Below are 119531 nucleotides of genomic sequence, written 5' to 3'. Positions count from 1 at the left end.
AACACTTTTTTTTTGCAACAAAAACTGAAGGCACTACCTCACCTGCTCCTATGGAACAATAAATGCTAAAATAGTTAGATTTTGTGAATATACAGTTGTGATCAAAATTATTCAACCCCCATTGAAAATCAGGTTTATTGCCAAAATTTACAATCTTTTCGATTGTTTGCAATAATCAAATCAAACAAAAAGTAATCAAAATAGCTCAACCCAACAAATGTGTGAAGTGGTTTCTTAAAATACATCTTAAAATTCAACTTATAATGACTTCTCCATTCACAAAATCATGTAATGGGGTTGAATAATTTTGATTACAGCTTTGTGAATATGATTTTAAGGAAACAAATCCAGGAGGAAGTGGAAAAAAAAGAAAACTAGGGGAGACAAATTGAATTTCATCATAATTAGGAATGCTCTTGATTGTGCTGTAAAGAGTTTTCTTTTTATAAATACAACTGTATCAAATGTTAAAGTGTACCCATCATGATAGCTTCACGTTAATATAATTTAATCCCTTCACGACCGTTGACGGTTCAGGACCATCATCGGACAAATCCTCTTGAGGACCGGTGACGGTCCTGAACAGTATTATGTACTTACCTGATTGCCCTCGTTCCCCCGGCGGCAATCGACGTTGTTCCCGATGTGGGGAGACTGCCTGACAGCCCAGGCAGTCTCCCCGCGGCAGATTAGGATCCCGCGGCCACGTGATCACTTAACAGAGCGGTCACATGGCCACAATAGCTGTCCATGTATCTGCCTGCAGGGGGACTGCCTGTGCTGACAGGCAGTCTCCCTGCTGCTGTAAAATAAAAATAAAAAATGTTAATGTTAATAAAAATATAATTATACATGTGTGTGTGTGTATATATATATATATATATATATATATGTGTATGTATGTATAGTGGCACTCACCCTTTCATGTTGATAAAGACAAAATGCCTTGGTGCAATCCCACGCTGAGTATGGATAACAAATGAAAAAGAGATGCACTCCAAGGTCTTTAGAAGAAATCACTGGTCTTTAATATCCAACAAAGTTACATAAATACGATCGACGTTTCGACCTATTCAGGTCTTCCTCAAGATGAATATATAGGGAATGAAAAAAGGTTACTCACCAATCATGCAGTGTTCACTCACTCCAGTGGTCCGAACCCGGAAGTGTGCATAATGCGTCACGTGACATTTGACGTGTGCCGTAAGGGCGTTCCCATCTCCCAGACGTGGTTGCTAGGAGACCAATTAACTAAGGCAAAGCAGTGAATAATTACACTCCGGTAATTCAGAACTATTGAGAAATAGTGTGTGTGGTCTCAAATAGGCAAATGGTGCCAAGTGAAACTACCAAGTTGTTTTAATTAAAAAGTGCAACAGTGTGTAAAGAAAACATGTGGATTCTAGGTCTAAGTGTGCATAGTGTGGTGTCACACAAGGTGACCTAAGTATTAAGTGCTGCATACACCATTTAAAGATGACAGTGGATGTGCATGAATAGTACAGATCATGCACATAAAAAAGCAATAACAACGAAACCAATCATATAAAGTTTCAACAAGCATACCATGGAGCAGTGTCATTGAATTAACAATTAGAAAGATCACTTTCCACTACCTAGGTCCTAGGGCATTTGATAGGCAAATGCTTTGTAATAACATCTTAACTGAGTAATGGGCTAAAAGCGGATAGTCTGCTAGAGATCACAAGATAAATATAATATTGAAACATCAAAATAAAACAAAAAGAGATAACAGAAGCCAGCAAACAGCATCCATATGGCAAGGCACTGCTCCATGGTATGCTTGTTGAAACTTTATATGATTGGTTTCGTTGTTATTGCTTTTTTTATGTGCATGATCTGTACTATTCAAACACATCCACTGTCATCTTTAAATGGTGTATGCAGCACTTAATACTTAGGTCACCTTGTGTGACACCACACTATGCACACTCAGACCTAGAGTCCACATGTAAAGCGAAGACCTGGAGTGTATATTCTTCAGTCCTTGCTTTGAATCCTCACTGGTAAATATGAAATACAAAAGCAAAAATAGAGACCAATAGTGCAAAACCGTTTTAGGAAAGCTGGATCACGAACAACATAGAAGTAGAGAAGTGTTTTACTTGTTCTATTGTTTTAATGTGTATAAATAAAAAATACATTTAAAAAATCATGTGACCACAGTCATGCGGAACTGACGTCATTTTGGCGCCAATCTTCACATTTTAAGCCATTTTATTTGCCTATGAAAGGTGAATAGCCAGGATCAGTTGTCTACACTTGATAAAGCCTGTTTTTGGTGAAACGCGTTGTGTTTTTATAAGAATCCAATAAAAGTATTTTGCACACTTACTTTTATTTGTTGCTGTTTTATCCTGGCTGATTTTTTTTTTATCATTTTAAAGATCCAGCACTACAAAATAAATACCTGGTGGGGATTATTCCACCTACGCCTGGTTCATAGAGCAGTGTGGCTGCTCTGAACACTGTAAGTACGTTTCATTTTACCTTTTATTGCTGTTTTTTTATACAGTAAACACTATGGGCCCTCTCTTGTGATTCTAATTTTATAAGACCGGCACTGCAAGCATCGCTGGAAGGATATCCTACATGTGGGGGGAGTTTAAATACCACTGTATGCTGTTTTACTCAGAGCTGGTTATAGCTCTCCCAATTGTAAGTTGGCACTCTTAGGACCTCAGTGTTGTCTGTAGTTGCAGTTAACCTACGTTATTGCACCATTGGGTTTTCCCCCCTTTTATGTATTTTATATGCTGACGCTTATCTGGAATGCTGTAAGAAGTTTTGAGGATACACCACCAAGTGTCCAGATATATCCTACATGTGGTGAGTATTAAATACCACTGTATGCTGTTTTACCTAGAGCTGGGCATAGCTCTTTAAATTGTGAGTTGGCACTTCTCTACTTCTATGTTGTTCGTGATCCAGCTTTCCTAAAACGGTTTTGCACTATTGGTCTCTATTTTTGCTTTTGTATTTCATATTAACCACTGAGGATTCAAAGCAAGGACTGAAGAATATACACTCCAGGTCTTCGCTGTACTTTAAGAGACTCTTTATATTATTGCTAATTTTTGTTTATTATCTCTCATTGTCAGGGCTGGATTAACATAGGGGCTGATGGAGCTGCAGCTCCAGGCCCAGGCCCAGGCCCATGGAATAGGCCCATTGATTTAAAAAAAAAATATATATATATATTTTTTTTAAAAAAAAAATTTTCACACACACACTACTTTTAGGGATTCCACCTTTTTTTATTTTATTGGCACAGCCAGTATTTGAGGCTGCCTGACTGGTGCCAATATTGCCGTGATACTGGCAATACAAATGCTGGTATTTTTCTCAGTATAAATAAGAGATTACTCTGCAATACCAGCACTGGCCAGTAGGGGTCGCTGTATGTGGAGACAGGCAGCGATAGGAAGTTCCAGCATATCCCTCCCTGCCTCTCTCTAATCACTGATCTGCAGGGGTGCAGCTACAGAGAGTCCAGACAGCAACTCCCACCCTTTAGAGACAGCCTACAGCTCAGGGAAGTAAGGGATGAGGGAAAGGCTGCAAGGAAACATACACTGAGGCACTAAGGGACACTGGGAGACATTATGGCAGACACTGAGACACTAGGGGACATTGGGAGACATTATGACACAGACACATGGGGACACAGTGTCCCTAGTCTCCCAGTGACCCCTAGTCTCCCAGTGACCCCAGTCTCCCAGTGACCCCAGTCTGCCAGTGTCTCACTGTCCCCATGTCTCCTTGTGCCTCCATGTCTCCCAGTGCCTCAAGTGTCTCAATGTCTCCAAGCTAGTGTCCCTGGTGTCTCAGTGCCCCTAGTCTGCCAGTGTCTCACTGTCCCCATGTCTCCTAGTGCCTCCATGTCTCTCAGTGCCTCAAGTGTCACAATGTCCCCATGTCTCCAAGCTAGTGTCCCTAGTGTCTGTGGCCCTGGTGTCTCAGTGTCCCCATGTCTCCCAGTGCCCAATGTCCCCATGTCCCCCAGCCAGTGTCACTAGTGTCTGTGTCCCCATGTCTTCAAGTGTCCCCTATTTTCCCAGTGTCCCCATGTGTCCCAGCCAGAGTCCCCTAGTCTCCCAGTGTCACTGGTGTCTCCCTATCCCTAGGTCTCCCCGTCTTCCTAGTGTCCTAGTGACATGGGGACCCTGGGATACATTGGGACACAGGGAGACATGAGGCATTGAGACACTGTGATACATAGGATCACTGGGAGACCTGGGGACAAGAAACTAGGGGACACTGGGAGACATGGGGCACTGAGACACTGATACATAGGAACACTGAGACCTGGAGTAATCGACGCATGGGGGCACTGAGTCATGAGGGCAATAGGAGACATGGGGGGGGGGGCACTGGGAGGAATCCATCTATACAGCAGAATCAAACTAAGTAGTTTTTTGGTGATTTTACAGCATTTTCTCTTATGTCACTCCTTGTGATTTACATCATGTGATGTCACCCATACATATTTTATTAAGCAAATTAGTAAGGCCAGTATGTTTTTCCAAGAAAGGTGGCAACCCTAACTACTTTTCACATACTCTTACTTAAGTATGGAAACTTAAGAGGGATGTATGGGAACAAAACTTGTGTAGACTGGCTGACAATGAATATAGTTAAAGGGACACTATAGTCACCAGAACAACTGCAGCTTATTGAATTTGTTCTGGTGAGTAGAATCATTACCTTCAGGCTTTTTGCTGTAAACACTGTCTTTTCAGAGAAAATGCAGTGTTTACATTACAGCCTAGTGATAACTTCACTGGCCACTCCTCGGATGGCTGTTAGAGATCCTTCCTGGGTCATGGCTGCCTAAAATGCATCCACATATTTAGTGTCTCCTCCCTCTGCATGCAGACACTGAACTTTCCTCATAGAGATTCATTAATTCAATTCAACTCTCTAAGGAGATGCTGATTGGCCAGGGCTGTGTTTGAATCATGCTGGCTCTGACCTGCCTCTTTGTCAGTCTCAGCCAATCCTATGGGGAAGCACTGTGATTGGATCAGGCCACCACTTCTAATGATGTCAGCAGACTGCTTTTTTCTGAGTCTAACAGCATCCAGAGTTACAGCTTCAGGCTTGAATATAGTAAGATTTTGCTATATTTATGGAGGCATGAGGGGCCCAGTGGGGCTAGATGGTGGTGTTCACACTATAGGGTCATGAATTCATGTTTGTGTTCCTGACCCTATAGTGATCCTTTAAGGTAATGCTGGCTTTGGTCTCTCTAACACTATGGAATGTTCCCTTTCTTCTACACTCACTACATACAGCTTTTCTCTGTCCCAGACTAAATACCAGGAACTTCTGCCTGCTAGTAAGAAGGTAAGGAGACAAGTGGACCAGGGAGTGCTAGGGGACAGTCCTTAGAAAGCGTTGAGCGAGCACATCATTAGATGCATTTATGCCAAGCTCAGGGTGCTGTCTGCATAGTATGCCCTTAGTTGGCCAGCTGCAGGATTGGCAGGCAGTCTGACATGCATTCATGCCAGGCTGGCCTTCTAATTCTTTGGGCATACATGTCCTCTTTTTAGGCATGTTCGCCCCTTTTGGCAGGTTACGTGATTTGTGTCAGTGGCACACCCTTTTACCCCGCCCATTGACTTCCTGCTTGACTGGACACTGCTGTTAGGGGTTTTGGATTTACTTGAAAGATGAAAACATAAATTAGTGAGAGATTTGCATAGGGTATGTGTTCTCTTATAGCTGCTTTTTTCTTTCTCTCCACCACCATCTCCATCAGATACATGATGCTTGGGAGGTATGACTGTTTTACTGTTTTTGGTCGATATGATTCTGTAATTAGGTCCATCATAATTGTCAGCACCAGGCCCACTGGGCTCTTAATCTGGCCCTGCTCATTGTCCTACTTAGCGCACCATGTATTTGTTGAATCTTGTTCTCTCCATTCTTTGAAGGGTTTGAGGGTTACCCTTCCCCTCAGGTGTGCAGCTCTATTCTCCCCTGTGATTAGTACTGTAGCGCTGTTCCTCTCCTATTTTTTTTTTTAACTTAGTCACAAACACTGGCGTTATCGTTCATAATTGTTTTTTGCATTTTTAACACACAAACAAATATAAATATATTTATAAATATATTTATAAATTTATAAATATAAATACTAACTTTGGCCACTGTTTGTAGCTACTTAAAAAGACTGGACATACCCCATATTGAATACCCTGGGCTGTCTACTTTTAAAAATATGTACATGTGGGGTGTGATTCAGAGATTTTATAACAAGACACGGAGGCTCATATTGCATATCCCTTTCTTTACTGTTGACAAATAGCAGCAAAGGAAACATACAGAATGAAAAAAGAATGAACATGTGATAACCTAGGCCCCTCCCCCTCAGGTCCCAGTATAACAGGCAGCACTTCCCTTCCATTTCCCTCTTTCTTTGCTGCTCTGACACAAAGATAAGTACATGCCATATTTTCTCTTATATAATATTCATTGATAATTTAATGGATTTTTATTTAATTTGTATTTATTTAGTCTTTTATTTCTGAGGTTAGTAATTGTGTCGTTATACACTAGCCTCAGGGCCCAGACCTCCACTGCTTATGTAACCTTGTCTGTTTCTTCTGCTCGAGCGCCTCTCTGCGCACTTCTTCTTGTTTCATTATTCCTCCGCGTAGCTTGCGGGTGCCGCGAATCCCACGAGATTCCCGGCGGCCATTTTCTGTCATTCTGTCCCTACCTCTTAGTGTGTCGCTGGTCTGGGCCCTGGTGAGAGCGTTTTTTCCTTTGCTTAGTTTGTTTGGGTGACTAACCCATACGTCCTTGATCATGCCTAAACCCAGACTATCTACTGGGTCCGCTCACTCTGGGGAGTCGGATTCCCCAGTAATCAGAACTGAGGTCCCTGTCACCTCAGATATTTCGCCTTCTATGGCGGATGGGACTACCCAACCCGGTGGACCACAGTTTCTGGCGCTACAGCGCTCAGTGACAGACGCCATTATGGCTGCTATGGGGTCTATGTCCTCCACCCTCTCCCACACCATTTCACAAGCCCTCTTGCCCCGTCCTTCAGACGAGCAACTCTCGGGCACCTCGACACCCCAGGGAGAGGTATCTAAAGGGGACTTCAAAAAGGCTGCCCGTAAATCTAAACACTCCTCTGCCTCCAGAAACACCATGACTGGCGTACCTTCGGTCGCCCCAGAAAGCGTGTCCCATCCACGCAAAAGAGCCTTTCCGCGCCAGGCAGAACGGGCGCGGCTTTGGAAATGTGCTAGAGCACAGATTGAGAGCGGCACCGACTCAGAAATCGGGTCAAATGAGGAGGCTATGATCGAGTCAGATTCCGACTCTGATGCGGATTCCGCCGATGGCGCTCTCGACCTCCTTTCCTCTGCTCAGGCAGAGATGCCCGGAGGCGAGACGGGGACCAGGAACCCTGCGGCTGCGGGGCCATCCCTCGTGGATCCTTCGGGGGTCCCACTCTTCGACCCGGATGACCTTCATCATCCGAGGTCGGCGGAGTGGCTCCCAGCCGACCACGTTGCCACATATCTGGAAAATTGGGTCAGAAAACCCTTAAGCAAGGCGGCCCGCAACAAATTGAGGGCGGAGTGTCCTAGGCCTCTGGTGCCCAACAAGGTGTGTGACACCCCAGAGGTTGATCCAAAAATGACCCAGTTCCTCACTAAACTGGGCTGGAACCCCCGTAAAGGACTAGAGTCCGCTTTGAAGTCCTGCCAGGACAAGCACCTGGACATATTCGGGCCTTTGGCCAAATTATTTGACTTGGCGGAAGACGCCAGAGCGGAGAACCGCATGGTCGACCCTGAAGACCTTAGAGGTTGGGTCCAGAGAGCAATTTGTATTGCTGGGAGCGTAAATACCTCCCTGTCTATTGAAAGGCGTAAAGCCATATTGTTCAAAATTGAGCCAAAACTAGCCAACCTCGCCCTTACGGAGGCGGGCAAAGACGCCCAAGGACTCCTCTTCGGAGACTCCTTCATCAAAGACTTGGGGCGTTTTGTGGGGGCATTCACGGCTCTAGACAAGGCCCAGGCCTCCATGAGGCGAGTATTCCAGGGGCGGGTCTCTACCAGGGCCGGCAGAAGCAGGAGCCGTCTGTCCGGCCGCAACTATCCCCAATCCCGTGGCACGGGAAGAGGCTCCTTTCAACAGTATCACCAATACCAGGAGACCTCCCGCCCCATGTTTTTTCCATCCCGTGGACGTCAATGGCGATCCAGAGGCCTTCGGAGTAACCCAAACTCCAGACGACCATACGGTGAGTTGCCTTCTATCACACATTTCTTCTCCGGGTTACATAGGGGGCAGACTCCAACATTTTTTCCCAGCCTGGTCACAAATCACTTCAGATCCCTGGGTACTGGCCACTATTCAGGGCTTCCATATAGAACTCACCTGCCGCCCTACACACATTCCCCCTCCTCGACCGATCCGCTTTTCCATCCAGGATCGCGGTCGGATCGACGAAGAACTTTCATCCCTCCAGTTCAAAGGGGCTATCGAACTAGCACCCCCCAGCCCTGCGGGCGTAATAAGCAATATCTTCCTAGTGGAAAAGAAAGGCGGCCAATCGAGGCCAGTCATAAATTTGCGCCCCCTCAATGCCGTAGTCAGGTACCGCCATTTCAAGATGGAGGGTATTCACCTGCTAAGGGATCTCCTCCTCCACGGAGACTGGCTAGCGAAACTAGACCTAAAAGACGCGTACCTGACAGTGCCAATAGCGGAGGCCTCTCGGGACCTCCTACGCTTTTACTGGCGACACGAAATATGGCGATTCACCTGTCTGCCCTTTGGCCTATCCTCAGCCCCGTGGTGTTTCACAAAACTTCTACGGCCCGTTATGGCCTGGCTACGCAGTCGAGGAGTTCGGCTAATCGTCTACCTAGACGATATTCTACTCATGGCTCAGGAGCGCTCCACCCTCCTCTCACACCTACGACTAGCCATAAACCTCCTGTCACGCTTAGGTTTCATAATCAACTGGGAGAAGTCATGCCTGACCCCCGCCACCCGCTTGGAATTCCTAGGTTTCCAAGTGGATTCGGGGGCAGCGACGCTGAGTCTCCCGATATCCAAGATTCGTTCCATCCGCAAAGAATTGCGCAGGGCCCTTATCCGACCCCAGCTCACCTTACGCCAATTGGCACGCCTCATAGGCCTACTGGCCTCTTCAATCCAGGCCGTGTTCCCAGGCCCACTCCACTACCGAGCGCTACAGCGCCTAAAAATCGCTCACCTAAGAGCCGGGGCATCCTACGCAGACCTAGTCTCCCTGGACAACGAGACGAAAGACGAGTTGCGATGGTGGATTCTCAACCTGTCTGCGTGGAATGGCAAAGCCATCTTCGGCTTAACGCCGGAATTCACGATCGACTCGGATGCGAGTCTACACGGTTGGGGAGCCCACTGCGAGGGCATCTCAACTGGGGGCCGGTGGTCGGAGTCCGAAGCCCGACTACATATCAATGCCCTGGAGCTCCTGGCAGGCTCCTTCGCCATCCGCAGCTTCGCCAAGGACCGTGCCCTATCATGTATTCGGCTCCGCATGGACAATGTTTCGGCGGTGAGATATGTCAACCACCTGGGTGGTACACAGTCGGCGGTCCTGGCCAGGTTGGCGAAAGATTTTTGGGAATTCTGCCTGGAACGGAACCTGATGGTCTACGCAGAGTACTTACCTGGCCTGCACAACGTCCAAGCGGACTGGGGTTCATGTTATCTTTCAGACACCAGCGACTGGAGATTAGCCAGGAAGGTGTTCTCCAACATATCATCTCTTTGGGGACCATTTACCATAGACCTTTTCGCCTCCCGGCTCAATACTCAACTCCCACGCTTCTTCAGCTGGAGGCCGGACCCAATGGCGGAGGCAGTGGATGCCTTCCTACAAGAGTGGAAGGGAGGCCTCCTCTATGCCTTTCCCCCATTTTCCATGATCCCTCGCTCACTCCTGCAGACCCGCAAACACCGGGCGGAGCTAGTCATGGTCACCCCATTCTGGGAGACGCAGTCTTGGTTTCCCCAAATGCTCGAGATGACGTTGGACTATCCTCGACTCCTGCCGGGTCGCCACGACCTGCTACAAGACCCGACGGGTCGCTATCATCCCCTCCGGCTGGAGGGCTCTCTCCCACTTCTGGCGTGGCGAATCTCCGGGGACCCTGGGAAATCCAAGGAGTTTCGGACGCAACTAGACTCTTATTGGCTGCAGCATGGGCTCCCGGCACTAGACGGGCATATGGGTCAGCTTGGCGAGCTTGGGCTAGCTGGTGCATGGCTCGGAACGAGGATCCCGTTTCGGCCCCTGTAACAACGATCCTGCAGTTCCTGACGTCTCTCTTCGAAGCCGGTAAGGCTTACAGGACCATTAACCTTTACCGCTCCGCTATCTCGGCGATTCACCAGGGCTTCGAGGGCCGCCCCGCGGGACAACACCCTCTAGTGTGCCGACTCGTCAAGGGCTCTAGATTTTCAAGGCCACCCAGGCCCCGCTACTCCACGACCTGGGATGTTTCAGTTGTATTGGCTTTCCTCTCATCCTGGCCCGCTAACGCAGGACTCTCCCTCAAACAGCTGTCGGCCAAATTGGTGTGCCTGCTCTGTCTCATCTCATGCAAGAGAGTCTCGGATGTCAGTGCACTGGATGTCGATGCCAAGTCATACACCCCGGACGGGGTAACTTTTAACATCAGCAGACGCACTAAGACTTCCATCAAGGCGGTATCCTACCCTAGTTTCCCTGCCTCTCCTTCGCTATGCCCAGTGACCTGCCTTCGTGAATACGAATCTCGCACCGAACCACACCGATCTACTGCCTCCCGTCAGTTGTTCTTATCTTTCCGCCCCCCTTTTCACCCAGTTTCCAGCACTACCTTATCACGCTGGGTGAAATGGCTGCTGGCCCAAGCGGGCATTGACACTACAGTGTTCGGCGCCCACTCAGTACGAGGGGCTTCGGCCTCTTCTATGATGTCTGCGGGCGCCCGCCTAGAAGACATTATGAGAACAGCTGATTGGTCTAGGGAATCTACCTTCCGAGAATTCTACTTTCGGCCGGCCCCACACACATTCGCTGTATTAATGGATCAGCTTTAAACTTGCAATATGAGCCTCCGTGTCTTGTTATAAAATTGCATGATTTTGCTATTACATGACGAAAAGTCATGATTTTATTAAAGACACGGAGGCGAGTATTGCCCCACCCTTTTTTGTTACTCTCACGCTGGTAAGTATATATCTCCCCACCCATATTACTCATACCACGATACACCACATGTTATAGTTTGGGACGGTAAGTGGGGCCGTCCTTATACTTGTTGTTTTCAATATTACTGGATATGTTAACATTGATTGTTTTGTGGGATTGTATATACAAGGGTCTTTGTTCCCACTGGTGTAACCTTGTACTAGTTACAAGTATCGACTTTAACCTGTTGGCTCCTGTCCTTTATGTCTCCACAGCTTAATCTGGCAAGACGTCTAGCAAGGGTCCGGTTTATTGGTCTCCTCCCGCTGTCCTCCATCGGTCCTATGGATTCTACGGCCACACTTCCCAGTTTGTGATGTTATACCTCCTCGGTTTTTTCTGTTACTACCTTGGGACTTTATTCTCGCATTACTCTAGTTATGGACATTGTTCTTTGGTCGCATCTGCAGAAAGAGGGAAATGGAAGGGAAGTGCTGCCTGTTATACTGGGACCTGAGGGGGAGGGGCCTAGGTTATCACATGTTCATTCTTTTTTCATTCTGTATGTTTCCTTTGCTGCTATTTGTCAACAGTAAAGAAAGGGATATGCAATACTCGCCTCCGTGTCTTTAATAAAATCATGACTTTTCGTCATGTAATAGCAAAATCATGCAATTTATGACAGATAACAGTGTTACAATGTCATTATTGATACATGTTAAAAATAAATATTTTGAAACAGCAATTTCCTATTTGTACTTATAGCCCTATAACTTGCAAAAAAAAAGCAAGAAAGCATGTAAACACTGGGTGTTTTTAAACTCAGGACAAAATTTTAAATCTATTTAGCAGTTTTTTTTCATTGGCTTTCATATGTAAGTAAAATATTTTTCAAGTCAAAGTAAAAAACATGTTTGTTTTTTTCCACCATATTTGTTTTTGTTTTTTTTTAAGTAAATTATATGACATAATACAAATAATGGTATGTAAAGAAAGCCCTTTTTGTCCCGAAAAAAACAATATATAACTTGTATGGGAACAGTAAATGAGAGAGAGCAAAATTACAGCTAAACACAAACACCACAAAAATGTTGAAACAGCCCTGGTCCTTAACATACAACATGGCCAAAACAGTCCGGTACTGAAGGGGTTAATATAAAAGTTTAGTTAAATATATATATTTATTTTTACTATAGAATTTAGAAAAAAAGAACACTGATTAACTTAATTTAACATTTGAATTGCATACATTATTTATCTCTACTATGTCATTTATCATAGAGATAAACACATGCAATCAATGTTATTTTAAGAAAAAAACAAGCACTCATTATTTTTACACCATCACTATGTTATGTCCATGGCTGTTACTTCTGCCTCTGGTCCCACCTGCTTCTTGTCCACACTAATAGGATTGGACTTTCTATGGTACACTTTCTCTAGCAGGGCAGGACAGGTGGGCGAGTACCCATTTTTCTTCTAAGCTTTTCATTTACTTGCAATTCTGATAATCTATAAAATGATTTTAAAATGTCTATAAAGTTATTTTTATATCTTTTTTATCCAATCAGATCTGCAAAGAACTATTTAGACACCCTCTGTACTATGCTGAACAAATTCGGAACATGAAGAAATTGACTTGTGTACAGGAGCCAATTAATCATCTACCAGCAGTGAAAGGAGGTCAGGCAATTTGTAGTTCATTGATTGGTTCAGATATGGGTAAAATGTTCTTTTCCTCCCACCATTAATGTTTGACACTAATACCCAATCTTGCTCATCTGGCACATGAAAGATCCAAAGTCCTTTTGGAAAACTTGCTAATATTTTCTGGCTTACTATGCGGAGTTTCAGTCAAATTAAAGTTCTGTACAAGCCCTTTGTTGCCGAATTTAATACCTGCTGCAAGCTGCAAGCAATGAAGGCCGCGGGGAAACATTTACCAAAAGTTTATATAACCAGAAGAATTCCGCCAGATGGTCTAACAATTCTGAAGCAGTCTGGAAGGTTGGTATTCATGTATTTATTTATTTTTATTGTGGCACTGCTTTTAGCATACTGTTAGAGTTAATTAATAAAATTATAACTTTTCAGATTCAAAACAAATTTAAAAATGATTTTGGCCAAAATAGTCTGGAAAATCTCCAAATCGGCTATGTTTTCAGTATGGCTACTGTGACCAAAAATGTTAAAGGGATACTTCAGGTACCCAGACCACTTCTGCTCATTGGAGTGGTCTGGGTGCCAACTCCCACTACCCTTAACCCTGCAAGTGTAATTATTGGAGTTTTCATAAACTGCAATATTTACCTTGCAGGGTTAACTCCACCTCTAGTGGCTGTCTATCAGACAGCCACTAGAGGGACTTTCGTGCTCTTAGTACACAAAAAGTATTTTAAGTGACGCTGAACGTTCTCTCCCCAAAATCCCCATAGGAAAGCATTGAATAATGCTTTCCTATGGGGAGGTCTAATGCACGTGCGCAGCCATTGCCGCACAAGCGCATTCGGTCTCCCCCGTCGGCTGATGTCGGCGGGGGAGGATAGTAGGCGGAGAGAAGGTGGAGCCTGACAAGCACCAAGGGACATCGGCGCTGGACTCCGGTAAGTCCCTGAAGGGGTTTTTACCCCTTAAGCAACTTGGGGTGGGGGTGGGAGGGAGACGGGCACTACATGGTCCTGCAGTGCCAGGAAAACAAATTCCCTTTAAATTTGCTTTGAATACTCAACAGTTGGCACTATAATAAATACTGTGTATATTGAGTTTTATTTCATAAGTAGTACATTTTGGTGAAACTCATTTGTAGTTACATTAAGAAATACACGCAGTTGAATATATCATTTAAAAGTTACTGGATATGCTAATGCTTCAAAGCAACAGCATGAAATAAAGCAGTCTGGAAGGTTGGTATTTATGTACAGCTGGAATACTTCCCAACTGGCACACGTCTAAATGTTTACTTTAAAAGAACACTTCAAACCCATAAATACTACAGGAGTGCCTGGGATAGTGGCAGGGCACTCTTGCCATCATGATTACTATGGTGGATTGCAGTGGTTATGGTGCTTACAAAGTTTCCCTGCAAGAACAAAAGAAACAAATTCTATTTATGTATTATCTATGTATTATATCTGTTATATCCTGTTTCTCCTGATATATAGAAAATATATTTTTTCTTCTATGTTTATTGTAGAAATTTTGTACCCGTAGCTTTTAAAGTTTATCTGGCATGATGCACAAAACTTTACTAGAAAAAATGGAGAGGGAACTGTAATCTAAACATTGTTCTAGCATTGTTACGTTAATCAGGATGCCAGTGGGCGGGTAAAAGGGGTGCTTCAGGCTTCCCAAAAAGCGGTACACCAGAGAACAAACCCAGGACAGCTGGAAATTGGGACTGTCCTGCCGAAATTGTGATGTTTGGGAGGCCTGTAGCAGAATTGCTTTCAAATGTATAAGATTATCTATATATCAATCAACTGTCATCTACTCTCCATCACAGCAACTACAGAGATTATTCATATGATTAGCTCATGTTGCATTTTGCCAGAGCAATATATGTGCATTGAGAAGCCAGTACACTGGAAATGCAGCCAGCATGCTGGTATCATGGGGTGAAATGCCTTGTTTTGGTTGAAGCAGGGGGCCGGATGTAGAAGGGATTTGAATGTTATCTCATGGCAATATCCATGAACCTGGAATACCGACAGCTGCAGTGCTGGAAGGGAGCTATGTACTGAATTAACATCTCTTAAAGGCAATGAAATATATAATCTATTTGCATGATAAATTATGTTATTAGTAAAGGCAAACCTGTCACGATTGGCATTAGCTATTACTGGAAAAGCCGAGTTAAAAACAAATATGCAAAATGTAAGTTTAAAGGCTAATGCTAGTAGAAAAAATATGTAGTAGTGGCACAGTAAGAACCGTCTGTAGTACTGTTTAAAACCTCAAGGTTTTACGGTCACAACTGTGAGCCTTCTAATGGCAATAGGTATTGAATTTCAATGTTGAATGTTCAGCTTTTAATGCTTCTAAGGCTGATGAGAACTGAGTTGGTGTCATTGTACCCTTTGTCCCGTTCATTCTAAAAACCAGCAATACTTTTATCAATATAGTCTACTTTTCTATTTTAGCTTCTGGTACGTAGGTATCCTAACAGCTCTAAAATTACACATATACCCTGCAACAGGACTAAACATTTTCATTTGCCCGCTAGCCATTGGCTAGAAATTCACCCCAGGTGGGTGTGCCATGGAGTTTCCATGCTTACAGGTAACTTTCTGTCCTATAGCTTAGGATTCAAATTTTGACCCCTGTAGTAGGATATTGTTTGATATCGTTTGAAATGAGTGAAAAGGGCAAAGTATAAATATGTTGATAACAGATGACCCATTAAAAAATAATAGCGAAAGTATATATTCGTTATTGCTTGGCTTTTTCACTACCATGTCGTTTTCATTTAAAAAATAAATTAAAAAAATGCATTACATTCAATTATTATAATTACAATTGAAAATGTGTAATGCGCAGCTTGCACAAACATAAAATCCCAATTTCATATGTAAATGGCTGTTTAGGAATACTTAAATAAATTAAATGAAAACTTAAATTACTTAACAATTATTAAACTTTGTTATAAATCCAGCCGGTCTATTTTAACTTTAATTTTGGCAATCCGGTATAATTACTCTACAATTCAGTGTTTTGAGAATAATCCTGCCAGGCACCTGATGCCATTCTTGTAATAACAATTAACTAACACAGATTTCTGATATTGGCTGTTGCAACATTCTATTGCAGTTGTTTCCCTCTCCCTGACTGCTTGAATGCAGCCATGACATTTTGATACCGGAGAAACTGACGGAAGCAAAGCACAGAGAGATGGACACAGGTTTCTTCAGGAAGGAAGAGATTCTTTATTGGATCACCGATCGGGACTCAGAGGGACTAATGTCACCAAAATACAGCAAGTTCTGAGCCCCGGACAATAGTGCAGGCTCCTTATATAGGCACATAACTCCTCCCATATTAAGCTCCACCCGCACATTCTCTTGACCAATCAATACAAATAAGAATTAACTTCCTGCTTGACCGCATGGCTTGTCCAGCACAATGGAGGAGGGGAATACTATATCCTGTATTCTTGCACATGCTCCGTACACTACTGATCGTATCTTGCCTCGTGCAACCAACTGATCGATACGTCAGCATATGCACGTACACATGCCACGTGGTAATCTCGGCCTACTAAATTTATTTTTACCGGGATTCCACCACATTCCCCCCTTTGATGCCTCTTGATATTTCACAATTACTTGAGGCATCACTTAACCTTGGTTTGCATCCACCGCAAGTTACCTTGAACCAGACCAGACTTATCTATGATGTGAATCTTCAACACTCATCTTCCTGCATTGGTTCTCCCTGATCTAGAGCCTTATATTTATAAATTGCCATTATCTGTGCAGCAGCCTTCCTCTCTGCTATATTTTCTATCAGGCTTTGCACAGACCTAACTACTAAGGGTATAAGACACGGCAGGAGTAGACACAACATTAAAATCAGTAGGACTCCACCTACCACTGCCTTAAGCCCTCCAAACCACTCATACCAGCTACCAAACCAACTGCTTGGATTGTACCCTTTCCATACCTGAGTAGGCACATGCGCTAGTTTAACCATATGGCTAGTAAGCTCAGCTATTGCTTGCCCTTCGTCATCTATTTGAAGACAGCAATTGCTCAGGTTAAACTTCCCACATACACCTCCCTCTACTGCCAAAAGGTAATCCAAGGCTAATCTATTTTGGTATACTGCTGTCCTCATCCTGGTATTATGCTTCGCTAGAAGATTGAGCGCTTGTGATGTCTCGTTAGTAATAATCTCAACCACTGCCTGTAATCTTATAATAAGGTTGAGCATATAAATTGGGGTTCTATAACCAAAGGTACCATCTTCTGCCCACGTGGCTGGCCCATAGTAATCTATAATACGCTGGGGAGGCCATTCATTATCTTCCCAGGCGCCTATCTCTATGGGTCCCCTTTTCTTCCTATGATTCACATCATACACTTTAACACCTAAAGTCTCACCTGTTTCAATAGGTAACAAGAAGAAGGATGGTTTGAGCATACCCAACACACATGCCCCTTCCCAGTCCTGTGGCAACTCCGAATAGGCTTTCTTACCACAGATCCAGTACAAATTTGCTGGGGCTCTCCAGGTAGATGTGATGGATAGGTCAAACCACACATCCTTTAAATTGGCGTATCTAGCAAATGGGTTAGATGGTTCTGAGACATTTGAAGCCGACCACCAAGTTGTATTATTTGTATCATCATCATAAGCTTTTTGCCCTAGACAAGTTAATTCTCCTACAGAAGTATTATACATCATTCCTTTCCTCGCTATGCAAACATAACCTATGATGGAGGTCTTTAATCTCCACTCAGATTTACCTCTAACACTCATATGATAATCGGCTTGTGTAGATATTAATTGGTCAACTGCCTCAGAACCGGACATTACCTCCTTTGCTTCCCAAGGCGATTGGTCTCCCATGTTAGTACCTCCACACACATAGCAGTTGGTAACATTAAGACTACCGGCAATACTTTCGGCTAAATCAATAAACAGGTTTTTAGCATTATGGGGGATCTTATTATCTATGCTCATCTCTTCATAAAAGGAATGGTATACTTGATGAGTTTGGGAGGATACCGTATCAGTCTCTATCCCTATAAACAATACTGTCCCAGGATCTAAACCCGTCCCATATATTTGAAACCCAAATAAATTACCATATTTATCTAAGAACTTGTCGGGGTTATTTATAAGTATATATAAGGGCTGGTAGGCAACTTAGTCACAATCATGTCCTTGTCTACTGTCTGTCCCCAAGTTGCCCACCCCACACAAGACCAATATGGGCAAAAGTTATAATCTCTATTTGGGCATCTAGGACTCACATATTTATTTTTACTACTGGGACAAATATATTTATCGTTAGACCCATACGTCCTCTCCCATCTAAGATCCCCACATACATTCCACGGCTTTCTACCACTTGATATCGCCTTACACGCATCAAATAGCAGAACACCCGAAGAATGTACGGATTCTAATACCGTCTTATTAATTAGGGTCCCCTGAGGATCTCCATTCCTGAGAGTCAACCAAATTGTACGGGGTTGATACTCTGGACTGAAGCACTTAGGTTCTCCTACTCCTAAATGGCACACACTATATTCTATATTTAGGTATCTACATCTTGATACATCTCCTTTACACTCGTATTGTGAATGCCAAATTAGGGTTTGGGAAATATGGTTACCTGTTCTTGTAGTCTTAATGCATACCTCACAGCTAGGAGTGTCGGTACCTCTACCTTCCTGAATATAAAAATACACATATAAAAACATTATCATAAACACATCTTTCGTCGTCATCCTCAGTCTTCGTCCGTGCGAAGGCACCTCAGCTTCCAGGATGTAAGGGCTGCAGGGAATGGAGTTCTGCTCGTCTTCACAGGGGTCCCTTCGAGACTTTTCCTGGCTTATATACTATACGTCGGTGAGCGGACAGGCTTTATTATGGCCTTCTCACTCACTTACCAAATCTCTGAAACAATAAAATTTGTAATCCACAAAGTTCCTCGTCACTCCGACTGAGTCGTGCGCTTTAACCGGATCTTGCAGGGATTCTCTGGATCTGCTGTAACTTGCCAAGAATCGACTGCTGCTGGTTTAACCCTGGAGTGATGTATCCACGGAGTCACTTCGGCTACTTTTATCGCTGTAGGGGTAGACAAAAGAACAACATAAGGACCTCTCCACTTGGGCCCTAACGGTACATTATTCCACTCTTTAATCCACACTTGGTCTCCTGGGTGGTAACTATGAACTGGGGGATAAATATTCACAGGTAATCTATCTTGTACCCATTTCTGTACCTCCTCCATAGTCTTACCCAACTCTACAACCTGCTGCCGGGTAATTCCTTCTCCCAACTGACTCAAGTCCCCCCTTAAGTTACCAAGTACGGGAGGTGGTCGCCCATACATGATTTCAAAAGGAGAGAGGCCCATCCTTCTGGTAGGTGTACTGCGGATTCGCAATAGAGCTATGGGCAAGAGAACGTTCCACTTAAGTTGGGTTTCCTGACACATTTTAGCCAACTGATTCTTAATAGTTCTATTCATTCTCTCTACCTTACCAGAACTCTGGGGTCTATATGCCGTATGAAGCCTCCACTTTATACCAAGCATATGAGTCAGTTGTTGTAGGCACTGATGAACAAAAGCTGGACCATTGTCCGATCCTATAGAGCAGGGTAGTCCATATCGGGGTATTATTTCTCGTAGCAGGAATCTCACAACTTCTCCTGCTTTCTCTGTACGAGTAGGACATGCTTCTACCCAGCCTGAATAGGTGCACACAATTACCAGCAGGTAGCGATGTCCACACGATTAAGCCATCACTGTATAGTCAATTTGTAAATCGGACATGGGGAGTCCCCCCATAAACTGGACTCCTGGTGGCTTTACTGGTCCTTGCCTTGCATTATTCTTAGCACACGTTACACATCTTCGTACAATGGCCTGAGTCAAGTTGGACAATCTTGGTATGTAGAAATGTTTTCTGAGAGATTCTTCTGTGCTGTCTCTCCCAGAATGTGTCCCGTTGTGATAGTTTTGGACAATTTCTACCGCTAGTGATGCTGGAATGACTATTCTTCCATCTTCTAACTGATACCATTTGTTCTCCAAATACTTTCCTGGTTCAGTCTTTAACCACTCCTCTTCTTGAGCTGTATAAACTGGAGTCCATTGAGACAGTGGAGTTGGTATAAGAGCAGCTATATGCCCCACATACTCCTGTCTTCCCGATTCAGCGGCACGCTTAGCTGTACTGTCTGCCATCCGATTTCCTTTTGTTACATCACCATCTCCTCTCAGATGCGCTCGACAATGTATAATACCGACTTCTTTCGGCTCCCACACTGCTTTCAATAGTTGTAGGATTTCAGCTGCATACTTGATTTCTTTGCCTTCTGAATTCAATAGTCCTCTTTCTTTATACAAAGCTCCGTGGGCATGAGTGGTTAAAAACGCATACTTGGAGTCCGTGTAGATGTTCACTCTTAAACCTTCAGCCAATTGTAACGCACGTGTCAGTGCTATCAATTCTGCCTTTTGTGCTGATGTTCCTTTTGCCAGTGGCCGAGCTTCTATCACCTTGTCTATTGTTGTTACTGCATATCCTGCATAGCGGATCCCTTCTTTCACATAACTACTGCCGTCATATTGAACATCGGGGTTCTGGATGGGAAAATCACGAAGATCTGGTCTACTTGAAAATACTTCATCCATTACTTCCAAACAATCATGTTGACTTTCAGTAGGTTGTGGCAAAAGGGTAGCTGGATTTAAGGTGTTTACAGTCTCTAAATGCACTCTTGGGTTTTCACACAACATTGCTTGATACTTGGTCATACGGCTGTTACTAAACCAATGATTTCCTTTGTAATCCAACAACGTCTGTACTGCATGTGGGACTCGTACATAAAGTTCCTGACCCAGAGTGAGTTTATCGGCTTCAGCTACTAGCAGGGCGGCTGCAGCTACGGCTCTTAGACAAGGTGGAAGTCCGCTGGCCACTGCATCCAGTTGCTTAGACATGTAGGCAACAGGTCTTTGCCATGATCCCAAGTACTGTGTCAATACTCCCACAGCCATTCTTCTTTGCTCATGTACGTACAGGTAGAATGGTCGTGTGTGATCAGGTAGACCTAATGCTGGGGCACTCATCAAAGCCTTCTTCACATCTTCAAATGCCGTTTGCTGTTCTTGAGAAGAAGCTTGACCGGAAGTTTGAAGTGGCGCCAAATCAGGATATTTAGATCTAACGGGGGTTGGTTCTGGTTCCGGAAGGGGAGGTTTAATACGAGGGGGGGTGGATTCTGTACTAGAGGAGGAAGCGGAAGTGGATGAGGGCAATGAGGGGAGGGGTATAGAACTTCCTGCATTCGCGTTACCTCTTCCTGTAGGGAAGTAAGGGGGCGGCAAAGGGATCTCGGACTCAGGGGGCGTGTCCAAAATGGGCCTAACCACAGTCCTAGTGGACAAACAAGTCCTGGCCACCATGAGGCGACATTGCTCCTCGTGGCATATCTGAATCCATTTTGGCGAGTCATTTACGGCCTGTCTCCAACAATCAATATATGGAAACGGCCCGTAAAGTTCAGGCCTACCCGATACAGCCACGTGTACACGCTGTATCAGGTTTGGATCCAAACTACCACGTGGCGGCCATGCCGCAACCAAAGTAGGCCACTCCCTAGTGCACAAAGTGACCAAACGTACAGGAGACATTTTAACCCCAAAATCACATGTTTTGAATCCCTTTTTAAAATTCTTCACCATACAACCTAAGGGATCCGGAATCGTTGACTCCGACGCGCCCATACTTATCAATGGAACGTCGTTGACAACGAATACTATGCACGCGTACTATTCAACAGTCACACCCGTTTCCTCTGGCAACAGCACCACGTGGTACGGTTACCAAGTGAAACGTACACAATAACACAATAAACACTCAGGGAATTCCCGTACACACACAGCTGTTACACCAGTCACTAGATAATCAATATTATGCCCTTTGGCGAAACTATACAGTCACCCACGCTATAATTCTCTATGAATTACCCGTCTATAACACACCCCAGTAACATCGTCTTTTACAAATAGCGGTTACAGTACGGTTAGCATAGGTCAAAGCACAATTTAAGGTCACAATACAATTATTAGTGGTTATGGTGTTAAACATGCAATGGACGACAGTGATTAGTACTTATATACAGTGTCAGTAAATATACAGGGTTATGGTACCGTACACTATGATACAGCAACACACTATTAACACTCTCGCTAGACGGCTGAGCTAACAAGATACAAGATATACACTTTACTAACAATCTTTAACACATTTACAATCCCAACTAAACTATTGGCCAGTACCTTGAATGGACTACCTAAAACTATGTACACCCGTTTTGGTTAGCCACACTGCCCAAGCACCACATATAGCGAGCTAGAGGACCGAATTTACACAGACGCCTCTTAGTCGATTACTATCAAAAATCTAGTGGGTTCCAAATTTACACGCCTTCCCACTTAGCCAAGATAGGTTGAGAGCTAGCGAACCGAATTTACACAGGCGCCGCTTAGTCTCCCGGTCCCTCCAACCTAGCGAACGTAATATACACCCTAGAACGCTAGTCTAGACAAGACACCGGTGTCCGGCTAGGGCTATTTACACAGGACCCCGCCTGACTAACCAAATCAAACGGTCTTACTAAAGAGCGTTCGATTGAGCGGTGCGCCTTCGCTCCTTCCCTCCGACAGAGGGGGCAGATTCCATACACAATTCAAACCCCTTATGGGCCTACCGCACAATCGGTATACCCCTAGTGGGTCTGCCGTCTAAAACAGCAGTTGTCTTACCTCCTCGTTCCTGAACCTGAGTTCACACTCATCGACGGGGACACCCCAGCACTTCTTACGTAGAGGCCGATGATCTCCTGGACAACAGACCAGTGGCGCCGAGACGAAGGGAGGTCCACGCAGAAGTTCAGGGGTGCAGCCGTAGAGAACGTGGGCAAAGATAGACCGTCTCACGCCTCTGCCTCTCAGCTACCGTTGAACGATGAGCTTCCCGGCCAATGCACCAAATGATACCGGAGAAACTGACGGAAGCCAAGCACAGAGAGATGGACACAGGTTTCTTCAGGAAGGAAGAGATTCTTTATTGGATCACCGATCGGGACTCAGAGGGACTAATGTCACCAAAATACAGCAAGTTCTGAGCCCCGGACAATAGTGCAGGCTCCTTATATAGGCACATAACTCCTCCCATATTAAGCTCCACCCGCACATTCTCTTGACCAATCAATACAAATAAGAATTAACTTCCTGCTTGACCGCATGGCTTGTCCAGCACAATGGAGGAGGGGAATACTATATCCTGTATTCTTGCACATGCTCCGTACACTACTGATCGTATCTTGCCTCGTGCAACCAACTGATCGATACGTCAGCATATGCACGTACACATGCCACGTGGTAATCTCGGCCTACTAAATTTATTTTTACCGGGATTCCACCACAATTTGACCTATAAACATTGCTGTAGAGTGCGGTATGGCACCATTTATATGTAGGGGATAGAATGGATCTCTGCAGAAAACAATCTCTTAGCAGGGTGAAAACCAGCAAAAGAGCAAAGAGAAAGGTAAGCGGGAGTTTATTTCTAAAAAATATATATATTGGCTAAAAATTCTAAATCCTTTGCTAATAGACAGACTTAAAAGATACACAGCATTGCAAGCTGGGGGTCCATGACACACTCACTAGGGGTGAATTGCTACTTGTCAGGGCTCAAAATATTATGCACCAGTGGCTAATGGGTGAGTGGACATTTTAAGCCCTGTTAATGTGTTTGCATGTCACATAATAAGCTAATTTTATAGTGATATTTTTCTGAAGATACAAGAATAACAGATCTACTAGTTCTTGAGATTAAATATTGCATTTGCTTAATTTGCTTACTAGCTGTGAGATTGAGCAATGGGACTCGGATGATCCTGTTCCACGTTCTGAACTACTCAAGAAGGTGTCTGGAATCCAGGGATTGTACTGTCTTTTGACTGAGAAGATTGACAAAGAGCTCCTAGATGCTGCAGGTAAATAGTAATACTCTATATTTTCATAAACCTAATAACTGTATACTAACATCCAGTGACTAGAACACAGAAAACATAAAAAAAAAAGTCAGACCTGCATGGTCTTGCAAGCTAATAATGGAGCAGGAGATAGGAAATCATGAATTTAACAGAATTTGCAATAAAGAAAGTGTAAACATTAGATGACTCTTTATAGGAAGTTTTTTAGGAAGGCTGTGAAAGTCATGCATGGAGGTGTGCCTAGGGCTGCATAAACAAAGTGATTTATCTCCTAAATGGCAGAGAATTGAGCAGTGAGACTGCAGGGGCATGATCTATTCAACAAAACGGGTTTATTAAGCTAAAGTCTTCCGGACAGCCACTAGAGGCGCATCTGCGACGCTGGAGGCGAATTTCACCTCCATCACGCAGAGCGTCCATAGGAAAGCATTGAGAAATGCTTTCCTATGGACTCTTTGAATGCGCGTGCGGCACTTGCCGTGCATGCGCATTTGGCTCCAGTGACGTCAGACGGGGGAGCTGACGTTGGACGGGGAGGAGAGGTCACCAGCACTGAGGGAGCCCGGCGCTGGAATAAGGTAAGCTGCTGAAGGCGTTTTAACCCCTTCAGCGCCACGGGAGGGGGCTTTGTTTTCCTGACACTATAGTGATCCTTTAAGCCTTCGGACCCTTGACATATTCACACTGTTACTATTTGACCAAGTTCATAAGATTGTATCTATGTAGGATACAAGGTCTGTTACATATTGCCGCACTTTTTGACTCAGGCTTATATTAGTTGCTAATGAAGTGGAGATTCTTGTATTTATCGTCTATATACTCTGCTTATACCCTCCTTAATGCGCGTAATGACACTCTTGCAGATTATTCTTTTCTTTTAATTATCTTTAGGCTGACAACCTCTAGATATATAAACTTCCACATTTTTCTTTCTTTTCATCATGGCTATGCCATTATTATAAATTATATTTATTACAGGTTACGTTTATCTTCAGGTGAACAGGGCAGTTTTTTTCACTGCACTTGTTTCATTTTTTTCTGGTATATAATATCCTGTGACCTACCAGACACGTCCGAACATATATTATATTGTAAAATCAATAATGAGACCTCCATTTAAATCCACTTACGGTAATATGTGTCCACTATTTAATGCATATCAATGCTAAATATAAAATCTATTCACAATGTGTACAGAATCTTCAAATGCAGTATGATCATTTAAAGTCATTTTAGGTATGTCCTTTGTTTGTCCTCTTTAAGAAGGTTAAAGGACATTCATTATTGTAAAATAATTGCATATACCTGAACATCAGCTAAATGCCAAATAGTCAAATATTTGCCCAGCTATAGTTTGCAATCTAGAGGGGAATGGACATGGAACTATTATCTGCAATAGAAAAATGCAGCCTCATTTACTAGAGCCTGACATGTTAAAATCTGGTATTATAGCAAAGGTACACCAAAAATGCTATATACTAACTGATGCCATTATTATAAATTATGTGAAAAGTAAATGATATGGCTTCATACCAAACCAAAAAAACAGTGATGCCATTTGCTATTTACTTAATGCCTTTGCAATTTTGTTGAGGGGGAAAAAAAACTTTTTTTTGGCGTAAAAGCTATGCTAAGTGAGACCATGCTATCTGCTACACTTAAAGGGTTAAGGTCTTGAAGTGGTTCAAGTTATATCCTGTGGTCTCACACATCCCAGCATCATGTTATTTTGTGTGTATGTGTGTGTGTTTTTTTTTTTTATTATTGTTTTGGCTTATTAATAGCAGTGAACAGGAACAAAGTGTTGCTGTTTGTAGTTATTACAGAACTTCTGCATTGGAAAAAACAACATTAGCAAACATTTATTTGAAGCAAGCAGAGCATATAAACACGCAACAGCAGTTTTGTGTTTATATTGCTTTGCAGACTAGGGCAAAACCTTAAAATCATACACATTTACACCATTTTATTTTTATCTTATTTGTTTAGCCTTAAAGGACCACTCTAGGCACCCAGACCACTTCAGCTTAATGAAGTGGTCTGGGTGCCAGGTCCAGCTAGGGTTAACCCATTTTTTATTTTTTTATAAACATAGCAGTTTCAGAGAAACTGCTATGTTTATTAATGGGTTAAGCCTTCCCCCAAATCCTCTAGTGGCTGTCTCATTGACAGCCGCTAGAGGCGCTTGCGTGATTCTCACTGTGAAAATTACAGTGAGAGCACGCAAGCGTCCATAGGAAAGCATTGTAAATGCATTCCTATGCGACCGGCTGAATGCGCGCAGCTCTTGCCGCGCGTGCGCATTCAGCCGACAGGGCGGAACGGAGGAGGATCGGAGGCAGAGAGCTCCCCGCCCAGCGCTGGAAAAAGGTAAGTTTTACCCCTTTTCCCCTTTCCAGAGCTGGGCGGGAGGGGGTCCCTGAGGGTGGGGGCACCCTCAGGGCACTCTAGTGCCAGGAAAACTAGTATGTTTTCCTGGCACTAGAGTGGTCCTTTAATACAGTTATACGGGAAGTGAAATGTTTTAGACAGTATATAATGTACTTTACCTTTCAATATTTCATATTCAGGGTCTGTAATGATAGTATATGCAGTAGATGTGACAAAAATGGATAATTAAAATGGGTCAAATATCTTGTAGTACAGCTTACTAAAAATTGCACTATTTTAGTATAATGCCCACATACAGTAAATACAGCTAAATTGTATATACAATGCTAATAATATATAATAATATAATGATATTTTAAACTGGAATACTAATACAGGCCTCAATTGAATAAACTTTTCAAATGATTCAATGCACTGCATTTGCAGGAATGGTGCCTTGAACCTTGTAAAATATTTGAAAAGTAGGTAAATGTGACCTACCTATACCCAATGTAGAGATAAGTGAAACTGTATTTGCTCAAATTATTGTTTAAGACCAGACCATTATTTGATTTATTTACTGTTGGAATCCAATTTCATTGTCCATTGTCATTGTGGCACATGCATTTTAAGGTGAGGAAAGAGGTTCCAGTCCATACTCCTTACATGTTATTAGATCCTTCCCGAAAGTCTGGACTATGATGAACATATGATAATACGTGCATGCTGACAGTATAAGGTGGGTAGGAGCAGTAAGAGAACCATTGCTATTGGGATTCTAAGGCATCACTTTATTAAAGAGTTCCAAGGATAAAACAAAAAAGGAAAGTTGAAAAAGGACAGTCCTGCCTAGTGCCATTCATCTAGTGGGACGGTCCCCTTTCCTGTTTATGTAGAAAACAAGTACAGATAGATTACAGTAATTCACAATTATGATTCCTGTTATCACGTCATATTATTTATATTTTTGTGTCTCCATAGGTCCAAGCCTGAAAGTAGTCAGCACCATGTCGGTAGGATATGATCATATATGCCTTGAAGAATTAAAAAAACGGTAAATATTCAAAATGTTTTTTCTATATGAAATTGTTACACAACTCAAGAACATTCAAGTGTGATCTACAATTTATAGACGGTGCATACAGCCATCTTTTTTGCCATGGCCCACTCTCTGCTCTGCAGAGGTGTATCACAGCAACTGCAGTGCATGTTCTGTAGCTGCTGTGATTGAGTAGGCGGCAGTACCGCATATTGGAGTGTTTTCTGCTTTCTTTTTTTTTTCTGTTAGTTTTTGGCATTATTGAAAAAAAAACTGGTCTTTTTTCTTAATATCAATCCTGTAGAAAATAGCTGAAATAAATGATTGGCCTTACTGAAATCATTGAGTGGCCGTGCGTGTAAGTTGGCTATAAGGTGTATCTGTGTTCAGGGCCGCCATCAGGGGGTGACAACCATAACGGTTGTCACGGGCCCGGCGGCCCTGGGGGGCCCGGCCGCCCGGGCCCCACGTGTAGCGCATGCTGATGGGGCCCATCGGGTGGCCCACTCACTTAGGGCCACCCCATGGGCCCTGTATCTTCAGGGGCCCGGTCAGCGCTGCGGCCGTGCAATAACGCGACCGGGCCCCTTTAAAAAAAAATCCCAACCGCAAAGTACTGCTGGGAGGAAGTGGCCGTCACTTCCTCCCAGCTCCCTCACCTCCCCTCAGCACCGCGCGGGAGGCAAGAAAGACAGGCCGCAGCCCGCAGGAGCCACGCCGACTCCCATCAGCCACAGCCTAACACCTGCAAATAAAGGTAAGAAAAATTAGCTGTATTTGTGTATGTATGTCTGTGTGTATGTTAGAATGTCTGTATGTATGTTAGAATGTCTGTGTGTATGTTAGAATGTCTGTGTGTATGTCAGAATGTCTGTGTGTATGTCAGTATGTCTGTGTGTGTTAGAATGTCTGTATGTATGTTAGAATGTCTGTATGTATGTTAGAATGTCTGTGTGTATGTTAGAATGTCTGTGTGTATGTCAGTATGTCTGTGTGTATGTCAGTATGTCTGTGTGTATGTCAGAATGTCTGTGTGTATGTCAGAATGTCTGTGTGTATGTCAGTATGTCTGTGTGTGTTAGAATGTCTGTATGTATGTTAGAATGTCTGTATGTATGTTAGAATGTCTGTGTGTATGTCAGAATGTCTGTGACTGTCTGTGTGTGTATGTCAGTATGTCAGTATGTCTATATGAATGTATGCCAGTATGAATTAATGTATGTCTGTGTGTATGTATGTGATGTCGGTGTATGTGTGTGTAAGTCCTCATGCATGTGTGTCTGTATGTATGTATGTTAGTATGTGTCTATCTGTCACCAGTGGCGTACACATGACCCATGGGGCCCGGTGCGAAAATTGATCCATGGGCCCCCCCCCAACCCCCCGCGCTTACTCTGGCGGACCGGGGCCGCAACACATTGCGGCGGGCACCTGGTCGCAGGGTGTGCAGGGCTGCGAACCCTGCGACCGCGGTATGTACGCCAGTGCATACAGATGCACACACTTAAAGGACCACTACAGACACCCAGATCACATCAGCTCAATGAAGTGGTCTGGGTGTCAGGTCCCTCTGGTTTTAACCCTGCAGCTGAAAACATAGCAGTTTCAGAGAAACTGCTATGTTTCACTGAGGGTTAATCCAGCCTCTAGTGGCTGTCTCACTGACAGCCGCTAGAGGCGCTTCCGCGATTCTAAGACACTGAACGTCCATAGAAAAGCATTGAGTAATGCTTTCCTATGGGCGGTTTGAATGCGTGCGCGGCTCTTGCCGCGCATGCGCATTCGGAGCTGAGAAGCGGAGGGTTCCCCTGCGCCAAGGGAGTCCGGCGCTGGAGAAAGGTAAGTGCTGAAGACACACACACACTCTCACGAACAGACGCATACACACTAGCTAACAGACACACACACATTTACTGACAGAGACACACTCAGCGACAGACATACATACACACTCACTTACAAAACATACACTCTCACTGACAAACACACACTCACTAACAGACATCAAACAGACTCACTAACACACACACAAACACACTCAGTAACAGACACACAGAGTAACACAATCACTGACACTCACTAGCAGACACACACTCACTCACTGACACTAGCAGACACACACACTCTAACACACACACAAACACACACAGTAACAGACACACACAGTAACACACTCACTGACACTCCCTAGCAGACACAAACACTAACACACACACTCACACTAACACACACTAACACACACTAACACTCTCACACACACACACACACACACACTCACACTAACACTCACACACACACACACACTCACTCACACTCACACTTACACACACACACTCACACTTACACACACACACTCACACTAACACTAACACACACTAACACTCACACACTAACACTCACACACTAACACTCACACACTAACACTCACACTAACACACACTAACACTTACACACACTCACACTAACACTAACACACACTAACACACACTAACACACACTAACACACACACACACACACACACACACACTAACGTTTTTTTGTATTTAATCCCCCCAGCCTCCTTACCTTTTGGAGTGCTGAGGGGATTCCCTGGGGTCCAGTGGTGCTGCTGGGCTCCTGGGGGTCCGGTCACCCGGCGGGCAGTCAGGCTGGCGGGCGCGCGAGGGAGCACTCTCCCCTGAGTGCTTCCTCTTCAGCTCCCTCGCGCGCCGCGTACTGATACCGGCGCCGGAAGATGACGTCATCTTCCGGCGCCGGCATCCCTACGCGGTGCGCGAGGGAGCTGAAGAGGAAGCACTCAGGGGAGAGTGCTCCCTCGCGCGCCTGCAGGACCGGCCAGCCGGGTGGCAGCAGGGCCAGCCTCGGGGGGGCCCGGAGGTGGCCGGCTCTAGGGCCCCCCAGGAGAAGAGGCTGGCCCAGTGGCTACATACCGGGTCGCAGGGGCGGCCGGGCCCCCTGGTGGGCCGGGCCCGGTCGCAGCCGCGACCCCTGCGACCCTGGTATGTATGCCACTGTCTGTCACTATGTATGCCTGTGTGTCTGTATATGTGTGTATGTCTCAGTATGTGTGTGTCAGTACGTATGCCTATATGCGTGTATTTCTGTTTCAGTATGTGTGTCTGTTAGTATGTATTTTTGTGTGTGTGTGTGTCTGTGTCCTTTTGTATCAGTGTGTGTTTTTGTGTCTGTGTGTATTCCTGTGGGCGGGATTTGGAGGCGGACCCTGTGGGCGGGATTGGAGGCGGGCCCCAGGGGGCCCAGACCCTGAGCTGAGTTAGGGGCCCCAAAATTTCTGGTGGCGGCCCTGTCTGTGTTTTGCATTTTTATCACATTTGAATTTTTTGAAACCATAATCAATAATGTTTGAGGCAAGTAACAAGCTTAACCAGCTGATGTTGTGAGGACAATAGAGGGCAAAGCATCTTTCCGTGGGCAGCATTAAAAGGGGTTACTTACTCCATCTACATGGTGCAAACTAAATCAGAGCTTCACAACCATTTATGGACCAAGGCTCACTTCCATAAGAGACGAATTTACAAGACAGCTTATAAATGTCACATTTACTGAAATAGGCTTGTTAGTTGTAATGAATTGCCTGGTGGAATCCCTATTTTCATGCTGACCCTTATATAAAAATAAATGAATTAATGATTGCATTCAGCCTATTGTGAGTGTAAAGTTGGTGCGTTTGTAGCAATTGTGGTTGCATCAGGGACACCGTGACATACTTTTGAAAATCACATCCCTAAAGCCTTGCTTAAACAGTAAGAAATATATATGGCATTAAGAAGTGTATATTTGACTCAATATTTGATAAAAAAAAAATTACCAAAAAATATTGCACGTATATTATTGATGATTATATAACATAAAATGTACATGTTTTCATTTACCAGACGGATCAGAGTTGGATTTACACCAGATGTGCTTACAGAGGCTGTAGCAGAACTGACGGTTGCACTGTTGCTGGCAACTTCTCGAAGACTTATCGAGGCTGTGGATGAGGCAAAAAAGTATTGAGAATTCCTTAATTACAAATATTGTTTCTTGCAGACCTTTAAAATGTACTTTTAAAACAGCACTTACCATAGCTTTAAACATAAAACTTGCAAAGGCTCCCAAAGGCTGATGAGTTTGGACTAGTGCATGTGAAATCATCATCTTCATCATCATCTTCTGTAATGGCGATTTCTATGTGTTTTTCCCTTTAAATTATTTTTTTTATTTAATATTTTTGCAGTGCATAAGGTAAGTACATACGTGCCTGAGGTACCCCGACAGCAATACTCTGGCTTCTTAGCTCGCTTAACATACAGGGTAATGGATTTAACATGCACTATTTTATATTATGAGTGACACGTTTGAAATTGTATAGTCATAGCATGGGTTGATCAAGTAATACAGATATAACAGATGTAACAGATAAAACATGGATGAACTGCTTGAATTACTGAGTTACATACTAGATAGGTCACATTTATTTTGACATAGTGTGGTTGCACCTTTGCATGTACCTTGTGGGACATAATCTTTGCAGGCTGTATTTGCGATAGTGTAAAGGTACTTGTTTGTCGATTGGGTTGTTTGGTTGGGCTTCAGGCTTGGGTTGCCACGGGCACTGAGCGGGGGCTCAAGCTTATTGCTCCCCTTGGCGGGTCTGTTAGCCGGTGTAGCAGGTGTGGGGGCCTAGTTATATTAGTGCCAGGTGAGTGTTGTGGCTTGCTTTATGTCTGGTGTTTATAGCGTAATGGGGGGTGGTCGTGTAGGTTTTTGCATGTGTAGCCATATGTGCTAGCTGGTATCCCTGTGGGTGCGGGTGTCAACCAGCACCACAGGCGTAGGTGTAGAGGCTCAAGCTAGCCGATTCCCTGGTTAGGTGATAGGCTTGGGGGTAACAAAAGATCTAGAGGCAGTCCCAGGAAGTCCTCCCCATAGCCCCGAGCCGTCATGGAGACATGCATCCGTTTTCCACGAACTCAAATTTTCCTGTAGGAGGCCATGTTCTTCCCTGGTCGGGAGCTGCCATGGGATCCATTGGAGTGTTGCCGGTTGTGGCGTTGAATCCTCGGCGCCGGTGGGCGATGCTTGGGGTTTAATCCCCAGGAGGTCTTCAGCCCGAATGGGCATATCGGGTGAGGCTGTGTTCGTGAGTCGTCTTGAGTGCCCAGGGGGACTTACTTTTTTACCGCCCATCTTCTCTTTGCTTGTTATTTGCTGCTGGTAGTTTTTTCTGCCCTGGGGTGTCAGCTAGCCTGTCGTGGGGGCCATCACGATTAGCAAGATGGTGCTGAGTGGTAGTCTGGCTCGTTTTGCGTGTCGGCTCTGTCTTTGCCCTCACACGTGGCCATGGATGCTCTGCCATCTTGGGGTGAACCACTTTGCGGCTTGGTTGATGCCCGATGTTTGGGCCTGGCGGACTCTGATCGTGTTCGCCCATGTGGACCGGGATAACCCCCACCGGTCCAAGGTGGGGGGAGGGCAGCCAAACGCCGTTCGGAGACCTGGGAGAGCGGCCTTCTCTTACCAGCTCAAGCCCGGTAGGCCTCAAACCTCGATCGGGTTACTCCGGTACCGTGCTGGGTCGATGCTGGTACCTTCTTGTTCGCCTGAAGCTTGTGGGTAGTTTGGGCACCTTTGTGGGTTAGTGGGTGCTGGTGGTACAGTGTTGGCTCCGAAAATTGAGTCTAGGCGCTGGAGCTCAGACTAGACGCGTCTGATCCGTTTGGCGGTTGGCTCCGCCCCCCCTTTTAAAATTTAAAGTAAGTGCTGGTGTTTTCAGGAACAGATGGAAAATTATTTTACTCTGAATCCTTTCATCAGAAAATCCAAAGAGCTTTGAATGAACTGAATTTCGTCCATGTTCTGGTTCGGTTTGCATATTTTTATTGTAAATGAAATTTAGACAACCAGATTTTATTTTTTAACCTCTAACTCCTTGCCATTGAGCTTTTAAAAATGGCAGCGGCGGGGAGCTGCTGCTTCCTTCCAATACCCCGACTGGTAAAAAAAAACTAATAAAAATATATGAGGTCAATATGGACTCCATGTTAATATAAGGGCAGTATAAAAACCTCACGGGTAGGGGCATGTCTGCTGAACAGCATCTAATGCTGCTCACTGTCATTAAAAATTAGTGATTGGGTTGCTATTGCTGCTAATTCAGTAAAAGTGGTGCCAGACCCAGGTCCCCTGCACACCTACAATGGTTCTTTAAACGGTTCTTGTACTCAAAAGAATAATCATGAGCAAATTGCATGGATTAATTTTTATCCACAAGCAATTTGTTTTTTGATTCTTTCGGGGCAAAATTGTATTAGTTCATTGGTGTTTTGTACGAATGAACTAACTGGCCCTCTTTGGGATTTTATTTTCTATTGTCTGTAATTAGGTATGGTAAAACGATAATATTTCACCTTTGAGATAGATTTCTCTATTTATGTACTGGTTCTATATCATAATATTTAAGAATATAGGTATATATTAACCACAGACATATATTATTTATAGTCACATATTGATGAACTAGTTACTGGAACATATCTCGTTGGGAGGTGTTTCAGGCAGCTTGACGTTACACGGAAAGTCTCAGTGCCCCGCTCATGTAGCGAGCTGTTGCTCTCAGCATAGTTCAACCTACCCCACTTGCGGGCCATGCTGGGGTTATCTCTGTGTGGCATCCGACTTCTATTTCAGGGCTCTTTGGTTGACCGTGTCCCGGCAGGCATCCTGGGAGGGTGTTGTGGTGGAGCTGTGACCGCTCAGATCCTCCAGCCTGGGTTATTGCGGAAGTCACTTCCCTGTGTCCACGGGTCCCTATACCATTCGTGGTGGGACTGTGGGCCCTCCACAGCCTCACTCTCCCGAAGCCCCTCTGGGTGTGTGGACAGTGGGTCAGATTTTGGTCCGGTATGCCTCCCTGCCCAGAAGGATTTGTTGCTCCAAGCGGTTACATGGGTTCGCTGTCAGTTATGCTGGGTTGGGTGCGGTATCGTTGGCCCTGTGTACGCTGTAGTTGTTTCACAGCGGCCATTTTGTGCCCTCCTAGTGGATGCTGTGATGAACGCCATTCCAGCTTGTGCCAGAATGCTGTGAAGATTTCGTCTAGCCATGCTGTATAATCGGCTTGGTCGGTAAGGCTATTAATTGGTTTCTCCATGCTCTCAGTCCCAGGGGCACCCTGAGACTGTTGGGTTTCAGGCTGTGTTGCGAAGGTAGTCGTCCCCAGCGAGGACCGGGATATCCAGAGTGGGGGAAAGAGGGGTAGCAGGGCTGTGTTAATTTCTCGGCTGCATCTCTCAGGCTTCAGGCTCGGCTCCAGATTAGGCCGCGTGGCTGGTTCAGGTGTTTTCATTGCGTGTCGGTGCAGGACAGGTATCATTCCGTTCCTCGTGTTGTCCTGCATCGCTCTCTGGGCACCGTGTGCTGCTGGCATTATTAGTTGATTCAGGATTAGCGTTTCTGTGTCCGCTGGTGCAGGAGCTCTCAGAGAGCACGACCGGCCTTCTTGGCTGTCATGCCCCGCCCCCCTTTCATACCTTATTTGTATTCCTCCTCAACACCTTCTATGTTTGTGCTATACCTAGAAAGACAGCAGAACATTTATTTCTACTGGCTAGGCCAATGATATTCTAGATTATACCTGACTCTGAACCTGCATTTATAAAGTTCTTGATGCTGAACAATAATTATGATAAGTAGTGATGTCGCGAACACAAAATTTTCAGGTCGCGAACGGCGAACACGAACTTCCGCAAACGTTTGCGAACCGGCGAACCGCCATAGACTTCAATGGGCAGGCGAATTTTAAAACCCCCAGGGACTCTTTCTGGCCACAATAGTGATGGAAAAGTTGTTTCAAGGGGACTAACACCTGGACTGTGGCATGCCGGAGGGGGATCCATGGCAAAACTCCCATGGAAAATTACACAGTTGATGCAGAGTCTGGTTTTAATCCATAAAGGGCATAAATCACCTAACATTCCTAAATCACAATGGATATGGATTGACACCTGACATATGACATATTGACACCTTGACATATGGATTGACACCTGTCCTCAGAGACCCTGATACACACTGACACAGAGCAGAATAGGGACTGTTCCCCCTACATAGGGTCACTTGGCAGATATGGATTGACACCTATCCTAAGGATCCCTGATACACACTGACACAGAGCAGAATAGGAACTGTTCCCCCTACATAGGGTCACTTGGCAGATATGGATTGACACCTGTCCTCAGAGACCCTGATACACACTGACACAGAGCAGAATAGGGACTGTTCCCCTTACATAGGGTCACTTGGCAGATATGGATTGACACCTGTCCTCAGGTACCCTGATACACACTGACACAGAGCAGAATAAGGACTGTTCCCCCTACATAGGGTCACTTGGCAGATATGGATTGACACCTGTCCTCAGAGACCCTGATACACACTGACACATAGCAGAATAGGGAATATTCACTAAATGCCAAACATTGTTATACAGGGGAATATTCAGTAAATAAGGATAAGGGGGGGACCTACTGTCCTCCCCCCTCGGCCCCCACCCCTGCGCGGTGGGTGGGGGCCATAAATCACAATAGGGGAGACCTACTGTCCTCCCGCCCGCCCCCACCCGTGAGTGGTGGGTGGGGGCAATAAAAATAATGAGGGGGGGACCTACTGTATGATGTAGTGTAAGGGTTACGCCCGCTTCACAGTGACAGACCAAACTCCCCGTTTAACGCACCGCAAACAACCGCAAACAATCCATTTGCACAACCGCAAACTCCCCATTTGCACAAAGTTGGATACCAATCTAGCCATGTCCGTTCCTTGTCCTCACTGATGTCATTGAAGGTCTCTTCCTCCACCCAGCCACGTACAACACCAAGGGTCCCTGAGTATGCTAATAAACTGAAAAAAGAAAAAATCTCCCAAGAAGGAGATCTAAAACTGGCATAGGAAAAGGTTAGACAACTATAATAAAGTGATACCTACAAATCCTAGTGAGCATAGGTGTATAATAGAGGGAGAAAGGCAAAGCAGAGTAATGCTTCCTAATACCGTGGTTAGTACCCTTTGTTAAAGTAAATTGAGTAATGAACAAAAGTCTTTATTGTATCATTTATAAATAACAAAGGGATACTATACTCATTCCCCTATAGTGGCTAATTGTGTAATAATGGTAATACTATTACCTATTATATAATATTGGCAGGGGCAAGGAAATTCCCTCTAAGTAGATGGGTATAGGCAGAGAGTTTGGAGACCGGAGTGATAAAGTGTCAATAAGGTGATATAAAGTTAAATGTATCACAGACACACAGCCACCCTTTCTCTTAGCTAGTTTCCAGAAATGATGGATAGGTAGAAGGGCTATAAAGGTCTAAGAAGAATCCTCTAAACTAGCCCTAATCTCCTTAAACACCTTCAAGGGTGTTCTAAGCTAAAGCTCAATCTAAACGTTTAGATGACTGCCTGATTTCCCATCACAGATGCTGGCTAGGAATAACACTGTGCAAGACAAAGAGTGGGTCTAAGTGCCCATAGTACAGTAAAGTGTCCCTAGTGAAGTGAAAAAGAGAATAACGAGCTGGCGCCCAAGAGAATAACGAGCTGGTGCCCTATCAGGGGACGTGTATATGGCATCGATTTTAGGAACCGGGAGATGGAAAAAGATGCTTGGTCGGTCCTCCTACTTCAAATTTGGGGCACTGCGCGTGCAATATAATGTGCCACCAGATAGGAATAGTACTACTTAACACACCACTCCTATCAGTTTAATCCCTGTTATGTGCCTTTTTTTTGGTTTGGTTTTTGAAGCCACAGTGCAGCACCAGAAGCCCGAAGGGCTGTGGCGATGCGTAGGACTTAAAAAGCTCCGCATGTCCTCCATCAACAACACGTCTTTAAAGCGTCCTGTCCTTGCCGGCGTGGTCGTGGGAGGAGGAGGATGACTTTCACCTCTACCCCTGTTAGATTCCCGTTGTGCTGTGACATCACCCTTATACGCTGTGTAAAGCATACTTTTTAATTTATTTTGCAAATGCTGCATCCTTTCCGACTTGTTGTAATTTGGTAACATTTCAGCCACTTTCTGCTTATACTGGGGGTCTAGTAGCGTGGACACCCAGTACAGGTCGATCTCCTTCAGCCTTTTTATACGAGGGTCCCTCAACAGGCACGACAGCATGAAAGACCCCATTTGCACAAGGTTGGATGCCAAGCTACTCATTTCCCGTTCCTCCTCCTCAGTGATCTCAATGAAGGTATGTTCTTCTCCCCAGCCACGTACAACACCACGGGTACCAGATAGGTGATAACGAGCACCCTGGGATGCCTGTTGTGGTTGGTCTTCCTCCTCCTCCTCAAAGCCACATTCTTCCTCTGACTCCTCTTCCTCACAATCCTCTTCCAGCGTTGCCGCAGGTCCAGCAAGCAATGCTGATAAGGCTGTTTCTGGTGGTGGTGTGACCACAACTCTTCCTCTTCCTCTTCACGCTCATCTACAGCCTGATCCAGCACTCTTTGCAGGGCACGCTCCAGGAAGAAAACAAATGGTATGATGTCGCTGATGGTGCCTTTGGTACGACTATCTAGGTTTGTCACCTCCTCAAAAGGACGCATGAGCCTACAGGCATTGCGCATGAGCGTCCAGTAACGTGGCAAAAAAATTCCCAGCTCCCCAGAGGCTGTCCTAGCACCCCGGTCATACCAATATTCATTAACGGCTTTTTCTTGTTGGAGCAGGCGGTCAGACATTAGGAGTGTTGAATTCCTACGTGTCGGGCTGTCGCAAATCAAGCGCCTCACTGGCATGTTGTTTCGCCGCTGGATATCTGCAAAGTGCGCCATGGCCGTGTAGGAACGCCTGAAATGGCCACACACCTTCCTGGCCTGCTTCAGGACGTCCTGTAAGCCTGTGTACTTAAGCACAAAGCGTTGTACGATCAGATTACACACATGTGCCATGCACGGCACATGTGTCAACTTGCCCAACTTCAATGCCGCCAACAAATTTGTTCCGTTGTCACAAACCACTTTGCCGATATCCAGTTGCTGCGGAGTCAGCCACTTTTCCACCTGTGCGTTCAGGGCGGACAGGAGTGCTTGTCTGGTGTGACTCTCTGCTTTCAAGCAAGTCAAACCCAAGACGGCGTGACACTGCCGTATCCGGGATGTGGAATAGTACCTGGGGAGCTGGGGGGGTGCCGTTGATGTGGAGCAAGATGCAGCAGCAGAAGAGGACTCAGCCGAGGAGGTTATGGAAGAGGATGGAGTAGGAGGAGTAGAGGAGGTGGCAGCAGGCCTGCCTGCAAGTCGTGGCGGTGTCACCAACTCCTCTGCAGAGCCACGCATTCCATGCTTGGCAGCCGTCAGCAGGTTTACCCAATGCGCAGTGTAGGTGATATACCTGCCCTGACCATGCTTTGCAGACCAGGTATCAGTGGTCAGATGGACCCTTGCCCCAACACTGTGTGCCAGACATGCCATTACTTCCTTTTGCACAATCGAGTACAGGTTGGGGATTGCCTTTTGTGCAAAGAAATTTCGGCCGGGTACCTTACACTGCGGTATCCCAATAGCCACAAATTTTTTGAACGCCTCAGACTCCACCAGCTTGTATGGTAAAAGCTGGCGGGCTAATAGTTCAGACAAGCCAGCTGTCAGACGGTGGGCAAGGGGGTGACTTTCTGACATTGACTTCTTACGCTCAAACATGTCCTTGACAGACACCTGACTGTGGGCAAATGAGCGGGAACTGCTCAAGGCAAGAGACAGAGTGGCGGATGGTTGAGAGGGGGCAAGGAGGACAGCAGTAGTTGACGTGGCTGAAGATGCTGGACCAGGAGGAGGATGGCGGCTTTGACCTTGCGTGCTACTTGTACTCATGTGTTGATCCCATAGGCGTTTGTGATGTGCGATCATGTGCCTACGCAAAGCAGTTGTACCTAGGTGGGTGTTGGACTTCCCACGACGCAGTTTCTTTTGGCACAGGTTGCAAATGGCATCGCTGTTGTCAGAGGCAGACACACAAAAAAATGCCACACTGCTGAGCTCTGCAATGACGGCATTCTGGTGGTGGACACAGCATGCGTTGATTGGCGTGCTGTCGGGCTGACCCCGGGTGCCGATGCATGCTGTCTGACTGTGCCACTAGCTCCTTGCGACGACCTCCCCCGCTTCCAACTCGTCTCCTCCTCCTCTCTGTCTCCCCATCTGAACTTTCGCCCTGTTCTTCTTCTTGCCGAGCGGGCACCCACGTGACATCCATGGACGCATCGTCATAATCACAACTCAGCAAAGGAAGCAGCAGCGGGTACAACTCAGCAAAGGAAGCAGCAGCGGGTACAACATCATCATCATCACACTGTACGTCCATGTGTGTAATGCTGCCTGACTGAGACATATCCCTGTTATCTACATCCTCTGGCAATAATGGTTGCGCATCACTCATTTCTTCAAACGGATGTGTAAATAACTCCTCTGACATACCAAGTGAAGCGGCTGTGGTGCTAGTGTTGGTGGTGGCGGCAGGCGGGTGAGTGGTATCTTGAGAGGTGCCCGAAGCTAAGCTGGAGGAGGATGGTGCGTCAAGGTTCCGAGCGGAAGCTGTAGAAGACACACCCGCTTGAAGGACACTGACTGCTATTAGCTTACAGTGAAAAACTTTTTTTCTTTTTAAAGGCACGCTATTGTGACACCAGATATGAGTGGCAAAGTGGACTGGCAGAGGTTGGCAGAGTACACGCTGAAGGCCTGACACCCGCTTGAAGGACACTGACTGCTATTAGCTTACAGTGAAAAACTTTTTTTCTTTTTAAAGGCACGCTATTGTGACACCAGATATGAGTGGCAAAGTGGACTGGCAGAGGTTGGCAGAGTACACGCTGAAGGCCTGATACCCGCTTGAAGGACACTGACTGCTATTAGCTTACAGTGAAAAACTGTTTTTCTTTTTAAAGGCACGCTATTGTGACACCAGATATGAGTGGCAAAGTGGACTGGCAGAAGTTGGCAGAGTACACGCTGAAGGCCTGACACCCAGACGCTTGCAGACAACTAACTGCTATTCAATCTATTACAGTGAAAACATTTTTTTGGTTTTTAAATGCAAGCTATTGTGGCACCAGATATGAGTGGTGGCACTGGGCAAGTGGGCACAGTATCCACTGTGAGCCTGACACAGAAGCTGGCAGGCAGACAACTGCAATTACATTAAACAGAAAAAAAAAAAAAAAAAGCAGACTGATGTTCTAGCCCTAAAAAGGGCTTTTTGGGGTGCTGTCCTTACAGCAGAGATCAGATGAGTCCTTCAGGACTGTAGTGGACACTGACTACCCTGGCCTAGCTATCCATTTCCCTATCAAATGAGCAGCAGCTACACTTTCCCTCCTCTATCTAAGAATGCAGCTTCAGAATGAATCTAAAATGGATGCTGTACAGGAGGTGGGAGGGTCTGGAAGTGAGGGTCTGCTGCTAATTTGCTGGAATGTGTCTGCTGATCGTGAGGCACAGGGTCAAAGTTTACTCAATAAAGACGAATAGGGGGAGGAACGAATCGCGCATGTGTTCGCCCGCCGTGGCGAACGCGAACACGCTATGTTCGCCAGGAACTATTCGCCAGCGAACAGTTCGGTACATCACTAATGATAAGGTTTAAGGAGTCATACATATGCAAACATGACCTTTCCTACTGTTTTTATAAAGACATGTTGACATCTAGCTCGAGTCACCTTGAACTTTCAGTCATTCTTTGTAATAATTATATAAATATAATTAATATTGAGGTTTTTTTTTTATCAATAAGAAATTATAAAACCAGAATAATTTCTAAATGGACATTCATAATTCCACAGTGACTAGGATGTTAACAGGAAAGGTATTGATGAATCATGCAATCTGTGAGGTGCAAGTCTCCATAAATAACATAGCCACCATCTTTGCATCTTCATCGTTTCCTTAAACACCACCTATCACCATATAATTGCATTCCATTGTTTTATACTGTGGCCAGCTGATGCTTTCTGCACATAATTCCAAAGTTAATCCATCTCGGTACTATTCAATATTCAAAAGGAAACGTTCACAAGGTTTGGAGAACCAACTACTACCACCACCATATTTTCCTGTGATAGTTTTTTAACATCGGCTGTACATTATAGGGATGATTTGAAAAGAATCGGCACACGGCGCTTACTTTTCTATTTATATTTTGCATAGTGGTGGATGGGGAACATGGAAGCCCCTTTGGATGTGTGGAAGTGGTCTTACAGGGAGCTCGGTTGGAATTCTTGGCTTGGGGAGGATAGGTAAGTGCACAAGATGTGCCAACACTGCCAAGCTGATAATTCTTTACGAGTGAATTCTTCTGTTGTACATGCTTATGTGAAATCTTTTCATTTCTCTAAAGTCTTTGAAAGTTATGAAACGTCCTTCACACTTTTACATGTATGAATTGTAAAGAGGCAAGTGCCATGAAACCTGTTCAAAAAAATATCATACATTTACAATGAATGCACTTAGGAAGGAAATTGCAGTTCTTAGGGAGTGATACTCATGTCAAATGTCACACACCAGATCTTACCTCTAAACTAGCGCATAGTGCACTTGAGTTTATTTACAACTCTAGGCCTATAATGAGATGATATGTAGGTATTTAGTTATATGCCTAGAATTTCTTATTTCCCTGGGCCTATCTGATGATGTCCTTAAATCATTGACTTTGTTGTTAAAGGTGAAGCTATTGTTAACCGTTTGAAACCATTTGGAGTCCAGAAGTTTCTTTACAATGATGTAGCACCAAGAGAAGAATTAGCAGCAAAGATCTCTGCGGAATTTGGTAAGGAAACAATTACTTGTATTGTTTATAACGAGGCATTTTACTATTATTATTTTTGATAAACTAGAGTTTGCAATTTGATTATGAAAAAAGCACAGCGAGTTTTAGTAGTCTTATAAACTTATAAACCCCATGCCTTTATGCTGTTGATGAAAATATATGCAGCATAATTGGAAATTTCTACAAATATATATATATACGAAGCAAAAACCAAAAAGGTTTTGGTGTGGAAAAATTGTGATTGAAAAATTGTGATTGAAATGGCGCTACCATTTTCCCATGCATGCAGGGTTGTATTTAGCACTGAGCAGTATTTGTGTGTTTGAGTGTAAGCATGTTTTTGTATGGAGTATGTTTGTGTGAATGTAGGGGTGTGTTTGTATGTGGAGATGGCATTTAAATGCAAGTATGCATTTATGTGTAGTGTTGGTTTATGAATACACTGGTGTGTTTATATATAATTTTGTTGTTTAAAAAAAAGAGTTTGAATGCAGGTGTGTATTTGCGTGTAGTGTTGAATGCTGAGATGTATGCACAAATACACATGCACTGTCACACACACACACACTGTGATACACATACACACACAAACACTTGCAGATACACAGATATACACAATCATACAGATGCAGCTTTACAGACACATTTACACACACTGACACACACACATACGACACACAACCTGGCACACATGCAGACACACAGATGCACACACTGACACACACGCAGATACACTGACAACATACAGATACACAGACACACACAATGACAACATACAGACACACAGATACATAACCTGACAAATGCGGATACAAACACTGACACACATGCAGATACACACATTGGCTACATACAGATACATGCACAGGTATACACACTGGCACACACACACACACACACAGACACTGTGACAGACATACTGACACTGTGACAGACATACTGACACTGTGACAGACATACTGACACTGTGACAGACATACATACTGACACATACACAGACATACTGACTGGCACACCGACATACATACAGACATACAAACTGACACACACAGACATACTGACATACACACAGACATACATACTGACACACAGACATATACATACTGACACACACAGAAATACATACATACTGACACACACACAGACATACTGACACACACAAAGACATACAAACTGACACACAGACATATACTGACTGACATACATACTGACACACACACACAGACATACTGACACACACACAGACATACTGACACACAGACAGACACTCTTCAGTTTCCTACCTTTGAAAGAGGCTTCCTTCCCTGGGGTCCTGTGTGCTGGCTGGGGTAGTTGGGAGTCTGGCTCTGCTTGCTCCCCCTCCTCACTGTAACCTGGCTCAGCAGCCTCCCACGCGGCCCGATGTCTGTGAGGTGGGAGGAAGTGATTTGCGGATGTCACTTCCTCCCATTCAGCCGTTAAGCAAGGGCCCGGTCGCGCTGTTAAAGGGCCACAACGCCGACTGGACCCCTGCTGGAACATGCTCACTGGGTGGCCCTAAGGGTATGGGCCACCCGGTGGGCCCCCTTAGTGTGCGGGCCCCGGTGCAGCCGCAATACTAGCACCGCGGGCCCATTAGGTAGGGAAATATTTAAAAAAAAAAAAAAAATGTATTGCAGGCAGCGGGGCCCACGGGGCAGCTGCTTTGAGACCCCCATGAGTAACTGGGCCCAGGGCAGCTGCCCTGTTTGCCCCTTGTTAAAGACGGCCCTGATTGCAAAGGCCTGCCACAATGTTAATGTACCCTATTCTCAGCAGGTACTAATCTAGTAGCCTAATGCCTGCTCTTATCAGGTGAATCCACTTACTTGGGAAGTCCTTCCTTCTGGGACTCTCTGTAGGTCAAGGCTAAATAGGGGCCTGGAATGAGGCACCTGTTAGAACAGGGGTATGCAACCTTTTAGTAGTACGGTGCCAGAACAAGATCTTGAAATCCCTTGGTGTGTTGATCCTATTTTTTGTTGTTGTTGAAATGTATATGCTGCTGTATTGTGCTTGTGTTATTTATCGGTGCTGCAGTTGCTCTGTAAGATTGTATTGGTGTGTATGTGGGCTGTTATAGTGTATATGTTCAGGAGTAGTTTGTGGTATTGTGTATAATACCTATAAATGTGGGCTGCTTGTGGCATTGTGTGTTTGGAGGATATGTCACATTGTGTGTTTGGTGGTGTGTGTGTCAGGAATTTTATTCATTTATGACTGGCCTTTTAAGACGGCATGTAAGTAAACACCCCTTTGGTTATTTAAACTCCAATCTCCAACACCTCAGTGCACAATTAATGTGTTAATCTGACTGATTGCATCAACTTGCTTGCTGATCAATTGGATCACTCCTAGAGAGACCGTGTGTTCCATCACCGAACCCCTTCTGAACTCTCCTCTTCATACCCCTATATCTTTGATTACCTGGTTAACTAATTTGGACTGGCCTTGACTCTGTTTTTGGAATTTCTTTCAATACTGCTTGATTTCCTATTGAACGACCTCGGACTGGATAAAGGACATTGCTTATGGACTAACCCTGGACACATCACCTAAACTTCAATTTTCAAGGACTGTAAGTTTAACTCTCTGCTTTGCTGCCACATCAGTTTTTTTTTTTTTATATTGCATTTTCATACATAGATACTTACAACTTTATCATATTGTGGTGAGTAATATGTGGTACCAACAGTGGTCCAACTGTAATACGTTAACATTAACTGCGTGGTTAGGACAAATTATTTATGTATCTCCGCATTATACAGTTTAGAAGTAGGTTCAACTTGGGGATCTCTGTCATGTTGGTCTGTCTTTACGTGTGGTCTATGGTGGGGTGTTATCCCTCTATTCTTTGTCTATTTGTGGCTCTCCTTTTGGGTCTCGGTCATTGAGATGCTTGTGCGAAACTATTTACATTGTCTAACAGCGGTAGCTTGTCTGTGTGGTGCTTTGCTAGTGTGGGCCTTCCTTTATTTATTTAGGGGCTTTACATCTATCAGCTGTCTGCTGGCCTAGTGGTCTGTGTCCAGAATATATGTGTGTGGTGTGTGTGTCTCGCTCTCTCCATCTTTGGATTCAACCACTGTGAGTCTTTTACCCAGGGTGCCTAATTCCGCTTGCGTTGCCCACAGGTCCGCCTTCCATATTATATCCCTTTTTGTTGCCGGCGCGGAGTCTGTATCTGAGTCAGACTCACTGTTAGTGTAACTCGCCGGGGTATTCTCCACAGGTTGCTCCGCATCCCGTGATGCCTCTGAGGCTTTATCTTCACTCTGTGCTTCCGGCGCCATCTTGGGTGCCTCCCGCTGGACTGGCCTGTCAAATGATAGCCTGATATCAGGCATTTTGCTGGTCTCAGGTGCATGAATTGTTTTGTTCTTTCGCCCCATTAGGTCAGCTGTTGAGGGGTGGGTGTCTCTGTGTCTGTGGGAGCCATTTAGGTGAGTTATTCTCCCATTTTTTGAGTTTCTGTATAGGAGCTCCTCACAAGCACGTCTTGCCTGTTGCTCCGTTGGCCACGCCCCCCACTGCCACATCAGTTTGCCGTGCTGAAACTGCCTCAAGATAAAAAGTGAGTGGTTCTTATTTTTTTGTTTGGCATTTGTTAAAGAAAAAAACATGACAGTGTGCTTGTGTGGGGCTGCTTGTAGGGTTGTGTGCATGTCTGTGGATTGTCAGTGATGTAGTATGTTGTATTTGTGGGGACTGTGTGTTGGTTTGTGTGTGGGCTGTTTGTATTATTAGTATGAGGTGGTGACAGTCCGGATGAATAGGAAGGAGCCGGAAGGCTGCTTCCACGTCTACCTTCGCCATCAACGCCCCTCGCCCTGCTCTCCGAACCAACTCGACCGCGTGGTCGAATGATGCATACGATACGGAGCACAGGGCCGCGTCAATGTCATCATTTACTGAAGCCCCTTTCGGGTACGATAAATGATGGATCAAACGGAACTTGCCTGCTTCCTTCTTGGGGACCACCCTCAGCGGGGACACCCTCAAGTCCGACAACGGCGGGGATGCGTAAGGCCCTGCCATCCTACCCAGCTGCACCTCCTTCAGCAACTTGTCCCGCACCACCTCTGGGTGTTCCCTAACAGATTTGAGGTTAATACATAACCTCCCCAAGCCCCTACCCTGAAACGGTATGATAAACCCCTCCGTGAAACCTCTCCATAAAAACTCGGCGTCCTGTTGGCTAACGTACCGCTTTAGCCACGGTAGCATCTCGCCTACCTTCACCGGGGTTGCCCCCCGCAGCAGCGGAGGGGGCCGTTGCCCCACTGGCTCCCACTCCGGGTGCCGACTTACCTCTCTTGAAACACCGACTGGCTCCATGGGCCCCTCCGCAACCAGAGCATTCGTGTTTAAACCTGCACGACGTCCCCCATTTGCATTGGCCCTCATTGAAGAGCCAGCAGAAGCCCTTCGTTTGCTCGGCCGATGCAGGTCCCCCCAGGGTCCGCACCGGCCATCCCGTGAAAGGGCGCAGCCTTCTGCGCCATCATGAGCCGCATCCAGAGGGGAAGGTCCATTTGGTCCCACCTCATGCTGGGATTCGCCGCTAACCGTTGGCGGAATTGCTCGTCATACCTCCACCAGGCTACGCCTCCGTAAGTCCGGTACGCGTCCCCGATCCCATCGAGATAGCAGAAGAGTTGTGAGCATCGATCCGGGGACTTTTCCCCTATCACGCTGGCCAGGATACAAAAGGCCCTTAGCCAATTCCCAAATGTTTTGGGGATCTTCCAATACCTACGTTTTTTCTCTTCCTCTTCCTTCTTCGCATCCTTTTTGTCCTCCTCCTTCAAGTCCAAAAACTCTTCCAACGGGAGGAGGGAAAAAACCTCCACAAATTCTCCCTTCCAAATCTTCTCCTTGACTTCCAACTTCAAATGACAACCTAAGGGGCCCGAGAAAGACACGTGCACGTTTTGACGCGCAGCGTCGGTAATTTCACCCCCTACATCAGCTTTCTCCCCCGGCCTCTTACTTGATTCGGACACTGATAACCCAAGATCGCTACCCTGTGCGGGTCCCTCGGCCCTACCCGACGACCCTTGTCCCTTCTCACACGTCCACACTCTCCCAAACTGTGGTGAGGATACTTCCCCGCCCGCCCGTGAGTCTAAAAATGATTTTAAACAGTTCAACAATGTTCCTGCGTGTGGTGCATCAGTTGACTCACCGCCCGAGCCCTTAGCCGCGGAAGGCCGTGGGTTCGTCTCCCTTCCGTCCTCCACGCCTGGCTTCGGAGCATCCAATAGGCGCCGAATCCTGTCAGCCTGGCCCCGCCTCAGGACCGTAGGTGTAGTGCTGCGCGACCTGCAAGGAGAACGACACCTGGGTAGTTTTTCCGCATGTTCACATACCCGCCCTTCCTCCTTACGCTCCTGACCGTTGTCCTGCACCATGCCCCGTCCCACTGCCTGGCCCTCCCGGCCGTATGCGCTGCGCCGCTGACCTGGCGAGCTCCTGCCTGATGACCCAGACGCGCTGCGCTGTTACTCCTCCTCCTGTCCCCAGAAACTGATCTCCATCTACTACGCCTGCTTGTGGACCGGCTCCTCTCCCTGCCACTCCACCCTTCCGCCTGCCTCCTGTCACGCCTGGCACTGTAGCAGCGCTGCTCCCTGCTGAGATGCGTTCTAGGGTTGTGGGTAAGATCGAGCTGCCCCTGCGGCCCTCCCGTTCTCTCCGAACCCTTCCTTCCTCCATGCCCCAGGCTGACCCCTGTGACCGGTCCCTGTGCGCTGCCCCTGGCCCCCTTTGGGCTGCCATGTGAATTGTGGATTCCACCCGCCGTTCCTGGTGCCCTAAGTCCCCCACAGCTGTGGGCCCCGCTTGCCCCAAGGTACCTGGCTGGGTGGACCTGCCATCTGTGCCCCTAGTGCTGATCCTGGCCCCACTATTGACCGCCCCCGGTGTGTCCCTGTTCTCAGAGGCTCCCCCTGCCATCAGGGGGACAGCCTGGTCTCCAGAGGCCTCCTCCCTGCCCGGCCCCAGCGCCGGCTCCTGACTCACCGGGCCGCATCCTCTCACTGCTCCCTCCATCCGTTCCGCTCTGGGTCCCGGCCTCCGCCGTGATTGTCCTGCCAGCCGCCTTCCGGCGGGGCGCACACCGCGTGGCAGGCCGCGGCCTGGCTGCTGCTCGCGCCCGACCGGCACCGCGTCGAACAGACGGTGCCGGCCGCGTCTCCTCCACTCCGCTTCGGCCCGCGACCACCTCCAGGGCCCTTCCAGCCTCCGCCGTCTGCCGACTTCGGGCTCCACGCCTGGGCTCAGTCGCTGGGGCGGTCTGGCCCTCCTCACGGAACGCCGTGCTGCCGCCGCAGGGGGTGTGGGGGGGGAACCGGAGCCCCCAGTTGCTCGTGAAGCCAGGCCATTCCTCTGTCCCTCACAGCAGCTCTCACTCCTTCCAGGATCTCCTCCAGCGACGCCATGACCTGAAAGAAAAAGGAAAAAACCAACACAGACCTGCCAATAACAATTAACAGGTAAGTGAAGGTTCTGTTAAAATGTCCCCTACTCTAAAATGGCTGCTTAATATACTCCCTATTCTTCCAACCCCTTTTTTTTTTAGATAAACACACCCCTTTATCTAGTAACTCCCCTGCCTACTCCCTGGCTCTGTCAAGGCCCACTCCCCTGACTCCGCTGTTCCATGGGCTTCATGAACTCCTGGAAGCGATCTGCAGTACTTGATCACACTAACAGAATGTCAATATATCACTCTATAGTTCTCCGTGTTCACCAAATTAGACTCCCACCACCAACCCAGATGTAAGTTGGCACGGTGGGAGGACAAGGTTTACCTATAGCAATACCCTTGAATTGCTGGTAAAATTGAAAATTAAGTTCCTTGTAACTATGAAGCATAATAAATTGATGACTATTTCTGTGTGGATCAAAAGCAATGCTTAGAAGTAAATGTGTATGAAGGCCAGTTCTAGTTTGTGTGAAATTGAATGGTACAGGGATTCAACAGCCAAACTGCACAAAATGTATTGTTCAACATCCTTCCACATACACACTTGTATTCTGTATCAATGGGTGGCCACACAAATATGGGAGTAGAGCCCTCAGTTTCACAGAGCTCCTTTGTGCAACTCACTGCCATTAAAAATGCCTATCAACAGGGCCGTCTTTAAGGAGGGGCAAAAAGGGCAGCTGCCCTGGGCCCAGTTACTCCTGGGGGCCCTAAGGCAGCTACCCCACGGGCCCCCTGCAGCACCTGAGGTAATCAGGGGCCACAGCCCTTTAATACTGCTCCGGACCGGGGCCCTGTAATATGTGGGTTGGCTGAATACATACTCACAGCTAGCCTCCTCACACACTGCCCTGTGATCCCTTTTCTTCTCCGTGGCATGCTGGGAGGAAGTGAGGTCAGATCGCTTCCTCCTCAGTGCCGCTGGGGAGGGGGCACACACCACATGGAGGAGAAAGAAGCATTGTGGGGGAGAGGGACTGAGAAAGCTGATGGCAGACTCCCATCAGCCTGGGCCAGCAAGCTCTCACTGGACCCCAGGGAAACCACCCCTCTGTACCCAAAAGGTAAGGAAACAGGAGGGTGGCTAAATATTGTTTGTTTTTTGATTTGCTTATTTCTGATATCACTTTTATTCATGTGTTGGTGTTTGTAATGTAACACACAGGGAATAAGTACATGTTAAAAATCCTAGAAGAACCTGGCAGTTCCCTATTAAATATAAATGTAAAAAGTATTTATTTTAACATATTATTGCATCAAGTGTTATCAAAAGCTGTACACCATTTCCAAATGTCACTTTTGCCAAATTCTGGACCATGGTATGTAAGAACAGAGTTGAGACATTATATTGGCCAAGGTTGCTGGGAGTTGCTGTCCAAGAGCTGCTAGAAGGCAGAGATTAAAATATGTAAATGTACACATATGTGTGTGTGTGTGGGGGGGGATATGGCTGTGTTTGTGTCCTTGTGTGTATCTGGCTGTGTTTGTGTCAGTGTGTGTATCTGGCTGTGTTTTTCTGTGTGTCAGTGTTTCTGTGTGTATGTATACCTGGGTATGTGTACTTGTGTGCCAGTGTGTATGTGTATCTGTGTGTGTGTTTGTGTGTATGTATGTGTCGGTGTGTGTAAGTGTGCATCTGAGTGTGTGGTAATGCATACATCCCAGCATTTTAATGCCAACACAAATACACTCCTATATTCCATCTCTAGCACTGTACACATATAGACCCCTGCATTTATACCTTTATGTATGTGTGTATCTGAGTGTGTGTGTACATACCTGTGTCAGTGTGTGTGTGTGTGTGTGTGTGTATCTCTGTGTGTGGATGTGCCAGTGTGTGTGTGTATCAAAGTGCTTGTATCTGTTTGTCAAAGGGTGTGTATCTGAGTGTGTGTGTATGTATGTGCCAGTATGTGTCAAGTTGTGAGCATGTGTCAGTGTGCTTATGTGTGTATCTGCGTGTTAATGTGTATATGTATATGTGTTATAGAAAGCACACAACATGCAAACAAAGCCCTGCAAACACAAACATTCCATACAAACACACCAGTTTGCTGAAACACCAATACTACACACAAATGTACATATGCATTTAAAGCACAACTCTACATCCAAACACCCCCCTGCATGCAAATACAAACATTACATGCAAACACATTCCTGTATTACAATGCTAAAATAATATACAAACACCAACTCTACACACAACAGTACACCTGCATTTAAAAGCCAACACTACAGACAATCACACATCCCTGCATTCAAACGCAAACACTACACACAAGTGCACCACTGCATTCCAATGGTAACAGTACATACAAATACACCCCTACATGTACACATACACTCTGTACAATAACATGCTGACATTCAATTGCACAAACACTGCTCAAAAATACAACCTTGCAAGGATGGTAGATCCCCACCTGGCATAGCATCGCAGGAGTTGTATGACAGATGGGGATCTGTCTTTTCTTTACTCTTGTGCTACAGGGCAGGCCTGGATTTTTTTTTGCATCAAGGCACTCTCTACATTAGTTTCGCCTCTAGGTTGGGGTGGAGGGAGTGATTGCATGCCCAGGGGGCCCAAGCAGATGCTTGCCCAGGGTCCAATCAATATTAAAGACGGCCCTGCCTATCAATACTCAAGTATTACAATATGTTTGGTGTGCCCCAGGGTATCATGACTGGTATGTCTACCTCAGTATAGATTGTCTTAATGGTACTCCTTTTTTCCCTCTATTGGTCGGTTTTCACTTGATCTGTGGGGAGGGGGAGGGGGTGGGGGGAGTTAGTAGCTGTCCTCTAACTAATCAATCATTTTTGCTTGAACAGAGGATGCAGCCCATATGATTTGACAGATCTCTGGTCCATCATGGCAAACTTAAAAATCTAAGCTAAAGTAGCGAAATTGACTATAATATTGCTAAATCACTTCAACAGCAAGCAGTTACTCTTTCTTTCCATTTGACAGTTTCCTTGGACGAGTTGGCTAAACAATCTGATTTTATTATGGTGTGCTGTGCTCTGACCTCAGAAACAATGGGAATATGTAACAAAAATCTCTTCTCCAAAATGAAAAGGAATGCTATATTTATTAACACCAGCAGGTATGATCACATTTATACTATTTAGAAATAAGAAGGGAAAGTATTTGAACAGCACCAAAACAAAGTGCATCTTGCACCATCAAAGTATCTGCTCCACAGTAAATGGAATATATTTTCTATATATGTTTTTATAATACTGCTATGAGGTAGAAAGAGACCTCTCAGCAACATTAGGTATCCAGAATCACCAGTCAGGACAGGACTGAGTCCATGCCATGCCCAGACTGCCCTGATACATTTTTTTACCCAGACATTCTTGTGACACTTACCAATCTCTACATCCTCTCTTAGAATGGTCCAACTCTGGTGCCTCTTACAAATAATGAGGCAGCAGCCTAATATGTCCAGTATCTATGGAAGTTTGCAAAAGGCATAGGTATGAATGTGGGATGGTACCATCATATTTACAAATAAACATAGTTTGCCACACCAAGGGCCCTCTACAGTAATTTTTATGATCCTGTAGGTCTCAAGCTTGAGTATTTCCACTATACTGTGTATTAAGTGTACTCTTAGGTCTCAGTTCCACCAGTACCAAGTATTCAAGCATAGGCTTTTGCATCTTTTGCTGCCAAGTCCTATTTTGCAAAGCATAGGCTGTGCACTACCCTGAACCATGTCTGACTAGTATTTCTACTTAATTGACTGCTGAGAATATATACTGAACCTGCACCCTCATTAGGTAAGACTTAACATGCTTAACATGTAAGTGTCCTGATGCCTCTGTTGGGCTTATTATAGTTAGGAAGTTAGTAGCCTCACTTTAAAAATTACTCTTATTCCATTAACTGGCATTATTATTGTCAACGTAATTTTTGGTGTACTGTCAATACGACTAGTTTTGTCTGCTAATAATGCTTATGTTATGTCACCTTCACCAGCAAGAGTCTCCACCAGTTAGGAGACTCATCATTCTGAGCTACAGTAAACTGGTTTTATCCCACAAACCTTTGTTCATGACTGATTTATGGGACAAGTACTAATCTTCTACATGATAAGAATTGAACGTTCAATACACTCATAGCAGACATACTGCAGCTGCTATCAGTTTGTACACGGTACATTTTGCAATTTTGTCAACTGCACCTTATTTGAGTTTACTAAGTTTGTGTTAAACATTTTACAATATATTCAGAACAAAGTAGAGTATGTCATAATAATAATTATTATAATAATAAAAAGCAACACATCCGTCTGTCAGGAACAGTCAGAGAAGCATTAGCAAGGTAAAAGAGTCAGCACTCTTAACAGGCCAAATAATGAGAGACAGTATAGCTGTATTACTGGACTTTAGAGTGGCCAGGATTAACATAACGCAGGACCCAGAGAGTGACAGGATCAAACTAGAGAAATGCTTTAGGCCAGAGAGGAACACAAAGCGATAGAAAATAAACAGCAAAACATAGTCAAAGAGGCCACGGTCAGGAATACAGGCTGGAATGTCTCAGTGAACAAGCTGGGTCTTGTTCAGGGTAGTCATACAAACCATCCAAGAAAAGCTATAGGATAAGCTGGGTCAATAACAGGAACTCAATACATGACAAACACACTAAAGATTTCAGAGCAGCCTGCAGGTCCTCTTTAAACAGATCCTATAGTGCCAGGAAAACAAAGCCGTTTCCCTAGCACTATAGGGTTAATAGGTCGCCCTCTCCCTCGGGCACCCCCTCCCACGGGGCTAAAGGGGTTAAAACCCCTTCGGCCACTTACCTGAATCCAGTGCCGATGTCCCTTGGTGCTGGGCCAGGGTTCGCCCACGCTCCTCCCCCGCCGACATCAGCCGGTGGGGAGACCTAATGCTCATGCGCGGCATAGCCGCGCGCATTAGACCTCCCCATATGCTTTCCTATGGGGGAAATCTGAGACTGAGGGTCCAAAGGTCCATTTGGATTCCGGAAGCGCTCCCCCAGTCATTGTGGGCAGACTTAGAACTGCAATATACACATTGCAGTTCTCTGGATCTGCAATGTTTTACATTGCAGCACTAAGTGCAATAGGTACACAGCACCCAGACCACTACAATTAGCTGAAGTGGTCTGAGTGCCTAGAGGATGTCCTGTACCTGATTGGCTCAGCTTCCTGGGGGAAAGGCAGCACACGTGTTACCCACAGGTATCCTACAAAATAAACAATGAATGTGATCAAAGTAGGTGAGAAGTAACCACTTCCTGGAATCTTCCTAGGAGGGCAGGTTCTATTGCAGGGCTAGACAACCTATGGCACGTGTGCCATTCACGGCACTCAAGGTGTCTTTGCACGGCACTCAAGGCTGCCAGAGTCAAACAGGCTCTGGCCTATCAGGAGTCCCAGTGAAACGTCAGATATCTGCTAATACGAAATGGTGGTGCAGGAAAATCCTCAATTTATGCATTGCAGCATGTAGAGGAAGTGAACTCAGATAATTTCCTCCCAGCACTTGTGAATGGGAATCCACACTGGAGTAGAGCAGCCCACAGCTGCTGTTGCAGCTCCTGTCCTTGAACTGTACCTGGCCATCATGGTCCCCACTGGAGTAACACACAATCATACACACAATCCGCACAAATGCAGCACAACTAACAATCCACATACATGCACACAACCCCACATGCAGGCTCTTACATATAATACCCAAACAGCGCCACACATACACACACTGAGCCCCTGCAGTCCAGCCCCTTTTCACAGATATCGTTATTTCAATTTTGGCCATATTTTCACTGAATTAAATGGCTGAGAGCATCAGCTGAGGCTTTAACCCATGAATTTTGTCAATATACAAATGAAATAGCTCTTACTAATGTGGAAGTAGGGAATCCCACTTTAGTAACTTATTTGAATAGAGGCCAAGCCAAGCACCTTGGATTGACCCAGGTAATTATCAAACCATTCAAAATGGTTTGACACGTAAAAGTGAGATTATGTCAAAAGGCTTCTGGTACTAGAACTACTCCAGAGAGCTTAGAATGTCCCTTTAAGTGTAGCAGGCTGTGGGTTACATCATATGCCAAGAATTTATAAGAGGAACATATTTTTGCTAAAAATGTAATCAAACAATTTGCTAAGATCTCACAGGGACGCTCCAGACCCCTCAAGCACTTTAGCTTGCTTAAGCACTTTAACGTATGTCCTCTTTTTCATTTTACAAAAAGTTCTGATTTCAATAGAAAATGCACTTTTATAAATTAAAGGGACACTATAGTCACCAGAACAACTACAGCTTATTGAATTTGTTCTGGTGAGTAGAATCATTACCTTCAGGCTTTTTACTGTAAACACTGTCTTTTTAGAGAAAATGCAGTGTTTACATTACAGCCTAGTGATAACTTCACTGGCCACTCCTCAGATGGCTGTTAGAGATCCTTCCTGGGTCATGGCTGCCTAAAATGCATCCAAACATTCAGTATCTCCTCCCTCTGCATGCAGACACTGAACGTTCCTCATAGAGATGCATTGATTCAATGCATCTCTATGAGGAGATGCTGATTGGCCAGGGCTGTGTTTGAATTGTGCTGGCTCTGCCCCTGATTTGCCTCTTTGTCAGTCTCAGCCAATCCTATGGGGAAGCATTGTGATTGGATCAGGCTACCACTTCTGCTGATGTCAGCAGGTAATGGTCAGGTCTAAAGTAAACAAAGCCAGCAGCTGCAGACTTGAATACAAGTAAGATTTTGCTATATTTAGGGAGGCATGAGGTGACCAGGGGGGCTAGATGGTGGTTTTAACACTATACATGTTTGTGTTCCTGACCCTATAATGCTCCTTTAACTTTGTTACAGCCACTGGCTGTCGATTAGACAACCGGTTACATAGTTACATAGCTGAAAAGAGACTTGCGTCCATCAAGTTCAGCCTTCCTCACATATGCTTTTGCTGTTGATCCAAAAGAAGGCAAAAAACCCAGTCTGAAGCGCTTCCAATTTTGCAACAAACTAGGAAAAAATTCCTTCTTGACCCCGAAATAGCAGTCAGATGTCTCCTTGGATCAAGCAGCTATTACCCCACTACTTAGAAATTATATCCCTTTATGTTATGTTTTTGCAAGTATTTATCCAATTGCAGTTTAAACATCTGTATAGACTGACAAAACCACCTCTTCAGGCAATGAATTCCATATCCTTATTGCTCTTACTGTAAAAAAAAACTTTTCTTTGCCTTAGATGAAATCTCCTTTCTTCAAGCCTAAATGTGTGACCTTGTGTCCTATCTATAGCCCTGGTTATGAATAGATTTACAGATAATGGTTTGTACTGGCCCCGAATATATTTGTATAATGTTATCATATCCCCTCTCAGGCGCCGTTTTTCCAAACTGAAGAGATTTACATTTTTAACCTTTCTTCATAAATGCTCCATTCCTTTTATCAATTTTGTAGCTCGTCTCTGCACTTTTTCTAATGCCATGATATCTTTCTTTAGAACAGGTGTCCAAAGTGCACAGCATATTCAAGGTGTGGTCTTACCAGCGATTTATAAAGAGGCAAAATTACATTTTCATCTCGAGAATTTATGCCCCCATTTTATACATGACAAAACCTTACTGGCCTTAGCAACGGCAGATTGACATTGCATATTGGTGCCTAATTTGTTGTCTATAACAATTCCCAAATCCTTCTCGTGTGTGGTTATCCCTAGTTCACTACCATTTAGGGTGTAAATTGCGTGTGCATTCTTAACCCCGAAGTGCATAACTTTGCATTTTTCTACGTTAAATTTCATCTGCCATTTTAGTGCCCAGTCCCCCAATCTATCCAAATCCCTCTGCAGCAAGGCAATATCCTGTAGGGATCGACCGATTATCGGTTTTACCGATATTATCGGCCGATATTCTGTATGTTCGGCAATATCGGTATCGGCCAATATAGCTACCGATATTGCCGATAATACCTCCTAGGACCGCCGGGCTCATTATAAGCCTGGCGGTCCTGGGGGGTCCGGCAGCAAGCGCTGACTTACCTTGCCAGCAGCTCCATGTCTAAATCTCGCAAGACCCGCGGCCGCAGAGCGTTGCCACGGGTTACCATGGCAACGCTCCGCGCGGCACTAAGGGCCGCGAGATTTAGACATGGAGCTGCAGGAGCTGCTGGCAAGGTAAGTCAGCGCTTGCTACCGAACCCCCACAGTACTTAACAAACCACCGGACCACCAGGGAGTACTATATCCCCCCTCCCTGGTAAGAAGCAGGGAGGGGGGACTAAAAGAAACAAAAAAAACACACCATTTAAATATTAAAATAAAATACAAATAATTAACATAAAAAAATCCCCCCCCCCATTTTACACAAATTAAATCACTACACAAACACACACACTGCATTACAAACATACACATACACACTACACAAACATACACACTACACAAACTGCATTACATACATACACACTGCATTACATACACACACTACACAAACACACTGCATTATATACACACACTACACAAACACACTGCATTATATACACACACTACACAAACACACTGCATTATATACACACACTACACAAACACACTGCATTATATACACACACTACACAAACACACTGCATTATATACACACACTACACAAACACACTGCATTATATACACACACTACACAAACACACTGCATTATATACACACACTACATTATATACACACGCTACACAAACACACTGCATTATATACACACGCTACACAAACACACACTGCATTATATACACACGCTACACAAACACACACTGCATTATATACACACGCTACACAAACACACACTGCATTCACTATACACGCTACACAAACACACACTCTGCATTCACTATACACGCTACACAAACACACACTCTGCATTCACTATACACGCTACACAAACACACACTCTGCATTCACTATACACGCTACACAAACACACACTCTGCATTCACTATACACACTACACAAACACACACTCTGCATTCACTATACACACTACACAAACACACACTGCATCCACAACACACACAGCTCCCCTGTCTAAATACACTTCATCCACTACATGTGGCATGTTTATTTTGTGCATTTACCGTTAGAAATTGTTTAATTTTTCAAAATGGTAAATGTACAGAATATCGGCAAGTTATCGGCTTGAAAGTTCACAGATTATCGGTATCGGTATCGGCTCTAAAAAATCAATATCGGTCGATCCCTAATATCCTGCTCACATTTTATTACTTTACAAAGTTTTGTGTCATCTGCAAACACTGATACATGGCTTTCAATGCCCATTTCAAGATCATTTATAAATATGTTAAATAGAAGCGGTCCCAAAACAGAACCCTGAGGGACACCACTTACCACATTTGTCCAACTTGAAAATGTACCATTTATGTCAACTCGCTGTGCTCTATCCTTAAGCCAATGTTCTACCCAAGAACAAGAATATTCATCTAGACCAATTTCTTTTAGTTTGAAGACTAACCTATTGTGAGGAACCGTATCAAATGCCTTGACAAAATCCAAGTAGATCACATCCACTGCAACACCCTGATCTATACTTTTACTTACTTCTTCGTAGAATGCAATTAGGTTAGTTTGACATGACCTATGTTTCATAAAACCATGCTGATTATTGCTAATAACAAAGTTCTTCCCAATGAATTCCTGAATATTATCCCTTAATAGCCCTTCAAATATTTTCCCAGTCACAGGAGTTAAGCTCACAGGTCTATAATTTCCAGGCAAGGATTTTAAGCCCTTTTTAAATATAGGAACGACATCTGCCTTCCGCCAATCCTCCGGTACTGTCATGCCTTAATTATAATATCCCCTTACTTCCTGGTTCCACGGAGCTTAGCCACACCTCTTTATGACCCGGTCTCCCTATTTAATCTGACCGCACCAGCTGATCGACGCTGGATTAATGAACTACGTTCCGTACTCACGAACCGGCAGCAACATCGTTGTGAAAGCCTGCTGTTACCGGACCGGACTGGAAGACTTCAAGTTCCCTTCACCTTTCCTCATCCACGGCTAAAGCTGAACTCTATCCATGCAGGATAAACCGCCTCTGAGGAAATCTCGGGAACCAGTGTTCTATGTGCCGGAAGCTAAGTAAAACCTCTGTGATAAGCGTTGCATCTCAAAGCTGTTATTTCCTGTCTCCAAAGTCCTTCGTTAAAGCCAACCGTTACAGCTAACTTCAATTCATACTTGTCTCAGTTAGCTGCATCTATCTTACTTCAGTTAAAGTCTATGGAACAGCTATTGTAACTTCTTATCACCTAATCAATTAATACAACTAAAGGACTCTTGCTGCTTCAGTTATCGTTTACTACTTAAAGCTACAGTGCATATAATTGTGGACTTCAGTTATCATTTACTACTTAAAGCTACAGTACCTGTAAATTGGAATTAAAGTCAATACCATTTACTTTCTATAATAAATATTCGAACTATAAGAAATCTGCAGTTGTGTTCCTTCATAATAAATGTTTAAACGTGACAGATTAATCCAGCCTTTGTAATGGATCCAGCAGATTTCGATTCTACTATAACTACGTTGAATCAAAGAGTTGATACACTAGCCCAAGGTGTTCAAGACCTGCAAGTTACTAACGAAAGAATTCTCACTTATGTCAGAGATCTACAAACTCATACTCCTCATACTATTCTGCACTCGGCTAGTGATCCTGCTGTGTGTAACCCTGAAATATTCTCTGGAGATCGTTCAAAATACAGGGAGTTCCTCAACTCCTGCAAATTGTTAATTGCTTTGAAACCTCGATCCTACCCTACAGAAAGAACTAAAGTTTGTTCGGTTATCTCCTTTCTAAGAGGTGAACCTATGTCATGGGCCCATTCCTTTCTGGAAAACGATGACCCCATCCTAGATTCACTGGATGAATTTTTTGAAGCCATGTCTCTCCTCTATGAAGATCCTAACAAACAAGCTACAGCTGATTTAACAATCAGAACACTACAGCAAAGAAATAGACCCGTTGAAGATTATATTGCTGAATTCAAAAGATGGGCTGTAGAAACGCAATGGAATGACATCACATTGCGCAACCAATTTCGAATTGGGTTATCTGAAGCTGTAAAAGACGAATTATCTAGAACAGAACTTCCTACTACTTTGAACGCTCTAATTCACTTATCAATCAGCATTGACAGAAGATTAAGAGAAAGAAAGGCAGAAAAAGCCCTTTTACATTCTAAAGACCGCAAACCTTTCACTCCCTCAAAAGCTCCAGAAAAGACTTCCTTACCAAGTGAACCTATGGAAATAGGGGTAATACGAAGTCCTCTTACTCCTGCAGAGAAGAACCGAAGACGTCAATTAAACCTATGCATGTATTGTGCCTCTCAAGATCATCTGGTTTCTGATTGTCCTTTATTAAAACGGACAAAGGCCGGTAGACAAGCTTATACCTCTGCTATCTTCAGTGCACTCCCTTCAACATCGACCAATCCGTTCTTAACTGTATCCCTTGTATTACAGTGGGATAAGGTGAGAATTGTGACTGAAGCTCTCATCGATTCTGGTGCACATGGAGTATTCATCGATTCAACCTTTGTAACAAAGAATAGAATTCCTTGTGTTCAAAAAGCTAATTCTGTTCCTATTAAAGTGATTGACGGCTCCTTTATCTCCTCGGGACCGATTCTTCATGAAACCATCCCTCTAAAGGTAACCACAAATCACATCCATACTGAATTTCTAGTATTTGATGTTATTCCGTCACCTCTCTATCCCGTTATAATAGGGATCAACTGGTTAAGGAACCACAACCCTCAAATTTCTTGGTCTCCTTTCTCTATCACCTTTAACTCACATTATTGTAAGGAAACATGTTTACAGCAAATTCCTATTCTTCAAATCTCTAAAGAACCAACCATACCTTCTTGTTATTCAGACTTTTCAGATGTCTTCAGTAAAAAAGAAGCTGAAACGCTCCCGCCTCATCGTTCCTACGATTGTCCTATAGACCTCATACCTGGTGCCCCAGTACCATTTGGGCACATCTACCCTCTCTCTGAGGCTGAACTACAAATTATCAAAGAACATTTCTACAAACCGTCCATCAAAGAAGTTAAGTTCTCTTTTTCTTGGTCCTTTTCCAATACTATCGATTATCAACCGTAATGTTGTTAAATTGAAACTTCCACCAACTTTAAAGCTACATCCTGTTTTTCATGTGTCCTTGCTGAAGCCTCATCATCCTGACCCTTTCCAAAGGAATGTCACTACTTCTCCTGACCCCATACTGGTCCAGGGTGAAGAAGAATACGAGATTCAAAGTATACTGGATTCAAGGATCCATCGTGGCTCCTTACAATACCTCATCAGATGGAAAGGATATGGAGTTGATGAAGATACATGGGAAAACTCCTCTGACGTTCATGCTGACAAATTAATTTCCAAGTTTCACAAACGTTACCCTTCTAAGCCAAGTCAATAGCACCCAGAGGTTGCTCATTAAGGAGGGGATACTGTCATGCCTTAATTATAATATCCCCTTACTTCCTGGTTCCACGGAGCTTAGCCACACCTCTTTATGACCCGGTCTCCCTATTTAATCTGACCGCACCAGCTGATCGACGCTGGATTAATGAACTACGTTCCGTACTCACGAACCGGCTGCAACATCGTTGTGAAAGCCTGCTGTTACCGGACCGGACTGGAAGACTTCAAGTTCCCTTCACCTTTCCTCATCCACGGCTAAAGCTGAACTCTATCCATGCAGGATAAACCGCCTCTGAGGAAATCTCGGGAACCAGTGTTCTATGTGCCGGAAGCTAAGTAAAACCTCTGTGATAAGCGTTGCATCTCAAAGCTGTTATTTCCTGTCTCCAAAGTCCTTCGTTAAAGCCAACCGTTACAGCTAACTTCAATTCATACTTGTCTCAGTTAGCTGCATCTATCTTACTTCAGTTAAAGTCTATGGAACAGCTATTGTAACTTCTTATCACCTAATCAATTAATACAACTAAAGGACTCTTGCTGCTTCAGTTATCGTTTACTACTTAAAGCTACAGTGCATATAATTGTGGACTTCAGTTATCGTTTACTACTTAAAGCTACAGTACCTGTAAATTGGAATTAAAGTCAATACCATTTACTTTCTATAATAAATATTCGAACTATAAGAAATCTGCAGTTGTGTTCCTTCATAATAAATGTTTAAACGTGACAGGTACAAAGCCTGAAACAAAAGAATCTTGAAAGATTAAACACAGAGGTTCACTTATTTCCCACTTAGCTCCGTAAGTACTCGTGGGTGAATACTGTCAGTCCCTGGAGCTTTATTTACAGTAATTTTCTTTAACTGCTGTAGCACCTTGTCTCGAGTCGTCCAATCACAAGCTATCTGCAGGTTTTTTGCAGCAATCATTTGCATATCTCTTGCCATAGGATCCTCATTAATATATACTGAAGAAAATTTGTTGTTTTTTTTAATTTCTGCCTTTTCCTGGTCTTCATTGACTAACAGACCCATCTCTGTTTTCAGTGTACCTACACTTTCATTTTTTGTTTTTTTAGAATTGATGTACTTGAAAAAAAATTTGGGGTTGGTTTTGCATTCTTTGGCTTTCAATTTCTCATTTTCTAGTTTAGCCACTTTAATTGTCTTTTTGCAAGTATTATTGGCTTCCTTATATCTTATATAGGATGCCTCTGATTTGTCCGATGTAAATGCTTTAAAAGCCCTTTTCTTATTTTTAATCTCTTGTTTTACTTCTCTACTAAGCCACATTGGTTTTAATTTGTTTCTTTTATATTTATTACCCAATGGTTCATACTGTGAAATGTACCTTTCTAATATTTGTTTGAATAGTTTCCATTTTTCCTCAGTGTTCTTATCACTAAGGAGTTTATGCCAGTCGATATGTTGTAGAGCTGCCCTAATCTTATTAAAATTGGCTTTTTTTTAAATTATACGTTTTAATATACCCCCACATGCTTTTGCTTTTTTGAGTTTATTTCAAAAGTTACCATATTGTGATCACTATTTCCCAAATGCTCCCCTACTTGAATGTTGGTTAAAAGATTAAAGGGACACTATAGTCACCTGAACAACTTCAGCTTAATGAGGTTGTTCAGGTGAGTGCTACAGCTCCCTGCTGCCTTTTTCTTGTAAGCACTGTATTTTCTGAGAAAATGCAGTGTTTACATTGGAAGCTTGGAACACCTTGTTGCAGTCAGACGGCCACCAGAGGGACTTCCGAGTTCAGAGGCCCTAAAAAGGCCTCATTCACGTCTGACGTATTCACGCATGGGTGAATACTTCAGAGGGGCTATCAGCACACAAAGCACTGTGCTGAGGCTGTCAGCACTGCTGTGGGAGTGGCTTCAGCTGACAGCTGAAGACCAAACCCACAGGGACTCTTTCTGGCCACAATAGTGAAAAACCCCCGAAACCCCCCCCCGAGAAAACCGACGGTCTCCCTCTCCCCTGCCAGCACATAAAGGTGCTAGCCCTGCAATGTGCCTGCGGACCGGAGGGGAGATCTCTCTCCCCGGTCCGCAGGCACTATGCTGGCAACCAGCGGGGAGAGGGAGAGAGGACCCAGGAGCTCAGCCTGCAGCTCCTCCGGGTCCTCCTCTTGCGAGCTTGGAGCGTTGCCGGGGTTACCACGGCAACGCTTCAAATCTCGCGAGAGTGAACTCTAGCCCTGGAGCTACGGGCTAGAGTTCTCTCTCCCCACTGGAACCACCAATGAATCCCACTGGGACCACCAGGGATCAAGAAATGTCCCCCCTCCTCCCAGTAAAGGTAAAAAGGGAGGGGGGACATAATTAATATTTATTTTAATTAAATAAATGTAAAAAAAAAAAGCATATTATAAAAAAAGCCCCCCATGCCTTATAACACACTCTCACACCCTACACACACACATTGCCCCCCCCACACACACACTGCCCCCCATAGACACATACTGCCCCCCATAGACACACACTGCCCCAGACACACATACACTGCAACACACATACACTGCCCCCTAACACACACACTGCCCCCCTGACATACACACTGCCACCCTCACTCACACACTGCAACCTTCACACACTGTCCCCCTCACACACACACACACACACACACACTGGACCCCTTACACATTGCACCACTCACACACACCACTGCTCCTATGCCCTATGACAGTCCCATTTCCCAGCAGACCTCAGGTAAGTTGTCAAACTGTTCTTAAACGGTTTGACTACTTACTCTGGGAGGGGGTCCCGGCACTATTGGCACCATAACCACTACACTGAGCTGTAGTGGTTATTGTGTCTGGATTATTTAGTTAAAAAATCTACAAGTGCCCCTCCCGAGATCAGACTCTGGATCCGCCACTGACCCAGTGGGCATATTTGGAGGCGGGCCCCAGACCCTGCGCTGAGTTAGGGGCCCCAACATTTCTGGTGGCGGCCCTGACGATAAGTAACGGCACCAGACAGGGATGCCCGTTATCTCCCCTATTGTTTATATTATCTCTAGAGCCCCTTCTGCAGGCTGTACGCCGTCACCCCGACATGCGAGGCATCAGGGTCCACCAACATGAATACAAAGTGTCGGCCTTCGCCGATGATTTACTCTTCACTATTGAAAATCCACTACACAGTCTACCCTACTTGACAATGGTCTTAGATGAGTATAGTAAAGTCTCTAACTTCAAAATCAATATTGACAAATGCGAAATTCTAAACATCAACTTATCCCCGGAACAAGTACATAGACTACAGCGCAATACCTATTCCAATGGACACCCCACGCCATCAAATATCTCGGGATAAAAATTACCAATACACATAAAACTCTTTATAAAGAAAATTTCCCTGATCTACTAACAACTATCAAAAAGGACCTAGATAGATGGGATAAACCGCATTTCCGATGGATGGGACGAATAAACATTATATCCATGAATATTCTACCATGCATTTTATATCTATTAAACACTATCCCTATACATATCCTGACTGCCTTCTTTCGCTCAATCCAGTCAATGCTCACAACATTTATATGGGCGAAAAAACGTCAGTGAATAGCTCTCAATTTACTGACTAAACCAAAGGAGAAAGGGGGTTTGGGATGCCCCCACATCCAAAATTACCATAAGGCAATACACCTAGGGAGGATATTAGAATGGTCAAGAGAGGGAGGCACTAAGGCATGGGTCCAAATAGAACAATCACAAATATTAACACCTCTTAAATATCTCCCCTGGACTTTATCCACAGGCAGGGGGAACATACCAAGGGACCTACCCACCATAGGAGCCACTCTTGAAACGTGGTAAAAAATAAACCCACTTGGAAACTTCACACCGACACCATCACCACTCTACCCGTGTTGTGGTTTAAATTCAGCAGACAGCAATGTTTTCTCTCAGGTATGAAGACAAGGAATGGACACAGCAGAAATACAAGCTTGGAGGACAGTACTCCGTCACACAAGTGTATGACAAAATACTGTTCCTAATTTTAATGGGGAAAAACACAGATCTTATAACAGAATTCTGTACACATCCAAAAGGGGTTGTCTTTACATAATACAGTCATATCCTGTCAATTGCATCTTCAAAGAACTTAAAGCACATTTGGCATTAGCTGGTCAAAAGGTGTTACTTGATTACACAAACACTTCCCAATAGTCATAAAGGCAAGGTGATAACAGGATATCCAGTGCAGGGGGGGAAACAAGAAGAAGATACAAAGGCCAGCTGTTATAATAGAGCATCCTGACTTTACTTAATCAATTGTGTAGTGTGACACAGGATACAAGGGGAAAGGTGCGCATTAATCCATTTCATCCCGATTTCTCACAACCCCAGTTTTCCACCAGGTAGGGATAACGTAAACATGAGCAAGATCATACCTAAATCTAGAAACAGAATCGTAACAATAAAGGACTTGGTCACCAAGGACGGACTCTTACCCCTAACAGACCTCACGGGCACAAATCACCCAACACTGATTCAAACTTTCCAATACCATCAGCTAAAACACTTCCTGAATAAAGAGGGACTTTTATGCTGGAGGCCAAGAGAAGAAACTCAAATTTGAAAAGCTTTGCTCCATCCCACCAAAAACCAAAATAGTATCTAAGTGTTATCATTTGATACAAGAATGTACAAACAGCACCCTCCCCTGTTACACTATAAAAAACCAACAATGGTTCTCGACCCCGATAGAAGAGAAACAATGGCCCATAATCTTCACCAAAATGATGAAGTCACATTCTAGCATAATATTACAAGAACCGAACTTTAAATTCCCGTAGATGCCAACAAAAACAACACTAATAATTCACCGCTATGTTGGAGGTGTTTGCAAGAACGAGGCACTTACCAACACATTTGGTGGTCCTGCGGCAGAGTAGTGGGTTTCTGGAGAGAAGTGGCAAGGATCACGGGAAAACTCAGTGGCACACCCATTCCCGGTACACCCGAATCACTTCTTTTTTACTACATCCCTGTATCTATGCACACATTCCAAAATTCACTAATGCTTTACCTCCTTACCGCAGCTAAATTAGTAATAGCAGGGCTCTGGAAAACTATTAAAAGACCGTCAAGGAGAGAATGGTTCATGAGGATTGATGATATTCATAGAATGGAAGAATTAAGGATGTCTACACTGGGTAAATCACAGCTATGTAAAACATTGTGGGAACCATGGGAATCATATCTCAGAAATCATATCTAAAGTGTTCGAATTAATGCACAATAGTGAGAGGAAATAACGTTTACACGGGCACACTCACATAGTGTCAAGGACCAGGAACCAGACAGAGACGGAACTAGATGCAAACACACCTTTATTGATAAATAACAAATAAATAACAAAAGCAAAGTCCAGGAAACAAGCAGGGGTCAGTCACCAGAGCGGGTAGTCAGACAAGCCAGGGATCAGGAGCACGGAGAGCAGCGGAGTCAGGAACAAGGCCGGAGTCAGGAACCAGGAACAAACAGGAAACACAGGAACAAGGAGACTTCTGGGAAACAGGAAACCACACAAGGGCAAGGAGGTTCTGGGCTTAGCTGCTTAAATAGGCAGAACTGATTAGCAGCAGGGTTGATTACTACTCACAGGTGAGTAACCGTGGCAACAAGCAGAAGGAGCTCATAGTAATTGCAGCTGAAAACTCATTAACTGAAACAGAAAAGGGCTGCTGTTTAAAACAGCAAAGAAACCCTGACAGTACCTCCCCCTCAACGACTCCCCCCATCTCTGTTGGTGGGTCCGGGCTTCATAGGGAAGCGGGCGTGATAGGAACGAAGGAGGGATGGTGCATGGACATCAGAGGCTGGAACCCAGGAGCGTTCCTCTGGACTGTATCCTTTCCAGTGCACCAAGTATTGGATCTGTCCTCTGAAGACCCGTGAGTCAATGATGCTGCGTATTTCATATTCCTCATGATTGTCAATCAGAACAGGACGTGGCACTGAGGTGGTGTAGCGATTACAAACCAACGGTTTCAAGAGGGAAACATGGAAAACATTTGAGATGCGCATGTTAGCAGGAAGGTCAAGTGCGTAAGCTACAGGGTTAACCCTTCGAAGTATACGAAATGGCCCAACGTATCGGGGTGCCAGTTTTTGTGAGGGAACACGGAGGCGTAGGTTGCGGGAAGACAGCCAGACCCTCTCTCCGATCTGATAGGTAGGTGCAGGAAGGCGTCTGCGGTCGGCCTGGAGTTTGTAGTTCTGCATTGCGCGTTGCAAAGAATTCTGAACCTGCACCCAAGTGGAACGGAGTTCCCTAAGATGTTCCTCCAATGCCGGTATCCCCTGTGGCAAGAACGTATCAGGCAACATGGATGGTTGAAACCCATAGTTCGCCAAGAATGGGGATAGCCGGGAGGAGGCATTAATCGCACTATTGTGGGCAAACTCCGCCCAGGGTAGCAGATCAGACCAGTTGTTCTGGTGGTCGGAAATGTAGCAACGCAGAAACTGTTCCAGTGTTTGGTTAGCTCGTTCCGCTGCACCATTGGATTGCAGGTGGTAGGCCGAGGAGAAGGAAAGCTGGACTCCCATTTGCGTACAAAAAGCTCTTCAAAATCTGGACACGAACTGGCTACCCCTATCTGAGACTATCACTTTGGGTAACCCATGCAAACGAAAGACCTCTCAAGCAAAAATTGTTGCAAGTTCCTGGGAAGTTGGTTGTTTTTTCAAGGGAATGCAATGCGACATCTTCGAGAATCGGTCCACAACCATGAGAACGACTGTATTGCCACGGGAGACCGGAAGATCTACGATAAAATCCATGGACAAGTGGGTCCAGGGTCGTTCACCATTAGGTATGGTTTGCAGGAGACCCACTGGAGGGCATCGTGGGGTTTTATTTTGAGCGCACACAGGACAGGCAGCTACAAAAGCGGTAACATCCGAACGGAGACTAGGCCACCAAAATTGCCGGGAGACAGACCAGATTAACTGGTTTTTGCCTGGATGTCCAGCTGCTTTGGGGTCGTGGTATGTACTCAATAGTTTCGTACGGAGGTTAATAGGTACAAAACAACGGCCATTAGGTTTCTCTGGAGGAGCATTAATTTGTGCAGCCAGAATCTCCTCGCCTAGGGGTGAGGTGAGGTTAGTACGGATGGTTGCCAGTATATAGTCCGGAGGAATCACAGGAGTAGGGGTTATCTCCTCTCTAGATGGAGGGGAGAACTATCGAGACAAGGCATCAGCCCGAATGTTTTTAGTACCGGGCAAGTAAGAGATCACATAATTGAATCTTGATAGGAATAGAGCCCATCTAGCTTGCCGGGGGGAAAGCCGCTTAGCTTCGGAAAGATATGCAAGATTCTTGTGGTCTGTGAGGATGAGGATTGGCACTGAAGTACCCTCAAGAAGGTGCCTCCATTCTTTGAGAGCTAGAATTATGGCTAGAAGTTCTCTATCACCAATCTGGTACTTGCATTCCGCCGGGTTCAATTTCCTCGAGAAATACCCGCACGGATGCCTGGGGCTCTCAGGGTTAGGACGTTGAGACAGGAGGGCGCCTACTCCTGTCTCAGACGCATCGACTTCGAGAATGAATGGTAAGGCAGGGTTAGGGTGTGCCAGTATAGGAGCAGCAGCAAAGGCGACTTTGAGAGACTCAAAAGCAGTAATGGCTTCTTGTGACCAATGCTGTGGATCAGCATCTCTCCTGGTCATGTCCGTGAGAGGTTTAACCAAGGAAGAAAAGTTGCGTATTAACTTCCGATAATAATTGGCGAAGCCCAGAAAACGTTGTATAGAGCGAAGACCCGTAGGTCGAGGCCATTTTAGTACAGCCGAAAGTTTCTCAGGATCCATAGAGAATCCAGCATCGGAGATAACATATCCTAAGAATGTGACCTGTTTGCAGTTAAACTCACATTTCTCCAATTTGCAGAACAGATTATTTTCTCTAAGTCTCTGTAGAACACGAGAAACGTCTGCGTGATGGTTCTCGAGAGATGGGGAATGGATAAGAATATCATCAAGATAAACCACCACACATTGCTGCAGCATATCTCGCAGGACGTCATTTATAAATTCTTGGAAAACCGCCGGAGCATTGCAAAGACCAAAGGGCATTACTAGGTATTCGTAATGGCCGCTCCTGGTGTTAAATGCGATTTTCCATTTTACAAAGAAAAAGCCGGCCCCGGCAGGAGAAGATGACTTCCGAATAAAACCCTTAGACAGTGCATCGGTAACATACTCCTCCATGGCTCAATTCTCTGCTACAGACAGTGGGTAAATCCGGCCACGGGGAAGATTGGCACCAGGTTGGAGTTCGATACCACAGTCATACGGACGGTGTGGTGGCAGAACGCTGGCTTGACCATTGTCAAATACATCTTGGAATTCTTGGTACTCAGCGGGTAAGGAAGAGGCAGAACATGCGCCCAAAACTTTGACCGGTTTCTGGAGACAGGACAATGTGCATTGCTGGGACCATGATAATATCTCAGCTTTGCGCCAATCAATTGTGGGGTTATGCTTCTGTAACCAAGGGTATCCCAAAACAACCTGGTAATATGGAGAGGAAATTACCTGAAATTGGATCGTCTCATGATGTAGAGCCCCTACAGCCAGAGATATGGGCACGGTTTCTTGGGTCACGTGGGTTGGCTGTATTGGTCTGCCATCGATGGCTTCGAAGGCTAGTGGAAAGTTGCGAGACTGTAAGGGTATAGAGTGCTTTGCTGCAAATGCACAATCTATAAACAAGCCTGCGGCCCCAGAATCAAGAAATGCCCGGGTTTCAATGGATGAATCAGGCCAGGAGAGGATAATAGGCACCAAGGGTTTGCCCACACATATCTCTGGGTCTGCAGAAAGACCACCCAAGATCTGCCCCTGACAGTATCTTGGGTGCGGGCCCTTTGCCGGACGAATCGGGCAAAACTTTAACATGTGACCGTGGTGTCCGCAGTATAGGCACAGACCCTCCCTCCTCCTAACGGCTCTCTCCTTGACCGAGAGGCATGAGAAGCCTAACCGCCTTGGCTCCACACAGACAGAGGACTCAGGACCAGGAGGCATGGGAGGTGAGGGAGGTTTGGGTGGGTTAGAAAAGCTTGGTGCCAAATCTACAAGAGGCCTCCGCAGGCGCTCCCTGGATGAGGATCTCTCTCGGAGTCTGATGTCAATGAGGGTGACAAACGAGATCAGTTCCTCGAGATCTTTAGGTAATTCTCTGGCTGCAATCTCATTTTTAAACACATCGGAGAGACCCTGTGCAAAGGCAGCCACGAGAGTCTCGTTGTTCCAGCCACCCTCTGCTGCCATGGTACGGAATTCACTGGCATACTCGACAATAGTTTTTGTGCCCTGAGCATTAGACAAGAGTAGTTTGGCAGTAGGGGTGGAGCGAGCTGGAATATCAAAAACCCTTTTGAAGGACGCAACAAATTCAGGGTAATTGTAAATAATAGGCTTCTCTGCCTCCCAGAGAGATTTTGCCCAAGCTAGGGCCTTTTCAGACAGCAAAGAAATCATGAAGTGAACTTTGTCACTGTCTGTAGGAAATGCCTGGGGCAGGATTTCAAGGTATCCTTTAACCTGATTTATAAATTCTCTGCACTGAGCTGGGTTGCCCCCAAAATACTGAGGGAGCGGGACAGACCCAGTCATTTCTCTAGCCGCTACAGGTTTGGAGGCTACAACCGGTGCTAGAACAGGAAGTGAGGCAGAGGCGGCCGCAATCGCAGGCTGGCCGGGTACTGGATCCAGATGGGCATACTGGTCCAAATGGTGGTTCTGCTGGTCCCACCGGGTAAGTAGGTTAGGTATAGGTGTCTTGCCTGTACCATCTGTATTCATGGCCCTTGCGTAATGTCAGGGACCAGGAACCAGACAGAGACGGAACTAGATGCAAACACACCTTTATTGATAAATAACAAAAGCAAAGTCCAGGAAACAAGCAGGGGTCAGTCACCAGAGCGGGTAGTCAGACAAGCCAGGGATCAGGAGCACGGAGAGCAGCGGAGTCAGGAAAAACAGGAACAAGGAGACTTCTGGGAAACAGGAAACCACACAAGGGCAAGGAGGTTCTGGGCTTAGCTGCTTAAATAGGCAGAACTGATTAGCAGCAGGGTTGATTACTACTCACAGGTGAGTAACCGTGGCAACAAGCAGAAGGAGCTCATAGTAATTGCAGCGGAAAACTCATTCACTGAAACAGAAAAGGGTTGCTGTTTAAAACAGCAAAGAAACCCTGACACATAGACATAGGAGGTAAACTGACAAGACAACAAACGTTAATAAAGACACAAACACACAATGTTTTATTATAAGTATAAAGTTTTGAAATGCTAAATTGTAACTTCTTTGTAAAAATTTCCAAATCATTGAATTGAAACAATAGCCTACTGTAAGCTAAAACTTATGTAAGAAATCTGAATAATACAATGTTTGTCATATTACTTACCAAATGTTTACGACATGTAACGTTTATTTTGAAAATGAAAAAAAAAATAAAAAATGTAAATCCGCCCTTGTGAACATTGTAGAAAAAAGATTTGGAAATAACATAATTCATTCAAACTCATCTAGAACAAATACTGATTTGTGTACTTTATCCAAACACCTTCACCTTACAGGGGAGCAGTAGTAAACCAGGACGATCTTTATTATGCCTTGGTGAATGGACAGATTGCTGCTGCTGGTCTGGATGTCACTGTCCCGGAACCTCTACCCACAGATCATCCACTTTTCAAATTAAAAAATTGTGGTGAGTTACGTCAAACAATAAATTACTCAATGTAATGAATGCTTTTTATTTGCACTTGTGTGTGCCCCAGTTCCTGTAAAGAGGTGTATGATATAACTGATTTCCGATGTGAACGGTTACTGCAAAAGAAAAGTTTTTTGTTTTTTTTTAATAAAACACTGTTTTTGGTTTGTGAAACCCTTGCTGGCATGCCTCTCTTCCCTTTAAAAAAAAGTGATATAAACGAAAAACTCACCTTAAATCCCGATGCTGCTTTTGTGATGTCACTCCTTACTGTAAGGGGAGAGATATTCCAGAGAGGGGATCGTGCTTCTATTGGACATCTGTTACGGGCATGCTACAGTCAGGTCCATAAATATTGGGACATCAGCACAATTCTAATCTTTTTGGCTCTTAATACACCAACACAATGGGTTTGAAATGAAACAAACCAGATGTACTTTAACTGCAGACTCTCAGCTTTAAATTGAGGGTATTTACATTAAAATCAGGTGAACGGTGTAGAAATTACAACAGTTTATATGTGTGCCTCACACTTTTTAAGGGACCAAAAGTAATGGGACAGATTAACAGTCATAAATCAAACTTTAACTTTTTAATACATGGTAGCAAATAGGCATGTGCATGGGAAAAAAATTCGGTTCGGTTCGGCCTTCCGAAATTCGCGATTTTCGCAATTCGGGACTTCGCCATTTCGGCACTTCAAGACTTTGGAACTTCGGCACTTCGGAACTTCGACACTTCGGAAATTCGGCAACTTCAGCACTTCGGAACTTCGGCAACTTCGGCACGTCGACACTTCGGAATTTCTGAACTTCGGCATTTCGGGACTTCGGCACCTCGGGACTTCTCTTGCAGCCGCTTGGTAGATAACTCCCTAATTCCCACGGTATTAGGGAGTTATCTACCAAAAGGCTGAAAGACCTGAGCGGCGGGTGGGGGCCCTAACGTAAAATGATGGGGGGGGACCTATTGTCCTCCCCCCTGGCCCCCACCCCTGAGCGGTGGGTGGGGGCCTTGAATGAGAATAAGGGGGGGCCTAATGTCCTCCCCCCTGCCCCCCACCCCTGAGCAGTGGGTGGGGGCCCTACAGTAAAATAAGGGGGGGGACCTAATGTCATCCCCCCTGGCCCCCACCCCTGAGCGGTGGGTGGGGGCCCTAAATACTAATAAAGGGGGCCACAGGCTGCTCACTGTTTAATAGACATGCCCCTACTCGCGGTATAGCGAGTAGGGGCATCATTTACTAATACTAAGTAATCTTTACTTAGTATTAGTAAATTTGGCTGAAAGACCAGTTTAGGTCTTTCAGCCTTTTAGTAGATAGCTCCCTAATACCGTGGGAATTAGGGAGTTATCTACTTATTCATTCCTGTCATTACATTGACAGGCTAAGTAACTTACATTTTATATGAATGTATGTTACTTGATTGTTGTAAGTGTTGCAAATGCTTACAGCTGAATCCTGTCTATGTTTGTATACTTTTTATTTAAAATTATTTACAATGTAACATTCTTCTTCTTTCACTGGGTAAGTATATTAGTACTTAGGCAATACTGTGCTTTGGAGCTTCGGCACTTTGACACTTCGGAACTTTGGCACTTAAGCACTTCGGAACTTCGGCACTTCGGAAATTTGGTAATTTAAGAACTTCGGGACCTCGGCAATTCGGACATTCGGAAGTACCTGAATGTCCGAAGTGTCCGAAAATCGTCCGAATACATATTCGGACCGAAACGAATTGCACATGTCTAGTAGCAAATCCTTTGCAGTCAATTCCAGCCTGAAGTCTGGAACGCATAGACATCACCAGACGCTGGGTTTCATCTCTGGTGATGCTCTGCCAGGCCTCTACTGCAACTGTCTTCAGTTCCTACTTGTTCTTGGGGCATTTTCCCTTCAGTTTTGTCTTCATCAAGTGAAATGCATGCTCAATCGGATTCAGGTCAGGTGATTGACTTGGCCATTGCATAACATTCCACTTCTTTCCCTTAAAAAACTCTTTGGTTGCTTTTGCAGTATGCTTCGGGTCATTGTCCATCTGCACTGTAAAGCGCCGTCCAATGAGTTCTGAAGCATTTGGCATAATATGAGCAGATAATATTGCCTGAAATACTTCAGAATTCATCCTGCTGCTTTTGTCAGCAGTCACATCATCAATAAATACAAGAGATCCAGTTCCATTGGCAGCCATACATACCCACGCCATGACACTACCACCACCATGCTTCACTGATGAGGTGGTATGCTTTGGATCATGAGCAGTTCCTTTCCTTCTCCATACTCTTCTCTTCCCATCACTCTGGTACAAGTTGATCTTGGTCTCATCTGTCCATAGGATGTTGTTCCAGAACTGTGAAGGCTTTTTTAGATATTGTTTGGCAAACTCTAATCTGGCCTTCCTGTTTTTGAGGCTCACCAATGGTTTACATCTTGTGGTGAACCCTCTGTTTTCACTCTGGTGAAGTCTTCTCTTTATTGTTGACTTTGACACACATACACCTACCTCCTGGAGAGTGTTCTTGATCTGGCCAACTGTTGTGAAGGGTGTTTTCTTCACCAGGGGAAGAATTCTTCGGCCATCCACCACAGTTGCTTTCCATGGTCTTCCGGGTCTTTTGGTGTTGCTGAGCTCACCGGTGCGTTCTTTCTTTTTAAGGATGTTCCAAACAGTTGATTTGGCCACACCTAATGTTTTTGCTATCTCTCTGATGGGTTTGTTTTATTTTTTCAGCCAAATGATAACTTGCTTCACTGATAGTGACAGCTCTTTGGATCTGACAGCAGTTGACAGCAACATATTCCAAATGCAAATAGCACACTTGAAATGAACTCTGGACCTTTTATCTGCTCCTTGTAAATGGGATAATGGGGGAATAACACACACCTGGCCATGGAGCAGCTGAGCAGCCAATTGTCCCATTACTTTTGGTCCCTTGAAAAGTGGGAGGCACATATACAAACTGTTGTAATTCCTACACCATTCACCTGATTTGGATGTAAATACCCTCAAATTAAAGCTGAAAGTCTGCAGTTAAAGCTCATCTTGTTCATTTCATTTCAAATCCATTGTGGTGGTGTATTAAGAGCCAAAAAGATTAGAATTGTGTCGATGTCCCAATATTTATGGACCTGACTGTATGTGTGCTTATGAGTCAATGGACGTATTTTATGCACAGATTTACCATTAACAGCTCAGAACTCTCCTTTGCAGGCTGGCTAATGATGATGCAGGAGGTGGACTTACACAATATCACTGTATGTTCAACGTTTCATATAAAAATATGCACATCCACACTCCAAGCACCATGACCATTTTAAACCACAAAAGTGGTCATGGTGATTGAAGTAACCTTGTAAAGTGAATTTGTCATGATGGGCTCAACTTAGCTTAAATATAAAATTTATTACAAAGAGGAATGCTAAATTCAGTTGAATTTTTTTTAAAATAAATATTTATTTTGCTCCAGAGCAGTCATCATCACAGCGTTGTGGGTTATTTACTATTGTAACCTACACCACCAGTGTCTCATCTTTTCTGCCCAAGCTCAGATAGGAGTCTCTGCATGTGTAACCTTTCCCAGATGTGGCAGCCACAGGGCCGGACTGGGGATACAAAGCAGCCCTGGAAAAAAATGTTATGCCAGCCCCATAAGTCACTGCGCAATATATTGTCGCATGTAATATGTAAGGCTATGTCTTACCACCCCAGATGACAGATGATTGAGTAATATATATATATATATATATATATATATATATATTTATATATATATTGCTTTTTCTAATATAAAATATTGGTCCTTTCAGAGTAAAATGTTTAATTATACAGTAAGCATACTCACATGCAGACACACTGACATCTCAATGACACACACAAGCTCATTAAAAACACATCTTCATAGACAAAGAATCTCACTGATATACATCAGCTCACTGACATAAAAACACAAGCTTACTCACTAGCAGGCACACACATGCAAGCAAGCTCGCTCACTCACTAGCAGACGTGCACACACACACACACACACACACAGCTTAATGTCGTGGTACTGGTATCTATAGCATGTCTCTACAGGCTTTTCAACGTAAAAACTAACTTTTCCGAGAAAAGGCAGTGTTTACATTGCTTCAAAGTGACACCGCTAGTGACAGTCACTCAGACGGTCACTAGAGGTGCTTCCTGTGTCAGTGCACCTACATTCAGGGCCTCCACACTCTGGAGGCGCTGAACGTTCCCCATAGAGATACATTGATTCAATGCATCTCTATGAGGAGATGCTGATTGGTGTAGCGTTTTGCAGCCAATCCTATGGCAAAGCTTGATGATCTTAGCCATAGAGGCAGGGCCAGGCGAGGGGAGACCAGCACGCTGCGTGGGGAAAAAAAAGGTGAGCAAAAACACAATTTTTAAACACACATATACACCATGACAGACACAGAAACACACATATACCATGACACACACACACACACCATCACACACCATGACACAGACAGACAGACACACCATGACACACACACACATATACCATGACACACACACCATGACACAGACAGACGCACACACCATGACACAGACAGACGCACACACACCATGACACAGACAGACGCACACACACACACACACACACACACCATGACACACACACATATACCATGATACACACACCATGACGGACAGACAGACACACACCCCATGACGGACAGACAGACACACACCCCATGACGGACAGACAGAGACACACCCCATGACGGACAGACAGACACCCCATGACGGACAGACAGACAGACACCCACCATGACGGACAGACAGACACACTCACCATGACGGACAGACAGACACACACCATGACGGACAGACAGACACACACCATGACGGACAGACACACACACCATGACGGACAGACACAAACACCATGACGGACAGACACACACACCATGACAGACAGACACACACACACACCATACAGACAGACACCATGACACAGACAGACACACACACCATGACAGACACACACACACACCATACAGACAGACACACACACCATACAGACAGACACACACACACACCATACAGACAGACACCATAACACAGACAGACACACACACACCATACAGACAGACAGACAGACACACCATACAGACAGACACCATGACACAGACAGACACACACACACACACACACCATACAGACAGACCATACAGACAGACACACACACACACACCATACAGACAGACACACCATAACACACATTACTACTACCTGCCAGGGGGTCGTGCAGTGCAGACGGCTGTCTGTGCTGGTGGCCGCTGGGGAACTTGTGCTGGAGTCTGGCGGCCGCTGGGGGTCTGGTACTGGCGGCCGCTGGGGGTCTGGTACTGGCGGCCGCTGGGGGTCTGGTACTGGCGGCCGCTGGGGGTCTGGTACTGGCGGCCGCTGGGGGAGCAGGCTGTTCTGTCTCTGCTCCCCCGCCCTCGCGCGCTGCTGCATGAGACCGGCGCCAGAATATGACGTCATATTCTGGCCGCGGTCTCATTAAGCGGCACGCTGGGGTGGGAGAGCAGAGACAGAACAGATACTGGCCGCCAGCAGACCTCCCCCAGCGGCCGCCAGTACCAGACCCCCAGAGGCCGCCAGCAGACCTCCCCAGGCGGCCACCAGTACCAGACCCCCAGAGGCCGCCAGCAGACCCAGGTGTCTGCCCGGCCCCAGGTGCCGACGGCCCACCGGGAAATTTCCCGGTATCCCGGTGGGCCAGTCCGGCCCTGGGCAGCCATCATCCAGACTTCACTCCAAGCACATTGACGTTTGAAAGGATTAACAATACTAAGTTTTACTATTCTCATCGAATGCAATCCAATTCAAGAAGCTTTAACTAGGGAGTACTCAACCACATAACATGTATTATAGTTGCTGTGCCAAAAAGTAGGAGAACTGCCTGTATGCAGGGTTCTCCTGCTCTACACTGTCACTTGTCAGGGTACCTGAGGTCTCTACCTCTGAAAGAGGTAGAGACTTAGAAGTTTATCCGTCCGGACGGCATGTCTCCTCGGCCCCTCGCGGTTCACTCGGTCTTGCTAACGCCGGCCGCGAGGGAGTCACTTCCTTTTATAACAGGAGGACCGGAGGTAGACGTCATGACGCCAACCCGGAACGTCCTGCCACTCAAATCTCGGGAGACGAATCAGGACTCGCCGGAGGCGTGTCTTCTCTCCCTAGCCAGGATACTTAACAGTGGCTCTCTCATTCACTCATTGCCCTGTCGTGGTTCTAGTCCGCCTAGTCACACAGTGCTTTGTTATTCTCTTGTCTTTTGGTTCCGACCCGGCTTTGGTATTTACTCTCCTGTCTTTCTGTTATCCTTGACCCGGCTTGTCTCTCGCTTACCTGTCTTCTCGTTCCCTCGACCTCGGCTTCTCTCTGACCATTCTATCGTAGTTATACGTTAAGTCCGGCCATTCTAAGGACCGGTATACGTATCAGCTACTCTTTGTACTCTGCGTGTTGGATCCCTGACCCGATCCTGACATTACGACAGGGCCATGGATCCTGCAGGTACAAATTGTCAGCTTGGTTCTCCTGATCCTAGGTTTGACGCCATGGATCATAGGATGGATCAGATGGCTCTAGCACTGCAGGCGCTGCTGTCTCGTCCTATTAATCCACCTGAGGAGATGCGTAATATCCCTGCTCCTTCTGTGGGTTCAGGGCTAGAGGTAGCTACTGTAGGTGCTTCTTCCCGACTTACCCCACCTGTACGTTATGCTGGTTCTCCTGAGAGGTGTCGTGGCTTTTTGAACCAGATCAGTATTCATTTCGAGCTACAGCCTCGTTCATACCCTACCGATAGGGCAAAAGTGGGATTTATTATTACCTTACTCATTGAGAAAGCTCTGAGATGGGCTAATCCGTTGTGGGAGAATGATAATCCATTAGTCTATAACTATAATTCCTTTGTAGCTGCTTTTAAAAGAACTTTTGATCCTCCTGGCAGGAGGGTCAATGCAGCCAGATTACTGTTGCGCCTTAGACAAGACAGCCAAACACTTGTGGATTACGCACTAGAGTTCAGGTCTTTGGCGGCAGAGGTAAAATGGAATGAACAGGCCTATATAGACGTATTCTTAAATGGATTATCTGATGTAATACTTGATGAGGTAGCGACAAGAGAGCTTCCCGAGAACCTGGAGGACTTAATTTCCTTTATCTCTCGTATTGACGAACGTCTAAGGGAGAGACAAAATACTCGAGATAGAACCGGTAAATCTTCCTTTAGACCAGCACCATCATTTCAAATTTCTGAAACCAAAAATCCACAGGCTTCAGAACCTATGCAGTTAGGCCTTACTCGTCTCTCAGAGGAGGAGAGACAGTACAGGAGAAGGGAGGGACTGTGTATGTATTGTGGGGCCAGAGGTCATGTACGTTTGAGCTGTTCCAGTCGTCCGGGAAACGCTCGCACCTAAGTTTCTCTAGAGGACAGACCTTGGGTGTTTCGATTTTGTCCTCTACTCATAATTACAAAGAACATAGACTCCTATTACCGGTCTCTTTAACTTGGGAGAAGGGTACTTTAGAGACTATGGCATTGATAGACTCCGGCGCTGCTGAGAGTTTTATCGACCAAAAGTTTCTCACCAAACACTCTATCCCATCCCAGTTAAGGAAGACACCCTTGGCTGTTGAAGCCATTGATGGTAGACCTTTAGTTGAGCCTGTGATTTTCCGAGAGACCACACCTCTTTACTTAACTACTGGTATTCTACACAAGGAGGAAATATCCCTACTACTCATTTCATCTCCTTCTGTTCCCATAGTCCTGGGATACTCCTGGCTTAAAAGACACAACCCCGTTATAGATTGGAGATCAGGGGAAATAGTTTCGTGGGGTCAGGATTGTCAAGAGAATTGTTTAAAGAAAGTGTCACCTCTTTGTAGTGTCAACTCACTTAATAACGCTACCGACTCTACCAAAGTACAGATACCGTCCTTGTATCAAGATTTAAAGGCAGTATTTGACAAAGGAAAGGCTGATACCTTGCCACCACATAGGCCTTTTGATTGCAAAATTAATTTACTTTCTGGTACCATGCCCCCCAGGGGTCATGTATACCCTTTGTCTACGAATGAAAACTTAGTTCTAGAGGAGTACATTCGTGAAAACCTAGACAAGGGGTTCATTAGAAGATCCTCCTCGCCTGCTGGGGCTGGATTTTTTTTTGTTAAAAAGAAGGATGGTTCTTTAAGACCCTGCATTGACTACCGAGGTCTTAACAAGATAACCATCAGAAATGTATATCCGATCCCCTTGATCACCGAGCTTTTTGATCGATTAAAAAGTTCTAAAATTTTCACTAAGTTAGACCTTAGAGGTGCTTATAATTTGGTGAGAATCCACGACGGTGACGAGTGGAAAACTGCATTCAATACTCGTTATGGGCACTATGAGTATACTGTAATGCCTTTTGGCCTCTGCAATGCCCCGGCGGTATTTCAGGACCTTATTAATGAGGTTCTTAGGGAGTTTCAAGATGACTGTGTGATTGTATACCTTGATGATATACTTATACATTCCAGGGATATTGAAACTCACCACGGACAAGTCAGAAGGGTTTTACATAAACTTCTTCAGCATGGCTTATACTGCAAACTAGAGAAATGCAGCTTTGACCAATCCCAAACTACCTTTCTTGGTTATGTAATTTCTGGGGAGGGGTTTGAAATGGATCCAGAGAAGCTCCAATCCATATTAGATTGGCCTTTACCTAAGGGTCTCAAGGCTATCCAGAGATTTATTGGTTTCTCCAATTACTACAGACGTTTCATTAAGGGTTACTCCTCTATCATTGCTCCCATCACCAATATGACCAAACAAGGGGCTGATACTAAGAATTGGTCTACTGAAGCACTTCTGGCTTTTAGGACACTCAAGGAGCTGTTTGCTTCCGCACCAATTTTAGTTCACCCTGATACTACACTACCTTTCCTACTCGAGGTTGACGCTTCTGAGACTGGTATAGGTGCTGTTCTGTCCCAAAGGTTGGGTGTAGATAAGCCTTTACATCCTTGTGGATACTTTTCCAAAAAATTGTCAGGTACTGAAAGCAGATATGGCATTGGTGACAGGGAACTACTAGCGGTTATAATGGCCTTGAAGGAGTGGAGACATTTATTGGAGAGTAAGGTGGCTGGTCATCCGGGTGTCCGCAAGACGTATTCTTTGATCTCCAAGGATTTCTGGTGGCCTTCGTTACGGAAGGATATTAAGGATTTTATCGGAGTTTGTGTGGTCTGTACTAAAACTAAACTACCGCACTCACTTCCGTGTGGCCTTCTACAACCTCTGGAAATTCCTGACAAACCTTGGTCCTGTGTGGCAATGGACTTTATTGTGGATTTGCCTGTTTCTAAAAAGCACACGGTTATCCTCACCGTAGTCGATAGATTTACCAAGATGGCACATTTCGTACCTTTGCCTAAACTCCCGACTTCTCCTGAATTGGCGGAAATCTTTGCTAAAGAGATTTTTCGCTTGCATGGGATTCCCTCGGAGATCACTTCTGATAGAGGCTCCCAATTTGTTTCACGTTTTTGGAGGTCGTTCTGTTCTCAATTAGGCATCAAATTAAATTTTTCGTCTGCCTATCATCCTCAGTCTAACGGAGCTGCCGAACGAACCAACCAGAAGATTGAGCAATACTTACGTTGTTTTGTTTCCGAACACCAGGACGATTGGGTCGGTTTGATTCCTTGGGCGGAGTTTGCGCACAACAATCTCGTTTGTGACTCTACGCATTCAAGCCCCTTCTTCATGAACTATGGCTTTCATCCATCTATTCTTCCCTCGGTTTCTCCTTCCCAAGGAGTGCCGTCGGTTGATGTCCATGTGGCCAATTTGAGGAAGTTGTGGGATCAGACTCGACAGATTCTTCTACACAATTCTGTACTGGTTAAGAAACATGCTGACAAACGTAGAAGGTGTCAGGATCGGGACAGGGATCCAACACGCAGAGTACAAACAGTAGCCAGATACGTATACCGGACCTTAGAATGGCCGGACTAACGTAAGTAGTACAGTATAGAATGGTCAAAGACAAGCCGAGGTCGAGGGTAACAGAAGACAGGTAAGCGAGAGACAAGCCGAATCAAGGGTAACAGAGATAAGCAGAGTAAGGTAAACAAGCCGGGTCAAAACCAAAAGGGATAATAGAATACACAAGCACTGAGTGACTAGAACAAGCTAGAACCACGACAGGGCAATGAGCTAATGAAAGAAGCTCTGTTAAATACCCTGTTCAGAGCAGTAACCACGCCTCCAAGGCGTCCTGATTGGTCCTGCAGCCATTGACTGACAGGTTGTTCCGGGGGAGTGTCCTGATGACTACTTCCTGCCTAGATGCTGTAAAAGGCAGTCACTCCCTCGCGGCCGGCCTAGCATGACCGGATAGACCGCGGGGAAGGGAGCCATCAGACCGTCTGGATGGAGGAACAGCTAAGTCTCTACCTCTTTCGGCGGTAGAGACCACAGGTACCCTGACAGTACCCCCCCTCTCAGATACGCCCACCGGGCGGAATGAACCGGGACGAGATGGGAAGCGAGAGTGATACGCCCTGCGGAGACGGGGAGCATGAACATCCTCCTGAGGTACCCAACTCCTCTCCTCAGGACCATATCCCTTCCAATCAACCAGATATTGTACTCTCCCCCGGGAGATTCGAGAATCAATAATAGAGTTAACCTCATACTCCTCCTGACCCTCCACCTGAACGGGGCGAGGAGGGGCTATTGTGGAGGAAAATCTGTTACATATGAGTGGTTTCAGCAATGAAACGTGAAACGAGTTCGGGATGCGTAAGGTATTAGGAAGAGCTAAACGATACGCAACTGGATTGATACGGGTCAGCACCCTGTAGGGTCCAATATAACGAGGAGCGAACTTCATAGAGGGCACTTTTAAACGGATGTTCCTCGTGCTCAGCCATACCCTATACCTGGAACAAAGACCGGAGCCGCCCTTCTACGTTTATCAGCGTGTTTCTTGACCAACATAGAGTTGTGCACAAGGATTTGTCGAGTTTGATCCCACAACTTCCTCAAATTGGCAACATGAACATCAACCGACGGCACCCCCTGGGAAGGGGAATCCGAAGGAAGAATAGACGGATGAAAACCATAATTCATGAAGAAGGGGCTTGAATGAGTAGAATCGCAAACGAGATTGTTGTGTGCAAACTCCGCCCAAGGAATCAAACCGACCCAATCATCCTGGTGTTCAGAAACAAAGCATCGTAAATATTGTTCAATTTTCTGGTTGGTACGTTCAGCAGCTCCGTTAGACTGAGGATGATAGGCAGAAGAAAAGTTTAATTTAATACCAAGTTGAGAGCAGAAGGACCTCCAAAAGCGGGAAACAAATTGGGAGCCTCTGTCCGATACAATTTGAGAGGGTATCCCATGTAGGCGAAAAATCTCCTTAGCGAATATCTCTGCCAATTCGGGAGAAGACGGGAGTTTAGGCAGGGGAATGAAGTGTGCCATCTTAGTAAACCTGTCAACCACGGTGAGGATAACAGTCTGTCTTTTAGAGATAGGTAGATCGACAATAAAGTCCATGGCCAAACAGGACCATGGTTTTTCTGGAACCTCCAAGGGTTGCAGGAATCCACATGGAAGCGTATGGGGTTGTTTGGTTTTAGTACAAACTTCACATGCAGCGATGAACTCCTCAATATCCCTCCGTAAAGCAGGCCACCAGAAGTCCTTAGAGATCAACGCGTAAGTTTTGCGAATACCAGGATGTCCCGCCATCTTGCTATTATGTAAACACTGTAAAAGTTCCAGTTGAAGAGCAGGAGGAACGAAATGACGGCCCGCAGGAGTCTGTTTAGGTGCTAGATGTTGCAACTTAACGATCTCGGCCAGTAATGGAGAATGAATCCTGAGATTCGTATTAGCAATGATATTGCATTTCGGAACTATAGAAGAAAGAACTGGTTCAGGTACAGTAGAAGGTTCATATTGGCGAGATAATGCATCGGCTTTAGAGTTTTTAGAACCAGGTCTGTAAGTCAGTACATAATTGAAGTGAGTCAGGAATAAGGACCAACGAGCTTGTCTAGAGGATAAGCGCTTAGCCTCCCCAATATAGGACAAGTTTTTGTGGTCCGTCAAAATCGTAATAGGGTGTAGGGTCCCCTCCAACAAATGTCTCCACTCCTTTAAGGCTTTAATGACTGCTAACAGTTCCCTTTCCCCGATGTCATATCTGCTCTCAGGCCCAGAAAATTTCTTAGAGAAGAAACCACAAGGGTGTAACGGTTTATCCACCCCTAACCTTTGAGACAGAACAGCCCCAACTGCTGTCTCAGAGGCATCGACCTCGAGCAAGAAAGGCAGAGTCGTATCAGGATGGACTAGAATGGGAGCCGAGGCAAAAAGTTCCTTGAGAGTCTTGAAAGCACCCAGAGCTTCCTTAGACCAGAACTTAGTATCAGCCCCTTGTTTGGTCATATTGGTAATAGGCGCAATGATAGAGGAGTATCCTTTAATGAAGCGCCTATAGTAGTTGGAAAAACCAATAAACCTTTGGATAGCCTTGAGTCCTTTGGGCAAGGGCCAGTCTAAAATAGATTGAAGTTTTACAGGATCCATTTTAAAACCCTCCCCAGAAATCACGTATCCAAGAAAGTCTACCTGAGACTGATCAAAACTGCACTTCTCCAATTTGCAATATAGACCATGTTGCAGCAGCTTGTGTAATACCTTTCTGACCTGTCTATGGTGAGTCTCAATCTCCTTAGAGTGTATTAGTATGTCGTCCAGGTAAACAATAACACAATCATGCTGAAACTCCCTAAGTACCTCATTAATCAAATCTTGAAATACTGCAGGAGCATTGCATAGTCCAAATGGCATAACAGTGTATTCGTAATGGCCATACCGGGTATTGAATGCCGTCATCCACTCGTGACCTTGCTGGATTCTCACCAAATTGTAAGCCCCTCTGAGATCTAACTTGGTGAAGATTTTGGAGCCCTTAAGACGATCAAATAACTCGGTAATCAGTGGGATAGGATAGGCATTTCTGACAGTTATTTTATTCAAGCCTCGGTAATCGATACAAGGTCTCAGCGTGCCATCCTTCTTCTTAATGAAAAAGAACCCAGCCCCGGCCGGAGAAGAAGACCTCCTGATGAATCCCTTTTCTAAATTCTCCCGAATATACTCCTCTAGAACCGAGTTTTCCTGAACAGACAAAGGATATACATGGCCCCTCGGAGGCATAGTGCCGGGTAGAAGCTTAATCTTACAGTCAAATGACCTGTGTGGAGGCAAAGAATCGGCATTCTTCTTGTCAAACACTGCCCTTAAGTCTAGGTAAAGGTCTGGTATTTGTCTTTCTGTGGACTGAGTAGGATTCTCCGGTATGTTAATATTAGCTAATGGAGAAACCTTGCACAAACACCGATCCTGGCAGCCCTGGCCCCACGAGAGTATCTCTCCTAACTCCCAATCGATAATAGGGTTATGTTTTTTCAACCATGGGTACCCCAGAACTATGGGAACGGAAGGAGACGAAATGAGCAGAAGAGATAAATTCTCCACGTGTAGGATACCCACATTTAAATTAATGGGTATGGTCTCACGAAAGATAACAGGGTCTAGTAGTGGTCTACCATCTATGGCCTCAACGGCCAAAGGTGTCTCCCTTAGCTGGGATGGGAAATTGTTCTTACTAGCAAAGGCTTGGTCGATAAAATTCTCAGCAGCACCGGAATCTATCAATGCCATAGCCCTTACTACTTCCTTCCCCCAAGTTAAGGAAACTGGTAGCAGAAGCCTGTGATCTTTATAATCAGGAGTAGAGGACAAAATAGAAACACCCAAGGCCTGTCCTCTAGAGAGACTTAGGTGCGAGCGTTTCCCGGGCGGTTAGAACAGTTCGAGAGTAAATGACCCTTGGCTCCACAATACATACACAAACCCTCTCTTCTCCTGTGCTGTCTTTCCTCCTCAGAGAGGCGGGTATACCCTATCTGCATAGGTTCAGTAAGCAAAGATATCGTGGAGTCAGGACTTGGAACAGCGGGAGCTAACCTAAAAGAAGGTCTCTGGTTCCTCTCTCGAGTGTTCTGTCTCTCTCTTAGACGTTCATCTATACGAGAGATGAACGAAATTAAATCCTCTAAATTCTCAGGGAGTTCTCTGGTAGCAACCTCATCAAGGATTACATCAGATAGGCCATTCAAAAATACATCCATATACGCCTGCTCATTCCACTTGATTTCTGCCGCCAGAGACCTGAACTCTAGTGCATAATCCACCAGTGTTTGGTTCTCCTGTCTCAGGCGCAACAGTAATCTGGCTGCATTAACCTTTCTACCTGGAGGGTCAAATGTTCTTCTAAAAGCAGCTACAAATGCGTTATAGTTATAAACTAATGGATTATCGTTCTCCCATAGTGGGTTGGCCCATCTCAGAGCTTTCTCAATGAGTAGGGTGATAATAAATCCTACTTTTGCCCTATCTGTAGGATAAGAGCGAGGTTGCAATTCAAAGTGGATACTAATTTGGTTTAAAAAACCACGACACTTCTCAGGAGCCCCACCATAGCGTACTGGGGGGGTAATGTGAGAAGAAGCACCCACTGTGGCTACCTCTAGACCTGAACCGACAGGAGAAACAGGGGTATTACGTATCTCCTCTGGTGGGTTATTGGCACAAGCTAATAGAGCCTGTAGCGCAAGCGCCATCTGATCCATTCTGTGATCCATGGCTTCAAACCTAGGATCAGGAGAAGCCAGCTGACTGTTTGTACTTGCAGGATCCATTGGCCCTGTCGTAATGTCAGGATCGGGACAGGGATCCAACACGCAGAGTACAAACAGTAGCCAGATACGTATACCGGACCTTAGAATGGCCGGACTAACGTAAGTAGTACAGTATAGAATGGTCAAAGACAAGCCGAGGTCGAGGGTAACAGAAGACAGGTAAGCGAGAGACAAGCCGAATCAAGGGTAACAGAGATAAGCAGAGTAAGGTAAACAAGCCGGGTCAAAACCAAAAGGGATAATAGAATACACAAGCACTGAGTGACTAGAACAAGCTAGAACCACGACAGGGCAATGAGCTAATGAAAGAAGCTCTGTTAAATACCCTGTTCAGAGCAGTAACCACGCCTCCAAGGCGTCCTGATTGGTCCTGCAGCCATTGACTGACAGGTTGTTCCGGGGGAGTGTCCTGATGACTACTTCCTGCCTAGATGCTGTAAAAGGCAGTCACTCCCTCGCGGCCGGCCTAGCATGACCGGATAGACCGCGGGGAAGGGAGCCATCAGACCGTCTGGATGGAGGAACAGCTAAGTCTCTACCTCTTTCGGAGGTAGAGACCACAGGTACCCTGACAGAAGGGCGGCTCCGAATTTTGTTCCAGGCGATAGAGTTTGGTTGAGTACTAGGAATATTCGTCTTAAAGTTCCTTCCATGAAATTCGCTCCTCGTTATATTGGTCCCTACAGGATCTTGACTCGAATTAACCCAGTGGCGTATCGTCTAGCCCTCCCTGCTACTCTACGCATCCCGAACTCCTTTCACGTGTCATTGCTGAAACCTCTAATCTGTAACAGATTCTCCTCCACAATCGCCCCTCCGCGCCCTGTTCAGGTGGAGGGTCAGGAGGAGTATGAGGTTAACTCCATTATTGATTCTCGTGTCTCCCGGGGGAGAGTACAATATTTAGTTGACTGGAAGGGATATGGTCCTGAGGAGAGGAGTTGGGTACCACAAGAGGATGTTCATGCTCCTCGCCTTCGCAGGGCATTTCACTCCCGCTTTCCATCTCGCCCCGGCTCCTTCCGCCCGGTGGGCGTATCTGAGAGGGGGGGTACTGTCAGGGTACCTGAGGTCTCTACCTCTGAAAGAGGTAGAGACTTAGAAGTTTATCCGTCCGGACGGCATGTCTCCTCGGCCCCTCGCGGTTCACTCGGTCTTGCTAACGCCGGCCGCGAGGGAGTCACTTCCTTTTATAACAGGAGGACCGGAGGTAGACGTCATGACGCCAACCCGGAACGTCCTGCCACTCAAATCTCGGGAGACGAATCAGGACTCGCCGGAGGCGTGTCTTCTCTCCCTAGCCAGGATACTTAACAGTGGCTCTCTCATTCACTCATTGCCCTGTCGTGGTTCTAGTCCGCCTAGTCACACAGTGCTTTGTTATTCTCTTGTCTTTTGGTTCCGACCCGGCTTTGGTATTTACTCTCCTGTCTTTCTGTTATCCTTGACCCGGCTTGTCTCTCGCTTACCTGTCTTCTCGTTCCCTCGACCTCGGCTTCTCTCTGACCATTCTATCGTAGTTATACGTTAAGTCCGGCCATTCTAAGGACCGGTATACGTATCAGCTACTCTTTGTACTCTGCGTGTTGGATCCCTGACCCGATCCTGACATCACTGAACTGTCTTCATAAGAGGCTATGTTGACTCTATACTATAGAACAGACTGATAAGTAGGGGTGAAACTTACTTTTAAATAAGATTTATAATCTATAGATGTGCAAGCAATTATGTTACCACAAGGTAAAGATGAAATCATTTATTGTACTTTTAAACTTGCTAAACTTGTGTGTATGACAAGTACAGTCAAGCCTGATGCATGAAAAATTACAATCTTAAGACACTGATATATAATAGCTACCTATCACAGTTTATACATAAAATGAAGTAGGGTATTAAGCTGGTATTACCCAACATATTCACCACTAATTTGCATTTCTGTTGTCTGTTGGGAGTTAGACAGCCATATAACTCTGTTTATGTCTTGTTTGTTTTTACAGTCATTCTGCCGCACATTGCCAGTGCCACTGTTGAAACTCGGAATGCTATGTCGGCCCTGGCAGCAAACAATCTACTGGCTGGACTGAAAGGGGACATGATGCCAAAGGAGGTGCCTCTCTAATAACCCAACCACCAAACTTATTACAGGCATAGAAGACCGTGGAAATCTTCAAATTATTGTTTCAGCAGAAGGAGACATTATTTTTTATTATCAACAAATCATAATCAATGGAGTAAATTGTATTATTGCTTATATTAAATTGTTTATACAAAATGAGGTGAGCATTTCATAATGTATACAATATCTAGTGCTTTTAAAATGGTTACTAAACTGTTATTCGTACTGACAATGGAAAAGTACCTAACCGCATATCTGCGCTACACCTCATAACATATACCGTCCTTATTATAAACTTTATATGGAGACTATGCTATAACTTTAGATGTTTACAGACCCCCATAATTGGTTGATATGCAGTTAACATGTACACCCTTAGACAACTGTCTTATATATTAGTATGTAGTGCGCAATAAACTTTGAATGTTGGTTTGACACTAACTATGAGTTTTGTGGTTACTCAAGTGTTCCACAGCGCTGCAGAGTGAAAAGAGGAACGCAGAAACAGACCATGACAATGTAGGGGTGTTGGATACCCTGCAGTGAACTTTCAGTCTTACAAGGAATTTTACAAAAACACAATCTTCTAAATAGCAAACCTAGCATTTTAACTAGAAGTCAAGGTAACATGATAATATGAGGTATATGTTATATAAATTAAATTATAATATGTGAGATAAATAATTATGTAGCAATTAAAATGAATTATGATATAATACTACTATGGGAATATATGCTTAATGATTTTAAACCTTAACACATAGCAGCTACTAAAATGTTCCCTGCTATGTAATATTATGTCTACGTATCCCCTTTATTTAAGACATATGTGTTTGTAAGGTCTGATAATGAAGTTACATTTTAAAATTTAGAAATCCACACCGCTGTAGAGCTGATAGAGCTGTTAGCTCTATCATGGAACTGGGTGCCTCCATCTAGGCTCTCGGTCAATCTTTTTATGAGCAGGCCAGCATTTGCCATTAGGCCATAGCAGAGGCAGCACTAGGAGATCCTGCATATGAGCGTTCACCCCGTAGAATAACATTTGAGGTCAGGATAGGAGCAAACCCAGGGGAAGCACAAGGGCAAATGCACCCCACGATATGCCAGATATAGCTGTTCTTAATCCCTGTCTCACAGATAAAATTGTTAAATACGATCATAGCAGGGGCAGCTCACCCATAGTGAACACTACATGGGATATTTGATCACTACATGGGACATTTGATCACTACATGGGACATTTGAAGACAGATGATGAAGTGTGCAGAGAGCTTACGCAGTGAACGATGTAAGCATGAAGTGCAGTCAGGGAGCTGTCAACAGGCATCTTATCAGAAGGTTCACAATGTTGGGTTACTGATAGGAAGTCCCTGGATTTTAGTTCTGGGTGGTCGTTGATGCCCAGTGAATTTCTTCTGCTGTAGACAGATATCCCATTTTATCAGCTCACTCCCCATGCCTCATTCACTGTGTAGAGGTCATATTGCCTTTGAGACCCTCTGTATAGTAGAGGAGCACTTGTCTATGGGAATCTTCCAGCTATATCAGCAGCTACTGTCCAATGAACTCCTGGCTCCACTGTGTTCCATAGGGGAGTGGAAGAGAGCATTGGACACCTCCATGGAGGAACAGTCAGGACATCATGGTCCAAGCACACTAGAGAACTATTTGTTCAAATTTCCAAGAAATTAACTGTAACATTCTTAGTTGTTGGTACAGAGTTGTTGGTACAGAACCCCGATTATGTGGCACTAAATTATCCCAGACCTCTCCAGTCTATGTCCTTGATTACATTCAGAAAAACCCAGCTTAAAATTATTTACTGGTTTTGGATGCCATTTTTATCGAACTTCAACTTTATTCAATCCCAGGCGAAATTCTAGCAGCTGAACCCGAAAAACAGGTTGGCTGCACAAGACAAATCATCAGATAAACGCAAATTATTGGTCTTTTTTAATGACTTTGCCTGTTAGTCATTAAAAAAACAAATAAAATAAAATACTGTGGGAGTTAAATTTACCCCCATACTAGTACAAGGGTGATTTTTTTTTTTTATTTACCCCATGCTGCAAGTGCGGATATGTCCACTGAACAGTGAGATACGCCATCTTAGTCAGAAAGCTCTAATTGGTTGGCTTGAAAGCAGGCCAGACTCACTTCTCACTGCTTAGTGGACATGCTCCCACTCACGGCATTACGAGAGGGAGCATGGAAAAGTTAACCAACCTCTCTTATATTACTATAGGGATCATATGCCACCACATGCTTTTTTTTTTTAACTATTTCCCCACTGGCTGCTAATGTTGCCAGTGTGCAAATAGTCAAACTTCGCAGTTATCAACAGTTTTATGCTGTCAATATTTTATCCAGGATTATATCTTTGATGAATATCACTGAATCGCCAAATCCAATATTTATATGTAAAATAACAGATTTGAAGATGTTGGAGGTGCTGTTCTGCCCCCGACTTGATGCTGTAACGTTGTGCTCAAAAGCTTGCATACCCTGTCAGAAATTGTGACATTTTTGCATTGATTTTGTAAATGTGACTGATCATGCAAACAAACTTATTTTATTGAAGGATAGTAATCATATGAAGCCATTTATTATCACATAGTTGTTTGTCTGCTTTATTTTTCAATTCATATTTTATTGAAAGTTTTTTATGTTGGAGTGGTACGGAAAAAATAAAAGAGGTAAGGGAGACAATATCATCTGGTAATGCAGACATTCGTAACCAACAGATTTTCAACATTTTATTGAAACAGTACCATATGTGTGTACATGTTGGTTCGTACATAACCAACGCCGTGACCACCACTTTACTGTCAACTGTGTAGCCAGCAGGTAAACTGTGATACATATTTAGTAGTCTTACATATGAAACATACCAACATCTTATTAACTATGAAGACTGTGGCTGTCAGCGTGATCGGTCGTTTCGTATTCTGGCAGACAACATAGCAGACAAATATAAAACTAATGGTAACAATGAAAAAACAAAAAACAAAACAAAACATAGATGTGACTGTGATCGCACTTAACCTAGTTTGTTGTTCTTGATATTCGTCAGATATTAGGGGTCTAGGTCGACCCTTTTCGGAATAGGTGAGTAATTCCCCTTTGGGGATTCCTGTACCTCTCCTCCCACCTTTTCCAAGTATCTTCAAATTGTTTTCTTTTGGAGGCCGTACTAAGGGATGTTCGCTCATATTGATAATATTACTGGGCTTTGTCAGTTGGGAAACGAAGGACAAGCTGTGGTCTTCTATTTTGTTGCTATTAAGTTGCTGCCAATATTATCAAGGCCACCAATTGGTAATCTCTTGTGTCTAAAGTAGTTGGGAACAATCGGAAAAGGCAGGTGTTAGGTTGCAAGGGAAAGTTGTTTTTTTATGTCTAAGGACATGAGCAGGGTCAGTACTGTGTCCGAAAGGGGTTGAATCCCCGCACACTGCCACCAAATGTGTAACATTGTGCCAGTTTTTGACCCACACCTCCAGCACAAGGGGGAGACCGTTGGGTATATTCTGTGGAGCTTTTGTGGGGTCAGGTACCACCTATAGGCTAACTTCCTATAGGCCTCAATATGTATAAATAGTCAATGAGTTTGTTAGCTCTCATGTGGATGTGCTGAGCAGGCTAGATACTGAGCCACGGGGAGCAGAAAATAACTGTCAAAAGACCTGTGTAACATGGTAATGGGACTTTATAAAGATGGAAAAGGATATCAAAAGATATCCAAAACCTTGAAAATGCCAATCAGTACTGTTTAATCACTTATTAAGAATTGGAAAATTCAGGGATCTCTTGATACCAAGCCAAGGTCAGGTAGACCAAGGAAGATTTCAGCCACAACTGGCAGAAGAATTGTTGGGGATACAAAGAAAACCCCACAGGTAACCTCAGGAGAAATACAGGCTGCTCTGGAAAAAGATGATGTGGTTGTTTCAAGGAGCACAATATGGTGATACTTGAACAAAATGAGCTGCATGGTCGAGTTGCCAGAAAGAAACCTTTACTGTGCCAATGCCACAAAAAAGCCCAGTCCCCAACAGCACCTTGACACCCCTCACAGCTTCTGGCACACTGTAATTTGGAGTGAGACCAAAATAGAGCTTTCTGATCACAGCCATAAGCGCTATGTTTGGAGAGGGGTCAACAAGGCCTATAGTGAAAAGAATACCATTACAACTTTGAAGCATGATCGTGCTTCATGCTCACTGATGTTTTGCGGGTGTGAGCTCTAAAGGCACAGAGAATCTTGTGAAAATTGATGGCAAGATGAATGCAGCATGTTATCAGAAAATACTGGCAGACTATTTGCATAGTGCGCATTGGACACTCTTGAAATTTCCAGTATGACAGTGACCCTAAGCACAAGGCCTCGTTGACCCTCCAGTGGTTACAGTAGAAAAAGGTGAAGGTTCTGCAGTGGCCATCACAGTCTCCTGACCTTAATATCATCGAGTCACTCTGTGGAGATCTCAAATGAGCAGTTCATGCAAGACGACCAAAGACTTTGCATGAGATGGAGGCATTTTGCCAAGACGAATGAGCAGCGATACCATCAGCAAGAGTTAGGGGCCCTCATAGACAACTATGTCTGGGGGGGAGGGGGAAAATGATGGGACACCTGGGGAGGAAACTAATGGGACACATGGGGCTTGGGGGGGAACTAATGGGACACATGGGGGCTGGGGGGTGTACTAATAGGACACACATAGGGGCTGGGAGGGGGCATAGGGACACATGAAGGGCTGTGAGGGGGTCTAGGGACACACAAAGGGCTGGGAGAGGGGTATAGGGGCACATGAAGGGCTGGGAGAGGGGTATAGGGGCACATGAAGGGCTGGGAGGGGATACAGGGACACATGACAGGCTAGGAGGGGGTATAGGCACACATGAAGGGCTGGAAGAGGGGTATAGGAACACATGGAGGGCTGGGAGGGGCTATGGATGGACTGAGGGAGATAATATGGCACATGGAGGTCTTGGAGGGTAATGAGACACTTGTGGGCTGGGGGGAATGGATTGACACACATTGAGGACTGGGGTGGAATGAGTCACATGGAGGGCTGGGAGGGGGTTTAGGGACACATGAAGGGCTGAGAGGGGGTGTAGGGACACATGAACGGCTGGGAGGGGGTATAGGGACACATGAAGGGCTGGGAGGTGGATACAGAGACACATGAATTGTTAGGAGGGGGGTATAGGCACACATGAAGGGCTGGGAGGGGGCTATATGGACAACTGGGGGGATAATGAGACACATGGAGGCTGGGGGTCTAATAAGACATATTAAGGGGCTAATAAGACACATGGAGGTCTGGGGGATGTATTGAGACACATGCATATCTGGGGGGATAGATTTAGAAGCATGGAGGGGTGGCGGGGTAATGATACACATGTAAGGCTGTAGAGGGTGGAATGAGACACATAGAGGGGCAGGGGAGTAAACAAACACACTGAGAGGCTGGGGAGAAAAAAAGACATGGAGGGATCTGGGGAGAAAGAGACAGAGGGGCTGGGAAAGGGGAAGAGGAGACACATAGAGCTGCTGGGGAAGGGGAGAAAGTGACAAAGGGGCTGGGGCTAAGAGACACATGAAAGGGGCTCGGGAGAAAGACACAAACAAAATGCATCTTCACTTGTGTCTCTTGCTCTCCCTGTAATTCAGAGTCGACTGGTGAAAGAAAGACTTTTTAATAAAGGGATCCTATAGTCACCAGAACTTCTACAGTTTAATGTAGTGGTTCTGTTGTCTATAGCCTATCCCGGTATGCAGTGGTGTCTCTCTTTATAGGGAGCTATTATACAGATAGCTGAGCATATACCCCATGTCCCAATCTCTCGAATACTAGTACCTTTCAACAGCAGCTCCCAGACGCGTGTAACAGGGCTAAAGTGTGCTGCAGCTCACACAGATGATTCAGCGGTAAAGCACACTCGCTGGCAGAGCCAAACTGGGAATCCAAAGCAGCCCTGGAAAAAAATGTATGCCATTCCTACAAGTTATTGTCTATCTTATCTATCTATCTTGCACAGTAAGCACACAAACTCACTGACATGCGCAAATAGGCTCACTGACAGAAAAACTCTCTGACTCACACACAAACTCGCTTGTATAAACACAAGGCTCACTACAAAGAAGTTCACTGACACACACATGCTCACTAAATAGAAGCTCACTGACACACACAAGCAGTACCATCTTAACAGCGTTATGGGCCCCCGGGCAAAGCAATGAGGGAGTGACAGGAGGGAGTGCTGAGCGCTTCCCTCCTGTCAGCCCCTCTCCTCATGCTGCGCCCGGGCGGTGCGCCCTCATGGACGCACCAGCCTGGGCAAAAGCTGCAGCCGCCTGAGGCTTTCTGCAGAGCGCTTGGGTGGCTGCAGCATGAGGTGCTCCTGGCGGCGCCCCTTCCCAAGGGGCGCCCTAGGCAGCTGCCTAGTCCGTCTTACAGGTAGCGCTGGCCCTGCTGCTGTGTCCATACACACACACACACACACACAGACTGCTGAGTCCATACACACACAGACACACAGACTGCTGAGTCCACACACACACAGACACAGAGACTGCTGAGTCCATACACACACACAGACACAGAGACTGCTGAGTCCATACACACACATAGACTGTTAAGTCCACACACACAGACTGCTGAGTCCATATACACACACACAAACACAGAGACACACAGACTGCTGAGTCCATACACACACACACAGACACTCAGACTGCTGAGTCCATACACACAGACTGCTGAGTCCATACACACACACACAGACACACACACAGACTGCTGAGTCCATACACACACACACATACTGTGTGTCGGTGTGTGTGTATGGATTCAGCAGTCTGTGTGTGTGTGTGTATGGACTCAGCAGTCTGTGAGTGTGTGTGAGTGTGTGTGTATGGACTCAGCAGTCTCTGTGTGTGTGTGTGTGTGTGTGTGTGGACTCAGCAGTCTGTGTGTCTGTGTGTGTGTGTGTGTGTGTGTATGGACTCAGCAGTCTGTGTGTCATGTGTGTGTATGGATTCAGCAGGCTGCTGACTCCATACACACACACAGACAGACTGCTGAGTCCATACACACACAGACACAGAGACTGCTAGGTCCATACACACACACACAAAGACTGCTGAGTCAATACACACACAGACAAACACACAGACTGCTGAGTCCATACACACACACAGAGACTGCTGAGTCCACACACACACACACACACACACACACACACACACACACACACAGAGACTGCTGAGTCCATACACACACACAGACTGCTGAGTCCATACACACACAGACTGCTGAGTCCTTACACATACAGACTGCTGAAAAAGGCAGTGTCTACATTGCTGCCTAGGCACATCTCTAGTGACAGTCACTCAGATGGCCACTAGAGCTGCTTCCTAGTCCAGTGTTGCACAGTGTGCAGCACCTATGTTGAGCATCTCCACGCTCTGCATGGAGGTGCATGGAGGCGCTGAACACTCTCCATAGAGGAGATGCTGATTGGTGCGGTGAAGTGTAGCGTTTTGTCACACATGCGCAATAGCCTCCCAATGCTTTCCTATGGGAATTTAATTGGCGTAGACTGAGATCATCCAGTTGTCAGCCAAAGTGAAGAGCACACTCTTGCTACTTCAAAATGAGCAAGATAATGTAATTTTTTTTATTGCAGTGCAATAGCATACATTCACAATTTCCGTCAAATTACGAAACTTTCCTTAATATGTCAAGGTAGTTGGACTGAAACATTGATTATATGCAAATGCACGTAAATAAAACTATTTTTTTGTTAGAGTTTGAGTAATGCTTTAACTAGCCAGCCTATTAGGTTACAATCTAAAGGTTAAAATAAGTCGAGACAAGAAATAGCAGGGGGATTTGAAGATGGTCAGGGAGAATTAAAGATTAATTGCAGCCACTGGTGAGATGTAAATGGAATGTGGAGATAATTGAGTGAGATGTCAAGCAGCTGCAGGAGCATGCTACAAAGTAAGCTGGAAGGTGGGGGCCAGGTGGGTAGTGTTTAGTGATAATTACATTGTGTTCCCCTTTTATTGGATAGTTAATTTGGGTAGAATAAAAGAGGTGGAGTATCTTCCAAGCTTCAGTCAATACCTGAAAGTTTGCTGGGTGAGGAGAACATCATGTTGCTCTAGCTTTTTATTTTTCTTCTGTTGGATGCAAGCCCTCTGAAAGTTTTGCTTTTTTTCCCTTTTGAATTCTTAGAGGGATGTTTATTTGCATTATCAGTATATACAAACCCTAAATCGATGTATAGTTATTGGCAAGACCCTTCTAAAGTGTGAATTGTTGAAATGTCAAATATAAATAACTTTGAGTTAAGCTACTTTAATATAATTTTGGACTTATTCTGAATTTCTAACCAGTCACAAGCTAGTGAGAAACACTGATAGTCTGGATAACCTGTATGCACTTAATTTATTACTAATTTGACTGGATTAGAATCACATGATACAAAATTGTCACTTAATAGCTATATTGTAACCCCACAGAAAACTACCCTTTAGTTAACTTGATAATTGGTAAATGAACACTAGATGGTGCTACTGTCTCTCAAATCTTTGACTATTGTTCCTTCCACCCAAGTTGCAGTTCCTTGTCTGCAGAAGCCAGTAAAGTCAAGCAATGAGTACATCAGAGCAGATGAAGATATTTGTTACCAGGAGAATACCCCCAGAAGGCCAGAAACTCCTGTCTCAGGCTGACAGGTAGGTACCACGGGTTGGATGTAGTCAGTCTTCTGAGGAAATGCTTTGGCAGCACTGGACCTAACTCTCATTATATCTGATAGGGTTGCCTGTTGACCTCTTGCACACATGCCATCCCATGAGAAGTGATGCCCTTCTGTATGTAGAATGTATATGGTGCAGAGATGTAGAACTATTGTTTTAGTCAATATTCTAATCACCAGATCTGCAGCTCTAGTCCTCCATACTACTGGGACATCTTGTCCTATAAATCTAATCAATGTAATTCCTGCTTAATTAAGCTATTTTGGTGTATAGATAATGCCCCTGCAGTATCACTGCTCAGTTCTCTGCTGTTTGAGTTAATCACTCAGTTTATGCAACCCTAGCCACACTTTCCTGCATGTGACTTGCAGTCCTAAAGACTTCATGTAAAGTGTCATCTAATGTTTACACACTCTTTTTAATTTAGAATTTCTCCTGCTCTGTTAATGGCTTACAGGGGCCTCCTCTGTGTATGTGATTAAAGGTCAATTTACAGAGGCAAACTTCTAAAGTTAAGACCCTGTGCTGTCTCATCTCACTGAAATTGAGGTGTGTGTATATTTAAAGGGTCTCTGACCTCCCTTCCACTCCTTGAAGGTCCACAGCAGGGTCAGGGCTTTAATTGCATCAGCTGCCAGGGGAGAGCTTTGACCATGATTTTCACTAAGGGGCATTGAAGAGGAGCAGACAAAGGAAGATGGCAGTGCCCAATAGGGACAAGTTGAAGTAAAACTCCTTTACCTGCTGCCACTGGACCCCTAGCAGCAATGTCACCATTTAGGGGGAGGGTGGGGGGTGTTCTATATGAATTCAGAAATTCCCCCCTATGGTGACAGTACTGCTTTACTAGGATTAAACCAGCAAGAGGCTGTAGTTTAAGAGTGAAACTGTCTATATTTGAAGGATCTTCTGTGACTGTCTGCAAACTTTATTTTTCTAGCTATAATGTCAAGCAGTGGGATTCAGATGAGCAAATACCAAGAGATGAGCTGATTAAAGGAGTTGTTGGGGCTCATGGATTACTTTGTCTCTTGACAGACCATATTGACAAAGAAGTCTTGGATGCTGCTGGTATGGAGATCTCCTGCATAATCAATAGGGCAGATGTTATCTGACTCGTGCTATGTTGTCCTTTCTCATTAAAGTGGTTGTTTTGTCTGGATGACAGCATTTTTTTTCTTCTATAACACCGCAAACACGTATGCATGGATTCTAAAGGGTTGAAGGAACTCAAAGCACCATAACTGCAGCAGTTGTCAGATCTAGCACTGCAGCATTTGGCATAGGGAAGCTCCTAAGCATGAGCTTCAACATCACTGTAAGATGTAATGGGGGCTGGGAGCAGCACCTGGTGGACACTAGCTAAGAAGTTAAACTGTTCTAAAATGTTTTTTAAAAGTACACTGCAGGCCACTGTAGTGGTTATGGTTCTTGGCATCTTCCTTCAAGAATACAGGAATAAGTGACACTTCCAAAATTAATAGTCTAAATTGGGGTTAAACTAGAGATTATGTAATGTATCTTTGAACACCACAAGTTGTGATACACCACTTCATTTAAATGTAAACTCTTAATTTCTATGCTTGGTAGCACAACGGTTTTACAATAAACCTGAAGGTTTTATAAGTGTCAATCACTTCCTCAGCATACTGGGTGATGTCAACCGCGCAGCATGTGTGACAGGGGAGAGCAGGAGAACCCTCAATCAGGCCGTTTCCCTGCTCACTGTGATGGCAACATGATTGGACTGCAGTATTTCTCTGAGCTAGACCCACTCTTTAATATAGAAGAATATAAATGGAGTGACAGATGTTGGTCCTTTCTGGTTCACTGAAGTCCTAGAGATTCACAATATTCAATATATTATAAGTGGAGGCGTTAAGTTGGCTGGATGTCTTGATTTTTGGGGAAGTTTAGACTGACCTGATGAACATGCTCCCTTAAACTCTATGAATGTTGCTACCAGACATTCCTTAATTTCATAATGGGTGGACAATATGGGCGATTGTATGATCTTAATTTCTCTTTTGTTGCTATTGACAGGCCCTAACCTCAAAGTTGTGAGCACGCTGTCTGTTGGCTTTGACCACTTGTGTGTAGAAGAAATAAAAAAGCGGTATGTATTCTTTAAAGGATCTACTTGTCAGGTCCATTAAAAGGAAAAATGTACTCCAATTCATAGAGCACTTAAACTTGGCAACACGTAACTTAATACGTATTGTATATAATTTTATTTGTTAGCATGCACTAACAGACTTAACAGGTTTTCCCCTCCCAATATTTGTACATGTTGACTTTGGCCTTGAATGTAAAACTGACTTTGAATTCACAATTTAGTAAATGGCACTGCAAGGAAATGGATAGGGGAGAATTTAGTGTGATTTAATGAAATCAGATAAATCTGAATACTTTTTTTTTTTTTTTTTTTTTTGCTTTTTTTGTTTCTTGAGAATGCAAATACTTGCAACACTAAAGATGTCCATAGTATATGGGATCTAAAAGTTTGTCTTGTATTAAAGGGACACTAGTCACCAGAATTACAGCTTAATGTAGTTGTTCTGGTGAGTGTTCAGAGAAAATGCAGTGTCTACATTGCCCCTAGGGACAACTCAAAGTGTCCACTCCTCAGATGGCCACTAGAGGGGCTTCCTAGCTCAGTGCTGTTGAACGTCTCAATGCTCTGCATGGGGACGCTGAATTTTCCTCAGATGCAATAATTTAATGCACCTCTATGAGAAGGGGCTGATTGGCCAATCCAGTGCTTTCCCCATGGTGAAGGCATTGGATTGGCTAAAATCAACAATTCTGATGTTACCGCGGTGGTGCCAGTGCAAGCAGACCTGCTCAGCACTGGAAATCCGGTGTTTTGCACTAGGGTCAGGAATAAATGTTTGTGTTCCTTTAAGTCTGGATGGAAACACTGCTTATTGGGCAGCAAAGCATAGCCTCGGTTACTTATCAACTTAAAAAAATTCCTCAATGCTGACCTTCGTGAGGTTTTACTTTTTTTTTTTTTCTGAGGACTGTCAATTCAACTGAAACATATTCACTAAAGTAAATTTACTTCTGCGACATGTGGTGTCTAGTCTAAAACAAAGTGACATGTATGTATTTTGTAGAGGAATCCGTGTGAGCAACACACCAAACGTTTCGACTGAAGCTACAGCAGAGCTTACTGTAGCATTGCTGTTGACTACTTGCCGCCGCCTGCCAGAAGCAATAGAAGAGGTTAAAACGTGAGTAATCAAATTTAGAATGTGTAGAAAACTCCTGACTACTATGCATTAATGTAGTAAATCTTGAATCCTACTTGTTACTAACCTATTTCTGCTACTTTCCATTCCAAACCTCTTCCCATATGGTCTCTCTGCCCAATGCACACAAACTGATTAATATACTGAATAATTGCACACCATACCATGTGTTTACATAATCTGATAGGGACTGGGCACCTAAGACCACTTCATACAGTATCGTAGATCCTGCTGCCCAACCTTGTTTGACACCAAATCCTGGAGTGTGCCGGGCAGTCGGTGTAACTGCTGTACTCTTGCACCCGGCCGCATGACTAGGAAATGCAAACCTGGCATGCATAGTCTTGGGAGCTGCCAAACAGGCAGCATATCAGCTGAGCAGGCTACACTCTTTGTGCTTGCACTGGCAAGTTAAACGGGGTGGAGGAAAGAGGGCTAGGAGCTATCTACACGTGTGCTAAGTGCAAACCTGCAAATAAGGGAAGAATGATGACCTGTAGCAAGAAGATATTCCAGAAGAACTGCGTCTCATTAGATTATAACTGGTGGTTACATGTACTTGTCACAGTAAAACATATATTTCAATGGCAATTTTATAAACTGGATTGCAGTGGAAAAGTAAATCTACAACCATGCTTTAGACAGTGATCCCTATAAAGATCAATTGGTCTCTAATGCAAATTAAGGAACACAGTTCAAAAGTTACGTTTCCCATTTTGTCAGATTAATATGGGGAGTAAGTTACACTATATGGCATATTGTTAAGCCCACCTGTCACGGTACCCAATATCTGTGGGTCGTACACTAGAGGTGAGTAAAAATGGTAAACCTCTGATCCAGCAATATATGTAAAGTCCTCCCTGCAGACCAATAGCCCTAGCTTCCACAGAGGGTTGGCTGGGGGAGGACATGGTTAACACAGGTGAGAGCTGTGACATTAATGGCTGCATGTGCTGGCAACCCAGTAATACAACTGACGGTAGTTACACCTGTCAGACAGAGATTGAATTTCTGTATGTGTGGCATTGAGCTAAAATGGATTCCAGACTGACTTAGATCAGTGAAGTGGTGATGGTGCCTAATTTAATCTAATTAAAATATCATATTTCCCCATCCTGATATTTCACTTAGTTTGCTCTGTCCAGAAAATTCTGCTTGGTCTATAATGCATACCTGGTCACATTGAATGACTTAAAACGTCTCACTAGTATACAAAGAATTTCTAGTTCTTCACAATTGCTGATTTCAATTCCACTTTTTTGTTTTTAAAGTGGAGGATGGAAAACGTGGTCCCCAATGTGGCTGTGTGGAGCAGGCCTTTCTAACAGCACTGTAGGAATCATCGGCTTGGGCAGAATTGGTATATATTTCTAGTTGCTATTTTGATGGGTAGATCTGTTCTAACAAACTGTACATCTCAAGAAACTTCCTGTAACTTTAATTCAATACAGAACACTGTGACAGCAAACACTGGTAGTCTAGTTTGTGTGAGCTTCCTTTGCTCAGCTTTTTAAGGAGCTTCATGGCATATATTAACCAAAACTTATTCTGGGGCATAAATGTTGCTACTTTAAAAATTTGTTCACAAACTAATCAAATTGGGTGGGGGGGAGGAGGGTCCTAGTACTATAAATACAGCCAATTGGGGAAGGGAGTAAGTGGGTACATAAACATGCCTAGACGATCAACATACAATGGAGGGGTATTGTGACTTAAAGAGCTTGTATAATACCCTTGTGATCAGATGTTGGTGTAAATTACCTTTATATTGCATCCTATGGAGCACTGTGTAATAAAACATGACACTTTGGTATGGACCACTGCAATGCTGGCTATAGCTTTACAAATATTCGATAAACTGCATTTTTAGTGTGCATCGTTATTTTCCCTCTAGGATTGGCTGTAGCACGTCGCCTTGTCCCATTTGGTGTGAAAAAGTTTATATACACAGATTTCCAGGAAATACCTGAAAATGCCAAGGAGATAAATGCTGAATATGGTGAGAATAAATGCTATAACTGGGAATAGCATTGGGATTTAAGGCCCATCTTGGAATCATAAATACAGCCCTCCAGGGGATGCCATTCCATTGTAACTAGTCAAAATATTTTTATAAGTATGATACTCTTCTGGGTGCTTCCAGTCTTGTGTAGAAGTCAGTCCCCAAAGCTTACGACCCTCTGTAGATGAGATGTTTCTATAGTGACTTAATGTATTCTAGCCTTATAAGGCTAACTGTAGCTACACATTGGCTTACATTGTGATGTTAAAAGGTCAGATTTCAATGACCCTGATCATTATTGATCAACTAATGGGGACAACTAGCTAGAGAGGTCTGTGTATGGCATCAGCTTGCTCTGGCTGATTCCTAATGTGAGTGTCAAACTGGTTGTTCTCCCGATCTTTAGTCTCTAATGAGAAGATTGCAGAAGATTCAGATTTTGTCATTGTGAATTGCTGCCTAACCCCTGAGACTGAAGGGCTCTGCAATAAAGACTTCTTTCAGAGAATGAAAAAGACGGCTATACTCATCAACACAAGTCGGTAAGTCTGTGTTCAAACCCCCCCAAATAACACACAGGACTTCTATTTTTTTTTTTTTTGTGGATAAGGGCAGTGGCCACTATTAAAGGACCACTATAGTGCCAGGAAAACATACTCGTGCCCCCACCCTCAGGGACCCCCTCCCGCTGGGCTGGATGGAGAGGAAGGGGTTAAGCTTGCCTCTTTCTCCAGCGCTGGGTGGGGAGCTCTCCTCCCCGCACGCGCATTCACAAGTCTTTCCTATGGACGCTGGCGTCTTCTCACTGATTTTCAGTGAGAAGTGTGGAAGCCCACTAGAGGCTGGATTAACACATTTATTATGTATGTTTATAGAAAAAATGGTTAACCCTAGCTGGACTAGGGACACAGACCACTTAAGCTGAAGTGGTCTGGGTGCCTATAGTGGCCCTTGTTGGGTGAGGGTACAACCATCTCTCCAAGAGCCCAACACATCTGTCACTAGCCGCAATCTGCCAACTATATAGTCTTCCCAATGTGACACTAAATCTTACTCCCTTCGGCTGCACTGTCCAGCAATCCAATCTGCTGTGATAATAGAGAAAAAGCAGAGTGACGACACACACCAAATCCAGGACGGAGGGTGGGAATTGCAGTCAGGTTCCCCGCTACTCTGCTTTACATAAAACTCCATCTTCTGCAGCATTGTTGCAATTTTAACACCAGCCCACCATACATAGGCAGTAGTCATGCTCCCCTCCCCCACTTGTCCAGGGGAAAACTTGTTGACATGACCATCTCTTATGAATGTTTAGGCCCTTGGCAATTCTACAAGCTGGCTAACCAGAATTGACACCCAAGGAAGGGCAGAAATATCTGGTCTTGCTAATGTTTCAAACACTTGGTGTCTAAAATAGTTCATGAAGAGGGGTGTGTACAGTCTGTTTGGTGGTTTTTGTTTTTGTGCACCCAATCAGTACAATAAGGATACAAGTAAGCACTGCTAACAACTTGGCAAGGCACATATTTTGGGTAGGTGTAACCGCAAAGTCCTGCATTGTAAAGAGGCCTTATTCATCCACCAGTTTTTTTTTTTTGGGGGGGGGGGTTTTGTTTTTTTGGGTACCATGCCTAACCCTCTACTTGGTTCACTTGCCTCGGTTTGGCCTGATCTGACTTTCCTATAGTCCTAACTTGTCCTTGTCTAGACAGTCAGCATGTCAGTGAGCTTCAATTGTGTGGTGAGCAGTTCGACAAATTACACTTCTTTACCCCGTGACACTTTAGTATGGATGGTAGGTTAGTGGGCTTGAAACCCCTAGCCGTATATAATGCCCTGTGACAAATTGGGCCTTCTGGTTCTCATAAAGTCCAAATTTGGCTTGGATATTTTGGTTACAAGAACCATTAACCAGTCACACTTCACTGGTGGCCAGAGGTCTAGAAACGGCTCTATTTCTCCTCCCCCCTCCCCCCCACTCCCCAAAATAAATTCACATAATGCATTAAATAGCACTCATTCTGCAAAGCTCTACAATATTAAAATGATGGAAAATTAACTGAGACTGGGCCCTGTCACTATCTAATGTATCTATCTGGGGAACGCCTCCCCAATTAGCCCTTCCACCTGGGTGGGCTGTGAAGCCACCTAAGATCTTAAAAAGATCAGGGATGTCAGGAGATGGAGGCAGACCTGTGCTGGCCGGGCATTCTGTCATATAAATGTTCCAGCACCCACATGTGAAGTGCATGCCAGATCTTCAGCGCTCAGTTTACTTTACGGATGGGCTCTTGCTGTGAGCTGACTATAAGTGGGAGCAGAAGGACATTGAGCCCTCTGACACAGGAGGATGCAAGGAATGGAGCCGCAAAGGCAAGTGTCTGCCACCTTTTCTCACCAACTCTTTCCTTGCATGACATGTACCCTTGGCAATCTCTTCCCAAACTACCTCCTACCCTTCCTGATCCCTCTACAAATTGCAATTTTAAACATCACAATTCCCCCAAAATCTGACACCACTTCCCTAATCCCTCTCCAGATTGCCACCTAAACTCCCTAGTCCCCCTCAAACTGCCTACTCATCTCCCTTATCCTTCTCCCACCCCCCCAGTCTGCCACCTCAACTGCCTAATTCATCTCCAGATTGCCACCTAACCTACATAATCTCTTCCCAGCCTTTTCACTCTTCTCTCTAAGCCATCCACATCACTGTCACCACCACACATGATTGGCTGCAGTGCACACGTGGTAAGCCAATCCCCTGCGCACTTCATCAAAATACAGACACTGCACTCAAACATACAGCATCTCCAGCACTAACACTCATACAAACTGCATCCCCTAGACACTCGGCATCACTAGCATACACAAAAAAACACTTCCTAAACCCTATCGCATTCTACAGTTCAAACACTCTGCATCCTCAGCACATGCAATGTATTCCTTACAAAATGTCTCCTATACACAGTGAAGGAAACACTCACACTACATATTCCAAATGGCAGAAACAGAAATGCTGGCCATCCAAAACTGCACTTAAGATACCAATTGTGTAAATGTGCGCAGTGGAAGTTTGGGCTGATTTTGAATAAGTCACAAAATCCAAAAACCACTCCTGACTGGTATGTTCTGTGTGGTGTCAACACAGCAATATTCCAATATGCCTTATGCAGGGAAGCATCAAATCCCATACTGCCCTGTTATGCAGTGTCTATAATTTTCTATATAAAACATTATAGATGAACCTTATTGGCAGGCATCCAACATGACAATTCAACTTGCTGCTTTTTAGTTTATTATTGATGTATATTTTAACACCATTGTAGAAACATGTGACGTCTAATCTAGTGTTCCTTGCTCTAAATGTTGTTGGAATGTATCGATCTAATCATGATTGTGATAAGTTTAATTTTGGTTTTAATTATCATGATTTAACAATGGGTGTTGTGGTGGACAGAATTTCACCCTTGGGCCAGCCCTGACCGAGACGAACAATTACTTGACCCTGCTCAAACAAGGTTACAATCTAGAGACTAGAAATGTTTATAAACTTTTATCCACATGCTTTGCACACAAATGATCTGTTCTGTAGTAAATTTATATTAAACACTGTAAATAACACTATGTATATGAGCCTTAAAAATGATTTTGTAACGTCTACATTTGAGTTGCTGATCTTCTATCCTCCCTACCCAGAGGTCCTGTAGTAAACCAAGAAGATCTTTATGATGCCTTGACAAGTGGACAGATTGCAGCTGCTGGCCTGGATGTTACAACTCCTGAACCTATTCCAACAGATCATCCCCTACTCAGCCTGAAAAACTGTGGTATGGTTTATTAATATTCATAAACTTTTAATGACTTTTTGTCTTTGGTGTTTTTAGTAACAATCTGATAAGTGGAATAGTGTTGTTTACAACCTGCTTGTGTCAAGATAATGTTAAAATTCTGTGTTCAATACTGTAATTACACCTTGTTTGGTTTGGGGGGGGGGGGGAGGGGGAATAGAATAAGGGTTACAAAGCAATTCTGCAACAGTCAATCTATTTTATGGAAACATGTCAAGGTAAAATAAAGTTTAATTTGAAAGCTGCTGTAGGAGACCCCTAATATTGTTTGATGTGGACATTGCTGGGATTTGAATGAATAGGACAACCATATGTAGAATAAAATCACTGGCTGTAATGAGATCCATTAATATATGGAGACAAACTTGGAGCCCTGACAGTTGGCTTTAATGTAAGATTCTAGTTCATTTTTGAAAAGGTAAATGAGAATTGCATATGCAAAAAGGGTGGGAAATGCTTCCTCTAAACATTGTTATGATGGATTAAAGGACTTCATGCACTTTGTGCAAAATACACATCTCATATCTCCATATTCTGGCTAACCTGTTCTGTTCTTCACAGTGATTTTACCTCATATTGGAAGTGCCACTCTCGACGCAAGAAACGCAATGTCCGTCCTGACCGTAAATAATCTGCTGAAAGGCCTAGCTGGAGAGCCAATGCCCTGTGAAGTAAAACTCTAACAATGCCAGGATGTCATCAGGACAAACTTCCATCCCTAGAAAATGATTTTCCAAGACGTTCTGCACTATGCCATGCTTACAATTAAACGTATTGGCATTATCAAAAATTGTCTTGTTTTTTTGGTTTAAATTACTCCTCATGTGACTCTTCTAGAAGACCAGTGCAGTTGGCTTGTCAGCAGGCATGTGTGAAAGGCTGGGTGGCTTTTGGCTGACTTGCTATTTGGTGTTTGCAACAGATTATCTAAATGTCACTGGTCACTATGCATACTGTCTCATCGATGGTTTTCCTCACTGATCTTGGCTAATGGAATCGGTGTATGAGCTGCAATCCTAATAGATGGATCTGCTTTCTGCAGAAATCACTGAAAATAAATGAAACCATATGGGAAATCTGGCCATGCCCAAAAGGCCAGAGCTTAGGGCATCAGGGATGGCAATGTTAACCATAGCCATGCACTCATGGTGTGCCTAGCAACACTCTAATGCAGCCAGAGTAAGATCTGCTGATCAAGCCAGCAAGGACACTAAAAGGCCTCACTGACTATCCCTGTCTTTTGGTCACTCCCCTTACCCTCAGCAACCTGAGAAATCAGACAATCGCAGCTGCAGTAGCCAGTCCCTTATCAGAGGCAGGGAGGGGGGGAAACTTGGCCTTTACTCACCTCCTTTCTCCGCATTGGAGCACGTCAATGTTCTGTTTTCCTAGTGCTGTTGTCATCTACTAGAGTTACAAACTAGCTCTATTTCCCACTGGACTACCAGGGATCAGGATACCACTCTCCCTGGCATCAGGGAGTGGGAAGAAACTTAAATAGCTTATTTTATTAATGCTCCACTTAAGCCTCTAACCCCCACTACTGCCTCTATAGTCCAATAGCTATATTGGTGAAGGCAGGTAAACTGAATCTCCAGCTCAAATTTGTCTTAAAGGGAAATTCAACTTCCCACATGTGTATTTTTGAGTGGGTACACAAGTCACATAAATGTCAGTGCCAAATCAGTATTCCTGGCCCCATGCTCTCTGGTGCATGAGAGGGACCAAATGGGAGAAAAGGACAGGTGTATGAGTAGAGTGGAACAAGTAAGGGAAGGGGTAATGAGAAGCAAGCATGTGGGGGCAGGATATGGGGAGAGGGCCACAGAGGAATGCACAAGAGGAACAATTTTGAGGGAAGGATGGAGGGAGCTGTAAGGGGTTGATGTGCAGTGGAAACTAAATGCAAACACATGTGGATCCATGCACACTAACCTTTCATACAAATACACTTCTGCATATACATTGGCACTCTACAAAAAGACATCACCGCATTCAGACACTTGACACGCCACACAAATATACCCCAACATTCGCACAGTGATACCCCATTAATCATTCATAATCTCTCATTTATTTTAGTCATATCTGAATCCACACCAAAAGGCAGTTAAGTTTGGCATCAATATTCTCTGCCAATCTGATAGAGGAGCACTAAATCCAACCCTTTCCAGTGAAAGTTGATGCATTTAACATGAAGCCATGCTTGATGCACACCACCGTATCTTACTCTTGCTAAATGCTAAGAAAGCTTTTGAGCGACTACACTGGCCTTTCCTCCTCGCAGTTCTACAAAAAATTTGATTCCCAACACAATTCATATCCCTTATAACCGCACCCTACTCTAAGTAACCAATGGAGGCTTAATATCACAACTCACAAACACAAATTGGTCCCAGCAGGGATGCAAGCTCTCCCTTTTACTCTATATTTTAGCACTAGAAGAGGAGAAGAGTATAAATTGTCCCTGTTCGCAGACGACATCCTATTAATTCTAGAACAACCACATATTCCTGCTGAATTTCCATAAAATCCTCACACTCTACAGCAAACGTTCATATTACAAACTCAACATCACAAAAATGCTAGCCCTAAGCACAAATGTCCCACACAAAGACATGCTGACTCTCAAACAGGCCTTCAAATATGACTTGAGACAAGACTATCTCAAATACTTAGGGATAAACATCACGCCAACTACTTCCACGCTATACAAAGCAAACTACCACAAATTACTTAGTGATGTTAAAAAATATAATCCAGGGATGGAGGGGAAAATTCCTTTCTTGGTCAGGCCAAATTGCGGCTCAAATTCTCAACTCCTATAAATGAGACAACACTAAACCAAAAGTAGCTCGAACTACAACGTTTAAATTGTTCAAACATGGAGGTATGGGAATGCGAGATTTTGCGGGGTACTATAGGGCAGCCCAAATAGGCCCTCTCATATCGTTTCAACACAACCAATCCCTAGCACGGGCGGACATAGAGCAAAAACACATGGAAAGAACCCCTATAACATTAGCTTGGCCAGCCAAGGCGCAATGGCCAAAATACAGACACACACTACCCACCACAGCTCTCACACTAGAAATTTGGGACAACTATTGTAAAAATGGGCTTGACGGGGAAGATTACACCAGCCATGCCAATAGAGATGTTGCCGTTCCTCATCCCTGACTTTAATCACAAAATATGGTACCGAAACGGCATAACAATGCTATCACAAATACTCCAGGGTAACAATCTAATACAATTTTAAGAGAAAAGAGGGAACAGCGCTATCCAAACTGATCACAACGGGGAGGGGGAGGCTGCACATCTGAAAGGAAGGGTAACCCTCAAAACCCTTCAAAGGACTGGAAAAAACAGGAAACAACAATTACAGGGTGCGCCAAGAACAAAGTAAATAAAATGTATAATAGGAAAAAAATACCAGGGAAACAGGCAAATTAAAGTGTCTAATTCACAGGTATATTCTTCAGAAATTCTCAGGACGTATTGGGTCAAGTTCTCATCAGCATATATGAAAGAAAAAAAAGACAGAGGGGACCAATGGTGCAGTAACTTAAAGGAGTATGGCTACAGACAACACTGAGCTTAAGAAATGCCAACTCACATTTATGGGAGCTATAACCAGCTCGAGTTAAAACAGCATACAGTGGTATTAAACTCCCCACATGTAGGATATTCATCTCACGAGATTTTCAGTGCAGGTTATATGAAATAAAAACACAAGAGAAGGCTCATAGTGCTCTATATTAAAAAAGTGCTGGATAAAATAATAGATGTACTTACAATTTACAGAGCAGACAAACTGATCTGTGTAAAGCGCCTGGGTGGTACGATCCCCACCATGGATTCTTTGGATGGTATAAAAGCTTCAGATATTTAGGAAATGCCAGGTAAAAAATAAAGATAAATATAAAATTATTTAAAATAGTCTGAAAAAATACTTTTATTTAGATAAAAAAACAACGCGTTTCGCCACAAAAGGCTTCTTCAAGTGTACATTTGCCTGTTTCCTTGGTATTTTTTTTTTCCTCCTATTATACATTTTATTATTTATTTACTTTGTTCTTGGCGCACCCTGTAATTGTTCTTTCCTAATAACATTTGAAGACCTCCAGAAGGAACACAACTTGCAAGGTATAGCCCACTTCCCACACATGCAAATAGAGTCCTGGATACACAAACAAACGATGACCCCAACAGACAACACAAAGGGACACCCATTGTCAGAAGTGGAAAAAATTAGCATGAAACTTAAGCCCTTCATGAAACTGATTTTAACTATATACGCCACAGAGCATACCATAACACACTATAACTCCCTCACCTTCAAAAAAAGCATGGGAAAAAGACATTACACATACTCTGACCAACGCACAATGGACAGACATACTACACGCACACAGACCACTAACGAAATCAATGTCCCACATAGAACTATCCCGCAAAATTCTATACCGGTGGTATCTTGTCCCTACACACCTCAAACGCAGCTTCCCAAACATGCTAGACACATGCTGGAGGTGTCAAGGGGACAAGGGTGACATGATCCACATATGGTGGCGATGCCCCCAACTGAGCAAATTCTAGAAAAATGTAGCATGCATGGCAAAACAGTGCACAGGGGTCGACCTTCCCCTCCAACCCAAAACATTCTTACTACTGTTTTTACCAAAAAACATACAAAAAAGACAAAAATACCTCCTCTACCACATAATAATTGCAGCATTACTGGTCATTAGTCGACAGTGGGAAAAAACACCCTCCCCCCATGATAAACCACTCCAAGACAGCAGTGGAGAACAACAAAAGCTTCAAAATAATGGCAAGGAGCACACAACCACCAGCCAAATATTAGAAGGCAGCATGGGAAAACTGGGACTCAACTATACAACAAACTCAAAGAAATAACCCAGGTATACCCTAAAACTCCTCCCCCTCACCATGCCCTTGCAAACAATCTAAAATATGGTACAAGCACACCAACCAGCAATACATCACAAAACGGATTTCGTGCCTCAAAAGATAGCATAAAGCAGTAGGTTCATAGACCACGGGACTTGTGGCCTAAACACGAGGCACCATACAACGTATCAATGAATAATGTAATTTTATTTATATATCGGGAACACTACAACTGTAAACAATAGACGAATGCTGACATGATGTACTAAGATAAATGGAGGACACGTTGACACTGTTGCCTTATGAACAATGTTAAGTTATGACTACTGCAACTTCTATGATTGCCATTGTTCTTTATACCTCACCCCCTCACCTTCCCACTTCTCTTCTGTATCCCGAAAAACAATACAAATTGTCAAAGTAAAAAAAAAAAAAAAATGGCCAGAGAAAAGGGACATGCAGGGTTATTTACTAAAGTATTTAGTAAAGTGAAATTTCAAAGTGACTTTCAAAATTAAGGGCAAAGTAGCAGAGCTGGATGCACAGTTCAATTAGAGAACTGTTCCAGTTCAAATGTTTTGACCCTTAAATTTGAAATTTACTGTGAATTCTCACTTTAGTGAATAACCCTGATGGACTATATACAGACATAGCTTAATGAATGTTACCTGGTTTTAGAGTGCCCCTTCAATAATAGTTGCCTTACTTGATTGCACTCCTAGTTTGTCACAATTTTTTGCTCACCACCCTATCATTCTAACTTCCTACACACCCTGTCACACGCAGATTACTTTCCAGTCTTGCACACCCTGCCACAAAACTTTCACATTTTCACCTTGTAACATACTCCTCTCGCTTCCAAATCGCTTGTGCCTATCCTCCCTGTCACATACCTCCCTTACCTACCCATTTACACCCATCCTGACATTCACACACAACCTACCTACTCCCATCCAGTCACAAATTGCCATTCAGCCATCCATCCAGCAATATACTCTGAACCGGTCATATACCACCCACCTAACCACCCAGTTATACTCACTATCACATTTACACACACACACACACACACACACACACAATAATAATAATAAAATATCAGCAAGTACCTTTTTTTCTTCTTCAGCTTTTCAAGAAGAAAACCTTTGATATACATATTCTTGTGTATAGAACCTGCCAATGGTTCTAAAGTATGGCAGCTTGCCTTGCCTTGCCTTGTATAATTTGTTATTGTGTAAGACTACAATACATATGTCTCAAAAAGTACATAATTGAAAAATGAAATTCATGAAATGATTAATATAGATAAAAAAAATTTAAGGAATAGACTAAACAAACATTGTTTCAATGGCAGCTTTTACTACTTAATATAGAGCATAGTTTTTGTCAAATGTACTCAATGTCTAATATTACTCACTCAAGGATTAATTAAACTCATTCTGCTCAAAGGGCAAATGTGCCACAGAGTATTACAGTGTTTTGTTTTTTAAGGAACGTGAAGAGGGGTGCACCAGTCGGAAGTGTTATCAATTGGCAGCCCTCCTCATTGGACAGTCCAGTAAGTCAAGGGAGTCAAAAAAAATGTCCAATAATACTATGTCTTAATGTATGCATAATATCCCCTCTGAATAATTAATCCTATTATCAGTAATGCATTCTTATCATTACAGGTATAACAAAATGAGTAGCAGAGGGATGTGGGCACACATGAACACTTATTTACTGATGATTTTGATTAAGGTTAACCACTGAACAATGGGATGGTGCTAGAGGATTCAAGGCACCGCAACCACTTCACATTAGATGAAGAGGTTTTGGTACCAACATAATAACATCTGATTATCAGATCTCTGCAAGAAGGGAAAGTTGATCTGTATCTCTCATCATATACATTGCCATTTGATATATTCACCCCTCACTTTCTTTTCAAACCACCATGTCATAAGATAAGAGTAGAGACAGACCGAAGGAGTAATTCAGCTACTTTCTATTGTCAATATTCTTTAATTATTGATTTTTATAGACCACCAAGTATAGTACAAAGACTTTTACTATGCAGTATGGTTAGCCATTGTAGCGGATGGCACTGGGCTGTCCTACAAATTTTGTGTGAATAACTGTATTCGTATAACCTGCCAGTTTTATATGTGTTTAAAAGAAATGTATTTATCCGATTGTTCGGTAGAATCATTCGAGTAAACTAAGGGAATGAAACTACCGAACAATCAGACCTCCCCTGTGTGAAGTGTGCCCTCAATTACCCGTGGCAACAATGTTGCGAGCAGCTAATTAACAAGCTATGCAGTAGGTCCTTTGTCTCGGGGTGGCCGCCATTCGGGAAACGAACACGTGGTGGCGGCCATTTTACAAACTCCCGAACACTCCCATTCGTGTAAAGTGTTCCCTTATACGGTGACCGACCGCAGGGCCCCATCGCATGGAACCCAATTCGGCTGTTGTATCCAGCACGGTCGGTCTTTTTACTACCTCCATAAATTTCCCGAACCCCTGGTCCGATCTGGGTGATTTTTGGACATGTTGCTCACCCAGATCAGGGCCACCAGGGGATGTGACATTTAAAGGGGTACCCCTAGGTTTAGGGGTACATCCAGGAACTGGGGGAATTTGGGTACAGTATAAGGGGATTATGATGCAAGCTAAGGGGAGGAGATGTGTGGGAGGTTACTAATACCAGATTGGGTACTGTACTAATTGTTGGAAAACCCTCCCTTGCATGGGAGCATGCTTTATAAGGTACTGTGGAATAAAGATTGTCAGTTCTGCTCCTGAAACTGTGTGTCGTCCAGTTATTGGGATTGCTGCTGGGATACTGCTGTATTACTTTACCTGCTGGAAACCTTGCTTGTGGATTTACAATTGCCTTGTTCCGGAGTCTCACTTGGATTATAAGCGGAGATAACCTGGAGAATATTGTACATCCGCTACAGCCATATTATTTCAATGAATTGGCAAGACATGTAGATGCTGGCCATAGTCACACCAAATCCCACTGAATCTATCTGATTTCATAAGGCTCTGTACACATAAGCTAAATTGTTTCTCTTTTATAACTAAAGTAGATATCATGTATTTAAGACAGAGGAATATATTGACAATGTACAAAAAAATAACAACACAATGTTAACTTGTAACATAAATAAGTACAACTTTTTTCCCAATGTATATTTAGTAGCAAATTATAAATCAAACTATAAAGTCAAATAGATGCCAGTATGAGTCAAAATTTACCTCACATTAATACAAGAGAAGTTTATTATTTACCCCATGCTGCAAGTGGGGTCATGTTCACTAAACAGTGAGCAACCAGTGAGTGGGGGCTATTAAATAAAATAAACAGGGCAGCCTATTATACCCTTCAATCCCCACCCATTAATGGTAACTGGGGCCTATTAACTAAATATTAACCCACACCCCATGTCAACAGTGGGTTGGGTCTCTAATTATAAAAGCAAGGGACCTCAGGTCCCATGCACAGTGGGTCATGGCTATGATTAAATACACAAGGGGAGGTGGACATGCTAGTGCCCACTACAACCAAAATGGTGTAGCCCACAAAAAAAAGGTTACTAGTAAACCTGAAATCAGTGGGTTTAGATCAGGCTTCCCCAAACTCCGGCCCTCCAGATGTTGCTGAACTACAACTCCCATGATTCTCAGCCTATCAATTTCATTCATAGAATCATGGGAGTTGTAGTTCAGCAACATCTGGAGGGCCGTAGTTTGGGGAAGCCTGGTTTAGATGAAAAATTTAGTTAGACAGAACACTGGCATAAAGGATAAAGTGCATAGATTGGTTGTAAATGTAAAATGTTCAAATTGGAGAAAAAGTGGTAGGTGGAGTGCCTCGGGGTTCTGTCCTGAGTCCACTTTTCTTCTATTTATAAATGATCTTGAAGTGGAAAGAAAGTCATTTATCAGTGTTTGCAGATGACACAAAACTAGGTAATAAAATATACCCTGAACATGACATAACTTCACTACAGAGGGATAAATTGGGGGACTGGGCAGACAAGTGATAGATGAGATTTAATACAGAATGCAAAGTCATGTATATTGGAATAAGGAACACACAAACTTATACATTGAATGAGTTATGGATAACATTACATTAAACAGACTTTTCATTTATAGATCATAAACTAGGTAACAGTATGCAATGCTGGTTTGCTGTTGCAAAAGCTAGTATGGTGTTTTTGTGTATAAAAAGGGGTATTGATTCACGTGATCCAAATATAACTTTGCCTCTTTACAAATCAATGGTAAGACCCCATCTTGAATATGTGGTACAATTTTGGGCACTAGTTTTAAAGAAGGATATTGAAAAAGTGCAGAGGTGAGCTACAAAATTCATAAGGGGAATGGAAAACATTAGATATGAGGAAAGAAAACCTGAATTAGTTTTCTTTAGAAAAACTGTGTCCTAGAGGGGATATGATAGCACTATACAAAAAGACAAGAGGTTACCCATTGAGACTGGAGTAAGGATGGTTTCACTTACAGCAGAGGTAAGGGTTCTGTACAGTAAGAACAATAAAGTGTGGAATTCTCTGCCTAAAAAGGTTCTGTTATCAGATTCAACTATGTAACCACCCCCTCTCATCTAGGGGTCCCCAAGACCCTAGCCATCCACCCACTAAAAAGGACCTGCTAATCCCCCTTGTAATAATAGTAAGAGGTAGGGTTAATAAATTGAATTCCTAAAAAAAATTATACTTACCATTAGATGTCTTCGTTATTCTTCTAGTGCCACATTTCATCAGTCCCAAACAAGAACAAAAATCCATAATATTCTAAGGCCAAGAACAAAATCCATAATATTCTACATAACTTAAAAGAGGGACCAGAGCACAAACAAATCTGATGGAAAAAACCCTGCAACCCCATAAAATATAAATTCATGTTGGCCCATTGAGTGCTCCACAGAGAGTGACCTTTCCCACTGGCTGCTTGTGTTGCCAGTTTGCAAATAGCCAAACTTAGCATTTATCAACAGCTTTATGCCATTTATGTCCTTGATAAATAGCACTGAATCGCTAAATCCAATATTTGGGATATATATTGCAAATTGTTTTGCACGCACAACTGTAAGAGTGCTCTGACGGCCAAGTCTCAAGCGAAGTAGATAGCGTTACAGTAAATCCACCAAGTAGCAACAATTTTTTTATAAGGGTATACTGAAGGACAGCTTCGAGGGCGCCCTGAGGTCGTCAAATGGCCACCTTCTGGGCCCACTGTGACAGGGCTCCTCTCGACGCCCCCATTTTCAGGCTCCTGGAGGATCAGACGACGTTGAGAGGGCGGCTCTACAGCCGTTCGCCCAGTGCTGTGGCCCAGGACAGGGGGAGCCCACGAGGAAATATCATGGTGTGTGCCCCCAGCAGGCCGTCGCACTAGGGAAATGCCTAGTACGCCTAACGGTTGCGCAAGCCCTGAACACCTCTATCTCAGCCATTAGGACTGCTCACAGCTCTGTAGCACCCACAAATGCCACCATCACCCGAAGTGCCACCACAATAAGTAGTATTAGTCAGCCTAAGGATAGTGGGACCAGCATGTCCATTAGGTCCGATTCACCATCTAAGAGGTGAAAGGTTTTATCTTGATCGTTTTATGATACAATTGGAGACTCAAGGTTTAAAGCAGCAGTTGTTTTTGTAGTTGTAGCTGCAGAGTCTGCTATGCTCACAAGTGGTAGCAGCATTTTTGTAAAGTATGCAGGGCTTCACCAAAAACAGATTAAGAACACCTTTAGCAGCAGCAGGGTCTGAACTAATACACCCCTTCCCCCTTCCCAGGAAGCAACAAAGGGACAGATCAGCAGAATCTAACTTTTATGTTGCCATCAGAGACAGCCTTTACTGAGGAGGTAGAGCGGGGTACCGAAATAGTGTCCCAAATGTTGTGATGAGGAATCTGATATTGCTCTTTCCCCCACCACTGCAGATTTAGCCTTTTTACCTCTTTGCCCTAGAGGAACTCGAGTATGAGCCAGAGGAAATACAAAAGGAGAGTCTAGTGAGGACAGACAGGAGTCCATCATGTTCTCCAGCCAATGTGCACTCTACCCCTGTTTCTTCTCTGCCTTGTCTAAGTCCATTTCTATCTGCATGTGCATTGCCTCATCCAATTGGGGTAGTTGTAACATCATCTAACACCATTATTAGAAGTAGCTCACCCACTGTCATCATTACTATCACCACAAGCATTTCCATTATTACTGGTCATAGTCAATCAATTGCTAGAGTAGAGGTTAGTGTTGCGATAACTTCCACTGCTACCAATGCTCCACCTGCATCTTCTGCAGTCATAAGGCAAAGAGTTGTGGCTTATGTATTGCGCCAAGAGTTTGGAATTGTCACATATCCTACCAGATCTGTGCTTCAGTTTGACAACAATATTGACACTGACCCGACAGCCACCTCATTCCATACAATTTATGACAATCCTATGACATATTTCTCTCACTAGTTACCAACACGGACATTAAACAAACAATTTACAGGCTTCCTAGCCCTATATAAGCACTCCATGCCTCTGTCCATTGCTACTTCTAAATTAGTTAGGTGTGACTTAAGCTCTGCTTGTGGGTCTGCTGTTACTGTGACAGGGATCACTTTAAATGCCTCCAACAAGGGTGATTTGCTAAGTGCAAATTGTATGGCAAGGAAGAGAGTAGGAGTAGAGTGGTGGGTCATCCCATTAGTGCAGGTATGAATCTACATCTAAAAGATACCACTACTCTGTATTACTGAGGGAAGAAGTAGAAAAAGCAAGTACATGAGAAGGTAGCAGGTACACTAGTACTGTATGTCATTATGCTCAGTTCTCACCATCTACCACAAGCAGTGCCTTCTCCACTACTACCACCCCTAGGCATAGCAGGGGGATGTTGATGATAGTGGCAGAAGTCAACAGAGGCAGGTTCGACAGGGACAGTTAAGGACTCTTCATGCAGTGAATTAAAAAAAATAAGTTCCTCTTGACTAGCTCCTGCCAGTGCCACTTATACCAACTTTGATTCACTGACTTTTACTTTTTGCTTTTTTGCTGATCTGTATATTTTTTTTAGTGAGAGACGGATTACTTGATTTGCAGTGTGCTCCAATGCCTCTGCTTGTGCTTTACAAATGCAAGCTTCCCCCCTCAGATATTGACAGTGTGTGGCAGTTTACTGCGCAAGTAAACAATGACTGCAAGTATGGCAGCTCTTTTTTCATCTCTTTAAAAAAAAAAAAAAAAAAAACGCATATTCTAAAATGTAGTGATAGTTGTAATGTTTTCAAATGCTTTGCCAATTTCATTGCAATGGTATCGCCATACCTAGTCTGAGTCTTGTGGTGTGACTATGCCTGTCACTTCAAAGGCGCAGTCGGTATTAGCTGCACACCTTGGATCTTTGTTCCTAGGGTCAGTGGGTTGTCAGTTGCCCACTAGCTTTCCCCATTATTTCAGATTCAAATTGGTCCTGCAGCTCCCCTTTTTAAAAAAAATCCTTTCATTGTTTGCCTTTCATTGAGTGGATTCACCCCCCTGGGCTGAGTCTTGAGGTGTGACTACGCCTGCTATCTTAACAGACACAGTTGGTATTGTCTGATAGGAAACTGTTGTTGACCCAATTGATGACCCATTCCCCAGTCTTAAATGTCTGTCATTCAGCATGTGAAAAAAACAGTTCCCTATCAGCTTATACCAACTCCATTTGTGTAGGTAGCAGGCAAAGTCACACCGCAAAACTCAGCCAGAAAGGGCGAATCCATGA

The 119531-nt window shown here is 44.3% G+C and overlaps 2 protein-coding genes across 2 annotated transcripts; both read left to right on the top strand.

Annotated features, from left to right (window-relative positions):
- The first annotated feature begins 12999 nt into the window (after positions 1–12999).
- LOC134611443 (glyoxylate reductase/hydroxypyruvate reductase-like) lies at positions 13000–89051 on the top strand. The gene is made up of 9 exons (XM_063455328.1): positions 13000–13237; positions 23850–23980; positions 27332–27404; positions 31287–31403; positions 41605–41693; positions 42119–42223; positions 51706–51841; positions 71865–71995; positions 88830–89051. Exons 1-9 carry the CDS (start codon positions 13071–13073, stop codon positions 88949–88951), a joined length of 1071 nt encoding a protein of 356 aa, XP_063311398.1. The 5' UTR covers positions 13000–13070; the 3' UTR covers positions 88952–89051.
- An 8156-nt stretch (positions 89052–97207) lies between these two features.
- Positions 97208–107566, top strand: LOC134612824 (glyoxylate reductase/hydroxypyruvate reductase-like). The gene is made up of 10 exons (XM_063457268.1): positions 97208–97226; positions 97585–97706; positions 98671–98801; positions 99774–99846; positions 100850–100966; positions 102256–102344; positions 102879–102983; positions 103393–103528; positions 106683–106813; positions 107396–107566. Exons 2-10 carry the CDS (start codon positions 97624–97626, stop codon positions 107515–107517), a joined length of 987 nt encoding a protein of 328 aa, XP_063313338.1. The 5' UTR covers positions 97208–97226; positions 97585–97623; the 3' UTR covers positions 107518–107566.
- The last annotated feature ends 11965 nt before the right edge of the window (positions 107567–119531 follow it).

This window comes from Pelobates fuscus, chromosome 5 (genome assembly GCF_036172605.1).
Source record: "Pelobates fuscus isolate aPelFus1 chromosome 5, aPelFus1.pri, whole genome shotgun sequence".
NCBI lineage: Eukaryota > Metazoa > Chordata > Amphibia > Anura > Pelobatidae > Pelobates > Pelobates fuscus.
The sequence above is the reverse complement of the archived record's forward strand: the minus strand, read 5'-3'. Positions and strand labels throughout refer to the sequence as shown.

Excerpts from the sequence above, each read along its gene's own strand:
- LOC134612824 (XM_063457268.1), top strand. The coding sequence starts at position 97,624 with ATGAGTACATCAGAGCAGATGAAGATATTTGTTACCAGGAGAATACCC. Across the intron at positions 102,984-103,392 it reads GGAGATAAATGCTGAATATG|TCTCTAATGAGAAGATTGCA; the intron begins GTGAGAATAAAT and ends CCCGATCTTTAG. Across the intron at positions 103,529-106,682 it reads ATACTCATCAACACAAGTCG|AGGTCCTGTAGTAAACCAAG; the intron begins GTAAGTCTGTGT and ends CTCCCTACCCAG.
- LOC134611443 (XM_063455328.1), top strand. The coding sequence starts at position 13,071 with ATGCGGAGTTTCAGTCAAATTAAAGTTCTGTACAAGCCCTTTGTTGCC. Across the intron at positions 41,694-42,118 it reads TCTTGGCTTGGGGAGGATAG|GTGAAGCTATTGTTAACCGT; the intron begins GTAAGTGCACAA and ends TTGTTGTTAAAG. Across the intron at positions 42,224-51,705 it reads AAAGATCTCTGCGGAATTTG|TTTCCTTGGACGAGTTGGCT; the intron begins GTAAGGAAACAA and ends TCCATTTGACAG.